General features: G+C 49.5%; 1 protein-coding gene across 1 annotated transcript; it reads left to right on the top strand.

The window, feature by feature from the left end:
• The first annotated feature begins 33,399 nt into the window (after positions 1-33,399).
• On the top strand, positions 33,400-118,365 carry HSF5 (heat shock transcription factor 5). The gene is made up of 6 exons (XM_065418574.1): positions 33,400-33,961; positions 38,285-38,659; positions 41,570-41,667; positions 52,146-52,673; positions 73,981-74,158; positions 118,298-118,365. Exons 1-6 carry the CDS (start codon positions 33,400-33,402, stop codon positions 118,363-118,365), a joined length of 1,809 nt encoding a protein of 602 aa, XP_065274646.1.
• Positions 118,366-119,406: the final 1,041 nt, after the last annotated feature.

The following is a 119,406-nucleotide window of genomic DNA, read 5'->3' as shown; positions in this document are numbered from 1 at the left end:
CACGGAGCTATGGAGCATGGCATCCCAGGGCTTCAAACGCTGTAGCTCCTGTGCCAAACCTATGCCCACGGGCGACCCCCATAATTCCTGCCTCCGGTGTCTGGGAGAAGCCCATCAGTCAGACAAGTGCATGATCTGCAAGGCCTTCAAGCTTCGCACCAGAAAAGAGAGGGACATTCGATTAAAACAACTCATGGAGTCTGCCCTCCGTCCGCAGCAGGATCCGGTCCCGAGCGCCTCATTGCAGAGCGCTCCTCCAGCGGTGCTGTCCGCGGTACCGAAAAAGGACTCGGCCCACCTACCCAGGGGCTGGCGGTCTCCCGGGCCCCAGAAGCGTTCCCCTCAGCACCACTCGCACTCACCAGCTACCCACAAGAAGCAGGCTAAGGGCAAGTCTCCCCTACAGTCTGTCACAGACACTGCACCCCTGGCAGGGGACGGTGCGGAACAAGGGCCTACGGCCGACAGACCCTCGGGACGAACTCAACCCTCGCGGGCCCCCGTCTCCCCAGGAAAGCCCACGCTCCTGGACTCACCGTGGTTGCAGGTGGGGGAGGTCACGTTGCCTTCCATGCCAGACACTTTCGAGACCGCTAGGGGGCTCATTGAGATGATGGTGCCCAAGTCTCCAATCTCGAGATCTCCACTACTTCGAGGTCTGGCACCGTCCAAGGCAAGCCAGCCATGTTCGGACCGTCTGCCCCCCAACCAGTATCTCTGCACCGCTCTGAGTCCCGGCGCTGCTCTGAGTCCCTGCATTGCTGGTCTGACTCGCGGCACCGGCCAGACTTGTGGCACTGGCCTCACAGCCCTGACCCTCGGAGCCGTTCCCGCTCAAGGTGGTCGTCGGTGGATAGGTCGTGGTCCAGGTCCCACTCTGTGACCTCACGGCACCGCTCACAGCATTGACCTCGGCCTGCACTTTCCCGTCGTCGTTCGAAGGACCTGCACCGCTCTATGCAATGGTATCGCTCTACATTGCGGCACCAGACCCCATCTCGGCACCGCTCCCCGGCGTGGCACTGGTCCCGCTTGCAGCACCGCTCCCGATCCCACTCCAGGTACCGGTCCCCACTTTGGCACCGGCCTCGATCGCGGCATTGCTCCCCACCAAGGCGAAGCTCCACGTCGCAGCGCTGCTCGACCTCCCGGCACCGCTCCACATCTTGCCGTCGCTCCCCGCAGCAGCACCGCCCTGCATCGCGCCACTGGTCACTGTCCGAACCTCACTACCCTTCTTGGCACCCATCCCATCCGTTGGAGGAGGAGGCGGCCTCCCTGGTGCAGTCTCGCACCGCTCCCCCTTGGCCATCACACTCGAGATCACCCTCCTTCAGATCAGGCAGGGCATCAGGAGCGCCCAGATCAGGGCCGGGGAATCTTAGGAAGGACGCTTCAGCACCCCATTGGCAGCCCCAATGGCAATTTTGGACCTCTTGGGTGTACCATCAAGCCCAAGGTGCCCCCCCCCCGGCGTATCGCCACCATCCCATTCAGGGTCTTGCCTCCTTGAGGCAACCCTCAGCCGCCCACCTCAGGACCCATCACAAAACCTGGATCCAACCCCACCCCCGGTGGAGGCTACACCCGGTGTTCGGGAGGAACCGGTCCCGGAGGATCAAAAGGCCGTCACGGAACCGGTCCTGCTGGTGGCTTCTTCCTCGTTGGTGGCAGGTACCTCCACATCCGGACTAAAACCCATGGACTACAGGGCCCTGCAGGAACTCCTCCGACGGGTGGCCCTGAATATGAACCTCCAGGTGGAGGAAGTGGTCGAGGAGGAGGACCCCGTGGTGGTTTTTACCCATGCTAAAAACCATCCGGTCTAATGCTAAGACTATTTGGCAAACGCCTGCCTCCATTCCCCCTACGGCCAAAGGGTTTGAACGAAAATACTTTGTCCCCACTAAAGGGAAGAGTATCTCTTCACCCACCCTCCCCCGTTATCCCTTGTGGTGGAGGCGGTGAATGAGAAAGAGATGCAGGGTCAGCAGGGCCCTGCATCCAAATCAAGAGACGCTAAATGCCTTGATTTGTTTGGAAGAAAAGTTTATTCTATGGGGGGCCTCTCTCTCAGGATCGCTAATCAACTCGCGATCATGAACAGGTGTAGTTACAACTCCTGGTCTGTATTCAGAAATTCAAAGAGCTGCTTCCATCGGAGTCACGAGCAGAATTGGGGGCCATTGCCGAAGAGGGCAGAGTCGTAACCCGTACTTCCCTCCAGGGCTCTTTAGATACCCCGGACTCGGCAGCGCGTACTCTAGCGTCTGGTATCACGATGAGGCGCAACGCCTGGCTCCAATCCTTGGGTCTCCCCCCGGAGGTTCAGCAAATAATTCAGGACCTTCCGTTCGATGTTTTGCTGAGCATATGAACTCCAGACGGCATAGCCCGAAGGACTCCCGGAACACGATTAAGTCCCTCAGCATGCATACTCCGGAGACCCAAAGGAAGCCCTTCAAACCGCAGACCAGCCAGCAGCAGCCTTTCCCCTCTAAACCCAGACAGGACTTCTCCCATAGGAGAAACAGATATAGTTGGCATAGGCCATCGCACCCTCCTCCTGGGCAGGGCCAGGGACAGTCCAAGCCCCCTCCGGGCACCCTTTTGAAGGTGCACATGAGGACGGATTACCAGTCCACAACCTGGCCAATTATCCTCCCTTCCTGAACCATCTATTCCGCTTCTACCGTGCATGGTCTCTTATTATGTCAGTGGATATTCTATCCACTTCTGCTCCTTCCCACCTCCCACCCCCCTTGCCTGTCCCTCTTCATGAGCAACTTCTCATCCAGGAGGTTCAGACCCTCCTCATTCTAGGAGAGGTGGAGGAGGTTCCCCAGGAGCTCAAAGGCAAGGGTTTCTACTCCCGTTACTTCCTCGTCCCCAAAGCAAAGGGGGGCCTTAGGCCCATTCTTGAACTGAGAGAACTCAACAAGTTAATCGTCAGCTTGAAGTTCCACATGGTCTCCCTGAGCACAATCATCCCTTCCCTGGATCCGGGAGACTGGTATGCTGCCCTCGATATGAAGGACGCCTATTTCCACATATCTATCACCCCGTCTCACAGACGGTTCCTCCGCTTCATGGTGAACAAGGTGCATTATCAGTTCACGGCCCTCCCATTCTGGCTATGCACAGCTCCTCGCGTCTTCACCAAATGCATGGCGGTCATGGCAGCCTTTCTTCGCCGCCACCATGTGCATGTCTACCCTTACCTCCTTCGAGGCCGCTCTCGCCAGCAGGTGGAGTAGCAGGGGCAAATGGTCAGAGACATGTTCGAACGCTTAGGTATCATTCTTAACGTCAGCAAATCTGTCCTCATCCCGACTCAAAGAATACAGTTCATCAGGGCAGTCCTGGATGCGAATCAAGTGAGAGCGTTCCTCCCAGAGACGCGGCGCCTGGCCCTCTCGCAGATAATCAGCGGCCTTTACAGCTTTCCCACCACCACAGCGAGGCAGTGTCTCAGGCTGCTGGGCCATATGGCGTCCTGCACTTACGTGGTTCAGCATGCCAGGCTACGACTCAGGCCTCTGCAAGCGTGGCTTGCGTCTGTGTACCGCCCGAGCCGCGACAGTCTGGACATGGTGCTGACCGTTCCGAGGCACACCCTTGATTCCCTATGGTGGAGGCTGGATCCCCACATGGTAGGCGCCGGGGTTCCTTTCCACCCTCTCCAGCCCACTTTGACTCTGGTAACGGATGCATCTGCGCTGGGCTGGGGAGCACATCTCGGGAGCCTGACGACATAGGACTGGTGGCAGGTAGAGAAACTGGCTTTGCATATCAAAATCAAAGAACTCAGGGCGGTCTGCCTCGCCTGCCAAGTGTTTCTGTCCCGCTTGCAGGGCCACTGCGTAGCTGTACTGATGGACAATACCATGGCCATGTTTTATATATACAGGCAAGAGAGAGGAGACGATCGGGCTCTGCGTCAGGAAGCCCTCCTACTGTGGGAATTTTGTCTAGCCCACTTCATCCTTCTCCAGGCTTCATACCTGCTGGGTGTTCAGAACATGCTGGCGGACAGCTTGAGCAGACGGTTCCTCACGCACGAGTGGTCAATTCGTCCGGACATCATCCACTTCATCTTCCGCAGCTGGGGGTTTCCCCAAATCGATCTGTTCACCACGCGGGCCAACAGGAAGTGGCCAACCTTCTGTTCTTTCAGGGGCCACAGTCCAGGCTAGATCACAGATGCATTCATGATTCCATGGTCCAGTCAACTGCTATACGCCTTCCCGCCATTTCCACTCATCCACAAGGTGCTTCTCAAGATCCGCAGGGACAAAGCGGACGTCATACTGGTGGCCCCAGCTTGGCCTCGCCATGCTAGTACCCCACCCTCATGGACCTATCGGTTCAGTCACCGATACATCTACCTCTCACTCCCGACCTCATCTCGCAGAATTATGGTCGTCTCCTTCACCCGGACCTTCCATCGCTCCACCTCGTGGCCTTGAGGATCCGTGGCTGAACCAGGCACAGTTCGCCTGTTCAGACCCGGTGAGGCGGGTGCTTCTGGAGAGCCGCAAGCCGTATACTAGGGCCACATACAGAGCAAAATGGAAAAGGTTCTCTATCTGGTGTGCCCAAAGGCAGGTGCTCCCACTCCAGGCTTCCATTCCTTGTATCCTGGATTATCTTCTGTACCCGAAGGACCAGCATCTGGCATTCGGTTGTCTCAAGGTTCACCTTGCGGCCATCTCGGCGTTTCACCCAAGTGTTTGCAGGCGCTCGGTGTTCGCGCACCCCATCGTGGAACGTTTCCTAAACGGTTTGGAAAAGATACATCCCCTGATGAAGCCCCCTGTTCTGGCCTGGGACCTAAACCTAGTCCTCTCCCACCTCATGGGACCTCCTTTTCTGGTGGCTATCACCTCGGCACGACACGTGTCTGAACTGCGGGCCCTCACATCTGAACCTCCATACACTATCTTTCATAAGGACAAGGTGCAACTTAGGCCTCACCCGGCCTTCCTTCCTACAGTGGTGGCCCGCTTCCATGTTAACCAGGACATCTTTCTGCCAGTTTTCTATCCAAAACCGCATGCCAGCCCTCGTGAACAGCAGCTGCATTCACTGGACGTCAGGAGGGCGCTCGCTTTCTATATTGACCACACAAAGCCATTCTGCAAGACAACCCAGTTGTTCGTTGCCTTGTCAGAGCGGATGAAAGGGTTGCCAGTCTCTTCCCTGCAGATCTCCTCCTGGATTACAGTGTGTATCCACACTTGTTATGACTTGGTGAAGGTTCCTCCGCCTGCCATCACGGCTCACTCCACGAGGGCGCAGGCCTCGGCCTTCCTGGCCCACGTACCTCTCCAGGAAATCTGCAGGGCTGCCACATGGTCTTCAGTGCATACTTTCACGTCACACTACACCATTGTCCACCAATCTCGGGACGATGCAGCCTTCGGCAGAGTGGTACTTCGGTCAGCGATACCTTGACTCCGACCCCACCTCCGAGGTAAGGCTTGGAAGTCACCTAACTGGAATTGATATGAGCAAGCACTCGAAGAAGAAAAAACGGTTACTCACCCTTTTTGTAACTGTTGTTCTTTGAGATGTGTTGCTCATATCTATTCCATTCCCCCCTCCCCTTCCCCTCTGTTGGAGTTGCTGGCAAGAAGGAACTGAACGGGAGTTGGGCCGGCAGGGTCGTATATAGAGCGCCATATCGGCGCCACTCCAGGGGGCTCCACAGCCAGCCCGATGGGTAGCTGCTAGGGAAAAGTTTCTGACAGCCATGCATGTGGCACGCGCACACCTAAATGGAAAAGATATGAGCAACACATCTCGAAGAACAACAGTTACAAAAAGGGTGAGTAACCGTTTTTTTTGTTTGTTTTTTTTAATAGATGGCTGGGATGGGAATGCTATGAACCTGGTACCACCCCGGCCCCAGAAAGACCATGTGGGTAACTAAAGAACCTGACATAATACAGGCTGCGAAGCACATAATATGACCAAACAACTCCTCCACTACCTCCTCTGTACTCTCCAAAACCCCATTCAGCTTGCCTCCCTCACAGCCTTGGACCGTGCCTCCAGAAGTTCTGCTTTAAGTGACCTTTTCAACATTTACAAAGCAATAAAGAGTCCTGTGGCACCTTATAGACTAACAGACGTATTGGAGCATAAGCTTTCATGCGTGAATACCCACTTCGTCAGACGCATGTGGTGGAAATTTCCAGAGGCAGGTATAAATATGCAGACAAGAATAAGTCTAGAGATAACTAGGTTAGTTCAATCAGGGAGGATGAGGCCCTCTTCTAGCAGTTGAGGTGTGAACACCAAGGGAGGAGAAACTGCTTTTGTAGTTGGCTAGCCATTCACGGTCTTTGTTTAATCCTGAGCTGATGGTGTCAAATTTGCAAATGAACTGAAGTTCAGCAGTTTCTCTTTGGAGCCTGGTCCTGAAGTTTTTTTGCTGCAGGATGGCTACCTTTAAATCTGCTATTGTGTGTCCAGGGAGGTTGAAGTGTTCTCCTACAGGTTTTTGTATATTGCCATTCCTAATATCTGACTTGTGTCCATTTATCCTTTTACGGAGGGATTGTCCAGTTTGGCCGATGTACATAGCAGAGGGGCATTGCTGGCACATGATGGCGTATGTTACATTGGTGGACGTGCAGGTGAATGAACTGGTGATGTTGTGGCTGATCTGGTTGGGTCCTGTGATGGTGTCGCTGGTGTAAATATGTGGGCAGAGTTGGCATCGAGGTTTGTTGCATGGATTGGTTCCTGAGTTGGAGTTACTATGGTGCTGTGTGTGATTGCTGGTGAGAATATGCTTAAGGTTGGTGGGTTGTCTGTGGGTGAGGACTGGCCTGCCTCCCAAGGTCTGTAAATAAATCAACCTTTGACACAGCCTTGAAACAAGTTTGAGGCACAAGTGGTGTTCTCGTCCATCCTCCCCGTGGAAGGAAAAGGCCCGGGTAGAGACTGTCGAATTGTGGAAGTTAACGAATGGCTACGCAGGTGGTGTCAGAGAGAAGGCTTTGGATTCTTTGACCATGGAATGGTGTTCCAAGAAGGAGTGCTAGGCAGAGACGGGCTCCACCTAACGAAGAGAGGGAAGAGCATCTTCACAAGCAGACTGGCTAACCTAGTGAGGAGGGCTTTAAACTAGGTTCACCGGGGAAAGGAGACCAAAGCCCTGAGGTAAGTGGGGAAGTGGGATACCAGGAGGAAGCACAAACAGGAGAGCGCAAGAGGGGAGGACTCCTGCCTCAAACTGAGAAAGTGGGACGATCAGCGAGTTATCTTAAGTGCCTATACACAAATGCAAGAAGCCTGGGAAACAAGCAGGGAGAACTGGAAGTCCTGGCACAGTCAAGGAATTATGATGTGATTGGAATAACAGAGACTTGGTGGGATAACTCACATGACTGGAGTACTGTCATGGATGGATATAAACTGTTCAGGAAGGACAGGCAGGGCAGAAAAGGTGGGGGAGTTGCATTGTATGTAAGAGCAGTATGACTGCTCAGAGCTCTGGTATGAAACTGCAGAAAAACCTGAGAGTCTCTGGATTTTTAGAAGTGTGAGCAACAAGGGTGATGTCTTGGTGGGAGTCTGCTATAGACCACCAGACCAGGGGGATGAGGTGGATGAGGCTTTCTTCCGGAATCAATTTTGAAGTACTTAGAAGAGAGGAAAGTGATCGGGAACAGTCAGCATGGATTCACCAAGGACAAGTCATGCCTGACTAACCTCATTTCCTTCTATGACGAGATAACTGGCTCTGTGGATGAGGGGAAAGCAGTGGACGTGTTATTCCTTGACTTTACCAAAGCTTTTGATTCGGTCTCCCACAGTATTCTTCCCAGCAAGTTAAAGAAGTATGGGCTGGATGAATGGACTATAAGGTGGATAGAAAGCTGGCTAGATCGTCAGGCTCAACGGGTAGTGATCAATGGCTCCATGTCTAGTTGGCAGCCGGTATCAAGCGGAGTGCCCCAAGGGTCAGTCCTGGGGCTGGTTTTGTTCAATATCTTAATTAATGATCTGGAGGATGGCGTGGACTGCACCCTCAGCAAGTTTGCAGATGACACTAAACTGGGAGGAGTGGTAGATACGCTGGAGCAGGGGTGGGCAAACTTTTTGGCCTGAGGGCCACATTGGGTTTCCAAAATTGTATGGAGGGCCAGTTAGGGGAGGCTGTGTCTCCCCAAACAGCCAGGCGCCCCGCCCCATTTCTGACTCCCCCTGCTTCTTGCCCCCTGATGGCCCCCCGGGACTCTTTCCCCATCCAACCCCCCCGGGACCCCGGCCCCATCTATCCCTCCCTGTCCCCCGCTCGCTCCCAGACTCCCCACCCCTGATGCCCCCCACCATCTCATCGAACCCCTCCTCTCATTCCTGTCTACCCCCGCGGGACCCCTGCCCCCATTCAACCCCCCGTTCCCCGCCCTCTGACCACCCCGACCCCATCCACACCCCTGCCCCCTGACCACCACCCCAAACTCCCCTGCCCTCTATCCCACCCCCCCCGCTCCCTGCCCCCTTACCGTGCTGCCTGGAGCACCGGTGGCTGGTGGTGCTACAGCTGCGCCGCCCAGAGCACCAGGACAGGCAGCCGTGCCGCCCGGTTGGAGCCAGCCACACCACCGCGCAGCACAGAGCACCGGGTCAGGCTGCGGCTGTGCAGCTGAACTGCCTCGCAAGAGCTCGCAGCCCCGCTGCCCAGAGCATTGCGCCGGTGGTGCAGTGAGCTGAGGCTGCAGGGGAGGGTGAACAGCAGGGGAGGGGCCGGGCAGGAGGGTCCCGCGGGCCGGATGTGGCCCGCGAGCCGTAGTTTGCCAACCTCTGTGCTGGAGGGTAGGGATAAGATACAGACAGACCTAGACAAATTAGAGGATTGGGCCAAAAGAAACCTGATGAGGTTCAACAAGGACAAGTGCAGAGTTCTGCACTTAGGACGGAAGAATCCCATTCACTGTTACAGACTAGGGACCGAGTGGCTAAGCAGCAGTTCTGCAGAAAAGGTCCTGCTCGAGCAGGAGGTGGGGCGGCTCCTGGGCCTAGGAGTGGTGGGAAGCGGTACCGGGGGAGTTCAAAGGCAAGGGGTACTAATTCCGCTATTTCCTTAGCCTGAAGGCCAAAGGGGGGACTCAGGCCCATCTTGGACCTGCGAGGCCTGAACCAGTACATGGTGAAGCTCAAGTTCCACATGGTCTCCCTAGCCTCCATCATCCCCTCCCTGGATCCCAGGGACTGATACGCCACCCTTGATCTGCAGGACGCGTACTTCCACATTCATATATTTGAGGGGCACAGACGTTTCCTCCATTTCATGGTGGGGCAGGAATACTACCAATTTACGGTCCTCCTGTTTGGCCTGTCCACTGCCCCCAGGGTATTCACGAAATGTATGTCAGTGGTGGCGGCCTAGCTCAGGCGCCGGGGGGTCCAGATCTTCCCCTATCTGGATGACTGGTTGGTCAAGGGCAGCTCCCGGTCGCAGGTGCGGGATCACATGGCGCTCCTTCTGTCCACGTGCACCACTTTGGGCCTGTTGGTAAACAACACCAAGTCCATGTTAGTCCTGGTACAACGCATACAGTTTAGCGGGGCGGTCCTGGACGCCTCGTCGGCCAAAGCCTCCCTTCCACTGGACAGGTTTGAGATCCTGAAGGGGCTCATCGACACGGTCAAAAGGTTTCTGGTGACAACGGCCAGAGCGTTCCTCCAGCTCTTGGGTCACATGTCGGCGTGCATGCATGTGGTCCGTCACGCCAGACTCAGGATGAGGTCTCTCCAGCTCTGGCTGGCCTCGGAGTTCTCCCAGGCCAGGGACAGGATGGACAAAATCCTCACAGTGCCCCAGCCAGTGGTCACCTCCCTACGGTGGTGGTCCTCCCCAAGAAACATGCTCCAAGGGGTCCCATTCAGGGGCAGGGCCCCGTCGCTGGAACTAGTGGCCGACGCGTCGGACCTGGGATGGGGGGCCCATGTGGGGAATGTTCAGACCCAAGGTCTGTGGTAGGCTCAGGATCTGACCCTCCACATAAACGTTAAGGAGCTCAGGGTGGTACGGCTGGCGTGCATGGCCTTCTGCTCGCACCTGGAGGGCCAGGTGGTCAGGGTCCTCACGGACAACACAGCCTCGATGTTCTATATCAACAGGCAAGGGAGGGCCCGATCCTCTGCCACGAAGCCCTCAGGCTGTGGGACTTTTACATAGCCCACAACATCTGCCTACAGGCCTTCCATCTGCCAGGCCCCCGGAACGGGAACTTCTCTCAGCACGAGTGGTCTCTCCACCCAGAGGTGGTGCACAGACTTTACCAAGTGTGGGGAACTCCCCAGGTGGACCTGTTCACGACTCGGCAGAACCGTCGCTGTCCCCGGTTCTGCTCCGGGGGGGCTGAGACAGGGCGCTATCTCCGATGCCTTCCTCCTGTCCTGGTCAAGACAGTTTTATTATGTCTTTCCCCCATTCCCGCTGATCAGCAAGATCCTGGAAAAAATAAAGTCGGACAAGGCCCAGGTCCTTCTGATAGCCCTGGCATAGCCCAGGCAGCATTGGTACGGGCCTGGCGGTCGCTCCGCCATGGCTGTTGCCGTCCCGCCCGGACCTGCTCTCCCAGGACCAGGGCCGCCTCCTCCACCCCAACCTAGTGGCACTCCACCTCACAGCGTGGCTGCTCAATGGTTAGGTAGGGAGGAAAGGATGTGCTTGTAAGGGGTTCAGCACATCCTAGAAAGCAGGCACCCCTCCACGTGCCAAGCCTACTTGGCAAAGTGGTCTTGGTTTTCCAGATGGGTGGATGAGCGGGGTGTTTCCCCGATGGTCGCCATGATCCAGCTTATTCTGGACTACCTCTTCACCTTAGAGGCCAGGGCCTGGCGCCCTCGTCAGTCAAGGTGCACCTGGCGGTCATATCGGCCTTCCATCCGCTGGTGCAGGGCCACATGGTATTCTCCCATGCTCCCATGCTATGACTGGCTGACTCCTTAAGGGCTTTGATCGTCTCTTCCCGTATGTTAGGCCCCTTGTCCCACAGTGGGACCTAAACCTGGTGTTGGCCCGTCTCACAGGGCCCCCGTTTGAGCCACTAGTCAAGTGCTCCTGGTCACACCTCTCGTGGAAGGTGGCCTTCCTGGTTGCGATCATGTCGGCTAGGCGGGTCTTGGAACTCAGGGCCCTGACCTCCGAGCCCCCATACTTGGTGTTTCAAAAGATAAGGTCCAGCTCCGCCCACACCCTTTGTTCCTCCCGAAGGTCATCTCCACCTATCACATGGGTCAGGACATTTTTCTGCCGCTCCTCTGCCCCAAGCCCCATGCGTCCAGTGAGGAGTGCCGCCTCCACATGCTGGATTTGAGAGGGGCTCTGGCTTTCTACCTGGAGTGGACTAAGCCATTCAGAAAGTCCTTGCAACTGTTCATTGCCTCGGCCGAGCACCTGAAAGGTCGGCCGATCTTCACTCAGTGGCTATCCAACTGGATCACCTCGAGCATCCGTACCTGTTATGGCCTGGTGGGAATCCCTCCGCCACCAATTGTGAAGGCGCACTCGACTCGAGCGCAGGCCTCGTCGGCCCTCTTTTTGGCCCATGTCCCCATCCACGACATTTGTAGGGCTGCTACGTTGTCTTCAGTACACACTTTCACCTCGCATTATGCGATCGTCTCCCAAACCAGGGAGGATGCCAGGTTCGGCAGGGCTGTGCTCCGTCCTGAGAATTTGTGAACTCCTACTCACCTCCAACAGATATAGCTTGGAATCACCTACTGTGGAATACACATGAGCAATCACTCAAAGAAGAAAAGACAGTTACCTTTTCCATAACTGGTGTTCTTCGAGATGTGTTGCTCATGTCTATTCTATGAGTCAACAGTGTGATGCTGTTGCAAAAAAAGCAAATGTGATTCTGGGATGTATTAACAGGTGTGTTGTGAGCAAGACACGAGAAGTCATTCTTCCGCTCTACTCTGCGCTGGCTAGGCCTCAACTGGAGTATTGTGTCCAGTTCTGGGCACCGCATTTCAAGAAAGATGTGGAGAAATTGGAGAGGGTCCAGAGAAGAGCAACAAGAATGATTAAAGGTCTTGAGAACATAACCTATGAAGGAAGGCTGAAAGAATTGGGTTTGTTTAGTTTTGAAAAGAGAAGACTGAGAGGGGACATGATAGCAGTTTTCAGGTATCTAAAAGGGTGTCATAAGGAGGAGGGAGAAAACTTGTTCACCTTAGTCTCTAAGGATAGAACAAGAAGCAATGGGCTTAAACTGCAGCAAGGGAGGTTTAGGTTGGACATTAGGAAAAAGTTCCTAACTGTCAGGGTGGTTAAACACTGGAATAAATTGCCTAAGGAGGTTGTGGAATCTCCATCTCTGGAGATATTGAAGAGTAGGTTAGATAAATGTCTATCAGGGATGGTCTAGACAGTATTTGGTCCTGCCATGAGGGCAGGGGACTGGACTCGATGACCTCTCGAGGTCCCTTCCAGTCCTAGAATCTATGAATCCTGCCCTCCTTCCCCTCTGTCAGAGTTGTCTGGCAAGAAGAAACTGAGGGTGGGGGGAGCGCGCAGCACCCCTTATACCGCACCATGGAAGTACCACTCCAGGGGTCGCTGGGGCACTCCCCTACAGGTACTGCTAGGGGAAAAACTTCCAGCACCAGTGCATGTGGCGAGCACGCACACCTACTGTGGAATAGACATGAGCAACGCATCTCGAAGAACACCAGTTACGGAAAAGGTAACCGTCTTTTTTGGGCTATATAAGTAGGAGCATTGCCAGAAGATCAAGGGATGTGATCATTCCCCTCTATTCGGCATTGGTGAGGCCTCATTTGGAGTACTATGTCCAGTTTTGGGCCCCACACTACGAGAAGGATGTGGGAAAATTGGAAAGAGTCCAGCAGAGGGCAACAAAAATGATTAGGGGGCTGGAGCACATGACTTATGAGGAGAGGCTGAGGGAACTGGGAACAGGGGAGGTTTAGGTTGGATATTAGGAAAAACTTTTTCATTAGGAGGGTGGTGAAGCACTGGAATGGGTTACCTAGGGAGGTGGTGGAATCTCCTTCCTTAGAGGTTTTTAAGGTCAGGCTTGACAAAGCCCTGGCTGGGATGATTTAGTTGAGGATTGGTCCTGCTTTGAGCAGGGGGTTGGACTAGATGACCTCCTGATGTCCCTTCCAACCCTGATATTCTATGATTCTGTGATCTGAAGAAGTGGGTTTTTTACCCACAAAAGCTTATGCCCAAATAAATCTGTTAGTCTTCAAGATGCCATCGGACTCCTCGTTGTTTTTGTGAATTCAGACTAACACGGCTACCCCTTTGATAAGGTACTTATATAGCTCCCACCACCATGGTATCTGAATACCTCACAATCTTTAATGTATTGAGCATCACAACACTCCTGAGGTAGGAAGTACCATTATGCCCATTTTACACCTGGTGAACTGAGATCCAAAGTGGCCAAGTGACTTGCCCAAGATCACACAGGAAGTCGGTAGCAGAACAGGGAACAGAACCCAGGTTTCCTAACTCCTAGGCTACTGCAGAGATGCCAACCTTGCTCTGAGACTTTTAGGGATGTTTATGAAAATAAGTGGAGAGGTTACTGGAACCTCTCTCCCTCCTCTCTCCAGGCCAAAGGGGTCCTGAGTTCCCTGGTCTGCACCCCCCTACTCCCGCTCCACACACACATTTTGTCGAACTCCTACCACCACCAAGGGAGAAAGGGAGGATCTGCCCCAGGAAAGTTACCCTCATGCCTCCTAAGGCCTTTAATTACCTTGACAAGTCCTGGGCTCGAACCTCCTTCCTGGGATGATCCTCCCCCTCCGCCACTGCTGCCTCCTCTGGCTTCTCTTCCCTGCAGACTGTGCAGGGAGGGTCTCATAGGAAGCAAGCTGCAGTGATTATCAGTGAGGTTTGGGGCATTCAATTCACCACCCAAGCCATAGGCTGCATGCTGCACTTTACCTACCCTGTGTGAACCCTGCTGATATGCTCTAGGTATGCAGAGCACATTAACATAGTCTAGCAGGAAACAAAGGACAGAGAGATGAACCATCAGATCCCCAACTCCTCCTCCCTCTCCATCTTTTCCTCCTTTGGGGCCACAGGAGGAGTTCTGCACTGACTAGACAAGGTCATTGAACCATCAGTCTTACATTGCAATATTGTTGCCTGACACGTTACGACAAACGGTGGCCTTGAACAATGGTTGGCACAAAACTCAATCGTTAGGTGATAAGCATGTGTTGAGCATTTTATATCAGGGCAGAAACACACCTGGAACAAACACTTTACAGTTACTGAAAACATGAACATTTTAATTTATAACAAAAACAGATACTTAAGGCTTTTTGAAAGCAGCTCTTTGAAGGGTGGAACAGCATATAAAAATGGGACCTATAGTCACTTTAGTTCTGGGGTACACGTTAGTGATATTGGATGGCACAGAATTACAGAAATATAAGGCTAGAACAGGGGTCGGCAACCTACGGCATGCGTGCCAAACACGGCACGCAAGCCGATTTTGAGTGGCACGCTGCTGCCTGCCCGGTGAGAGGAGGAGGAGGAGAGGAGGGGTAGGAAAGCACCACGCTGGGGGAAGAAGCGGGGGAGGGGGGAAGCTTGGCTGCCGCAGGACCAAGCTTCTGCCTCCTGCCCCCGCAGGGGAGAGTGGTCGGGGGGGGGGTCCCGGCCCCCAGCCCCACTCAGCCCCCTCACCCACCGCTCTCCCCTGCGGGGGCAGGAGGCAGAAGCATGGTCCTGTGGCAGCCAAGCTTCCCCCCTCCCCCGGTTCTTCCCCCAGTGTGGTGCTTTCCTGCTCCATCTCTTCTCCTTCCCTGCACCAATCAGCTGATGGCCCTTGCGAGGGGGAGGGAGAGGAGTGGCAGCGTGCTCCCTGCTCCGTAGAGGAGGCAGAGAAGAGGTAGGGACGGGGCCTTGGGGAAGGGGGTGGAACAGGGCATATCCTTTCCAGCCCCCTGCCGTGAGCCGCTCAGGGCAGGGGGCTGGGAGCACACCCACGAGCTGAGCACCCCAGCCCTCTGCCCTGAACCCCCCACACACCCAGCCTTCTGCCCTGCACCTCCACACACACACCAGCCCTCTGCCCTGACCTCCCCCACACATCCAGCCTTCTGCCCTGCACCCCCACACACCCCCAGCCCTCTGCCCTGACCCCTGAACTCCACCCCACCCCCAGCCCTCTGCCCTGATCCCTGAACTCCCCCCTACCCCCAGCCTTCTGCCCTGCACCCCCACACCCCCCCAGCCCTCTGCCCTGATCCCTGAACTCCCTCACACCCCCACTGCCCTACACCCCCCACTGCCCTCTGCCCTGACCCCTGAACCCCCCCACACCCCCAGCCTTCTGCCCTGAACCTCCCCACTGCCCTCTGCCCTGACCCCTGAACCCCCCCACACCCCAGCCTTCTGCCCTGAACCCCCCCACATCCCCACTGCCCTCTGCCCTGACCCCTGAACCCCCCTCCCCCCCTCCAGGTCTGGGATCCCGGTTGCCGGCCCCTTGCCAGCCAGCGTCCCGGTCACAGGCCCCGCTCAGCCCGCTGCCGGCCTAGGTGAACAGAACCCCAGGCTGGAAGCGGGCTGAGCAGGCTGGTGGCGTAAGATCAGCATTTTAATTTAATTTTAAATGAAGCTTCTTAAACATTTTGAAAACCTTGTTTACTTTACATACAATAGTTTAGTTATATAATATAGACTTATAGAGAGAGACCTTCTAAAAAATGTTTAAATGTATTACCGGCAAGCGAAACCTTAAATTAAAGTGAATAAATGAAGACTCGGCACACCACTTCTGAAAGGTTGCCTACCCCTGGGCTAGAAGGTACCTCAAGGGGTCATCTAGTTCATCCCCAGCACTGTCTAGTATACCTAGAACATGCCTGAAAGGTGTTTGTCTAACCTTTTCTTAAAAGCCTCAGATGACAGGGATTCCACAACCTTCCTTGATAACCTAGTCCTGTACTGAACTATCTTTACAGTTAAGAACGTTTTCCTAGTATCTAATAACCTAAATCTCCCTTGCTGCACCTTAAGCCCATGATTTCTTGTCCTACCTTCAGTAGATATGGAGAACAATTAATCACCATCCTCTTTATAACAGCCTGTGACGCTGTATGGAATATGGATGATCATTTATATTATTGATACCAATATTACAAAATTGCAGTAACTCTTATATATGCCATGTGAGGTATCAGTGGAAAAGAGATGATTTGCTAAATATGATAAGCGTGTTTATATGTATCATCTTTGCATTGTGAGTTATAAGTATGTGTGGTATATTGATATCTGTACAATGAACCCACTGAAAGAAGCCATGGGCTATGCCTATGAATCAGCAGGACATGTCTATGGACAGCGGACTCCAAATACGTTTCCATGCCTATGTGCTGTGAGCTTGTGTTTGGGACAAAGGATGTACAAGCCACGTGGCAGAGAATGCAGGCAGCTGCATCACCTCCATGTTGTCTTCAATCCTGCTTCTCACCTCTGAAGTAACTTCTCTACAAACTGAAGCTTTGAACAAAGGACTGATAGATCAATCCAAGCTTTGGATGTGTTCCAGAGGGACTTTACAAGCCAGCAACCTCACCAATGCTGCTAAGAACCTGATGTATGGACTCTGAAGTCATATGGATGTATCTGATTGCTTTGACCATTTAAATAACTCTCTGTTCATTCTTTTCTTTTCTAATAAACCTTTGGTTTTAGATATTAAAGGATTGGCTGGCAGCATAGTATTTTGGGTAAGATCCAAACGAGTACTGATTTGGTAATGTGGCTGGTCCTTTAGGGATCAGAATAATATTTTATATGGTGAACAGAGTTTTAAGTAACTTCTCACTTTACTGGACCTATTTGTTGATTGGGAGCCAGAGACTAAAATGCAATAAAGACGGCTGTGTGATTTCTTTTTTCTAGCTTCCTGATAACCAGTGTGGAGGATCAGGAGCACAGTTTTGTGACTGATTGGTGAATCCCAGTTTTGGGAGAATTTGCTCTTCTTTTGCAGCCTATCCTGCCCTTTACATTTTCAGTGTGGCTGCTCTAGGCACCTTGGGTCTCACAGCCCTTAACATATTTGATGACAGTGATCAGATCCTCCCCCAGTCTTCTTTTCTCAAGACTGAACATACCCATTTTCTTAAAATCTTTCCTCAAAGGTCATGTTTTCCAAACCTCTTTCCATTTTTCTTGCACACCCTCCAGTTTGTCCACATTTTTCTCAAAATGGGGAGCCCAAAACTGGCTACAGGAGTCCATCTGAGGCCTCAGCAGCACTGAGAAGAGCAGATAAATTACCTCCTCTGTGTTACACGACAGTCCTGTTTGTGACAGATATGGCAATTTCCTGCAATCTCTTTGGCAGTTCTTACTGTATTAAGTTTATATACCATTGTGCGACAGTGACTGTATGTAACTGGCTGGGGGAGGGTGACCACAGATCCTCCAGGAACTAAGATGAGCGGGAGTGTGAGATACTGTGGTACTATCTAGACTAGTGGGGGGCAGTGTCACCCCTGCCCTGTAACCAGGGATACCTTGCACATGCCTTGTGGTTGTAGCCTTCAACCCAGACTGCTCACAATCAGCCATAAGCATGTAAGTCACTCCCAGATGTGTGTAACTGCAGCATGCCAGTCACAACCTAGCTCTCACCAGCCTCGGTTATACTGCAGGGTGCCCCCAACACACTCCCAGTCACGGACTTTCCCCCAGAATTGTATTGCCCAATCCTTTCCTGGACAGTCTAAACATATTAAGTCTGTATTCCTTTAACGGGATGAGGGATAACTAGCCTGTTATCATAAATAGAATTATCCAGATACTTCCATTTAAACACACTGGATTAGATGAAACAATACAACATGTTTATTAACTACAAAGGGATAGATTTTAAGTGAATACAAGCAATGAGGCATAAAAGTCAGAAATGATTACAAGAAAAATAAAGATAAAAAGCTTACTAGTGCCTAACAAACTATATTACAGTCAAGCAAAATTTATCACCACATGCTTCCAGTAGGAATACTAACCAAACTCTTCAGGTCAGGACCTCTCCCCCAAGAGTCTAACAGCTGTTCCCTTTTGTCTTCTTAGATGCAATGCCAGGGACAGACAGAGAGAAAAGGGGGTGTTTGCCCCATCTTTTTATACTCTCCTGTTCCTCTTTGAAAAGCATTTCCAGCCGGACACTAGGAGACAAAGAGTCTATGTGGAAGGATGTTACCTGCTGGCTTTTTTCACCTGATTGAGATTTCTTTGTTTTCCCTTCCTACTTGAAGGCTCTGTTTACTGCTTAAATGCAAATTAAGGCAAGCAGACTTTCCTTTGTTTAGGACAGACCTGTTTACCGATTTCTGCCTGGGCAGGACTGTGGGGTTTGGAACATGTGTTAACATTATGCAGGAGAATCTTATACCTTCACACACTATATTGCCACATATATTTTATCAGGATATTATTTATCAGCAAGTTATGAGGTTTCAATTGATACCTCACAAGGCATACTGTGTACAAAGATTATTAAAATAGAGTGTAGGGTGTCAATGCAAGGGTGTATTCCATCACAGGCGGTGACTAGGCAACATCATGGAGGCTGTAACACCTCTAGAGAGGTATCAACACCAAGACAGGCTCACATACGCTAGTTCAAACTGGAATATCCAGAGACCAACGGATAAAGAAAGGACTTTGGGATAAACCACCTGATTTTAAACTGATTCAGTGCCTTCTTTCTGATCCAGCAAATGGACAGGACCTTTTGTCCAACAAGGGCCACAACCATTCCTGGCAAGAGGTGGAAGGACTTTGGCCTACTGAGGCCTCACAAGACTGATGGCTGACCTCTGGTAAGCTTTTAGCATGCATCTAGGAACTTTTTTTTTTTTTTTTTTTTTGAAGTTTTCTCTGTAATGCTTTCACCTTAAGAATAAAAATGCTTAGTTATAAAGAGCTGTGTGGTAACTTGTGACTGCTGGTAGTTACAGCTGTTCATAGCCTTCAAAGAGAAAGCAAAGCACAGACAAAGGCCTGTTTAGGCAGTCTGACTTTCTACAAATATCACAGTGTAAACACTGAACTGTACAGCCTGGAAAAAAACTGGTCCAGTCAGGAAGGAAAGAGACACGGTCTCTACCCAAGAGAGGTTATGGCTGAGGAGCCTGTAGCCTAGAGAACGTGCCCTCAAGGGACCAGAGGGGGAATACAGATGCAGTTGGCCTGACCTGTGTGACACTTAACACACCCCAGAATGATATTAGCCTTTTTTCCCCCAATAGCATCACATTGTTGGCTCATATTCAATTTGTGATCCACTATAACCCCCAGATCTTTTCTAGCAGTACTACTGCCCAGCCAATTATTCCCTATTTTGTAGCTGTGCATTTGATTTTTCCTTTCTAAGTGTAGTACATTGCACTTCTTTACTGAAATTCATCTTGTTGCTTTAAGACCCATTCTCCACTTTATCAAAATCCCTTTGCATTCTAATAATAGATTCCTATGTTCCCAGGCCAGAAGGGACCACTGAGATTATTAGTCTGACATCTTTTATAACACAGGACATAGAACTTCCCCAAAAGAATTCCTAGAGCATATTTTTTTTAGAAAAACATCAAATCTTGATTTTAAAATGGTCAGTGATGGGGATTCCACCAGCTATTCTAATGGTTAATTAGTTTCACTATTAAAAATGTATGCCTTATTTCCAGTTTGAATTTGTCTAGCTTCAACTTCCAGTCAGTGGATCATGTTATATTTTTCTCTACAAGAAAAAAAGTGGGCACCACCACACATTGAGGAGCCCATTATTAAATATTTGTTCCTCAAGTATTTATAAACTGTAATCAAGTCACCCCTTGGCCTTCTCTTTAAGTTAAATAGAGTCAAGGAGCTCAGTCTATCACTATAAGGCATGTTTTCTAATCCTTTAATCATTCTTATGGCTCCTCTCTAAACCCTCTTGAATTTATCAACATCCTTCTTGAATTGTGAACAGCAAAACTAGACACAGTGTACCAGCAGTGGTTGGTTGCATCAGTGCAAAATACAGAGGTAATATAATTCTTCTTTACTCCTGCTCAAGGGTTCCCTGTTTATGCATCCAAGGATCACTTTTCGGCCACAGCGTTGCACTTGGAGCTCATGTTCAGCTGATCCACCAACTCCTCCTGCCCCCTCTAAATCTTTTTCAGATTCATTGCTTCCCAAGATAGAGTTCCTCATGCAGGAAGTATGGCCTGTAATCTTTATTCCTAGATGTATACGTGAGGGGTTTCCCCTGGGGTGTCACCTGGAACTGGGGTACCACTGAACCCTTTGACTCACCAGCCTGGGCTCCCTCTCACACTGTGCTGCTGTGACAAGCTGCAGACCCGCTCCTGGTCCTACACTTCCACCAGCAGTCACACAGGCAGGGACACACCCAGCTGCAGTTATATGCAGGCTCTCTTACCAGCCACTGCATGAACCAACAATTGAGAGGCTACAGCTAAGATAACCCTCAGCTCCCCAGGCACCCCCCTCACTGGAGTATAAACCCAAAATTATGCCATCTTGCACTACACAGGGAACTGTACAGCATAAACTCAGAGTTCGTCCCTCCCTCAATGTAGAGAGGAAATGCAACAGCCCCTGCCCCTTGAGCTACGATTCCCAAGCACTTCACTCCAAATTTACTGGCTTAGATTAAAACATAAAAGTTTATAAACTACAAAAAAATAGATTTTAAGTGATTATAAGTAATAGCAAACAATTATACAACTCTCAAGTGTTACCAAACATTGTAGTGTCACTCACAGGTGTTCCTGCAAAGTCCTGTGTTTCTTTTTCCAGGTTGCCTGAAAACATTCTTTTGTGTAGCATTATTAACATAATGCAGATATCAATATCTTTTAGAGTGTAGGTGTCTTGGCATTTAGCCACCAATGCCAGGAGGTGGTGTGCCTCAGTTTCCCCCTCAGCAGACTAGGTTTGTTATGGTTTCCCTGCTGTGCCAAGCTCTAAACCAGTTTATAGGTATTATCTGAGAAGCAGTTTCCTTATAGGACTTCCTTGATACCACTCCTAGCATGTCCAAAAGCTTCTTCCAAAAATCATGCATGTTACACCTTTTTATAGGATTTACCATCAGTATCCAATTCTTTGTCATAAGGTTTACCATGAGTGTCAGAGAAAAACACAGTTCTCACTCTCTTTTTGGGTGCAGCAAAGTCAGATACTTTATTATCTCTAGCAATTGCATGGAGGGAGAGAGTGCACTCTACTTCCACATGAGCAACAAACTCTGTATCATGAGATGTAACAATGACACCAATTTTTTTTTTTAATCACAGGTAGGTGTTTCCAAGTATCTTTATCATAACACGCCTTTGGTTTAGACAGTCTGGTTTGTTTAATACGTCAGAGCCTTAAGTGCATGGGACCCCCAGTAACGAGCGAGTGCTGAGAGAATGCGGAATCGGTCAATGCTACGCTCGACTGATGCAGCAACTCATGGTGTCGGATGCCATTAGATGGTTGAGGGACATCTACATAGAACAAATCACTGGACATCGGCAATAACAGGAGGGATGAGCTGGAGTGCTGATCAGAAGCGCAGCCAGGAAAGTAACAAATATTTTCCTCATGGATTGTATTTTCTAAATGGACAACCAACCTAATTCTCAATTACTGAGGGACAATCTCCACTCATTGATATATTTTGCTTTCCACAACCAAATCTCTGTACAACTTTCGATGAGTGATGTACCAGAGTATTTGGATTCTAATATCTAAACTGTATTGTTAAATCTATTCACCTCAATTTGGATTATTGCTGATTATGTACTCTATGTATCATATGACTTTAAAACAAACTTTGTATTTGTGGATAATCTAAGCCAGTGGGGGGGGGGGGGCAACCTGAGCCTGAGAAGGAGCCAGTATTTACCAATGTACATTGCCAAAGAGCCACAGTAATACATCAGCAGCCCCACATCAGCTCCCCCGCTCCCAGCGCCTCCCACCCACCGGCAGCCCCACCAATCAGCGCCTCCCGCTCCCTCCCGATCAGCTGTTTCGTGGCGTGCAGGAGGCTCTGGGAGGGAGGGGGAAGGAGCAAGAGCATGGCAGGCTCGGGAAGGGGGCGGGAAGGGGTGGAGTGGGGGTAGAGCCAGGGGTTGAGCAGTGAGCACCCCCCAGCACATTGGAAAGTAGGCGCCTGTAGCTCCAGCCCTGGAGTCAGTTCCTATACAAGGAGCTGAATATTAACTTCTGAAGAGCCACAGGTTGGCCACCCCTGATTTCTAAGCACTATACCCAGATGTACAGACACTCTTTTCCCAACCTATGTATTATATAATTTTCTTAACATTAGCTTTAATAAACATTTTAAATCTGTTCATTGTGTTTTTCAACTCCGCCCTGAACCATAGCATGTGTTCAGTTACTGGTCTTTCTTCACGTTTGTGATAAATGATGGGGGGGTGGGGTGTTGCTCCTTTTTATGGACAGCCAGTCGCTATAAAATCCCTCTTAGTAGCTGTTGTCTAATTGCTCTATCTGTAAAGGGTTAAAAAGTCTCACTGCTAGGCATAGGTAAAAGGAAGTGAGTGGGCACCTGGCCAAAAGAGCCAATGGGAAGGCTAGAACTTCTTAAAAGTGAAAAAAGACTCCCCTTTGTCTGTGGTTGTTCTCCTGGGAAGAGGCAGACAGGCAACAGCTATGCTGTAAGAAACTTGGGCCAGGTCTGAAAAAAATCAGAAACTACTCATTAAAAACCCCAGATATGTAAGTAGATCAGGAAATATCTAGGAAGACACAATTAGGTTTATCCCTTCTATTTCATTATGGCTTGTGGATTCCTCTGTGCTAACCCTAGGTGCCTTTGTTTTGCTTGTAACCTTTAAGCTGGACCTTGAGAAAGCTATTTTTGGTGCTTAATACTTGTAGTTGCTCTTTTAAAATCTAGCAATAGCCTGACTTTCCAGATGTATTTTCTTTCTATTAATAAAATTTACTTTTAAGAACAGAATTGGATTTTTGTGTCTTAAAAGATTTGTGCACACGTTGTTTAATTAGCTGGTGGCAACAGCTGATTTCCTTCCCCCTCCCTTTCCCCCCTGGGGAGGGGGGAGGTTTGAAGGGCTTGAGGGTACCCCCCAGGAAGGAATTCCCAAGTGCGCCTTCCTGGGCTCTCAAAGGGGTTCTGCACTTGGGTGGTGGCAGCGTTTACCAAGCCAAGGTCAGAGAAAAGCTGTAACCTTGGGAGTGGCCTGGAGCGGCAAGTATTAATTTTTAGAATCCTTGCGGGTCCCCACCTTCTGCACTCTTAGTGCCAGAGTGGGGAATCAGCCTTGACATGGTGACAGAGCGGTGGGATCATTTTGAACCAAAAGCACAGACCTCAGGATTTTAAAAGGACACATTTTTCCTTTCGGCTACTTGAAAGCCAGGGAGGGTTTTTTTCCTTTCTTTTCTTTTCTTTGCTGCCTGAGGGGGAACAGGCACGCCAAAGGATTAGCCTGCAAAGCCAGGGAGTCCAACAAGCAGTTTATTTTGTTTTTTCTTTTCTAGCTTCGTGGCAACAAAATAGTTAGGCTACAGTAGGGCAGCCCTGTGCATGAGGTTTCGGTTGGGCACCGAAACCCTAGAGTCTTCCCAATCTTCCCAAACCAGCACGCCACGGAGAAGACAGACCCAGGTCAAGCCCAGACATCCAGCTCCATGACAGAAATGCAGGGAGGGGATTGGGGACCGGAGATTTCCTCAGAGGGAATGGTCAGCCCTCCCCAACCCGAGATCCAGGTGCCAAGATGGAGGGATGATGCCCTTAACCCAGACGGAGTTCTAATGGCGGAAGACAGGAATTTCTTCCTACAGATGAAGCACTTGGAAGCGGAGGAGACAAGAGAGGCAAAGCACTTGGAGGCGGAAATGGAGGAGAAGCACTTAGAAGTGGAGCCAGAGCTGAAGCGCTTAGAGCTGGAAAGGGCTAAGCTGGGTCAGCCAGGTAGCCCTAACAGTCTTCCTCCAGGTACCGCTCCCCATTCCAAGAAATTCCCCACATACAAGGTAGGCGATGATAGAGGCCTTCTTAGAAAATTTCAAAAGGGCCTGCCTTGGGTACAACACCCCTATAGACCAGTATATGGTGGAGCTGAGGCCGCAGCTCAGTGGACCCTTAGCAGAGGTGGCAGCTGAAATGCCTAAAGAACACATAAACAAGTACGAACTTTTTAAACAAAAGGCCAGAATTCGAATGGGGCTAACGCCCGAACATGCCCGTCAGCGGTTCAGAGCCTAAGGTGGAAACCAGACGTGGCATTTTCCCGACATGCCTACACATTGTAAAAAACTGGGATGCCTGGATATCAGGAGCAAGTGTTACATCTCTGGAAGTTCTGTCTCTCCTAATGCAAATGGAGCAGTTCTTAGAGGGTGTTCCTGAGGAAATAGAAAGGTACATCCTAGATGGGAAGCCCAAAACTGTAATCGAGGTGGGGGAGATTGGAACCAAATGGGTGCAGGTGGCGGAGAAGAAGAAAGCTAGTAGCAGTTGGAGCGGATACCAGAAGGGGCAATCCGAGACGACACCCCACCATTGGGGTCAGCCCAAAGCCCCACCTCACAAGGAGGAGCCCTCCACACAGCCAGGGAGACCACAGATGCCCTCTTGTCCCACCATTCCACTCTCCAACCACCAGCCTCGCCCCAGCCGACAATCAGCTGGGCGATGCTTCAAATGTAATGAGCTGGGGCATGTGAAGGCCAACTGCCCCAAGAGCACTAACCGACTACAACTCATCACCCCGGAGTCCCACCAAGAGCCCTCAGGCCCAGATGTCTCGCAAATACCCCCAGAGAGAAGGGAAACTGTAAGTGTGGGCGGGAGGAAGCTTACTGCGTGGAGAGACACTGGCGCACAGGTGTCAGCTATCCACCAATCCCTGGTGGACCCCAAATTCATCGACCCAGAGGCTCAAGTGACGGTGCAACCCTTTAAGGCCAACTCTTTTAACTTGCCTACAGCCAAGTTGCCTGTCCAGTACAAGGGCTGGTCAGGACTATGGACTTTTGCAGTCCAGGACGATTATCCTATTCCCATGCTGCTGGGAGAAGACTTCGCCAATCTTGTGAGGCTAACAAAAAGGGTGGGGATGGTCACCCACAGCCAGGCTAAACAGGACTCCATACCTAACTCCATTCCTGAGCCTCCTACAAGGACCCAGTCTGTGTCCCCTGATACCACAGTTCCGGAAACCCAGCCAGAGGTGTTGAAACCAGACCAGAGTCTATGGCAGCAGTTGTAAATCCAGTTCCTGAAACCCAGCCAGAACCAGCCCAAGAATCGAAACTGGTGGAGCGGTCAGCACCAAAGCCTGTGCTTGCAACCCTACCAGAGTCAGGGGAGCCAGTACTAAAGGGTGCCACAGAGCCTGCACCTCAACCAGAGCCTGAAATACCACCTAGTGCAACAGTGGAGAGTGGTTCACAGTCAACGGAAAGAACTCCATCACCTACATCGCTTCCAGTGGGACCAAGCCCAAGTCCACAACCCAACGAGGAACTGTCATCTCCAGCATCAAGGGAACAGTTCCAGGCAGAGCAGAAAGCAGATGAGAGAATCAAGGGAGCTTGGACGGTGGCATGGAGAGACCCACCACCTCTCAACTCTTCTAATAGGTCCAGGTTTGTTATAGAAGGAGGACTCTTATACAAGACGACCCTTTCTGGTGGCCACAAGGAGGACTGGCATCCTCAGAGACAGTTGGTAGTTCCAACTAAGTATAGGGAAAAGCTCTTGAGCTTAGCCCACAATCACCCTAGAGGCCATGCTGGGGTGAACAGGATCAAGGACCGTTTGGGGAAGTCATTCCACTGGGAGGGGATGGGCAAGGATGTTTCTACCTATGTCCGGTTTTGTGAGGTGTGCCAGAGAGTGGAAAGCCCCAAGATCAGGTCAAGGCCCCTCTCCAGCCACTCCCCATCACTGAGGTTCCATTTCAGCGTGTAGCTGTGGATATTCTGGGTCCTGTCCCTAAGAAGACACCAGGAGGAAAGCTGTACATACTGACTTTCATGGATTTTGCCACCCAATGGCCGGAAGCAGTAGCTCTAAGCAACACCAGGGCTAAAAGCATGAGCCAGGCATTGGAGGACATTTCTGCCAGGGTAGGTTGGCCCTCCGACATCCTTATGGATTCGGGAACTAACTTCCTGGCAGGGACCATGCAACGTCTTTGGGAAGCTCATGGGTTGAACCACTTGGTTGCCACCCCTTACCACCATCAAACAAATGGCCTAGTGGAGAAGTTTAATGGGACTTTGGGGGCCACGATACATACATTCGTGAATGAGCACTCCAATGATTGGGACCTAGTGTTGCAGCAGTTGCTTTTTGCCTACAGGGCTGTACCACATCCCAGTTTGGGATTTTCACCCTTTGAACTTGTTTATGGCCACAAAGTTAAGGGGCCATTACAGTTGGTGAAGCAGCAACAGGAGGGGGTTACATCTTCTCCAGGAACTAACATTTTGGACTTTGTAGCCGACCTGCAAAACACCCTCAAAGACTTGCTCAAGAAAACCTACAGGATGCTCAACAAGAGCAAAAGGCCTGGTATGATAAACATGCCAGAGAGCGTTCCTTCAGAGTAGGTGACCAAGTCATGGTCCTGAAAGCGCTCCAGGCCAATAAGATGGAAGCGTCGTGGGAGGGGCCATTTATGATCCGAGAGCACCTGGGAGCTGTTAGTTACCTCATAGCATTCCCAGACCCTACCCTAAACCTAAAGTATACCATGGTAATTCTCTAAAGCCCTTTTATTCCTGAGAAATCAAGGTTCCCCAGTTTACAGCCCAGGAGAGAGACGATGGTGAGTGGCCTGAAGGAGTCTACTATGACGCAAAAAGCAACGGTGGTGTGGAAGAGGTGAGCCTTTCCATGATCCCTGGGCGTAAGCAGTGACAGCAAATCCAGGAGTTGTGTACCAGCTTCGCGCCAATGTTTTCAGCCACCCCAGGATGGACAGAACGGGCGTACCACTCCATTGACACAAGTGATGCTCACCCAATTAGAGCCCAACCCTACTGGATGGCTCCTCAAGCCAAAACAGCGATAAAAAGGGAGATCAAGGACATGTTACAGATGGGTATAATCCGCCCCTCTGAGAGTGCCTCTCCAGAGGTTCTGGTTCCCAAACCAGATGGGGAAATCTGCTTTTGGGTGGACTACCGTAAACTAAATGCCATAACTAGCCCAGAAAAACTATCCAATGCCACACACAGATGAGCTATTGGAGAAACTGGGACGTGCCCAATTCATCTCCACCTTAGACTTAACTAAGGGGTACTGGCAAGTTCCGCTACATGACCCCGCCAAGGAAAGGTCAGCCGGGTCATTTAGCGGTACTTGCCAGTACCCCTTAGTTGAGCCCAAACTAATGGTGTTAAATCTGCAAATGAATTGTAGCTCTGCAGTTTCTCTTTGAAGTCTGTTTTTGAAGTTTTTTGTTGTTGAAGTATGGCTACTTTTAAATCTGTTATAGAATGTCCAGGGAGACTGAAGTGTTCTCCTACTGGCTTTTGTATGTTACCATTCCTGATGTCTGATTTGTGTCCATTTATTCTTTTACGTAGAGAGGGCTTGAATAGGGACTGGGAGGGATTGGCTCACTACAAAAGCAATTTTCCCTCTCTTGGTATTGACACCTCCTCATCAATTATTGGGAGTGGCCCACATTCACCCTGATTTAATTGGCCCTGTCAACACTGGTTCTCCACTTGTAAGGTAACTCCCTTCTCTTCATGTGTCAGTATATTTATGCCTGCATCTGTAATTTTCACTCCATGCATCTGAAGAAGTGGGTTTTTTTACCCACGAAAGCTTACGCCCAAATAAATCTGTTAGTCTTTAAGGTGCCACCGGACTCCTTGTTGTTTTTGTGGATACAAACTAACACAGCTATCCCTCTGATACTTGACATACATGTGAAATACAGATACACAGTCAATATTCATAACTTCAGATACAAAAATGATACATGCATACAAATGAGCATATTCAGCAAATCATAACTTTTCCAATGACACCTTACATGACCCATCTTGTATAAAATGTATAATTATGTCATAATATCATAATCATACAACTATGAAAAATATGGGGTGCACTGTCATAGTATACATTTACATTTAGCCATATTAAAATGCATATTAATGCATCAAGAACTGGTTAAAGGGGAGACTGCAGCGGGTCGTACTGAAAGGTGAACTGTCAGGTTGGAGGGAGGTGACCAGTAGAGTTCCTCAAGGTTCGGTTTTGGGTCCGATTTTATTTAATCTATTTATTACTGACCTCGGAACCGAATGTAGAAGTGGGCTGATAAAGTTTGCGGATGACACAAAGTTGGGAGGTATTGCCAATTCGGAGAAGGATCGGGATATCCTGCAGGGAGACTTGGATGACCTGGTAAACTGGAGTAATAGTAATAGGATGAAATTTAATAGTGAGAAGTGTAAGGTGATGCATTTAGGGATGACTAACAAGAATTTTAGTTATAAGCTGGGGACGCATCGGTTGGAAGTAACGGAGGAGGAGAAGGACCTCGGCGTCCTGGTTGATCGCAAGATGACTATGAGTCGGCAATGCGACGTGGCCGTGAAAAAAGCTAATGCGGTCTTGGGATGCATTAGGCGAGGTATTTCTAGTAAGGATAAGGAGGTGCTGCTTCCATTATACAAGGCGCTGGTGAGACCTCATTTGGAGTACTGTGTGCAGTTCTGGTCTCCCATGTTTAAGAAGGATGAATTCAAACTGGAACGGGTACAGAGAAGGGCTACTAGGATGATCCGAGGAATGGAAAACCTGCCGTATGAAAGGAGACTCGAGGAGCTCGGTTTGTTTACCCTAACCAAAAGGAGGCTGAGGGGGGATATGATTGCTCTCTTTAAATATATCAGAGGGATAAATACCAGGGAGGGAGAGGAATTATTTCAGCTTAGTACTAATGTGGACACGAGAACAAATGGATATAAACTGGCCGTCGGGAAGTTTAGGCTTGAAATTAGACGACGGTTTCTAACCGTCAGAGGGGTGAAGTTCTGGAATAGCCTTCCGAGGGAAACGGTGGGGGCGAAAGACCTCTCTGGCTTTAAGATTAAGCTTGATAAGTTTATGGAGGGGATGGTTTGATGGGATAATGTGATTTTAGTCAATAAGTCAATAACGTGCCATCGCTGGTAATTAGTATCAATGGTCAATGTGGGTCTGGCTGGAGAATCTTGCCCGCATGCTCGGGGTTCTGCTGATCGCCATATTTGGGGTCGGGAAGGAATTTTCCTCCAGGGTAGATTGGCAGAGGCCCTGGAGGTTTTTCGCCTTCCTCCGCAGCATGGGGCAGGGGTCGCTTGCTGGAGGATTCTCTGCGACTTAAAGTCTTTAAATCATGATTTGGGGACTTCAACAGCTGAGTCATGGGAGAGAATTATTCGAGGAGTGGGTGGGTCAGATTTTGTGGCCTGCATCATGCGGGAGGTCAGACTAGATGATCATAATGGTCCCTTCTGACCTTAAAGTCTATGAGTCTATGAGTCTATATTGTTTAGCAGCTTGTGCACCATTTACCAAGTGATTCAGACCTCTGTCCTGTCCTCTTCATTATTTACGACTCCCCCATTTTTTCTGTCCTCTTACTCCAGGGGGAATTCTGTGACAGTACGCAATGCAGAATTTGTGCAGAACATTAATTCCATTGCAGAACATTTTTCCCTGGAGAATTGGTGCTATAGAGCTGCTGGCCGCCAGTAGGGGCCGCTGGACCCAGCAGTGCCTGCCTCCCCAGCTCACAAATAGAGGACACTGCCAGGGGGAAGGGAAGGGAGAGCTGGAGGGTTCCCGGCAGCTGCAGTTCTCAGCACATCCTGAAGTAAGGAGGTGGCATGCAGGAAACTCCATACAAGCCCACTCTGACCAGCATCAGGCTGTTTCTCCCTCTGGATCCCTGGGAGGGAGGGCAGGCGGGGGTGGATGGGGGTGTCTGGCACCGTGGCTGGGCTCTGAGGGGTGGAGGTCTCTGACACCGTGGCTGGGCTCTGGGAGAGCAGGGGTGGCGGGTGTCTGGGCCAGGGGATGCCCCACGGCTGGGGTCTGCAGGCAAGGGGGTGGGGGTGTCTGGGCTGGGCGGCTCCAAACAGCCCCCTCCAGTACCCTCCAAATACCCTCTCCAAGTACACACACGCCCCACCAGCACCCCTTCAATTGCATCCCTCCCCTCCAGCTCCCTCTCGCCAGCGGTGTCCCCTATTAGGAACCTCTGTATAGTAACCCTATGGGGCAGGGCAAAAAAACGAGAATCAACTAAGAGACCAGAGGTGCAGATTTTTCCCTCAAGATGTGCCCAGCTGGCATGTGTGACACACCGAGACGGAGGCGCCTAACAACAGCATAACAGAGAAACAGGAACTGGGTGGTCATAGCGATTTCTTTAACTCTCTACTCCCGGGGGGATCTTTTTTCTTGTCTGTATTGATACAGACATATTTGCTGACAGTATTTTGAAATAAATTACCAAAATAACTTGAAACTAGCAATTATATTGTGTTATTTTGCAAAAAAATAAAATATTGCAGACAGAATTTAATTTTTTGGCAAAGAATTCCCCCAGTTGTTGTCATCTGCAAACTTTATCAGTGATGTCCTCCAAACTGCGTGCAACCCCTCCGTTTCGTGTCATCCACGTATTTTATAAGCATACTGTCCACACCATTATCCAAATCATTAATGAAAATATTAAATTGTAGTGGAGCCAGAACAACCCCTACTAGATACATCCTCCCAGTTTGACAGCAAACAATTGATAACTACTCTTTGAGTATGGTTTTTCAACCAGTAGTGCCCCCACTTAACAATATTTTTATCTAGTCCACATTACTCGAGTTTGCTTAACAGAATGTTGTGTGGGACTGTGTCAAAAGCTTTACTAAAATCAAGATATACTATGTCTACTGCTCCCTTCCATCCACTAGGCCAGTGTTTTTCAAACTTTGTGTCGCGGTGGCATGTCAGGCACTGGGTTGCTCTGGTCAGCACCGCCGACCGGGATGTTAGAAGTCCCGTCGGCGGTGCTGCCCAGCTAAGGCAGGCTAGTGCCTTCCTGTTTCGACACTGCGCTGCACCCCAGAAGCGGCCAGTAGTGGGTCCGTCTTCTAGGCAGGGGGGCCACGGGACTCCGTGCGCTGCCCCCCGCCCCGAGCACCGGCTCAGCACTTCCATTGGCCAATGGGAACTGGGGGAGGCGGGTGTGTGTGCCTGCGGGCTAGAGTCGCATGCCTCTGCCTAGGAGCTGGACCTGCTGCTGGCCACTTCCAGGGCACAGCGCAGTCCGCAGTGCCAGGACAGGCAGGAAGCCTGCCTCTGCACCCCAGCTGCACCACTGACCGGGAGCCACCAGAGGTAAGTTAATGCCCCAATCCCCTGCCCCAGTCCTGAGCCCCCCCCAACCTGGAACTCCTTCCTGTACCCCAAACCCCTTATCCCCAGCCTCACCCCAGAGCATGCACCCCCAGCCAGAGCCCTGAGCCCACCCCAAACCTGGAACCCCTTCATATACCCCAAATCCCTTATCCTCATCCCAACCCCAGAACCTGCACCTCCAGCCAGAGCCCTGCCCCCCTCACACACCCCAACCCCCTGCCCCAGCCCTGAGCCCCCCAAAATAACTTCCTGCACCCCAAACCCCTCATCCCCAGTCCCACTCCATGGCCCCACCCCATAGCCTGTACCCCCAGCCCAGAGCCCTGACCCCTTCCTGCATCCCAACCCTCTGCTCCAGCCAAACCCTCCCCCCAAAACCCCTCATCCCCGGCCCCACCCCAGAGCCTGCACCCCCAGCCCAGAACCCTAACCTCCTGCCACACCCCAACCCCCTGCCCCAGCCCTGAGCCCTCCAAACCCAGAGCCCCTCCTGCACCCCAAACCCCTCATCCTCAGCCCCAGCCCAGCGCCTGCACCCCCAGAACAGTGTCCTGACCCCCTCCCACACCCCATCCCCCTGCACCAGCCCAGAGCCCTCTCCCACACCCTGAGCCCCTCATTCCCAGCCCCACCCCACAGCCCTCATCCCAACCCTGAGCCCCTCCCACACCCGAAACTCCCCATCCCAGCTATACTGGGCTGTGGGCATCAACAATTTTCTTCCCCAGAAAAAGAGTTGGAAAACCACTGCACTAGGCCAGTAACCCTGTAAAAAAAAGAAATTTTTGAATTGGCATGATTTGTTCTTGACAAATTCATGTTAGCTACTGTTTATCACTATTATTTGCTAAGTACTTACAATTTTATTTTTCCTTAATAATTTGTTCCAGTACTTTTCAAGGTCTCAAAGTTAGGCTGACTGGTTTATAATTCTCTGGGTCCTCTTTGTTCCCCTTTTTAAAGGCAGGTACTATGTTTGTCCTTCTCCTGGGACTTCCCCCATCCTCTATGATGTCTTGAAGATAATCACTAATACCTCCAAGACTGATGCAGCTGCTCCTTAAATATCTCAGGACGAATTTTGTGCGGGCTGGTTGAGTACAATGCATCTAACTATCTAAATATTCTTTAACCTATTCTCTCCCCCTTGTTGTTAATAATTATGTTAAGCGTCTCATCGCAATTAACTCTTTTAGCAAATCAGAAGTAAAATCAGCATTAAAAGGTTTACCCATCTTGGTGTTGTTCTGTTAGCTCTTTGCCCACTAGGTAGTGGGCCTACACCTTCCTTCAGCCTTCTCTTGCTCCTAACCTATTTTAGAACCTTTTCTTATTGCCTTTTATGTCAACTGCTACGTGCAACTCAGGTTGTGCCCTGGCAAGAAGCAGGGTGCTGATACTACAGCAATTTTGGCCCCAAAGTTGTGGGGGACTGAAAGCTGGGGTGCCCTTAGTTCCTACAGCACCCAGCCACACTCCAACCCAGCACCCAAACCCCACTGCCCCGAGCAGGGGATGCCCCAGCAGCACCTCAAATCCACCAAGCCCCCCCGCAACCAACCAATCCACCCAGTCCCCAGCTCTCAAACTACCTGGTCAGGGCCGTCAGCTCTGCCTCCCATTCAACCCCAGCCGCCCTGCCCCCCACCTCCGCTCTCGCTTCCCCGTCGCTCTGGCTCCTCCATACCTTTCCCTGTGAGTGTGGCGGGGCTCCGAGAGCACCCTGGGCGCTGCCGCGGCCCGGCACACAGCCCGGCGAGTGGCGCGCTGAGGGCTGGCGGGGGCAGCCGAGGCGCGAGGCCGGCGCGTGCCGAGGGCTGCTGGGCCTCGCGGCCGGCGCTGATTGGCGGCCGCCACGGTTGGCCACTGAGCTCGCGCGGCGGCGGTTGGTTGGGCGTGACGCGCCCCTCGGCCCCTGCCCGCCATGGAGGAGCCTCTGCTGGTCGCCCCCATCAACCCCAACAACTTCCCGGCCAAGCTGTGGCGCCTGGTGAACAGCCCGCGGTTCCGCTCCATCCGCTGGGACACCCGCGGCGAGGGGCTGCTCATCGACCAGCCGCTCTTCGAGGCCGAGTTGCTGGGCGCCGGGCCGGGCCTTGGGGCGGGGCCGGGGGGCGACGGGGGCGCGACCGCCTCGGCCGAGCTCTTCAAGACCACCAACTTCACTAGCTTCATCCGGCAGCTCAACCTGTACGGCTTCCGCAAGGTGGTGCTGGGCCCGCCGGGCGGCTCCTCGGCCGCGCCCGGGCCCGCGGGCGGCGGCTCCTCCGGGCCCCTGCACCACTTCCACAGCCCGCACTTCCGCCGCGACCGCCCCGACCTGCTCGTCCACCTCAAGAGACTCACCAGTGCCAACAAGGCCAAGCTCGCGGCCGGCCTGGAGGTGACCAGCCGCCCGCCCAACCGCTTCCAGCGGCTGCTCAGCACCTCGCTGCACGGGGACCCGCTCGTGTCGCCGCCGGGGCCCGGCAAGGCCGAGAAGCCCGGTGAGGCTGGGGGCGGTGCATGGAGAGTGTCAGCTCAGCAACGGGGAACATGGGGAGGGCCAGGTGGGTCAAGATATTTACACTGGGGCAGTCGGCCTGATGGTAGCAACATACGTTTGGCCTCCCTCATCTGAATGGTTGTTTAGACCGCTAGTGAGTTACATGAAGTTGGGAGAACCTGTGCAAAGAGCCGTGGTGGTTTTGAGGGAATAGTGAATTGGGCAATCTGAACAGTTTTAGCGTTCTCCAGTGTGTTTCTGTACTGAAAATACCAATTGTACTTTATCAATTGGTGTTTCTGTGTATTCAAACACCTGTCTACAGACTAAAATCCCTATCATATCCATAAGCATGAGTAGCTTTATGCATATGACGTTGGGTTCAGGATCATTTCTCATGTACATAAAGTTACTCGTATGTAGATGGATCTACAGGATCAGGGAGTAACATAAGTTTTTATACTGTTATCCCTGCAGAGCTTTCACAGATGGATCTGGATTCTGTTCTTTCTTACGCATTGTGTGTCATGCTTGCTAAGTTCCAGGTACACATGTACAACCTCTTGTCTTCCATGAGTTGGTCTGAATGGTAGCTAGGAGTGTGATGGCCATTTTGTGTTAAGGAACACAGATGCTGGAGTAATAATTCTGCAAAATCTCTTAAGGAGAATTAAAAGCTAAATAATTTTCTTGAGAGGAATGAATGAGTTAGGTGGAGGTTAAATGGCATACATATGATTTGAAATCAGTCAGCAAATAGGAATCAGAAATCTTATTTTCCTCAGATCTTCTAAAGGGAGTTATTCGCTGTCCAAGTGAAGTTTTGAAGAGCTCCCCAATTCTTGCTTTTTCCACCCCCCCAAAGATGACCGCCAAAGGTGAAAAAAATGGGTGGTTTTGATGTGCAAAGAAGGCTTGAACTTCTTTTGGTTGAAGTTTTTTGTTTTGTTTGGTTTACAATATAAATTGAAAACTTGTTCAGTTTTCTGGAAGACTCAATGGACAACTGGAAAACTGTTAGGATTACAACACCTTAGATACCCAGGAAGTAAAACTTGAGAAGGGAAGGAACTCCTAAATCAAACTTCTTGTTTAATTTTTGTTTTGTTTAACATAAAAGATCTTTGTTAAAGATTTAAGATAGAAGGAACCATTGTAATCATCTAATCTGACCTCCTCTATAATACATCATGGAATTTCACATCATAATTCCTGCATCAAGCCCATGACTTCTGGGTTGAGTGCTCTTGTCCTTTCAACTAAGGACAGAGAGAGTTCCCACTGCACATCTCTGATTCTCCAAGAGCACCTCCAGAAAAAACAGGGAAGACAAAGCTGGATAATCTTGATTTCCCCCCCCCCCCCCCCCAAAGGTAATAAATAAGCAGGATAAATACTACTTGGGTTTTCTGTGTACATCATAAAGAAATAATAAAAGGGCACAGACAATCGCTAAAATCCTCCCATTCTTTTCTATCCTTACTACTAAAATATTTTTTCCAAGCTGTTTTTTCAGAGTCTTATAATTCTACAAGTCTGGGTGGATATTCATAGGGGCAACAAAAAACACCTGTCTTACCTCAAGGTATTCCTCCACCTGAACAAATTTCAAGTTTCTAAATTAAAGCCTGGGCACGCTAGAAGCTCTAAACAAAAAACTTGCTTTGCTTGAATTAAGATTCTTAGTACATTTCCTCCTGTCCTCATTTTTGTAAATGACTTAGAGGAGGTTTTGGAACAAATTGATAAACTAGATAGTAATAAGTCACCAGGACCAGATGGTATTCACCCAAGAGTTGTGAAGGAACTCAAATGTGAAACTGCAGAACTACTAGCTGTAGTTTGTAACCTATCATTTAAATCAGCTTCTGTACCAAATGACTGAAGGATAGCTAATGTGACACCAGTTTTTAAAAAGGGCTCCAGAGGTGATCCGAATAATTAGAGGCCGGTAAGCCTGACTTCAGTACCAGCAAACTGGTTTAAACTATGGTAAAGATCAAAATTGTCAGACATTTAGATGAACCTAATTTGTTAGGGAAGAGTCAACATGGTTTTTGTAAAGGGAAATCATGCCTCACCAATCTACTAGAATTCTTTGAGGGGGTCAACAAGCATGTGGAGAAGGGGGATTCAATGGATATAGTGTGTTTAGATTTTCAGAAAGCCTTTGACAAGGTCCCTCGCCAAAGGCTCTTACGTAAGGTAAGCTGTCATGGGATAACAGGGAAGGTCCTCTTATGGATTGGTAACTGGTTAAAAGATAGGAAACAAAAGGTAGGAATAAATGGTCATTTTTCAGAATGGAGAGAGGTAAATATTGGTGTTCAACAGGAGTCTGTACTGGGCCCAGTCCTATTCCACATATTCATAAATGATCTGAAAAAAGGGGTAAACAGTGAGGTGACAAAATTTGTAGATGATACAAAACTACTTAAAATAGTTAAGTCCCAGGCAGACTGCGAAGAGCTACAAAAGGATCTCTCAAAACTGGGGACTGGGCAACAAAATGGCAGATGAAATTCAATGCTGCAAAGTAATGCACATTGGAAAACATAATCCCAACTATACATATAAAATGATGGGATCTGAATTAGGTGTTACCGCTCAAGAAAGAGATCTTGGAGTCATTGTGAATAATTCTCTGAAAACATCCACTCAGTGTGCAGCGGCAGTCAACAAAGAATGTTGGGAATCATTAAAAAGGGGATAGATAATAAGACAGAAAATATCATATTGCCTCTATATAAATCCATGGTACGCCCACATCTTGAATACTGCATGCAGATGTGGTCGCCCCATCTCAAAAAAGATATATTGGAATTGGAAAAGGTTCAGAAAAGGGCAACAAAAATGATTAGGGGTATGGAACAGCTGCTATATGAGGAGAGATTAATAAAACTGGAACTTTTCAGCTTGGAAAAGAGACGACTAAGGGGGGATATGATAGAGGTTTATAAAATCATGACTGGTGTGGAGAAAGTAAATAAGAAAGTGTTATTTACTCCTCATAACACAAGAACTAGGGGTCACCAAATGAAACTAATAGACAGCAGGTTTGAAACAAACAAAAGGAAGGTTTCCCCCCCCCCCCACAACGCACAGTCAACCTGTGGAACTCCTTGCCAGAGGATGTTGTGAAGGCCAAGACTATAACAGGGTTCAAAAAAGAACTGATAAGTTCATGGCGGATAGGTCCATCAATTGATATTAGCTGGGATGGACAGGGATGGTGTCCCTAGCCTCTGTTTGCCAGAAGCTGGGAATGGGCGACGGGATGGATCACTTGATGATTACTTGTTCTGTTCATTCCCTCTGGGGCACCTGGCATTGGCCATCATCAGAAGACCGGATACTTGGCTAGATAGACCTTTGGTCTGCCTTGTATGGCTGTTCTTATGTAACTGTTTTTGTGGAAACTTTCTACAAAAAATTCAGCCTGGGGCAGACTCCCACCATTGAAAACTTCTACCTAAATGGTTAAATTTAGCAAAGCTTTTAAAAAAAGGAAAACAAGGTTTTGTAGTGGGAAGCGTTGGACAACCATAGCTGTAGTCGCATTGCTGCCAGCTCTGCCTGTTTTAAAATAAGTATCTCCTCTTTTGCATGTCATGTTTAATACCCATTCCCTGTATCACTATCACCACCTCCTATCAATTCCTTAGATTGGTTAGTAGAGGTTGTGATTTGCAGCTCTCCCTTTCTACAGTGCTGATTGTGCTTCCAAAACTTACTTGCAGAGAGCAAAAGGCTGGTACCGAGAGACCTGGGATGTCAGACATGGAAGCAGAGTGTTGTATTATCTAAAGCCCAGTGTTTAGAGTTTATTATTAACTCTTTGGATTTTTCTCTGTCCTTTCCATCAGAAAGTTTGTGATAAAGCAATTAAGGTAAGATTGTCAAAGCTGCCTAGAGGATTTGGACACCCAGTTTCCAATGGCTTCTTTTAGGTGGCTTTGAAAATCTCATCCTAGGAATCTTGTACTCCATCTTGTCTGACATATTACTTCATGCTTGTCTGCTATACCATATGGCTTACCAAAATGCAGATTCTAAGTAACTCAGATTTGGTTTGCTGACTTACTGTGCAAAAAAACTACTTTCCACATTGTGGGGCTGAGAACTGGCTACTGAAAGATTTTTATTTTATTTTATTTTTTTTAACAAGGGATTGAAATGCTGCATTGGCAACATTAAGAGCCAGGTATTACTTTATCTTCATATGGTGAAATACAATCTGTGTGTGGATTGAACGGTATATTTTATGATCCTTTATTTATTTCATAACCATGTAATTCTAGTAAACATTTTCTTTTTAATGCAGGAGCACTGACAATAGGACAGTTTCATCGGTCTTTTCGGCGAGACAGTTTATCTCCTTACTCCTATGTATCTGCTTCATCCCACAACCACAGCACTTTATCATCGAAAGGTTCAGATCGGACTCCAATCCCTCCCAGAACATGGCAGAACTCCCTTGGGATGCTTCCAGGGCAGGTGGAGACTTCCCCAACATTTTCAGACAAAGGGGTTCCATTTCCTGTACTCCAGAGGTTTCCAACAGAGGTCACGTACACTCTCCAACCCAGTGCCACGTCTATGCACATACAACAAGGACCGCAGACAATGGCCACTTCTTCCCAGAAATATAGCAACTACACACCTTCAGCACAGTACTCCCAAACCTACTACCCAACAGGTATGATAAGGGTCTAGCATTTGCCTTTCATCAAGATATTTTAAATCAACAAATTATTTTTCTGCAATGCACTTTAATGTATACATATTAAACAAGACTTAGGCCTGGTCTACACTAACCCCCCAATTTGAACTAAGGTACGCAACTTCAGCTACGTGAATAACGTAGCTGAAGTCGACGTAACTTAGTTCGAACTTACCGCGGTCCAGACGCGGCAGGCAGGCTCCCCCATCGACTCCGCATACTCCTCGCGCCGAGCAGGATTACTGGAGTCAACGGCGAGCACTTCTGGGTTCGATTTATCGTGTCCAGACAAGACACGATAAATCGAACCCAGAAGTTCGATTGCCTGCCGCCAAACCAGCGCGGTAAGTATAGACAAGCCCTTAGAATCGAAAGAAGAGTATCAAACTTAAAGGATCTCCTAACAATCCCTGATAGGATATTTCACCCTGCTTGAAAATCTGTGCCACCATTTTTGCATTTTCTCAAATTCTTTCCTATTGAGCCATTCATAGTGTAATCTCTGTGCACCTCCAGATGGAAAGTGACATCTATCTCTCCATCATTCTTGTAGTACCATAGTTAAGGCTGCATGCATTCCATTCTAAGTTTTATTTTTGACTTCTTTCTTCTTCCCTCTTCTCTCCCCCCCCCCCCCCCCAAAATATTGCCTCAAAAATTCTACATGTATCTTCAGAGCAGATGTTTTGTCCAGAAAGTTTGAAGCAAATTGTCTAAGACCCTTATTTGAATTATAGGAAAAGAGAAAATTTCATTTTTGTAAATGTTACAAATAGAGGTATTCCATTTTGGAGCATACGTAACTCAGACTTCTGGGTTTTAAGAGTTCTAGTTTCTCGTGCTTTCATAGCCTTTTAGTTAATTGGGGTGCAAAATGCCCAAGCTACTGATCCGTGGTTCAGTCTCTTAGGTGGCTACTTAAGGAATTGTTTCAGAGATTTGAAATTGGTGAGGCACTCAGAGAGAGATACTGATCTGGGCTTTAATAATCACAATACAGTTAAGGCATCAAAAGTATAAAAGAACGACCCGCATTATGCATACTCACAAAACTAATCTGGAACACCTGTGTCAGGTGGGGGATTCCCAGGGTTGGGGAAGTGATCCCAGGTTCCAGCCATGCACCTCTAAACAAACCCCAAACCTCCCTCTTAGGGGAGGTCAGAGTTAATCCCTGGATCAAGCACCACGGTAACAATAGAAAAACACTTTTATCTAACCCAGGCAAAACCAGGAGTAGACTGAAGTATGGATTTCTAGCAGGAGTTATGCAGACTTCCTTGCCCTGATACAGCATGTAGCACATAAACCCCCCCCCCCCCTGCACCCCTTCCCCACACACACTTGGCTAGACACACACAGACTCTCTGCCCCATGCCAATGCAACCCTCTCTTTCTCCTCCCCCCTCGGGTCACTCCAACCTGTCTGTGCACTCTGGTGCTTGTATACATTGGTCAGCTCAGACTGGTATATACAGACTTGCTGTATAGTCTCAGCTGAATTGTCAGCTCCAGGCTGTGCATCTATAAGAGTTGCAAGCACCAGTGCAGCAGCTGGCTCTCAAGCAGCTCCTCATTCAGACACTGCGCCCTGGTGTCTCTCTGCCCCAGCTCAGTGCTGCTGCTTCTCAGCTCTTTCTTTGTTCTCTCTCTACATCTTCCTGGGCTTGTTTCCTTTCCCGTCCTATCTGCTCATTGGCTCAGACCATCCCAGAAGGTCCACAGTTAATTCTGTGCCCTTGTTTTGGAGTGGCACTCTCCTCCCAGTCAGGTTTGTGAAGAGTAGCAGAGAGGGAGAGAAAGAAAGGGAAAGGGGCTCCTTACTCAGTCCCATGTCTGCGACGAGGAAAGGAAGAAGGAGTCCATCTTCCCTGGGGTTGGTATTAAGCTTTCCACGGTCCAACCTTCCCAGCTAAGTTGGGAGTATACCTTTCCCTTACACCCACGTGTGTTTGGGACCATAATTTATTAAGTGTCAGCCCTCTGCCCATGTTTGGTATTCCAGGGACCAATTTTAGGGTTCTTGCCTCTTGTATGGCCAATTTGCATCAATACATTTAACAATGGTTTCAACATGTCAATGTAATTTCCAGGTGTACCCAGAAAGTACAGGTTTCAGAGTAGCAGCCGTGTTAGTCTGTATCCGCAAAAATAACAGGAGTACTTGTGGCACCTTAGAGACTAACAAATTTATTAGAGCATAAGCTTTCGTGGGCTACAACCCACTTCTTCGGATGCATATAGGGTTCACTCTATATGCATCCGAAGAAGTGGGTTGTAGCCCACGAAAGCTTATGCTCTAATAAATTTGTTAGTCTCTAAGGTGCCACAAGTACTCCTGTTATTTTTCCAGAAAGTACATAATATGCTATTTTAAGCCCAGATTCTTGTTATTGTGGTTTATGTGTTTATAACATGATACATATTGCTAAATCTTATGACCTTTGTGTCAACCACTCATGCTAACTATTCAGGCCTTCTGTTAAATGCCTCAAGTGTACTTCTAAGCCTGTTTTAAGACAGTCCTTCACTTTGTATACTCCTAATTGCTTAAAAGCTATAATGATTATTCATTACTGATTTCTTAAGCATCTTAACTTTTCCTAAAGGTATAGTCTATTGCCCACATGTGATTGACTTCTCAGGAGACACACATCAGACATAGACCCAAAGCAATAGATTCTGGATAGCCTAAATACATAGAATAAGCATTATTATTAAGTGAATCTTGTATATTTTAAATCCCTTAAGGAGGTAATACTAGATTTCTGGAAGTGAGTTGGCAGTGCCAATATTGAAATGTTTTGTCAGGGTAGGACGTAGAACTCTTTACACTGAACAGAGGTTCTAGAAATTTGATAACTTTTCTGTTTGGATTCTTTCCAGCTGTGTTACAGTGCTGCTCACCTACGGCTCACCTAGATCCTCTTAGTGGCTGTGGCAGTCCTACAGCCTCAACCTACACACACTGCAGCTATTTCCAGGTGAGTGCACTAAGTTGAAACAAGAGGAAGCCATGTGACCTAACTTCCCTCTAAGCCACGCGGCTGCAGGCTATCAAGGGCCGTGCCCCTTCCCCAGCCCAGCCGGAGCTGCTGCAGCCGTGGAGAGGTGCCTCTTGCCTGGCCTGGCCCAGCCCAGCCGGAGCTGCCGCGGCTGTGGAGAGGCGCCTTCCCCAGCCTATGATACCCATGATGGTCTTACAGAAATTTATGGCTAAATTGTGGTCTGATTAATGTAGTGGTGGAGGAGTATAAAGAGGCACTGGCTAATCACATCATGGGTAGCAATATAGAAGTAGGCCTGGTCTACACTATGAGGTTAGGTCAAATTTAGCCACGTTAGGTGGATTTTTGTAATGAATGCGTCTACACAACCAACCCCGTTCCGCCGACCTAAAGATCTCTTAAAATCGACTGCTGTACTCCTCCCTGATGAGGGGATTAGCGCTAAAATCGACCTTTCTGGGTTGAATTTGGGGTAGTGGAGATGCAGAGCTGTGCAGTTCGATGGTACTGGCCTCTGGGAGCTATCCCAGAGTGCTCCAATGTGATGGCTCTGGACAGCACTTTCAACTCTGATGCACTAGCCAGATACATAGGAAAAGCACCGGGAACTTCTGAATTTCATTTCCTGTTTGGTCAGCGTGCGAGCTCATGCAGTCCCAGAATCGCAAATGAGCTCCAGCATGGAGTGAACAGGAGACACTGGATCTGATTGCTGTATGGGGAGAAGAATCTGTGCAGGCAGAACTCCGATCAAGCAGAAGAAATGCTGATATTTATGCCAAAATCACACAGGGTATGGTGGAGAGAGGCTACACCAGGGATGCACAGCAGTGCTGCGTGAAAATTAAGGAGCTCAGGCAAGCCTACCAAAAGACAAAGGAGGCAAACAGTCACTCCAGGTCAGAGCCCCAGACATGCCGATTCTATGATCAGCTGCATGCCATTCTAGGGGAGGACCCTACCAGTACCCCAACACTCTCCGTGGACACCTGCAATTTGGCAGCCTCAGGCAACACGGGTGAAGATTTTGTGGATGAGGAGGAGGAGAATGCATAGCAGGCAAGCAGAGAATCCGTTCTCCTGGCAGCCAGGACCTTTTCCTCACCCTGTAGCCAATACCCTCCCAGGACCTATTGTTCCCAGACCCTGATGGCGGAGAAGGCACCTCTGGTGAGTGTACATTTGTAATGACACTATAGGTGTTAAAAGCAATTGTGTTTAATGTTTGATTTGCCCTAAACAATTGGGATGCATTCGCAGCCAGTACAGCTGAATGGAAAAGTCTGTTTACGTGTCTGGGGATGGAGTGGGAATCCTCCAGGGACATCTCCATGAAGCTCTCCTGGAGGTACTCTGAAAGTCTTTGCAGAAGGTTTCTGGGGAGAGCTGCCTTATTTCGTCCTCCACGGTACCACGCCAAGCCAGTAGCAAATGGTCTGGAATCATTGCAGCACAAAGCATAGCAGCGAATGGTCCTGGGTTTTGGTCGCATTCATGTAACATTCGGTCTTTATCTTTCTGGGTCAGCCTCAGGAGAGTGATATCATTCATGGTCACCTGGTTGAAATAGGGGAAGTTTTGTAAGAGAACAGTAATCCCCTCTGTTTAGTGATCCCCGACACATTAGACCCCGGGCATGCTGGGCTGTTTGCACTTGGCTAAAAGGGATCATCCTGGAGAATAACTACACTGGGTGGGAGGGGTGTGCTGCACATCCACCCCAAAACCGGAGTCCCTCCTTTTAAATGGCAACCGCAGCCCCTCCTTTAAATGGCAAACACAACCGGCATTGGCTTCTATGGGAAAGGAGGGTTCTGCAGTTTGAAATCATTCCCATATGTTATGAACACGGAAGAAGCTAACCCCGCGTACCCTTTTGCTTACCATGGCTGCTTGCAAACTGAATTCTGTTGCCCAGCTGTGTGTGATGTGTCACGATACCAGCAGGCGCTCAATATAAAATGCGCCTTGTACCTAAATGCGACCTTGTACCTAAAACACATGTGCTGTCTGCTGTGAATTGCTTGATTCACTGTGAAAGAGTCTCCCTTTTGTTCTCAGAAACGTATTTTCTGTAAAGTCTACTCTCCCTTTTTTTCCCCCCTGCAGCTGCAAATGTTTCTATGCTCCCTGCATCAACTCCTTCCCTGAGGTTATCGCAGATTAGAAGGTGAAAAAAACGCACTCACGATGACATGTTTTCAGAACTCATGCAATCCTCCCGCACTGATAGGGCACAGCTGAATGCATGGAGGCATTCAGTGGCAGAGGCCAGGAAAGCATACAGTGAGCGTGATTGTAACACGCAGGAAGAGATGCTGAGGCTAATGGGAGAGCAAATGGACATGATGAGGCGTCTGGAGGAGCTGCAGGAAAGGCAACTGGATTACAGACCCCTGTTGCAGCCATTGTGTAACCGCCTGCCCTCCTCACCGAGTTCCATATCCTCCTCACTCAGACGCCCAAGAACGTGCGGGGGGCGGGAAGGGAGGCTCCGGGCATCCTGCCACTCAACTCCAGGGGATGGCCCAAGTAACAGAAGGCTGTCATTCAAACAGCTTTGATTTGTAGTGTGGCTACAATAAGCAATGTGGCCTTGTCCTTCCCTCCTCCCCAACTCCACCCCGTTATGAAACCCTTTGTACACCCGGGCTTCCATTTACTAGTCACCGTTGCCAGTGATCTCAAGTTTTTTTTAATAAATAAAGAATGAATGGATTCAGAACAATAGGGACTTTATTTCCTGTGCCAGCTGTGGTCGAATGGGGGAGGGGGGAAAACCTATAATAGCAGCAGGCTGTAAAAGAGACCCAGTTTGGGAATATTGTAATGAAGTTCCTCTACCTGTGGGTAAGACAGGCATGCATGCAAAATGCAAACAGTGCAACAAACAAATGCAAGGTCTGGTAGCCTGAATGAAACAACATCATGAGAAGTGTTCCTTCTCAGGAGGAAGCTGCGTTGAAGATGATGAAAGGAACATGTCTGAAAATGCACGATCTTCAGGTTGGTAAACTTTTTTATTTCATACTTCTTTCTTAAGACTGCCTGTCTTCCTTCTGGACTATTCTTGAATTCTCATGTTTGAGCAAAAAAATATAGTTGTTACTCTATGGTACTATCATTTTAGATGCAGTTGTGATAAAAAATAAATAGCTGAAATAGGCAGATCTTCCTTTTACAATTTCACCTTTAAAGTAGTAGTGAGTGTCAGTGAATGCAATGAGTAATACTAAATGAGCAGTATGGTAATAATTAAATAACTGCATTGACTTATTTTGTTTAGGAGAATCCATCCTCAACATACAGGATTCTGAAGACTATCCACCTTCAAGATCACCATCATTTTCTATAGTTTCAGAGTTATCTGCCAATGATAGTGTTTGTCACATCATGTATGTCACATAGCCACAGTATATCACCTGGAGCAAAAAGAAGAAAAAAAAAATCTCCATCCTGAAGAAACAACCATAGTTAAGTTTGTGATAAGAACCAGCAGATTACAAAAAGAGGTAATTGATGAAAAAATTTGCCCGGTTTGTTTATGCAACAAACTCTCCTTTCCGTATGATTGAGAACCCACACTTCATTAACATGGTTCCGTCATTAAGACCAGGATATAGTTCACTCAACAGAGCAGATGTCACAGGCAAATTGCTGGATAAAGTGTATGAAAGAGAAATTGAGCAGTGTGCAAAAGGTCTACAGGGTAAAATTGTTAACCTGAGTCTTGATGGGTGGAGCAATGTCCACAATGATCCTGTTGTATGTGCTTGTGTGACAACAGAAGAAGGGAATGTCTTCCTTACAGAAACAATTGATACATCAGGAAATGCGCACACACAACAGAATACTTACAAGAAGTAGCAGTAAAACTATAACAAACTGAAAAAAAATTCAAATGTCTAGTATGCAGCTTGGTCACAGACAATGCTGCAAATGTATCCAAGATGAGAAGAAATTTAGAAGAGAGTCCCAAGCTAATAACATACAGTTGCAGTACTCATTTGATGCACCTCCTAGCCAAAGACTTCAGTGTTCCAGAAATAAAGGCCAATGTTGTTGAAATTGTAAAATACTTCCGTAACAACCACTTTGCAGCAGCTGCTCTGAAAAAAGTGGGAGGAACCAAGCTAACTCTCCCACAAGACATGCAGTGGAACTCAGTAGTGTTTTGAGCACTATATCAAGAATTGGCCTAATCTGATGAGTTTGAACAAAATCGTGAAAAAATAGATGGCACTGTCACAGCCAAAGTTCTCAACATTGGGCTTAAGAGAAATGTTGAATACATGCTGAGTACCCTAAAGCCTATTTCTATAGCCTTGAACAAAATGCAGGGAAATAGCTGTTTTATTGCTGATGCTGTTGAAATTTGGAAAGAACTGAGTGAGATCTTAAAAAGAGAAATATGCAATGACAGAGTTAAATTACAAGCATAAAAAAAACTAATGGGACAAGCACTGGCTCCAGGTCATTTTCTTGCGAATATTTTCAATACTCAGTACCAGGGTCAAACCTTAACTGCTGAAGAAGAGGAGTTGGCTATGACATGGACATCCAGCAATCATCCTCCATAATGCCAACCATAATAAACTTCAGAGCCAAGGGTGAACCATTCAAGAAATACATGTTTGCTGCTGATGTTTTAAAGAAAGTCACATCAGTGAACTAGTGGAAGTCACTTAAGCTCTTGGATTCAGAGACTGTTGAAGTGATAATCTCACTTTTAACAGCAGTAGCTTCTTCTGCCGGTGTAGAAAGAATATTTTCTTCCTTTGGACTAATTCATTAAAAAATTGAGAAATCATTTGGGACCTGAAAAAGCAAGAAAGTTTGTTTTTCTTTTCCAGATTATGAACAAACAGGAAAATGAAGGTGAAGGTGACTGAGTTAGCTGCAGAAGCCAATATTTTAAGTTTCTCATGTTGACCTGGCTGACAGTCGATTTAATTTTTGTTTTTTTTAAAAAGAATATTTCATTTAACTATTTTAGTTAACAACTTTAACAAAAACAAACCTGATTTAAAAAAAACTTGAATGTTTAACTAAATTCAACAATTCATATGCTTGTTTTGTTAAAATATTATGTTTCCTGTTGAAGAAAAAAATCCAGAATACATAACGTTGTTTTAGTTAAATAAAACATTTTAAATGTCTGTCTGGTGATGTTCTCCTCCTAATACAGCATGGCAAGAAAATCCTCCAAATATTATTGATTAACCTGTTGCATTGGAGATAATTCACCTCCCAATGACTTCATAAATGTCTGCTTCAGTTACCTTTGGTAAATGAAATAACCAAACAATCATTAATTTTCTGATATAGCTGTAAAACTAATCTGAAAAGTTTTCAAAATAAATCACTTTAAAAATGTATAGTGTGTACCTTCTAAAAATGAAACCTACCTCTATCTCTGAGTTGTGAAGAATATGTATTAAGGTTATAACCAACAAGAATATACTTATGTAGAAATCCATGATTAAATAAAGTCTTCCTGACTAGTGATTTAAATCATGATTAAATCAATTTAATTTAAATCAAATCCACCCTGAAAAGTTTACAAGGATTCTTTATAATGGATAGTGTTATGCACCCTAAATATAGGAGTTACTACCAGCTACTGCTAATGTTTATGTACACATGGTGGTATAGCTGTGGGGGCCAGGTTTTCCAAAGGTATTCAGGTGCCTACTGGGATTTTTTAAAAGTGATTAAGCAGGTTATGCACCTAACCAGTTTAGGTGTTTTTGAAAATCCCACTAGGTACCTATCTGCATCTTTAGGCGCCTAAATAGTTTGAAATCTGGCCTGTTGGGCCTAGTGACAGATAGAATTATGATTGCCTGCGCATCTCCATTCCAAAAGGCCTGTTTTCAATCTCTTACAACTTTGTCTGACTTACCTAGAAAATTTCAGCCTGAAAAGTGTTCCTCTCTACCTGGAGGAGAATATTCCTGTGGCGTTTAAGCAAAAACAGTTTTACTGGTTCTTGGTTTTTATTTCCTTCTTTAGAAGGAAGTGAAGGACAAAAATTGTTGGTTGTCTAGTTTTTTTTTTTTCCCTTTAAAAAAAAAAAAAAAAAAACCTACTACTTCTACCATCTCATAGAGAAAGTAGAAACTTGAAATTTGGTACAGTGGTAGTCCATAGATTGGACATATGCCTTTCAGTGGTCTAGTAAAAAAATCTCAGATTTGGCTGAATAGAAGGACCTGTTTGACACAGACACACAGTTAAGTTTTTTAAAATAACAATAAGGGTCTTTTTAATAATATCCTAATATTCTGTTCACACTTTGTGTATAATGATGCTATGTGGAATTTTGTATCTCCTATCTGTGCTCAAGTACCCCTGTTCCCAAAAAACTTACAGAATGTGATGAAGACAACTTCAGTCCTCAAGGTTTGACACTGTTCGTCCAATATTTCCTGTCCTGCATATCACTTACTTGTGCAAAATGATACCTTGTTTTTTCTGAGGTTATATTATGCCTGGAATGCTGGATCAAGTTTCTCTCATTTTATGTGTTAGAAGTCTCTTTTTCAAAAATATAAGAGCCTATGCTCTCCTTTGTATTTTTCCACTGATGCTGAAACAGGGTTGTAAAAGTCTTCAAAAGACCAAGAACAATGACTGGTGCTTGAAAAATATATCTGACACCTCCAGCTAGACTTATGGTGACTGAATCTTTGGGCCATTCTAAAATTTAAAAGAAAGAAGCTATTTTGTCCCATACTGATCACTTTTGGCTTTAGGGCGGATAGAGAGTAAGAGAACTTTAGCTTACCCATTGTTGGTCAAGCCTAAATTGTAAGTATGATGCATTCTTTCCAGAGCAAGACCTTGGAGTTCACTGATCACAAGGATTCAAAGATCTGAGATCTTGGTTCTACAGCTTTTCAGAGTGGACCTTTACACTTCTGGAGGGGAAAAGGGTGACAAGGATAAGTAGGAAGACTGTAGGTCCAGGTTACATCAGTTGTTAATTTGTGTATTAGTGAGGATGGCATCTAGCACTTGAATTAAACCAAGATACCCCAAAATAGCTTTAAAATATTAAATTCTGTTAGGGGGAAAATCTCAAAAGTCCTTTGAATGCAATATGGACCCCTATTAGGAAAATGTACAGAATGAAAACAACAACTATTGTAAATACTTTCTAAAAAAATATGAAAACATGGGTCAGGATGATGATATCCTGGACTGGTAGAATCACAATGGTGAAAATGATCCTTCTCCCTAGGATTACATTTTTACTGAAAACACTTCTACAAGAAATCCTTATCTAATTACTATTTATGATCTTATTTATTTGGGGGCAAACAAAATTCCTAGGTTTAATGTAATAAAAGATATGGCTTTGGATTCTTTGACCATGGGATGTTGTTCCGGGAAGAAGGATTGCTAGGAAGAGATGGGATCCATCTAATGAAGAGAGGGAAGAGCATCTTTGCAGGCAAGCTGGCTAACCTAGTGAGGAGGGCTTTAAACTAGGTTCGCCGGGGGATGGTGACCTAAGCCAAGAGGTAAATGGGATACCGGGAGGAAACACAAAGACGAGGGTACAAGATGGGAAGCCTCCTGATCCCTACTGAGAAAGAAGGGCAATTGGCTAGTTATCTTAGGTGCATGTACACGAATGTAAGAAGCCTGGGAAACAAGCAGGAAGAATTGGAAGTCCTGGCACGACCAAGGAACTATGATGTGATTGGAATAACAAACTTTATGGGGCAGTTCACATAACTGGAGCACTGTCATGGATGGATATAAACTGTTCAGGAAGGACAGGTATGGGAGAAAAGGTGGAGGAGTTGCATTGTATGTAAGAGCGGTATGATTGCTCAGAGCTCCCGTATGAAACTGGAGAAAAGCCTGTTGAGAGTCTTTGGGTTAAGTTTAGAGGAGAGAGCAACAAGGGTGATGTCGTGGTGGGCGTGTGCTGTAGACCACTGGATCAGAAGGACGAGGTAGACGAGGCTTTCTTTGGCCAACTAACTGAAGTTTCCAGATCACAGGCCCTGGTTCTAAAGGGGGACTTCAATCACCCTGACATATGCTGGGAGAGCAATACAGCAATGTACAGACAATCCAGGAAGTTTTTGGAGAGAGTTGGGGACAACTTCTTGGTACAAGTGCTGGAGGAACCAACTAGGGGCCGTGCTCCTCTTGACCTGCTGCTTACAAACAGGGAAGAATTGGTAGGGGAAGTAGAAGTGGGTGGCAACCTAGGCAGCAGTGACCATGAGATGGTTGAGTTCAGGATCCTGACAAAAGGAAGAAAGGAGAGTAGCAAAATACGGACCCTGGACTTCAGAAAAGCAGACTTTGACTCCCTTAGGGAACTGATGGGCAGGATCCCCTGGGAGGCTAATATGAGGGGGAAAGGAGTCCAGCAGAGCTGGCTGTATTTTAAAGAAGCCTTATTAAGGGCGCAGGACCAAATATCCCAAAGTGCAGAAAAAATAGCAAATATGGCAGGCAAGCAGCTTGGCTTAACAGAGAAATCTTCAGTGAGCTTAAACTCAAAAAGGAAGCTTACAAGAAGTGGAAATTTGGACAGATGACTAGAGAGGAGTACAAAAATATTGCTCGAGCATGCAGGGGTGTAATCAGGAAGGCCAAGGCACAGTTGGAGTTGTAGCTAGCAAGGGATGTGAAGGGTAACAAGAAGGGTTTCTACAGGTATGTTAGCAACAAGTAGGTGGTCAGGGAAAGTGTGGGACCCTTACTGAATGGGGGAGGCAACCTAGTGACACATGATGTGGAAAAAGCTGAAGTACTCAATGCTTTTTTTGCCTCGGTCTTCACAGACAAGGTCAGCTCCCAGACTGCTGCACTGGGCAACACAGTATGGGGAGGAGGTGAGCAGCCCTCAGTGATGAAAGAACAGATTAAGGACTATTTAGAAAAGCTGGACATGCACAAGTCCATGGGTCCAGATCTAATGTATCCAAGGGTGCTGAGGGAATTGGCTGATGTGATTGCAGAGCCATTGGCCATTCTCTTTGAAAATTCATGGCCATCAGGGGGAGGTCCCAGATGATTGGAAAAAGGCAAATCTATTGCCCATATTTAAAAAAGTGAAGAAAGAGAACCTGGGGAACTACAGCCTCACTTCAGTCCCCAGCAAAATCATGGAGTAGGTCCTTAAGGAATCCATTTTGAAGCACTTGGTGGAGAGGAAGTTGATCAGGAACAGTCAACATGGTTTCACCAAGGGCAAGTCATGCCTGACCAACCTGATTGCCTTCTATGATGAGATAACTGGCTCTGTGGATATGGGGAAAGCGGTGGATGTGGTATATCTTGACTTTAGCAAAGCTTTTGATACGGTCTCCCACAGTATTCTTGCCAGCAAGTTAAAGAAGTATGGATTGGATGAATGGACTATAAGGTGGATAGAAAGCTGGCTAGATTGCCGGGCTCAATGGGTAGTGATCAATGGCTTGATGTCTAGTTGGCAGCCATTATCAATGGGAGTGCCTGAGGGGGTCTGTCCTGTGGCCGGTTTTGTTCAACATCTTTATTAATGATTTGGATGATGGGATGAATTGTACCATCAGCAAGTTCGCAGATGACAGGAAGCTGACGGGAGAGGTAGATCGCTGGAGGGTAGGGATAGGGTCCAGAGTGACCTAGACAAATTGGAGGATTGGGCCAAAAGAAATTTGATGAGGTTCAACAAGGACAAGTGCAGAGTCCTGCACTTAGGAAGGAAGAATCCTACTACAGGCTGGGGACCGACTAAAAAAGATTTGGGGGTTGAGGTGGATAATCAGTTGAACATGAGCTCCTAGTTTGGTGCTGCAGCTAAAAGGGCTAATAGTTTCCTTGAATGTGTAAACAGGGAAATCTCAGGTAGGAGTAGAGAGTTATTTTATCTCTGAATCTGGCACTGGTGAGATTGCTGGTAGAGAACTGTGTCCAGTTTTGTTGTTCACAATTCAAGAAGAATATTTGGTGATGGTTCAGATAAGAGCCGGAGAATGGTTTAAGGATTAGAAAACATGGCTTATTATAGTGACAGAGTCAAGGAGCTCAACCTATTTAGCTTAACAAGGAGAGGGTGAAGGGATGACTTGATTAGTCTATAAGTACCTACATGGGGAGCAAATATTTGATAATGGGCTCTTCACTCTAGCAAAGAAAGATATAACATGATTAATGTCTTGAAGCTAGACCTATTCAGACTGGATATAAAGTGTAAATTTTTAACAGCAAAAGTAATTAAGCATTGGAACAACTTACCAAGGGTCATGGTTGTTTCTCCATCACTGACAATTTTAAAATCAATATTGGATGTTATTCTAAAGATGTGCTCTAGGAATTATTTTGGGGAAGCTCTGTTGTCCCCTCTGGCCTTGGAACTGATGAACCTAAGAAACTTTAAATATATCTAATATTGTGGTAATATTTTTCTGATTGCAGTCCACTGCATTTTGTTTTCCCAGAATCCTCCAATGCAGTCGTCATACCCAGTTGAATTTTTGCCATCTAACTGGCCATGCAATACAGCTGATGAAAACAAGAAGACCGAAGTAAACCTAGAGGCTGTCTTTCAGATTGTAGATGAGATGCATTCATCCCCCAAGCTAGAGATGGTGAAAGTGGAACCTGTGGAGAACCAGTGTCCAACCCCACAGCCTAATGCAGGCCAGCAATTGATAGTTAATTCTGGGAATAATGATGCACCTTCCTCAAGTCATGCCAGCCAGCTGGAGCCTCTTACACCTGTAGGTTCTGATATTACATTTATGGTGGGAACAGATCAAGCAATAGCCTGTTCTCTGCCACAGTCTTCTGAATTTGTTTATACTATCCACACCACCAAGCCTGTAGAGAATACTGCTGCACAAATGGTGCAGGAACCTGCAGCCACACAGGAAGAACATGCAAAACTGAAAGAACAGATGAGCCATGCTTCAGCTCAGTCTTCAGTGGTGTTTCTTCAGGAGGGACTGCCATTCAGTCCACAGCAGGTATGGGGTAAAGGAACACTGCAATATGTGTTCCTGTACTACAGGATATTCTGCTGTGATAACTACACTATACCACAGTGAGGGCCTGGTCCTACAAACTTCTTGTGTGAGTAGTCCCATTGAAGTAACTTACATAAAACTGTAAGAAACTAAAGGGTTGGCTGGATTGGACTTCTAGGGTCAGATTCCCAGCTAATGTAAATCCGCATCACTCCAGGGTGATCTGACCCTTAGTATTTACTATGTCTTATGTCACTTAGGTCTACACTACGGGGTTAGGTTGACCTAAGTTACGCAACTCCAGCTACATGAATAACATAGCTGGAGTCGCCGTACCTTAGGTCGACTTACTGTCTTGTCTAGACAGCGCTGGGTCGACGGGAGAAACTCTCCCATTGACTTAACCCCCCCACCTCCCTGAACGACAAAAGTTTTATTGATGAAAAGCGCCAGTGTGAACAGCGCTTTGTCGGCAGGAATGCTCTCCTGACGACAAAGCCGCTGCTGCTCGGGGGGGGCGGAATGTTTTTTTGTCGGCAGGAGATCTTTCTCCTGCCGACAAACAGCAGCTATACTGCACACCTTTTAGCGGCAGGGCTGTGGCAGCACGGCTGTGGCAGCACAGCCGTGTCACTAAAAGGAAGGTCCTGTACACAAACGCAGTGCCGGGTTTACAGTGGCTCCATGGAGCCGGGCCCATGCTCTGCTTGCACTGTGCCCCGAGACCCCACTGGCTCCCCCTGCCCACCACTTGCTTCTCTTGGCCTTCCTGCCAGCTGGCTGAGGGCTCCTCTCCACTCCCTGGTCCCACCCCCATGCTCCTCTCAGCCCCCTGGCTGGAGCCCAGTGCACTTCCGGCTCCGGGCACTCTCTGCTTCCCACCACCTGAGGGGCCCCACCTATCTCCCCGGAACTGAGCTGCCTGGGACTGTGGCAGAAGCCTGGCCAATCTCAGCCAGGTGGAGGGGGAGACAGTGTGGAGGGCTTGGCTGGGCCCCTCCAGGCAAGTGCGTCTTGAGGGACCCCGGCGAGGGCAGGTCCTGGGCTGGTTGATCACGCCGCTCCCAAGGGGTCAGAGCGATTTCCAGCCCTGGGACTGACTTTGGCTACACTGCCAGCTCAACCTGGTAGACACAATTGCCTCCCAGCAGGCCGGTGAGTGCGGCCTGGAGGCAGGGTGTGGGGAAGTGGGTCTCGGAGGATTGGGGGAGGGGCTGGGCTGTGAGGGGGTGGGGAAGGTGTGTGTGTTCGGGCATGCTGGCAGAACAGGGCCGGGCAGGCTACTATGCATCTGGCAACTGCTGGTTTGTAAATAGTGTCCTCGCATTGGGCGGAGCAGGGCTGCCCCTGCCATGCCCCATTGCCTCTGGCTGGCCCCTCGCTCCAAAAACTGATCTCCCCACGCCATGCTCCATTGCCTCCATGGGGGCCCACAAATACGTTTGGCGCCGGGCCCACAAAAGGTTAATCCAGCCCTGCACAAAACCTTAGTGTTATTCCAAAACCCTGAGCAATTAATTGGAGAGATGGTTAGTATTCTTAATTTAGGCACACTATTTAATTCAATATTTTTGTTTCATTGAGGAAAGATTTCTCTGAACCTTGTGTATTGTAATACTTGATTTGATGGTTCTTTCTAGACATACAAAGTAAAAAAGATGAGCAGGACAGGATGTGCAGGGGACATGTATTCTGTATTAATGAGAGCGCGGGAGTATGGCTACCAAGTTATTTCCGCATAGAAGTGAGGCCTCAAATGTGAGATATAGGGTTAAACACCAGTTTATCATGACATTGTGACTAAATCCAGGTCTTCCCAGACATGCCCACTCTGTCTACTTCCATCTTTTACACATTACGCTGGAGAGAAAGGGATGAGTGCTTAGGGGGCTAACAGTCAAAGCAAAGATTCATACCTAGCATTTAACCATGGCTGGTCAAAAGCTTTAATCTAAACTGTTTTTGATGGGAAATTGAGTTTTTGGTTAAATGGAATTTTTTGTGTTTTTAAAAAAAAAAATCTGTCTACTTTCCATGGAAAACTTAGATTATTTCACAAAAAAACTGAAACATTTTGATACAGGTATCCTACTGTGCTATTTCATGGAAGTCCCCATTCTCCTCTATGGGCTGAGCTTCCCAGCTCAGCTACATCTCCCATGATGCACTATGACTAGACTCCCCTGGTACTGCTGCCCCTCTTCACCAGGAGAGGAGAGGTGTATCATGTGATATGTCTGACCAGGGAGCCCAGCCCTTGGAGGAGAATGGGGGCACGGCAGCACTTCCAAATCAAAATATTTTGGATTTCAGATTTTCCCCAGAATCTTACTTTCTATGGAAAAGTTTGCTGAAGCAATTGTCTTTAAAAGTTTATGCAAAATTTTCAGCAGGGGGAAAAGCCTATAACTGACTAGTTCTACATTTAATTACTTGGACCATGCATCTGCTTCTATTTATGCTTGCACTGCAGAGCAACATCTATTCCCATCTTTGCAGCATTTATAGAATCATAGAAGATTAGGGTTGGAAGAGACCTGAGGAGGTCATCTAGTCCAACTCCCTGCTCAAAGCAGGACCAACCCCAACTAAATCATCCCAGCCAGGGCTTTGTCAAGCCAGGCCTTAAAAACCTCTAAGGATGGAGATTCCACCACCTCCCTAGGTAATCCATTCCAGTGCTTCACCACCCTCCTAGTGAAATAGTTTTTCCTAATATCCAACCTAGACCTCCCCCACTGCAACTTGAGACCATTTTTCCTTGTTCTGTTATCTGCCACCACTGAGAACAGCCGAGCTCCATCCTCTTTGGAATCCCCCCTTCAGGTAGTTGAAGGCTGCTATCAAATCCCCCCTCACTCTTCTCTTCTGCAGGCTAAACAAGCCCAGTTCCCTCAACCTCTCCTCGTAAGTCATGTGGCCCAGCCCCCTAATAATTTTCGTTGCCCTCCGCTGGACTCTCCAATTTGTCCACATCCTTTCTATAGTGAGGGGCCCAAAACTGAACGCAGTACTCCAGGTGTAGCCTCACCAGTGCCAAATAGAGGGGAATAATCACTTCCCTCGATCTGCTGGCAGTGCTCCTACTAATGCAGCCCAAAATGCCGTTAGCCTTCTTGACAGCAAGGGCACACTGCTGACTCATATCCAGCTTCTCGTATACTGTAATCCCAAGGTCCTTTTCTGCAGAACTGCTGCTTAGCCAGTCGGTCCCCAGCCTGTAGCGGTGCATGGGATTATTTCGTCCTACATGCAGGACTCTGCACTTGACCTCATCAGATTTCTTTTGTCCCAGTCCTCCAATTTGTCTCGGTCACTCTGGACCCTATAGGTTCAAGGCCATTTTAGGATTACATTAAGTGTTATAATTGTTGTTAAAGAAACAATCCCTCTAGTTTTGGTAGTTATTAACCTTCAGAAAAACTTTTTTTTCCCCAAGCTGAAATTTTTCATGAGTGTTCTCAACACAAAGGTATACCTAATGTGACAAAGTTCCTCCTCTACCTTGGTGGGTCCTGCACTTATTGGCAGATTTTCTCACCTCACAGATTCACCATGTGGGTCGGAAAACAGCCCAGAGACCTTTCTCTCTGGTAGAAGCCACAGTCCAGGTCAATTCCTCCTGTGTCTGATCAGGAGTTGGGAGGAAACCCAGGCCCGCCCTCTACTCCGGGTTTCAGCCCAGGGCCCTGTGGACTGCAGCTGTCTAGAGTGCCTCCTGGTACAGCTGCACGACAGCTACAACTCCCAGGGCTACTTCCCTAAAGTCTCCTTCCAACATCTTCTTTATCCTCACCACAGGACCTTGCTCCTGGTGTTTGATAATGCTTGTATTCCTCAGTCTTCCAGCAATATGTCTTCTCACTCTCAGCTCCTCTTGCTCCCAGCTCCTTGCATGCACACCACAAACTGAAGTGAGGTCCTTTTTAAACTCAGGTGCCCTGATTAGCTAGCCTGTCCTAATTGATTCTAGCAGTTTCTTAATTGGCTCCAGGTGTCTTAATTATCCTGCCTGTCTTAATTGGTTTTAGCAGGTTCCTGATTACTCTAGTGCAGCCCCTGCTCTGGTCACTCAGGGAACAGAAACCCTGTCTGATCGGGGATTAACAGATCACTCTCCTGTAGCCCTCTGGTCTGGAGGGAGGAAGGTAGGGGGCTGCTCCTCCTCCTTCTCTGCTACCTGCTTGCTGGCTGGCTGCTAGACCCACCCACACCCTTGGTTGCTGCTGCTCCAGCTACAGCCCCTTGGGGGGGGCCTGCTGGCCCACTCCCCAGAGGAGGGGAGGGAGAGACCCCAGCCATTGCTCCTGCTGCTGTGGACACTACCACCACCATCTCCACCTGAGAAGGGTCCTTCCTGCTGGCCACCAGACTGCCGCCTGGAGCTGCTGCGTTTGCTGCTGGGGAGCTGCTGGAGCCCTGAGGAGGAGAAGAGAACCATCTGCCAGTGGGGAGGCACGTAGGAATTCTACAGACCACCGTGGAGGGGGCCCTCCCGGACTGAGTAACTTTTGAACTGTGCTCTTGTGGTGGGGATCTAGACTGTGTTTGTGGAGACACAGGGGGTGTGGTGTGGAGCCTGCCCCCTGGTCCATCTGTGTCCCCCCCCAACCCCCCCCCCCACCATCATCGTTGCCCCCTCCACCACCCCCACTGGCTACTCACCATCTGCCTCGAGCTCCTGCCTCTGGGACTTAGCTGCTCCCCAAGACTTGCCACGCCCTGTTGCCACCATTGGGCCTGATACAGCAGCCAGCTTACAAGGACTTTCTTTTTTGTTGCAAGCGCACGTGGGTGCACGTGCCCCCCCTCCTTTGGACTGACCCCTTCCCCCCTACAGCAAGCCCCCAGCTTTGCCCCTGTTGCCTACCCATTTGCCCCTTACTGCCTTTTGCCCCTCCCCCTTGCCCCAGCCCCTCACTAGCTCCAGTTTGTTTGCCTGCCCCGCCCTTGCCCTCTGCAGCCTTTGTTTGACCCGCCCCAGCCTCTGAAGCTAGCCCCATGGTTCCTCTGCCCCATTTACTGCCTGGTTGCTCCCTTCCCCCTGCGGTCCCCTTGCCCTGATTAGCCCCTTCCCTCGTGCGCCCATGTCCCCTCCTATGCGCTTGTACCCCTCCCCATTTTAGTTTGATTCTGTCTCACTGCACCCCCCAATGCTGTTATATCCTCCCTTCCTTGGTGCAACAAGAGGAGCCGGAAACCTTCCCTGAGTCGGTGACTGACCCCTAGCCCTTGATAGCCCCCCATCCACCCCCCCCCTTTTTTTTTGGCGCCCTCCTCCCCTGCCTGCAGCCTAGCGGGGAGGAGTGGTCGACCTGCTTCCCCCTTCCCTACCCCCCCTCCAGTGTTTGCTCTCCCCCCGTCCTCATTATGGCAGGGGACGAGGAGAGTGAGACCCCTCGGGTGGACCCTGCTGCCCCTCCTCCACCCGCCCCACCATCGTCCCCCCTAGCCTCTACCTCAACCGCCGCTGCCGAGCCACCTACTACCACCCCTGCTGGAGCGGTGGGTAACGAGGTGACCTCCGCTGCTGCCACGTCCCTCGCCCCCTCTGACTCTGGGGGAGTCCCTCCAACCGGCAGCAAGGGCCAGGGCACAAAGAAGGGTAAAGGCCCCGCTAAAAAAGCCAGGCCCTCCATAGCAGGGGGTGCCCCCACTGCCACGGCCCCGCAACCGGCCGCGGCGTCCCTCCCTGCTGTTCCTTCCACCAGCTCTGTGGGTGTCCCTCCCCCGGCCCCCAGGGCATACGCCCAGGTGGTGGCGGCCCCCCCGCCTGCCGCTACGTCATCTCCCCCATCCACCGCCTCTGCTACCATCTATAGCGGCCGGGGCCCCTTCCCCACCTTGACTAGGAAGCACGGCGTCCGTTGCCTCCTGGTACCCGCCTCGCCCCACGTGGAGACCTACGTGCGGGCGTTGGCAAGGGTGGTGGGGCCCACGGCCATTGTGGCGGCCTCCAAGATGTACGGAAAGGTCGTCTTCTTCCTAGCATCGGAGGCCGCCGCCCAGGAGGCAGTGGAGAAGGGCCTGGCGGTAGGGGGCGTGTACGTCCCCCTGGAGCCGCTAGAAGACCTGGGCGCCCGACTGGTCCTGACTTATGTCCCTCCCTTCCTTCCAAATGCCGCCCTGTTACCTGCCCTCTCTACCCTGGGAAGGCCGATCTCTGTGGTCAGCCCTCTCCCATTGGGCTGCAAAGACCCCGCCCTCCGTCATGTCCTCTCATTCCGCCGGCAGGTACAGTTACAACTGCCGCCGGCGGCACGTGACGGAGCGGCGCTTGAGGGGTCCTTCTTGGTCCCCTACCAGGGGGCCCGCTACCGGGTGCATTATTCAACGGGGGAGGCCCGGTGCTACCTCTGCCGGGCGATGGGACACGTCCGGAGGGACTGCCCCTTGGCCCGGCACGGAGGGACATCCGAGACCCCCGAGCCCCGGCAGGGCGCCGGCCCCGTCATCGCCGGCGCCCCTAGCTACCCGGCGCCCGAAGCCGCCCCTCCTCCTTTCCGGCCCACCAAAGCTCCCGCTCGGGCCCAAGGGGTATCTCCCCCAGTGCGCCTAGACGAGCGGGAGGGCCACGGCTCTGCCTCCTGCGTTCTGGCAGGGCCTGTAGAGGAGGGTGAGGTAGGGATACCTCCAGGCATAGAAGAGGGCATGCCCCAGGGAGAATCCTCCCTCCTACATGTTACCCCACCATTACCTCCCCGAGTCCCTCAGCTTTCGTCCTTGCTCCCTGACCCATCACCTGTTAGCCAGCCCCCAGATGATGCCATGGAGGGCTGGTCCTTAGTACAGGGGAAGCGGGGCAAGCGGAAGGCTCGAGCTCCGCTCCTCCCATCTGATGCGGTAGCCCCCCGGAAGACCAGGAAGGGGGGCACCGATGCTGGGCCTTCCGCTTTGCCCCCGGGTGGGTTTTGTCCACCATTACCGGATAGGGAAGACGTGGCAGCATCGGAGGAAAGCACTACCCCTCCTCCGGTGTCCCTTCCTATGGAAGCCCCTGATGGAGCCCCTCTCACCCCCTTACGATCTGAAGCCCCTGTATGCACCAAGGCGAGCGTCGCTTTGGGTACAGACGGGGAGATCCCTGGGGTGGTGGAAGGTGATCTCCCCTCCATTTATGAGGAGATCGAGGCCCTGGGTCTGACCCCGGTTACCCAGGGGGAGGACGACCCTCTGCCAGCGGACCTCGATCTGAGCGACCTCGCCTCAGCCCCCCTTTCCCCATGTTCCGTCCCCTTACCCACTGCTTCCGCTCCCGCCTCCGAGGAGCCCCTGGACTCTTCCACCAACCCAGCTGCAGATGGCACCCCGCTAGCGGCCGCCGAGCCTCTTGAGGCGACGGCCAGTGCCATGCAACCGGGACCTGAGTCACAAGGGGACTCCCTCATGGCTGAGGGGCAGCCGACCTCCTTCCCGGGTGGGGGCCCCACCGTTGTTTCTCCACCTACAGATGCCGTGGCCTTACCATCTGCCTTGGAGCACGAGCCTGGCATCGCAGAGGGCCCACCTCCCTCCCCGCAAATTCCTGAGCCCATTTGCGGGGTGTTACCCCCCCCACCCAGTGGCCTGGCTGCTGGGACCCCCGATCCCAATATCACCCCTTCCCCTGTCCCTATTCCTGATTCCAGCCCTACCCTTGACACCGACCCTGTCCCTGTCCCCTCCACTTCCCGTGATGCTTTTGCCGCCCCTGGGGCTGTCTCCTTCCTTATCCCAGAGGATGACCCCCAAGGAGCGGCCTTTGTTTTTCCCTGTCCCGACCCACCAGGGGCTGCTAGTTTCCCTCCGCCGCCCCCCAGTGAGCCGGGATCTGAGGCAGACCACGTGGCGTCGGCCCATCGGATGCCACGTCGAGGGTCTGCCCCCTGTTTGCCCGTCTCGGTGGGCCACGGGGCTGTGACAGGGGCCCCACTGGGGGAAAGCCTTAGATCAGTAACCCCACCCCCCCATACGCTGAGAGAGGAGCTACGGGAGTTCCTTGAGGACGTCCGTGGCTCCTGCAACAAGGTACAGCTTGCACTCCAGCGATGGGGGGATTTTCATCAGATCCTCCGGGCCGCGAGGGCCCTCATGGGAGAGGGTAAGAGGACCGGGAGGCAGGCCGCTGCGGCCTACCAACGGGTCCGCCTCTTCCGTGACTCCTTAATCGCCCACGGGGTAGGTCACGGATTGTTGCGCGGCCCGACGGAGGCCGTGAGCGTCTCTGCCGGCGAGGATCGCCCCCAGCCCTCCTCATGGCACCGATCATCTTTGCAACATTAAACACCCGGGGCTGTAGGATGGGTCTCCGCAGGAGCCAGGTGCTCTCCTTTCTTCGGGAGGGGGGGTACTCTGTGATTTTCCTGCAGGAGACCCATACGGATCCGGCCGCTGAAGCTAGCTGGCGGCTGGAGTGGGGGGACAGAGTCTATTTTAGCCACCTCACAGTTCGTACGGCTGGAGTGGCGACCCTGTTCTCCCCCGACCTACGGCCCGAGGTGCTGGGGGTCGCCGAGGCTGTGCCAGGCCGCCTGCTACACCTCCGGGTCCGCATGGAGGGGCTTGTGGTTAATCTCGTCAACGTTTACGCCCCGACATTGGGCCCGGAGAGGTTGTGTTTTTATCAGCAGGCGTCCGCCTTCCTCGGCACCTTGGATCCTCGCGAGTGCCTGGTCCTGGGCGGGGACTTTAACGCCACCCTTGAGGAACGGGACCGCTCAGGGACCGAGCAGCACCAGGCCGCCGCGGATGTCCTCCGGGAGATCGTCGAACATCACTCCCTGGTGGACGTCTGGCGCGACCACCACCCGGATGACGTTTCGACATTCACTTTTGTCCGGGTGGAGGTCCATCGGTCGTACCACTCCCGGTTGGACCGCATCTATATGTCACGCTTCCATCTTTCCCGGGCCCACTCCTCCAGCGTCCGGCCGGCCCCTTTTTCAGATCACCATCTAGCCACCGTGACAGCCTCTCTTTGCGCGGAGAGGCCGGGGCCGGCCTATTGGCATTTTAATAATAGCTTGTTGGAGGATGTGGGCTTTGTGGCGTCCTTCCGGGAGTTCTGGCTGGCCTGGCGAGGGCAGCAGCATGCCTTTCCCTCGGCGCGGCGGTGGTGGGACCTGGGGAAGGTGCGCGCCCGGCTCTTCTGCCGTGACTACACCCGGGGCGCCAGCCGACGGAGGGATGCGACGATAGGGCAGTTGGAACGGGAGGTCTTAGAGCTGGAGAGGCGTCTGGCTGCCAGCCCCGGTGATCCATCCCTCTGCGGAGCGTGCCGGGAGAAGCGGGAAGAGCTCCGGACCCTCGAGGACCATCGGGCCCGAGGTGCCTTTGTTCGATCCCGCATCCGCCTCCTTCGGGAGATGGATCGCGGCTCCCGCTTCTTCTACGCCCTGGAGAAAAAGAGGGGGGCCAAGAAGCACGTCACCTGCCTTTTAGCAGAGGACGGCACCCCCCTCACGGATCCGGCGGAAATGTGCGGGAGGGCCAGGGCCTTCTACGCGGGCCTTTTCTCCCCGGATCCGACCGATCCTAACGCTTGCAGAATGCTCTGGGATGAACTCCCGACGGTCAGCGCGGGCGACCGAGACTGGCTGGAGCTACCTCTCACTCTGGCCGAGTTCTCGGAAGCCCTCCGTCGCATGCCCACCAATAAATCTCCAGGCATGGACGGGCTGACCGTGGAGTTCTACCGCGTGTTTTGGGATGTCCTCGGCCCAGACCTTGTCACCATCTGGGCCGAGTCCTTGCAGGGCGGGGTCCTCCCTCTTTCGTGCAGACGAGCCGTGCTCGCCTTATTGCCGAAGAAGGGGGACCTCCGCGATTTACGGAATTGGCGTCCCATCTCGCTCCTCAGCACGGACTATAAAATCGTAGCAAAGGCCATCTCGCTGCGGCTAGGGTCCGTGCTGGCGGACGTGATCCACCCAGACCAGACCTACACCGTCCCGGGCCGCACCATCTTCGACAACTTGTATCTGGTCCGGGACCTCTTGGAACTCGGGTGTAGGGATGGTCTGTCGTTCGCCCTCCTGTCCCTGGATCAGGAGAAGGCGTTCGACAGGGTGGACCACGGGTATCTCCTGGGCACTCTGCGAGCGTTTGGCTTCGGGCCCCAGTTTGTGAGTTTTCTCCAGGTGCTGTACGCCTCCGCAGAGTGTTTGGTCAGGCTCAACTGGACCCTGACCGAACCGGTCAGCTTCGGGCGAGGAGTACGTCAAGGGTGCCCCCTCTCGGGCCAGCTGTATGCTCTGGCGATCGAGCCCTTCCTCTGTCTCCTCCGTAGGAGGTTGGCAGGGTTGGTGCTGCGGGAGCCGGAGCTGCGGCTGGTCCTGTCGGCGTACGCCGACGACGTGTTCCTCGTGGTCCAGGACCCGGGCGACTTGGTGCGGGTGGAGGCTTGCCAGACCATCTATTCGGCGGCCTCCTCCGCCCGGGTCAACTGGGTCAAGAGCTCTGGCCTGGTGGTAGGGGACGGGTGGCAGGCGAGCTCCCTCCCACCCGCGCTTCAGGCCATCCGGTGGAGCGCGGGTCCGCTGCTCTATCTCGGCGTTTACCTTTCTGCCACACATCCGTCTCCGCCGGAGAACTGGCTAGGTTTAGAGGGCAGGGTGTCGGAGCGGCTCCGGAAATGGAAAGGACTGCTCCGGTGTCTCTCCCTTCGAGGGAGAGCACTGGTGCTCAATCAACTAGTCCTGTCCATGCTCTGGTACCGGCTCAACACCCTGGTCCCGGCCCCGGGCTTCCTGACCACCCTCCGGACGTTGATTCTGAAGTTCTTTTGGTCAGGACTGCACTGGGTCTCTGCGGGGGTTCTCCATCTACCCCTGGAGGAGGGAGGGCAGGGCCTGAAGTGTCTGCATGCTCAGGTCCACGTCTTCCGCCTCCAGGCCCTGCAGAGGCTCCTTTATGGTGCAGGTAGTCCGGCATGGAGCGTATTGGCGCACGCCTTCCTGCGCCGCTTCCGAGGGCTCCGATATGACCGGCAGCTCCTTTGTCTCCATCCGAGAGGTCTTCCGCGAGGCCTCTCCGAGCTGCCGGTCTTCTACCAGGACCTCCTCCGGACCTGGAAACTGTTTTCAGTGACCAGGTCCGTGGCGGCCACCGTGGGGGCAGATCTCCTCGCGGAGCCCCTGCTACACAACCCCCAGCTTCGTGTGCAGGTGGCGGAGTCCCCCATGGTGCGCCAGAGGTTGGTCCTAGCAGAAGTCACCAAAGTCGGAGACCTCCTGGACTACGACCGAGGAGACTGGCTGGATCCCCTGACGCTCGCTCAGCGCATGGGGCTCTCCAGACCTCGTACTCCCCGGTGCGTGCTTCAGGAGGTGAGGGCCGCTTTGCCGCCCGCTGCTCGGGACTATCTCGACCGGGTCCTGCGAGAGGGCACGCCCCGCCCACCCTCCACTCCGAGCCCTCCAGACTTTTTCATCGGGCCCTTGCCCCGTGGACCCAACCAGCCCCCTCCCCGTCCATTCGCCATGAGCCGGCTGCACCATTTGCAGCCGGTTCTGTTCCGGACCGCGCCAAGGAAACATCTATACACGCTCGTGCTACATGTTCTTCATGTCCTCACCCTCGCGTCCCGCCCCGATACAAAGTGGCGGGACCTTCTGCCACCTCTGGAGGGTGAGGAGCCCCGGTGGGCCAGCCTTTATTCTGCTCTGATCCCGAAGCCCACCGGGGACATCAGTTGGCGGCTCCTTCACGGAGCCGTAAGCACGGGCGTGTACTTGGCGCGGTTTACCCCTATCCCAGACACCTGCCCCTTTTGCGGCGTGAGGGAGACCCTGGCGCATGTTTACCTAGAGTGCACCAGGCTGCAGCCCCTATTCCGGCTCCTCATAGATATTTTGTTAAGATTTTGGTTGCACTTTTCTCCACACCTTTTTATTTATGCACTCCCTATCCGTCGCCCCACAAAGTTGCGGGACCTCCTGGTCAACCTCCTTCTGGCCTTAGCAAAACTGGCCATCTATAAAACCAGAGTGAGGAGGTTGGCCGATGGAGTTTCCTGTGACTGTGGGGCGTATTTCAGGTCCTCCGTTCTTTCACGTATCCGGGCAGAGTTCCTCTGGGCGACGTCCACTGGCTCCCTTGACGCCTTCGAGGAGCAGTGGGCGCTGTCCGGGGTTCTCTGCTCGGTGTCCCCGTCTGGTTCGCTTCTTTTGACCCTTTGACCTCACTCCTGTCCCTGTTCTTTTATTAGTTGTCCCCCGTAATTTTTTGGTCTCCAGGTCCTGTGGACCCCCCCTTAGGCTGGGGGGGATCCTTTAGCAGTGGGCGGGCTTCGCCCGCCCACTTCCTGGATCCCAATAGGTCTGGTCACTCAGGGAACAGAAACCCTGTCTGATCTGGGATTAACAGATCACTCTCCTGTAGCCCTCTGGTCTGGAGGGAGGAAGGTAGGGGGCTGCTCCTCCTCCTTCTCTGCTACCTGCTTGCTGGCTGGCTGCTAGACCCACCCACACCCTTGGTTGCTGCTGCTCCAGCTACAGCCCCTTGGGGGGGGCCTGCTGGCCCACTCCCCAGAGGAGGGGAGGGAGAGACCCCAGCCATTGCTCCTGCTGCTGGGGTTGCCACCTCCACCTGAGAGGGGTCCTTCCTGCTGGCCACCAGACTGCCGCCTGGAGCTGCTGCGTTTGCTGCTGGAGCCCTGAGGCGAAGAAGAGGACCATCTGCCAGTGGCGGAGCGCGTAGGAATTCTACAGACCACCGTGGAGGGGGCCCTCCTGGACTGAGTAACTTTTGAACTGTGCTCTTGTGGTGGGGATCTAGACTGTGTTTGTGGGGACACAGGGGGTGTGGCGTGGAGCCTGCCCCCTGGTCCATCTGTGTCCCCCCCCCGATCCCCACCACCACCACCATCGTTGCCCCCTCCACCACCCCCACCGGCTACTCACCATCTGCCTCAAGCTCCTGCCTCTGGGACTCAGCTGCTCACCTAGGCTTGCCACGCCCTGTTGCCACCATTGGGCCTGATACAGCAGCCAGCCTAACCTGCCTTTCCTTTTTGTTACAAGCGCACGTGGGTGCACGTGCCCCCCCTCCTTTGGACTGACCCTCTCCCCCCTGCAGCAAGCCCCCAGCTTTACCCCTGCTGCCTACCGATTTGCCCCTTGCTGCCTTTTGCCCCTCCCCCTTGCCCCGCCCTTTCCCTCTGCAGCCTTTGTTTGACCCGCCCCAGCCTCTGAAGCTAGCCCCGTGGTTCCTCTGCCCCATTTCCTGCCTGGTTGCTCCCTTCCCCCTGCGGTCCCCTTGCCCTGATTAGCCCCTCCCCTCGTGCGCCCATGTCCCCTCCTATGCGCTTGTACCCCTCCCCGTTTTAGTTTGATTCTGTCTCACTGCACCCCCCGATGCTGTTATATCCTCCCTTCCTTGGTGCAACAAGAGGAGCCGGAAACCTTCCCTGAGTCGGTGACTGACCGCTAGCCCTTGATAGCCCCCCCATCCACCCCCCCCCTTTTTTTGGCGCCCTCCTCCCCTGCCTACAGCCTAGCGGGGAGGAGTGGTCGACCTGCTTCCCCCTTCCCTACCCCCCCTCCAGTGTTTGCTCTCCCCCGTCCTCATTATGGCAGGGGACGAGGAGAGTGAGACCCCTCGGGCAGACCCTGCTGCCCCTCCTCCACCCGCCCCACCATCGTCCCCCCCTAGCCTCTACCTCAACCGCCGCTGCCGAGCCACCTACTACCACCCCTGCTGGAGCACCGGCAGCGGTGGGTAACGAGGTGACCTCCGCTGCTGCCACGTCCCTCGCCCCCTCTGACTTTGGGGGAGTCCCTCCAACCGGCAGGAAGGGCCAGGGCACAAAGAAGGGTAAAGGCCCCGCTAAAAAAGCCAGGCCCTCCATGGCAGGGGGTGCCCCCACTGCCGCGGCCCTGCAACTGGCCACGGCGTCCCTCCCTGCTGTTCCCTCCACCAGCTCTGTGGGTGTCCCTCCCCCGGCCCCCAGGGCATACGCCCAGGTGGCGGCGGCCCCCCCGCCTGCCGCTACGTCATCTCCCCCATCCACCGCCTCTGCTACCATCTATAGCAGCCGGGGCCCCTTCCCCATCTTGACCAGGAAGCACGGCGTCCGTTGCCTCCTGGTACCCGCCTCGCCCCACGTGGAGACCTACGTGCGGGCGTTGGCGAGGGTGGTGGGGCCCACGGCCATTGTGGCGGCCTCCAAGATGTACGGAAAGGTCGTCTTCTTCCTAGCATCGGAGGCCGCCGCCCAGGAGGCAGTGGAGAAGGGCCTGGCGGTGGGGGGCGTGTACGTCCCCCTGGAGCCGCTAGAAGACCTGGGCGCCCGACTGGTCCTGACTTCTGTCCCTTCCTTCCTTCCAAATGCCGCCCTGTTACCCGCTCTCCCTACCATGGGGAGGCCGATCTCTGTGGTCAGCCCTCTCCCATTGGGCTGCAAAGACCCCGCTCTCCGTCACGTCCTCTCGTTCCGCCGGCAGTTACAGTTACAATTGCCGCCGGCAGCACGTGATGGTGAGGCGCTTGAGGGGTCCTTCTTGGTCCCCTACCAGGGGGCCCGCTACCGGGTGCATTATTCAATGGGGGAGGCCCGGTGCTACCTCTGCCGGGCGATAGGACACGTCCGGAGGGACTGCCCCTTGGCCCGGCACGGAGGGACATCCGGGACCCCCGAGCCCCGGCAGGGCGCCGGCCCCGTCATCGCCGGTGCCCCTAGCTGCCCGGCGCCCGAAGTGGCCCCCCTCCTTTCCGGCCCACCAAAGCTCCCGCTAGGGCCCAAGGGGTATCTCCCCCAGTGCGCCTAGATGAGCGAGAGGGCCCCGCCTCTGCCGCCTGCGATCTGGCGGGGCCTGTGGAGGAGGGTGAGGTAGGGATATCGCCGGGCATAGAAGAAGGCATGCCCCAGAGAGAATCCTTCCTCCTACATGCTGCCCCACCATTACCTCCCCGAGTCCCTAAGCCTTCGCTCTTGCTCCCTGACCCGACTCCTGTTAGCCAGCCCCCGGATGATGCCATGGAGGGCTGGTCCTTAGTACAGGGGAAGCGGGGCAAGCGGAAGGCTCGAGCTCCGCTCCTTCCATATGATGCGGTAGCCCCCCGGAAGACCACGAAGGGGGGCACCGATGCTGAGCCTTCCGCTTTGCCCCCGGGTGGGTTTTGTCCACCATTACTGGCTAGGGAAGACGTGGCAGCATCGGAGGAAAGCACTACCCCTCCTCCGGTGTCCTTTCCTATGGAAGCCCCGGATGGAGCCCCTCTCGCCCCCTTACAATCTGAAGCCCCTGCATGCACCAAGGCGAGCGTCACTTCGGGTGCAGGCGGGGAGAGCCCTGGGGTGGTGGAAGGTGATCTCCCCTCCATTTATGAGGAGATCGAGGCCCTGGGTCTGACCCCGGTTACCCAGGGGGAGGACGACCCTCTGCCAGCGGGCCTCGATCTGAGCGACCTTGCCTCAGCCTCCCTTTCCCCATGTTCTGTCCCCTTACCCACTGCTTCCGCTCCCGCCTCCGAGGAGCCCCTGGACTCTTCCACCAACCCGGCTGCAGATGGCACCCCGCTAGCGGCCGCCGAGCCTCTTGAGGCGACGGCCAGTGCCATGCAACCGGGACCCGAGTCACCAGGGGACTCCCTCGTGGCTGAGGGGCAGCCAACCTCCTTCCTGGGTGGGGGCCCCGTCGTTGATTCTCCACCCATGGATGCCGTGGCCTTACCATCTGCCTTGGAGCACGAGCCCGGCATCACGGAGGGCCCACCTCCCTCCCCGCAAATCCCTGAGCCCATTTGCGGGGTGCCACCCCCCCCACCCAGGAGCCTGGCTGCTGGGGCCCCCGATCCCACTATCGCCCCTTCCCCTGTCCCTATTCCTGACTCCGACCCTGCCCCTGACTCCGACCCAGTCTCTATCCCATCCACTTCCTGTGATGCTATTGCCGCCCCTGGGGCTGTCTCCTTCCATATCCCAGAGGACGACCCCCAAGGAGCAGCCTTTGTTTTTCCCCGTCCCGACCCACCAGGGGCTGCTATTTTCCCTCCGCCGCCCCCCATTGAGCCAGGGTCTGAGGCGGGCCACGTGGCGCCAGCCCATCGGACGCCACGTCGAGGGTCTGCCCCCTGCTTGCCCGTCTCGGTGGGCCATGGGGCTGTGACAGGGGCCCCGCTGGGGGATAGCCATAGATCGGTAACCCCACCCCCCCCCCATACGCTGAGAGAGGAGCTCCGAGAGTTCCTTGAGGACGTCCGTGGCTCCCGCAACAAGGTACAGCTTGCACTCCAGCGATGGGGGGATTTTCATCAGATCCTCCGGGCCGCGAGGGCCCTCATGGGGGAGGGTAAGAGGACCGGGAGGCAGGCCGCCGCGGCCTACCAAAGAGTACGCCTCTTCCGTGACTCCTTAATCGCCTACGGGGTAGGTCACGGATTGTTGCGCGGCCCGACGGAGGCCGTGGGCGTTTTTGCCGGCGAGGATCCCCCCCAGCCCTCCTCATGGCACCGATCATCTTCGCAACATTGAACACCTGGGGCTGTAGGATGGGTCTCCGCAGGAGCCAGGTGCTCTCCTTCCTTCGGGAGGGGGGGTACTCTGTGATTTTCCTGCAGGAGACCCATACGGATCCGGCCGCTGAAGCTAGCTGGCGGCTGGAGTGGGGGGACAGGGTCTATTTTAGCCACCTCACAGTTCGTACGGCTGGAGTGGCGACCCTGTTCTCCCCCGACCTACGGCCCGAGTTGCTGGGGGTCGCCGAGGCTGTGCCAGGCCGCCTGCTACACCTCCGGGTCCGCATGGAGGGGCTTGTGGTTAATCTCGTCAACGTTTACGCCCCGACATTGGGCCCGGAGAGGTTGTGTTTTTATCAGCAGGCGTCCGCCTTCCTCGGCACCTTGGATCCTCGCGAGTGCCTGGTCCTGGGCGGGGACTTTAACGCCACCCTTGAGGAACGGGACCGCTCGGGGACCGAGCAGCACCCGGCCGCCGCGGATGTCCTCCGGGAGATCGTCGAACATCACTCCCTGGTGGACGTCTGGCGCGACCACCACCCGGATGACGTTTCGACATTCACTTTTGTCTGGGTGGAGGTCCATCGGTCGTACCACTCCCGGTTGGACCGCATCTATATGTCACGCTTCCATCTTTCCCGGGCCCACTCCTCCAGCGTCCGGCTGGCCCCTTTTTCAGATCACCATCTAGCCACCGTGACAGCCTCTCTCTGTGCGGAGAGGCCGGGGCCGGCCTATTGGCACTTTAATAATAGCTTGTTGGAGGATGTGGGCTTCGTGGCGTCCTTCCGGGAGTTCTGGCTGGCCTGGCGAGGGCAGCGGCGTGCCTTTCCCTCGGCGCGGCGGTGGTGGAACCTGGGGAAGGTGCGCGCCCGACTCTTCTGCCGTGACTACACCCGGGGCGCCAGCCGACGGAGGGATGCGGCGATAGGGCAGTTGGAACGGGAGGTCTTAGAGCTGGAGAGGCGTCTGGCCGCCAGCCCCGGTGATCCATCCCTCTGCGGAGCGTGCCGGGAGAAGCGGGAAGAGCTCCGGACCCTCGAGGACCATCGGGCCCGAGGTGCCTTTGTTCGATCCCGCATCCGCCTCCTTCGGGAGATGGATCGCGGCTCCCGCTTCTTCTACGCCCTGGAGAAAAAGAGGGGGGCCAAGAAGCACGTCACCTGCCTTCTAGCAGAGGATGGCACCCCCCTCACGGATCCAGCGGAAATGTGCGGGAGGGCCAGGGCCTTCTACGCAGGCCTTTTCTCCCCGGATCCAACCGATCCTAACGCTTGCAGAATGCTCTGGGATGAACTCCCGACGGTCAGCGCGGGCGACCGAGACCGGCTGGAGCTGCCTCTCACTCTGGCCGAGTTCTCGGAAGCCCTCCGCCGCATGCCCACCAATAAATCTCCGGGCATGGACGGGCTGACTGTGGAGTTCTACCGCGTGTTTTGGGACGTCCTCGGCCCGGACCTTGTCACCGTCTGGGCCGAGTCCTTGCAGGGCGGGGTCCTCCCTCTTTCGTGCAGGCGAGCCGTGCTCGCCTTATTGCCGAAGAAGGGGGACCTCTGCGATTTACGGAATTGGCGTCCCATCTCGCTCCTCAGCACGGACTATAAAATCGTAGTGAAGGCCATCTCGCTGCGGCTAGGGTCTGTGCTGGCGGACGTGATCCACCCAGATCAGACCTACACCGTCCCGGGCCGCACCATCTTCGACAACTTGTATCTGGTCCGGGACCTCTTGGAACTCGGGTGTAGGGATGGTCTGTCGTTCGCCCTCCTGTCCCTGGATCAGGAGAAGGCGTTCGACAGGGTGGACCACGGGTATCTCCTGGGCATTCTGCGAGCGTTTGGCTTCAGGCCCCAGTTTGTGGGTTTTCTCCAGGTGCTGTACGCCTCCGCAGAGTGTTTGGTCAGGCTCAACTGGACCCTGACCGAACCGGTCAGCTTCGGGCGAGGAGTACGTCAAGGGTGCCCCCTCTCGGGCCAGCTGTATGCTCTGGCGATCGAGCCCTTCCTCTGTCTCCTCCGTAGGAGGTTGGCAGGGTTGGTGCTGCGGGAGCCGGAGCTGCGGCTGGTCCTGTCGGCGTACGCCGACGACATGCTCCTCGTGGTCCAGGACCCGGGCGACTTGGTGCGGATGGAGGCTTGCCAGACCATCTATTCGGCGGCCTCCTCCGCCCGGGTCAATTGGGTCAAGAGCTCTGGCCTGGTGGTAGGGGACGGGTGGCAGGCGAGCTCCCTCCCACCCGCGCTTCAGGCCATCCGGTGGCGCGCGGGTCCGCTGCTCTATCTCGGCGTTTACCTTTCTGCCACGCATCCGTCTCCGCCGGAGAACTGGCTGGGTTTAGAGGGCAGGGTGTCGGAGCGGCTCCGGAAATGGACAGGACTGCTCCGGTGTCTCTCCCTTCGAGGGAGAGCACTGGTGCTCAATCAACTAGTCCTGTCCATGCTCTGGTGCCGGCTCAACACCCTGGTCCCGGCCCCGGGCTTCCTGACCACCCTCCGGACGTTGATTCTGAAGTTCTTTTGGTCAGGACTGCACTGGGTCTCTGCGGGGGTTCTCCATCTACCCCTGGAGGAGGGAGGGCAGGGCCTGAAGTGTCTGCATGCTCAGGTCCACGTCTTCCGCCTCCAGGCCCTGCAGAGGCTCCTTTATGGTGCAGGTAGTCCAGCATGGAGCGTATTGGCGCACGCCTTCCTGCGCCGCTTCCGAGGGCTCCGATATGACCGGCAGCTCCTTTGTCTCCATCCGAGAGGTCTTCCGCGAGGCCTCTCCGAGCTGCCGGTCTTCTACCAGGACCTCCTGCGGACCTGGAAACTGTTTTCAGTGACCAGGTCCGTGGCGGCCACCGTGGGGGCAGATCTCCTCGCGGAGCCCCTACTACACAACCCCCAGCTTCGTGTGCAGGTGGCGGAGTCCCCCATGGTGCGCCAGAGGTTGGTCCTAGCAGAAGTCACCAAAGTCGGAGACCTCCTGGACTACGACCGGGGAGACTGGCTGGATCCCCTGACGCTCGCTCAGCGCATGGGGCTCTCCAGACCTCGTACTCCCCGGCGCGTACTTCAGGAGGTGAGGGCCGCTTTGCCACCCGCTGCTTGGGACTATCTCGACCGGGACCTGCGAGAGGGCATGCCCCGCCCACCGTCAACTCCGAGCCCTCCAGACTTTTTCATCGGGCCCCTGCCCCGTGGACCGAACCAGCCCCCTCCCCGTCCATTTGCCATGAGCCGACTGCACCATCTGCAGCCGGTTCTGTTCCGGACCGCGCCAAGGAAACATCTGTACACGCTCGTGCTCCATGTTCTTCATGTCCTCACCCTCGCGTCCCGCCCCGATACGAAGTGGCGGGACCTTCTGCCACCTCTGGAGGGTGAGGAGCCCCGGTGGGCCAGCCTTTATTCTGCTCTGATCCCGAAGCCCACCGGGGACATCAGTTGGCGGCTCCTTCACGGAACCGTGAGCACGGGCGTGTACTTGGCGCGGTTTACCCCTATCCCAGACACCTGCCCCTTTTGCGGCGTGAGGGAGACCCTGGCGCATGTTTATCTGGAGTGTGCCAGGCTGCAGCCCCTATTCTGGCTCCTCACGGATATTTTGTTAAGATTTTGGTTGCACTTTTCTCCTCACCTTTTTATTTATGCACTCCCTATCTGTCGCCCCACAAAGTCACGGGACCTCCTGGTCAACCTCCTTCTGGCCCTAGCGAAACTGGCCATCTATAAAACCAGAGTGAGGAGGTTGGCCGATGGAGTTTCCTGTGACTGTGGGGCGTATTTCAGGTCCTCCGTTCTTTCACGTATCCGGGCAGAGTTCCTCTGGGCAGCGTCCACTGGCTCCCTTGACGCCTTTGAGGAGCAGTGGGCGCTGTCCGGGGTTCTCTGCTCGGTGTCCCCGTCTGGTTCGCTTCGTTTGACCCTTTGACCTCACTCCTGTCCCTGTTCTTTTATTAGTTGTCCCCTGTAATTTTTTGGTCTCCAGGTCCTGTGGACCCCCCCTTAGGCTGGGGGGGATCCTTTATCAGTGGGCGGGCTTTGCCTGCCCACTTCCTGGATCCCAATAGGTCTGGTCACTCAGGGAACAGAAAATTACTCATCCAGTTACCAGTATATTTGCCCTCTACCAGATTCCTGTACCCCACTGGTCTGGGTCTGTCACACTAAATATCAACAAACAGTTTTGGCCAGACATCCTGTCCCCTTATTGCATATGCTCTCATCCCAGTTTATTTTAATGTGTTAATAGATTGGACAAATTCTGGCACTTTGAGACTGCAGCTGACAACTATCTTGCTGAATGGTAACATCATTTGATATATGAGTATATGCTGATACAATGAAAAAATCTGAAAACTAGTTTTTATTTCGTAATATTTATTTAAACAGAAGAATGTTACTGTGTGAAATATCACTGATTAAATATTAGACTTAGAGACATTCCTAAAATGCACATAGAATTGTGGCAGTTGTGCATGTAAGTGGCTAGTTAGATGCCTTACTAGTCATTGGAGTATGCAGTTACACCTTTTTAGCACTAGTTTAAAAATCTCACCTGGAAGATTTTTTTTGTTTGTTAAATATTATATTAGGATGGAGCTCAAATTGCTGAAGTCATAAGTGATATTACAAATCAGCAAGATGCTCAGAAATACCAATTTTAAAAAAAGAGCGCTTTTATTCTTACATTTATTTTACACAGTTTATACCTTATCAAAATTCAGACCAGTTTTCTTTTATGGCATCTAAGCTCCAAGTAGTGTCTTCTGTTTGTGGAATGTCCCTTGAAGTGGACATTCCATGAGAGAAAGAGATATTTATCTGCATTAAATCCCCTAAAGTGATTACAGAAAGTATTGAGTGGGTTTTGATTTTTTTTTTTAAAGATGGATCCCAGTATTAAGTGTCAAACCAGTCCATCGGAGACAGTTGTGTCTTCGGAGCAGGTAGGATTCCTCATTTCAGATGTGGAACCTGTGAGCAAATCTGTCAAAGACACAGCTTCATCCATACAAACCAGTTGCAGAGAGAGAAGAAGCAGTTCACAGAAGGGCAAGTCTCCTGGTAAGAATTGGGCCCATAGCTTTTCCAGCGTTTACTGTGACTGGTGACTAAGGAGCCGTGTAGTCCAGACCAAGAGGATGATGAACAGTCTAAGGGTTGGTCTACACTTGAAAGTTATACCAGTATATTTTGGTTAATTGTATACTATTTTTTTTAACTGAAATAATTATACCAGTACAACCACTGAAGTTACCACAGTATAAAGGTGCCTTATACCAGTATAGCTTATTTCTCTTTCCATACAGGAATAAACTGTACCAGAAGCACTTTATACTGGTATAACTTGTTCATACTAGGTGGGTTATACTGCTTTAGCAATATGGTATAGTCAAACTACGCTGATTCGGTTAATTCAGAACAATTTTTATCTGTAAACAAGCCCTAAATAGTTTCAATGTGTACTTTCAAGTGACTTTTTTAGAATATTTCTTGTTGAGATTGAGCTAATTATTCCATCTTAATTTCATGCAAATTATCACACAAACTTTTAAAAAGTGAAATTATCAGTAATTTTAATGCCTTTCAAGGATATTCAGAATTGGTTTGGTTTTTTTGTTTAATGTAAACCCCAAAAATTTAGAGTTTAAGTGCTTGCGTATGTGTGCTCTGCTCCAGGTATGTGCACGAGCAGTGCATTGATGCTGGAGAGTTCCTAGTGTTATCAGCCCTGCGTTTCCTCCTGCTTGAGCTGTGATATAAAGAGTGTAGCTGCCCTGCCCTTCCCTCAGTTTCTTCTTACTGTCTGTGGCTGGTAGTCAGAGTGGAGCGTTCACTGTGCCTTTGCATACAGTTTACCCTTTTAGAATTTTGCTAGTGTATAGAGTAGGGCTGTCAAGTGATTAAAAAAATTAGTTGCGCGATTAATTGCACTGTTAAACAATAACAGAATACCATTTATTTAAATATTTTTGGATGTTTTCTACATTTTCAAATATTGATTTCAATTACAAAACAGAATACGAAGTGTACAGTGCTCACTTTATATTTATTTTTTATTACAAATATTTGCACTGTAAAAAAACCAAAAGAAATACACCTCTACCCCGATATAACGCGACCTGATATAACACGAATTTGGATATAACGCGGTAAAGCAGCGCTCCAGGTGGGCGGGGCTGCGCGCTTCGGCAGATCAAAGTAAGTTCAGTATAACGCGGTTTCACCTATAATGCGGTAAGATTTTTTGGCTCCCGAGGACAGCGTTATATCAGGGTAGAGGTGTAGTATTTTTCAATTCATCTAAGACAAGTACTGTAGTGCAGTCTCTTTATGATGAAAGTTGAACGTACAAATGTAGAATATGTACAAAAAAATAAAAATGCATTCAGAAATAAAACCGTATAAAACTTTAGCACCTACAAGTCCACTCAGTCCTATTTCTTGTTCAGCCAGTCTCTCAGACAAACAAGTTTGTATACATTTGCAGGAGATAATGCTGCCCGCTTCTTGTTCACAATGTCACCTGAAAGTGAGAACAGGTGTTCTCATGGCACTGTTGTGCGACGAACTGGGACTGTTCTTAATGTGGTCTTTAAATGCTGAGTGGGGAGTGTTGGCTGGGAAGGCAGGGGAGGTGGGCTAGGACGGTCTGCATAGGGGGATGGGAGACTGGCCTTGAGGGAAGATACCTGAGCATGTAACATGAGAACCCAGGAAGGGGTTAGAGGCCAGGTGACACCTTTGCCCGGGAAACTGAACAAAGGCTGTGGGAGGGGGTCGCTGAAGGGAGAGTTTCAGGGGCTGGCTGGTGAAATGGCTGAGAGGCAGACAGGGCTCTGACCTCCCAAGGGGGCTGTGGTGCCCTGGGACCCCAAGATGGACCTAAGTGGGGGGGATCCTGTTGTCTGTGCCTGCAAGACCTGTCTTGGACTGTGTTCCTGTCGTCTAAATAAACCTTCTGCTTTACTGGCTGGCTGAGAGTCATGGTGAATCGCAGGAAGCCGGGGGTGCAGGGCCTGGTGTCCCCCCACACTCCGTGACATGTTGTCGCTGGCATTGCAAGATATTTACATGCCAGATGCGCTAAAGATTCATATGTCCCTTCATGCTTCAGCCACTATTCCAGAGGACATGTGTCCATGCTGATGACAGGTTCTGCTTGATAACAATCCAAAGTGGTGTGGACCGACTCATGTTCATTTTCATCATCTGAGTCAGTTGCCACCAACAGAAGGTTGATTTTCTTTTTTGGTGGTTTGGGTTCTGTAGTTTCCGCATCGGAGTGTTGCTTTTTTAAGACTTCTGAAAGCATGCTCCACACCTCATCCCTCTCAGATTTTGGAAGTCACTTCAGATTCTTAAACCTTGGGTTGAGTGCTGTAGCTATCTTTAGAAATCTCACATTGGTACTTTCTTTGCGTTTTGTCAAATCTGCAGCGAAAGTGTTCTTAAAATGAACAACATGCTGAGTCATCATCCGAGACTACTGTAACATGAAATATATGGCAGAATGCGGGTAAAATTGAGCCAGACACATACAGTTCTCCTCCAAGGAGTTCAGTCACAAATTTAATTAACACATTTTTTTAACGAGCGTCATCAGCATGGAAGCATGTCCTTTGGAATGGTGGCTGAAGCATGAAGGGGCATACGAATGTTTATTATATCTGGCACATAAAAACCTCGCAATGCTGGTTACAAAAGTGCCATGCAAATGCCTGTTCTCACTTTCTGGTGACATTGTAAATAAGAAGAGGGCAGCATTATCTCCCGTAAATGTAAACAAACTTGTTTGTCTTAGCAATTGGCTGAACGAGAAGTAGGACTGAGTGGACTTGTAGGCTCTAAAGTTTTGCATTGTTTTGTTTTTGAGTGCAGTTATGTAACAAAAAAAATCTACATTTGTAAGTTGCACTTTCACGATAAAGAAATTGTACTAGAGTACTTGTATGAGGTGAATTGAAAAATTCTGTTTCTTTTGTTTATCATTTTACAATGCAAATATTTGTAATAAAAATAATATCAAGTGAGCAGTGTACACTTCGTATTCTGTGTTGTAATTGAAATCAATATATTTGAAAATGTAGAAAATTTTTTTTTAAAAAAAAATTTCATTTGGTATTCTATTGTTTAACAATGCAATTAAAACTGCGATTAATCACGATTTTTTTTGAGTTAATCGTGTGAGTTAACTGCGATTACTCGACAGCCCTAGTATAGAGTTATTGATGCTCTTATAATTTTTAGTTCAGAAGGACACTCTTTTTTTCTCTTTATTTTCTGACTTTTTATGTAGTTTATTTATTTTTTAGGCTCTGCTTGGTACTGGGAGTGCTTATGCCAAAGTTCCCTGGATTTAAATATTGCTTAGAGTGTTGGGTGTTAATGTCCATTAGTGACCCTCATTCTCATTGTTTAGGAGCGTGTCACATTAGAGATGGGTGTTCTATTTGCAGAGGTTTTAAGAAAAGGACACAGAAGTTGAGGGACATGTGCCTCAGGGATTACCTAATGCAGTGGTTCTCAACCTTTTTTTTTTTTTTTTTTTTTTTTTTTTTTAAACCTAATTTTAAATAGACAAATCTGCGGATCCCCAACTTCCTCCTCATTATTTTGTTGCCCATAATTTGTTTTTCATGTTACTTTAATAGTTATTACACATATTACTGTAGAGAAATTATTTGAACAGATCAACAAAAAGCATAGCTAATTAAAATATTGACAGCTTACCTGATACTAATACATTATAGCATTGCTAGGTGATATTTGGGCGGGTGTGTGTGTGTGTGTGTACTGGGAGGGGTACCCGAGTAGGTGCTTGAGGAGGGACCAGAGGGCACTGCAGAGGAACATTTGGGGGTGGGGGGCTGGGTGAGCTCTGTGTGGCCAAGTTTAGGGAGGGCGTGCCACCTCCACCCCTAGCTCACCTCCGTGGGCAGTCTGCAAAGCAGGTATAGAGAAGTGCTGGGACTCCAGCAGCAGGGAAGGAGAAGCAGCCCCATGTAGCAGGGAGAGAGGGGGCTCAGCCCACAGTCAGCCTCCCTCCTGCTTTCTCCTTCCCTGCTCGGACACATGATGAGCGTGACTGCCAGGGGGAGCCGCTGCCTCCTCTCTGCTCCCAGTGAAAGGTGGTCTGAGGCCTTCTCCACCCACTGCCCTGTGGGGTAGAGTCTGCAGTAGCCCCTCTGGATGGGTCCCTTTGGAAGGCAGAAATCTGGGGGGGCACGTGACCCTGCGTGCCCCCTATGCATCATCTTTGAGAGGGACCAATCAGTTCGCAGACCCCCTTGATTATATTGATGGACCCCTGAGGGTCAAGAATCATTGACCTAATGGACACTGCACTTCAACTAGCACTGGAGCTCACTAGGTCGGTGCAGGGGAGTTCATGCACAACTCTATTGGTAGTGCCTTGCATCTTATTTGTTCTGACTATGGAAGAAACAGAAATCTCCTTCCGTGGGCTTTCTGAGTAAGAAATGCAAGCATCTGGAGCACTCTGGGGCTCCAAAGCCTAAGAAGAGTACTTCCTCTGTCTGCAGTGCGGGACTTGATGTCAGCCAGCACAGCACTGACGTTAGAGTGCGAGCATCAGCTCCGCCATTCCCCAGTACAGTCCTATAGTGGCACTCACCGTCTGGAACCATTGACTCCAATACCCTCTGTGGAGCTGTTGAGACCAGCTACATCCACTGAGACTGTGGTGGATTCAGGACCACTACTGAGTGGAGTACACCAGAGGCATACGCAGCTGCAAAGGATCTTCTGTGTCTGTCAAAACTGAGTCTCCACTTACCGACACTGTGAAGTAGTCACTTCAGTACCATCACTGTCAATAGTTCAGAGATGAGCATCTCCTGCAATACTGATATCAGCTACCCTACTTCCATCACTGGAACCAAGTTACTCTGCATCATCGGCACCAGCAATCGTAGAAATGTAAGGCTAGACTGGACCTTGAGAGATCATCTAGCATTTCCTCCCCCACCACCACCCTTGAGGCAGTATCAAGTATACCTAGACCATCCCTGAAAGGTGTTTGTCTAATCTGTTCTTAAAAACTTCCAATGATGGAGATTCCACAACCTCCATTGGTAAGCTATCCTAGTACTTAACTATCCCTACAGTTAGAAAGTATTTCCTAATATCTAACCTAAATCTCCATTGTTACAGATTAAGCCCACTACTACTTGTCCTACCTTCAGTGGACACGAAGAACAATTGATCACTGTCTTCTTTATAAGAGCCCTTAATATATTTGAAGACTCTGATCAGGTCCCCCTTCCCCCCTTCTTTTTCTCAAGATTAAACGTGCCCAGTTATTTTTTAACCTTTCCTCATAGGTCAGGTATTCTAAAACTTTTATCATTTTTGTAGCTCTCCTCTGTTCTCTCTAATTTATCCACATCTTTCCTAAAGTGTGGCACCCAGAACTGGACACAGTACTGGGCAACAAAATGGCAGATGAATTTGAATGTTGATAAATGCAAAAGTAATGCACATTGGAAAACATAATCCCAACTACACATACAAAATGACGGGGTCTAAATTAGCTGTAACTATTCAAGAAAGAGGTCTTGGAGTCATTGTGGATAGTTCTTTGACAACATCTGCTGCAGCAGCAGTCAAAAAAGTTAATGGAATGTTACGAACCATTAGGAAAGGGATAGATAACAAGACGGTAAATACTGTAATGCCACTATATAAATCCATGGTATGCCCACAGCTTGAATACTGCATACGGTTCTGGTTGCCCCATCTCAAAAAAGATATAATTGGAAAAGGTACAGAGAAGGACAACAAAAATGATTACGGGTATGGAACAGCTTCCATATGAGGAGATCAAAAAGACTGGAACTGTTCATCTTAGAAAAGAGATGACTAAGGGGAGATATGACAGAGGTCTATAAAATCATGAATAGTGTGGAGAACATGAATAAGGAAGTGTTATTTACTCCTTCACATAACAAGAACCAGGGATTACCCCATGAAATTAATAGACAGCAGGTTTGAAACAAACAAAAGGAAGTACTTCAAACAACGGACAGTCAGCCTGTGGAACTCATTGCCAGGGAATTTTGTTAGCCAAGATGGTCAGGGATGCAACCCCATGCTCTGGGTGTCCCCAGGTTCTGACCGCCAGAAGCTGGGAGGGACAACGGGATGGATCACTCAATGATTGCCTGTTCTGTTTGTTCCTTCTGAAGCACCCATCATTTGCCACTGTCAAAAGACAGGATACTGGGATAGACAGACCACAGATCTGACCCAGTATGGCCATTCTTATATTCTTAAAGCGCTGACTACCAGAAGCTGGGACTGGACATCCCTTGATAAATTTGCCCTGTTTGCTTCATTCCCTCTGAAGCATCTGGTTCTAGATACTGTCAGAAGACAGGATACTGGTCTAGATGGACCATTAGTCTGACCCGGTGTGGCCATTCTTATGATTTAGGTTCCTAAGTCATCAAGGCACTTTTGAAAATATTACCCTTACTATTTTAGAATTGTGAATGGAAACTGAATTTGCAATAGATATCATTCTCTGTGGTAACTTTAAAAAAAAAGTTTAATTTTTACTGTAGCATTAGAACCACTAAAAGATGCTTGCTGATGACCATTGTGGAAAAGAATGTTGGTATTAATTTGTGCAAGTATGAGACTTCACTTCTGTTTTTTGTACTGGGACAGAATTAAGAGAGTGGTTGTTATCTGAGTGTAGCTTGTTGGGAAAGTGCAACATTAACTCTGAATTTCCTAGGTTTGAAATGTTTGTTTTTTTAATTCTAAAATTTTTGAAAGTCAGTCTACATTTCGAACACTGTGGACCAGATTTTTAGAGGTATTTCAGTGGGAGATAGGCACCTGCTTAGGCACTTTGGAAAATCCCACTGGGCACCTATCTTTATTTTTAGACACATCTTTGAAAATCTGTCCCTATGTGCTTGCAACCTTAAATTCACTAGATCAGGTTATTTTTTAAACAGCCTTTATAACAAAAATGGAATTTTCTTGTTTTCTGTCACAGATCATAGAACCATAGAAGTGTAGGACTGGAATGGACCTTGAGAGATCTAGTCCAGTCCCCTGCACTCAAGGCAGGACTATGTATTATCTAGACCAGGGGTTCCCAAACTTGGTTCGCGGCTTGTTCAGGGTAAGCCCCTGGCCACCGCTTCCCGCAGCTCCTATTGACTGGGAACAAAGCGTAAACAGATAAACAAAGCGTCTCGCGGCCCGCCAGGGGCTTACCCTGAACAAGCCGCGAATCAGGTTTGGGAACCCCTGATCTAGACCATCCCTGAAAGGTGTTTGTCTAATCTGCTCTTAAAAATCTACACTGACAAAGATTCCACAACATCCTTAAGTAATTTATTCCAGTGTTTAAGTACACAGACAGTTAGGAGATTTTTCCTAGGGTCCAACCTAAACTGTCCTTGCTGCAATTTAAGCCCAATGCTGCTTCTCCTATCTTCAGAGGTTAAAGAGAACAATTTTTTCCCCTCTTCCTTGTAACAACCTTTTATGTACTTGAAAACTGTTATGTCCCCCCTCAGTCTTCTCTTCTCCAAACTAAACAAACTCAATTTTTTCAATCTTCCCTCATAGATCATGTTTTCTAGACCTTTAATTATTTTTGTTGCTTTTCTCAGGATTTTCTCCTTGTCCACATCGTTCCTGAAATGTGGTGCCCAGAACTGGACACAGTATTGCAGTTGAGGCCATATCAGCGCGGAGTAGAGCAGAAGAATTACTTCTCATGTCTTGCTTCTAACACTCCTGCTAATACATCCCAGAATGATGTTTGCTTTTTCTGGCAACAGTGTTACACTGTTGACTCATATTTAGCTTGTGATCCACTATGTCCCCCAGATCTCTTTCTGCGGTACTCCTTCCTAGACTGTCATTTCCCATTTTGTATGTGTGCAACTGATTGTTCCTTCCTCAGTGGAGTACTTTGCATTTGTCCTTATTGAATTTCATCCTATTTACTTCAGACCATTTCTCCAGTTTGTCCAGATCATTTTGAATTTTAATCCTATCCTCCAAAGCACTTGCAACCCCTCCCAGCTTGGTATCGTCCGCAAACTTTGAGTGTACTCTCTGTGCCATTATCTAAATCTTTGATGAAGATATTGAACAGAACCCAAAACTGATCCCTGCTGGACCCCGCTTGATATGCCCTTCCAGCTTGACTGTGAACCACTGATAACTACTCTCTGGGTATGGTTTTCCAGCTAGTTATGCACCCATCTTATATTAGCTCCATCTAGGTTGTATTTCCCTAGTTTGAGCATGCTTGACAGTATCAAAAGCCTTACTAAAGTCCAAATATACCACATCTACCACTTCCCTCCCCCTCCACAAAGCTTGTTACCCTGTCAAAGAAAGCTATTAGGTTGATTTTACTTGATTTGTTCTTGACAAATCCATGCTGTTACTTATCACCTTATTATCGCCGCGGCAGCGCTTTAACGTGGCTTGTGTAGTCGCGGCATAGCATTGGGAGAGAGCTCTCCCAGCGCTATTAAAAAAACCCACCTCCACGAGGGGAATCGCTACCAGCCCTGGGATCGCGGCTCCCAGCGCTTGTGCACTGTCTACACTGGCACTTTACAGCGCTGAAACTTGCAGCGCTCAGGGGGGTGTTTTTTCATACAGCTGAGCGAGAAAGTTGCAGTGCTGTAAAGTGCCAGTATAGACAAGCCCTAAGTGTCTGCAAATTTGCTCCATTATCTTTCCAGGTACTGAAATTAAACTGACTGGTCTGTAATTCTCCGGGTTGTCCTTATTCCCTGCAACTGCACCTGTATATTCCCCTCATAGTATACTACAGGCACCAGCTCTAGGCTCCTGCCTTCTCAGCAGTCACCTCTCTTGGGTAGAGACCCGCATTGCTCTCCCTCCTGATTGGGGCTTTTCTAGCTACACACTTCCTTGCCTACACTGTGATTTTTCCCCAGTAAACCAAACTGCCTTAACAGCTATCTGCTGTTAAGAAAGCTATCTGCACTTAGCTTTCTCTTCAAAGGCTATGAACAGCATGATAGCCAGCAGTTATAAGTTACCACACAGCTGTTTCTAAACAAGCACATTTATTGTTAAAGTGAAAGCATTACAGAGAAAACGTTAAAAGCAATAAAAGAATAAAAGATCCTACATGCATGCTAATAAGCTTACCAGAGATCACCCCCCTACAATCCCAGCAGGAGCTCTGAGAGGAGTAAGTCTTCAAACTTCACCAAGGGTTTTTTTCTGTTGTTAGTCCCTGAAGAGTGGCCAAGTCTTTACCAGGAGTCTAGTTCAATTGGACTCACTGGGCAGAGTTCATGGAGTGAAACAGGAGTGCTGGAGTGGCATAGCTGCACCGGTGCAGCTGCGTTGCTGTAGCATTTCACCTCCATGAGAGATGGTAGCTATGTTAACGGGAGAAGCCCTCCCGTCAACATAGTGCTGTCTATGCGGGGGTTAGGTCGGTGTGATAGGACCTTTGGTGGTCAGGTGGCCTAGTGACTAGATCATTGGTCAGATGGGGGGGGACCCAGACTCTCCCTCTCCACTGTGTCCCAGCCCAGGGCCTTGTGTAGTTCAACCCGTAAACAGGGGAGATGGGTCTCCTTCCCAGCTGGGAGGGGCGGGTCAAGATCAGTTTCCCTGGTCTACTAAAGTCTCTTTAGTTTGGGACATGGGCCCCCTAGTCCAGTGGCCCTGCAGTTGGGGCTTATCTGCAGGCTCCCTTGGCAAGGGAAGGCTTACTTGCCTCCAGTGGTTGTGCTGGCTGGCAGGTTGCTCATCAGTCTCTTCGGTCAGGCAAACAGACAGCTCCTGCCTCCTCACAAGTCAGCCCCCAACTGAGCCAGGCTCCCTTCTTTTTCCCCCCATCCAGGCTTGGCATTGCCTGCAGGTATAGTGGGGAGAGACTAGCTGAACCCAAAGGTTTTCTTTAACCCCTGCTGTGCCAGGTGGCAGTTTCTCTGCTCCCTCACAGTCGGTATAACTACGTCGCTCAGGAGTCTGGATTTTTCACACCCCTGCGCAACGTATTTATATCAATGTAAGCTTTATAGTGTAGACCTGGCCTCAGACTAGCAGGCAGGCAGGGCCTACCCTGAAGGAAGAGTGGGACTTATTGGGGGTCTGCCTCTATGATGCGGTTCTTCCAAGAAACTGTTTAAAAGCTAGGAAATAGCACAAATTGTGTGGATTCATGACAAATGACAAAACTATTCTTTTCACTCTGTGTATATTTTTAAATGGCTGAACTGTTCTTGTTCAAATTTTTCAGATATGCTTTCTCAGGCAGAGAGGAAACCTGGAAAATTTCAACTCCAAAAGTGAGATTTTTGACAGTTTAAAGCAACTAAAAATGGCATTTTAGAATGGAAACACTTAATTAAACACCTAAATTGTAGCTGTTCCTACATGCCCTAGCTGTAATATAATTTCATTTGTACATTTTCTTAAATTTTCAAGGTTCTTTTATCCTATTTTTCATCTTTCATTGCCTGTTGGAGTGAGGTTTTTTCTTCTATTAGAAACATCCCTGGAGCGTTTATTTAATTTTGGTAGTAGTAAAGTGTTAGCATTGTATTCAGAGTTGTACAAGATGCAAATAGCACCACTCCCTGCCCTGAGTCTCAAAAAGCATGTCTACAAGAGGGAGTTTTACAAAAAAAAAAAATTTCTCACCTGCACTATCAGTGATTTACTAGAGAGAACCCTGGTGTAGATAGTGCTTCCACAACCACACTCTTTTTTACCATTATATCGTTTAACCTCACTCCCTCAAAGGCATGGCCTCTTTTGGGGCAGGCTTTGGAACTTTGTCTAGCAGCAACTTAGTTATGCCTGCCATTGTTTACCAGCTGCTTCACGTTGGTTACTAAAGCTGACACTTTCAAAAGTGGCCATTGATTTTTAGATGTCCAACATGAGAAACCTTGGGGCTGCAGTGCCATTTGACTTCAGTTGGAGGCATGGGAATTCAACACTTCGGAAAATCTGGTTTCAATTTGGACCCCCAAAATTAGTGGCTACTTCTTTCAAAGCCTTTAGACTTTTGCTTCTGTTGATGTTGTATGAGGGCACCAAGGTCTCATAGTTAGAGTATACTTCTGTCCACTAACTCTAAGGCCTTTTACATCAATTCACACTGCTGAGATTTGAATATCTGATTGTGCAGAAATGGAAATTTTCCTTGTAAATGTTGCTTTTTGAGTGATTGCCCACGCAGATTCCTCTTTTTGTGTGCCTGCTCTAATATTGTGCGCAAGATTGTATACTTTTGAAATAGCAGTGCCTGTTGGGCTGTGCCTGTTCCCTGGGAGCCCTTGCAACCTTTGTAGCTGAAGGTATAGGAGGTGGGGCCAGGCACCCTCTGGTGTCTCTCAGTTTCTTCTTTCCGCCAGTGGTTACGAGACAACTCTACAGTATCCGTCTCCACTTAGATTAGTAGGCCTATTGTTATTCCAGTAGTTAGGGTTTTTTATAACCAATAGATTAAAAATTTGAGTTCTTTATTGTAGCTTTAGTAAGATCCAGAGCATTGATATGTTTCCTTGCTCCTGCTATGCCTCCTGTATGCAGCCTAAAATAGCTGAAAGCAAGTGTCCAGGGTTTAAGATCTGCCCCTCATGCGATACCACAGTGCCCATCAACCAGGAATCCAGGTATACACTTTTCTGGATAACTGGCTTATACAGGGCTCAACCCCTCAACAGATCACACAACTCCAGACCTCTTTGCCTCTCTTGGCTGTAAGGGTCACAAGGACAAATCCATGGTATCTCACACAATGCATCAAATTCAAAGGGGCAGTGTTAGATTCAAAACTGGTGAGAGCATGCCTACTTCATCAGAGGTTCTGCTCTATAACAGACATCATACAACAGCTTAAAAGACAGTTAAGAACCTGTCTGCAGCTTTTGTGTCACATGTGGGTGTGCAAGTATGTCACATAATGTGCTAGACTTCACCTCTAACCACTGCAGAGGAGGTTGAAATCAGCTTTCTACCCAACAGAAACAATATAGTCAAGACACTCTCCCTTCCTGGAGAGATCCTGTCATCATTAGACTGGTGGATGTAACCGGATGTGGTATGCAACAAAGTCCAGTTCTCCACATCCCTTCTATCAAAGGCTAATTACAGACAGCTCCACCCAATGGTGAACCACTTACAAATTTGAGGGAAATGGTTAGCCCCCAAAGCCTCCCTTCATATTAATGTGCTAGAACTCAGATCAATTTGGCTGGCATGCAAGGCGTTCCTGCCCCTTTGAGGTATCACTGTGCAGGGGCTTACAGACAACACCTTGGTGCTGCATTACATTAACAGGCAATAGAGGAGCACAATGATCTCCCTTGTGCCAGGAGGTCATGTGTCTGTTAGATTTGGAGTATTCAGCACCTTGTCATCCTATAGCTCTTCATCTCCTAGGCTTTCAAAACACTTGTGCAGATCAAGTCAGCAGGGATCTTTCAGGGGACCGCATATAGTCTCTTAAGTCCTTGGTCCTCCACAGCATCTTCTTCAGGTGGGGATATCTGATGACGAATCTATTTGTAGCATGCTACAAGTTTCTTTGAAGTTGAAGAGATTCTGTTTCAGAGGAGGCAGGCGACTGGGTTCCCTCACATACTTCTTCCTTATTCCTTAAATTTAGGTAGGTCTGATGTAAGCTTTTCTGCTGATACCCAAGCTCATCAGGGTGGAGGTCTGTTCGAGCCTAATCTAACAACCTGACCTGAACCTGACTAGACCACAGCTAATCCAGAAGCTGGGATTGGGTGACAGGGCATGGATCACTTGATGATAACCTGTCTGTTCATTCCCTTTGGGGCACCTGCCATTGGCCACTGTCAGAGGACAGGATAGTGGGCTTGATGAACCTTTGGTCTGACCCAGTATGGCTGTTCTTATGTTCTTATATAATCCCAAACTCAACCTGAGCCCAAGTGCCTGGAGTTGTTTCACACCCAACCCGAAAACCTTCTCAAATATAATAATCCCAAAATACATGCTTCAAACTAAAGGGATATCTACACAGTTAGTTTGCAGCAAGCTGTGGTGTGAAACTAGCCTGCCATAGACTAACTGGCTGTGTGCACCCTGCAGAAGCCACATTTACAGTTTAACGCTTTTTGATATAGGTCCATTTCATTTCAAAGAAGACTAGTTCAAAGCATATTAACTAACTTAATGCACATCAGTGGTGCTCTGGTGAACAGTTATTCCATGGCAGGCTAGTGTGAGGTAGATTCACACCTCAGCTTGTAGCAAACTAACATTCTTGTAGACAGCACTAAGGTACATTCTGTGTTGACACTAACTTAGGCCTGGTCTACACTAACCCCCAAATTCGAACTAAGGTACGCAACTTCAGCTACGTGAATAACGTAGCTGAAGTCAACATACCTTAGTTCGAACTTACCGCGGTTCAGACGCGGTCCACACGCGGCAGGCAGGCTCCCCGTCGACTCCGCGGTACTCCTCTCGCCGAGCTGGAGTACCGCAGTCGACAGCGAGAGCTTCCGGGATCGATTTATCGCGTCCAGACCAGACGCGATAAATCGAACCCGGAACTTCGATTGCCAGCCGTCGAACTACCGCAGTAGTGTAGACCTGGCCTCAGTGCAACACACTTATAGCTAGAATGAGATTATAATTACAGGATGGCACCCTTGTTAGCTGTGCTGTCATTAAGGGGTTACCTAACATATGGTGATATTGTCCTCTTGGTTTCCAACTCCAAAAAGAAAGTCCTTCTCTAAGACATGTCTTAGCACTAATTAGCAAAATTCTTAGCCTTTAGGAACAGTCTTTTTTTGTGGGAGGGAGCAATACAGATAAAAGCAAAGCCAGAAGAAAACACACATATATCCTGATCATAATCTTCTCAGTAAGATGTTTCTTCAGTGTCTTTTTTTTTTTTTTAACCTCAGTAAATATAAAGATGAAGTGTCTTGTATACAATGTTGTTGTCATGTCGGTCCATGGATATTGGAGAGACAAGGTGGGTGAGGTAATATCTCTTATTGGACCAACTTCTGATGGTGAGAGAGACAAGCTTTCAAGCTACACAGAGCTGAGGAAGAATTCTGTGTAGCTCGAAAGCTTGTCTCTTTCACCAATAGAAGTTGGTCCAGGAAAAGGTTTTAAGAGTCTTGGTATTTATTAAAATTTTGAGATTCATGTAACATTCAAAGAACAAAGTTAATATTCAATAAAAAACATATCACATCTGTGGCTTTTAAATACCATTTTTTGCCATAAACTAGGAGTTATGCTGTGTCCATCTACTTTCAGTAATTAAGTAATCCAAAAGGTCTGTACTGATGTATGATAAATATAATCTTAGCCTTGGGGAAGTTGGACTGGATAGGTAAAGTTATTAAATTCCTCCAAACAGAAAACAAGGCAAAATAATTAATGGAAAACGCTGGTTTATAAAATGTCATTTAAGAAAATAGTCGATGGCTGATGGCTTGAGGATAAGTATCAGGAGGTAGCCGTGTTAGTCTGTATCTACAAGAACAACAAGGAGTCTGGTGGCACCTTAAAGACTAACAGATAGTCCTCTGCTGATCAGTCATCTTTCTATCTACAATGAAGTTCCTCTCCCTGCTGCTACTGCTGGCTGGAATATGTAGCATATTTCTAGCCAACATGATTAATTTGGAATACACAACACTGTGTTCCTTCCACTAGTTCAACACATCCTGTTCATTTTCCATTATGGCCTTTTATGTTGTATACTGCTGCACTTCATCATCATGTAAATTCTCCCATTCTCCAAAGTCAGACAGTGCTTTTTCAGCAGCTGTTGGTAGATTATCAGTAATGTTGCATTGCTTTACAGGGTCTGTTCCATCTCCTTTCAAGTTTTTAATTAGCCTGCACACTTGGAATTAACTTTTTCATGTTCATGGTCAGACAGCATTTGGTGCGGATTAAAATTAGGCCAGGGAAATACTTCTATCTTGTGTAGGTCCTGTATTTCCATTTATTTTTACAAGCCACTTGTGATGACGTTGCCTGACGTATCCTAAGAAAAGAGGCTGACAATGTCATTTAAGTTTCTCAAACTATAGCATTACTAAGTTCAGTGTAGAATACTTGTCTCCTTCCAGTTCCCTCTGAGCTTCATAAAATGGTCAGAGGAATGACACCACTTCCCCTTGGGGGCTGTTTTCCAACCTGTAGCTTTCCCCTCACTCTTTTAGATTCTCTTGCAGCTCATAGTAAATCTCCTGAATTGAATTTAGTGTCAGATACACCATGCTGAAACTTGTTTCTGCCATTTTAATCACAGTTTAGACAACGGTGCTGTGATGCCAGATTATTTCACCAAAGACATTGCATTATGTACAGTCTGTACAATGTTGGGAGCTTCACATGGTCTTGACAATTTAGGTATTTGTGTGGTCTTAGAGAAAGCACTATATTAGCTCTCTGATCTGTCACTCACATTACTGTATATAAATTAACTGGATCAAATCCAAGTGTTTTCACCAGCCGCTTTAAAAGTTCACACCTAATGTTTTCACTGTGTTTTTTTTTCTTCTTCTAAAGAAGTGGTCCCCAAACTTTTTTCCTTGCCCCCACTCCCCCAAGGGCCAGGAGGGGGGACATGGACGGGTAAGGAGGTTGAGGCTGGTGCCATAGCTAGAGGCGGGGGTGGGAGCATAGCCTCCCCCAGGAACTGAGGCTGGCAGCCAGATCCTGGGCGCAGGACTGGCAGCTATGGCTGGAAGCGGAGCCCCAGGAGTGGGGCCAGCAACTGGGAACCCAGGTGTGGGGCCAGCAGCTGGGGTGGAGCTCCCTCCCTGCCCCCTGTGGGGGCTGGCCCGGGCCCCAACCGTGCCCCCCCCCCAAACATTCCTCTCCTACGAGGGCACATCACTCAGATTGGGGACCTTTGTTCTAAAGGAAACATAGCAGTAGCTGAACTCTGGCTTTAAGTGTAAAGTCTGGTATGGCATAATGGCAAGTTCCTGTAATATAATATATTTTACAGTAGTTGTCTGTCTGCAGGTGTATCTCAACTGCTACAATGATCAATACCCCACTCAACACACCTTTCAAGATACATAGGTCCTATATATGCCTATCACAACATGTGGTGTACCTCTTCCAGCGTATCAGATGCCCCAGTAACAGCTGTATGCGGGAAACCAGACAACCAATGTGCTCTTAAACTCTCAGAAAAATGATAAAAGACAAAAACACACTATCACCCGTGGGCAAACAATGAAGCAATCATGCCATATCTGACCGATCAGTCCTCGTCCTCCAAGGAAACCTGCACAACATCTTCAAAAGATGAGCTTGGAAACTTAAATTCAAAACTCTGCTGGACACTAAAAATCATGGTTCTTCTTCATGAGTGCTTGCTCATGTTGATTCCATTCTAGGTGTGCGCGTGCCCACGTGCACAGTTGTCGGAGATTTTTGCCTTAGCGGTATCCGTTGTGTCAGCTGTAGCGCTCTCTGGAGTGCTGTTCTCATGCATTGGTATATTAGGCGGTGCCAACCCTATGCTCACTCAGTTCCTTCTTACCTCCATTGATGGTTGGTTGGAGAGCCTTGTCTTGCATCGCAAGAGCGTTCTTACAGTCCATTGTTCTGTCTTCTTTGTTGTTAGTTGATAGGTACTTAGACCTTTAAGTTAAGTGTTAGAGTAGTAGTTTAGGAGTTAGAGTCCCGGCTGGGACTTCTCCTCGGAGGGGGCATGCCCCGTTCACCAGGCTTTAAGCCACGTTCATCGTGCAGCCAGCTGATGCCCATTAGTGACCTCCACAAGAGCTGTTTCTTCTTCAAGTGATTGTTCATGTCCATTCCAAGCAGGTGTGTGCGCACCATGTGCACACCAGCCGGAAGATTTTCCCTTAGCAGTGTCCATAGGGTTGGCCTTGGCGCCTCCATGGCGCCCTATATAGGGGCCCGCCGACCCTCCACCCCTTCAGTTCCTTCTTACCGCCGGTGGCAGCTAGCTGGAACTTTGCTTGCTCTTGCAGCAAGCATAGCAGTGTCCCGTTTAAGTGTATATAGTTGTTTCCTCTCTCATAGTTTAGAGTTAGTGTTAGTCATAGATAGTTGTTGGGGGGTTTTCCCCCAACGTGCTCTTTGCCCCGCTGGGGCATGCCCGGGTCCCCAGGGTTTAAACTCTGCAAGGACTGCGGGAAGTTTATGCCGAAGAGTGACCCGCACTCTTCCTGCTTAAGGTGCCTCGGAGAGAGCCACCAAAGAGACCGGTGCAGTATCTGCAGGGGATTCCGTCCCAGGACTCTTAAGGACAGAGAGCAGAGACTCAAAATGCTCCTGTTGGAGGCGGCCTTACGGCCACAGTCAGACCCCGAGCTGTCTGACCTGGTGCCCAGCACCTCATCCTCGGTGCGCAGCGCCCCGGCACCGCTAACAAGACAGGAGGCCCAGTCTAAGACCTCTAAGTCCTGGCACCGGGGGGAATCGGGACATAGAAAATCGGCCTCCGTAAGGCACCGATCACCATCTCCGGTGCCCGCAAAGAAGAGGCTGGTGAGGGGCCGATCACCCTACCAGGACCTTAAAAGGCCGGCTGTGTCCACGAGTGCGGTGGGACAAGCCGTGCCACAACTGCATCCTCCCACGGTTCCGTCGACTCCCGCCCCAGAGGGGGTGCGGTCGAGTCCGGACCGGTCGAGATCCCCGGACCTCAGCGAGTGTGTGTGTCTCCCATCGACGCCGGAGGCGTTCGAGGTGGCCTCTGACTTATTAAGCCTCCCGGTGCCGGCCTCCCCGCACCGGTGGAAAGAGCCGCCGAACATGGCCCAACCCCCGATCCAATCAAGGGGCAAGCCAGCCATGATATCGCCCCAGTCCCCGTCCCGCGCCACCCCTGCAGCACCAGCGCAGAGAGAGCGTTCCGCGGCACCGCCCTCCGGCGGCTGTGCGTACTGCTCCCCCCTTGATCCTCCTATTCGGAGACCTCGGACTCGGAGGCGGAATCCTACTGATCCAGTAGATCGAGGAGCAGGAGGTCAGCTTCACAGGCGAGCCAACAACCTTACCTGGCGCAGTGGCAGCAGCAGTGGCAACAGCTCTCCCAGTGGCCGTTCTGGACTCCCTGGGCTTACCATCAGACCATGGGACAGGTGCACGGCCCGCGCTCCAGGTCTGCGTCGGTCTCCTCAATATCAGTGGCCCCGGCGCAAATGCCTCCACCACCGGCACCGCCATCAGACAGGAGTGTGCCACAACAAAGCACGGCACCCCCTAGCCAGACACCGGCACCGGTGGGAACCATGGTTCCGACACTGCAGGCACCGCACAGCATGCTTTGTCATTCGGTGTCGACCCTGGTACCGACCGCGGTGCCGCATCTTGCATCCACACCGGTCACACAACTGCAGTACCGTGTGCCGCAGGCCCCTGCAGAGACTGAGGGTACAGAGGAAGGCCCTTTGCAGGTGATCTCCTCCTCTTCCTCTCCGGACGAGGCGGTTGCGGGAACTTCAGCAGCACCGGCCCTAGAGGACAACCGGGTGCTTCAGCAGCTACTTAAGCGTGCAGCTCAGAGCTTGGTGATCCAAGCGGAGGAGATCGAGGTGGATGTGGATCCGGTAGTGGACATCCTGGCCCCCTCGAGCCCATCTAGGGTTGCCCTACCGTTGATTAAAAACGATAGCTGATATGTCCCGCACCTTGTGGCAGACGCCAGCTTCGTTGGCCCCCACGGCCAAAAAGACAGAGAGGCGCTACTTTGTGCCCTCCAAGGGCCATGGGCACCTGTATGCCCACCCTCCCCCGGACTCTTTGGTTGTGGATGCGGCCAACCAAAGGGAGCGTCAGGGGTTCCAAGGGTCTACACCAAAGAACAGGGAGGCCAAAAAGTTGGACCTATTTGGCAGAAAGGTGTACTCAACAGGGGGTCTGCAATTACGTATAGCCAACCAACAGGCTATAGTGAGCCAGTTATGGACACAACACATGCTCAGCATTGTCCAAGTTCGCTGAACTCCTTCCCCAGGAATCGCGAACAGAGTTTTCGGCTATAGTAGAGGAGGGGAAGTTAATATCCCGGGCATCCCTCCAAGCAGCCCTGGATGCGGCGGACACAGCCTCCCGCACACTGGCAACCGGTCTGGTTATGCGACGGGGAGCCTGGCTTCAGGTCTCAGGCCTTCCACATGAGGTCCAGCAGACCATCCAGGACCTCCCTTTCGAGGGACCCATGCTCTTCTCCGAAAAGACGGACAAGAGGCTCCATAGCCTAAAGGACTCAAGGGCTACCCTATGCTCGCTGGGCTTGCACACCTCAGCCACCCAACGCAGGCAATTCAGGCCGCAGCCGGCCCCGCGACCTTACCAGCCCCAGAACCGCACAGACGCCTCACGTAGGCAGAGCAGAAATGGCAGAAGGAGGCAACAGCAGCCCTCTGGCCAGTCGTCCGGCCAGCCGCGGCCCCCAAATTTGATGGTGCGGTCGGGGACGACCTACCGGTCAGGACTCTGGATCCTACCAACCCTACCTTTTCGTCACGTCTGTCCCCCTTCTATCGTGCCTGGTCCCGAATCACATCGGACAGTTGGGTGCTCTGCACGGTAGAGAGGGGATATTCTATCCAGTTCTCCTCCCTCCCGCCCCACCAGCCCCCCTCCCCGTCCCTCTTCAGGGACCCCTCTCATGAGCAACTTCGAATACAGGAAGTGCAGTCCCTCCTCGTAGCAGGGGCAGTGAAGGAAGTTCCTCAGGAACTCAGGGGCAGGGGTTTCTACTCCCGGTATTTCCTAATACTGAAGGCAAAAGGGGGCCTCAGACCCATTCTGAACTTGCGGCATCTGAACAAGTTTGTAAAGAAGCTCAAGTTCCGTATGGTCTCCCTGTCCTCCATCATTCCCTCCATGGATCCAGGGGACTGGTACGCCGCCCTCGACTTGAAGGACGCGTATTTTCATATTGCAATAGTTCCCCAGCACAGGTGTTACCTCAGATTCATCGTGGGCAATGCCCGTCTCCAGTTCACAGTCCTGCCTTTCAGCCTGTCAGCGGCCCCGAGGGTCTTCACAAAATGCACGGCAGTCGTGGTAGCCTTCCTGCGCCCGCATGGAATTCAGGTGTTCCCCTACCTGGACAATTGGCTCATCAAGGGCCGCGCCGAGGCACAGGTGGAGGCTCAGGTGGTCTTCATCAGACGGACCTTCCTCGAGCTTGGCCTCCTGCTGAACGAGGCCAAGTCCACCCTGTCTCCCATCCAGAGGATAGAATTTATAGGGGCAGTTCTGGACTCGACACAAGCCAGAGCGTACCTACCGGAGGCCAGGTTCCGGGCCATGTCCAACATCATTCTCGGTCTCCAACGTTGCCCGACACCACAGCGAGAAACTGCCTCAAGTTGATGGGCCATATGGCTGCGTGCACCTATGTGGTGAGCCATGCCAGGCTCAGGCTGCGCCCTCTCCAGTCCTGGTTAGTGACTGTGTACCGACCAGCCAGGGACGCGCTGGACTCTGTGGTGATGCTTCCCCGAACGGTGCTAGATTCCCTCCACTGGTGGCTCGACCCGCGGGAGGTCTGCGCGGGAGTACCCTTTGCCAGCCCCCAGCCATCCCTATCCTTGGTAACAGACACGTCGGATCTGGGGTGGAGGGTGCATCTGGGGAACCTCAGGACCCAAGGCCTTTGGTCCCCAGCGGACCTCTCCCTGCACATCAACGTCAGGGAGCTACGGGCAGTGTGTCTAGCCTGCCTAACCTTCAAATCTCGCCTGGCGGGCAGGTGTGTTGCAGTCCTCACGGACAATACCTCGGCGATGTTCTATATCAACAGACAGGGGGGTGCACGCTCCTCTCCCCTGTGCCAGGAAGCCCTCGCGTTATGGGATTTTTGCGTACAGAACGCAATTCACCTGACGGCATCCTACCTCCCGGGGGTGTAGAACGGACTGGCGGACGCCCTCAGCCGCTCGTTCCATGGTCACGAGTGGTCCCTTCGCTGAGATGTAGCACGCTCAATCTTCCATCTCTGGGACTATCCCCAGATAGACCTGTTTGCCTTGAGGGACAACAGGAAGTGTCGATGTTTCTGCTCCCTCATGGAGCGCAATCCAGGGTCTCTAACGGATGCCTTCCTCCTCTCGTGGGAAGGCGGCCTGTTTTACGCCTTCCCCCCGATTCCCATGGTTCACAGGGTACTCCTCAAGATCCGCAGGGATCACGCTCGTGTCATCCTGATAGCGCCGGCGTGGCCGCGCCAACACTGGTACACGTTGCTGCTGCACATGTCCACACGGGCGCCCCTCTTGCTGTCCCTGCTCCCAGACTTGATCACACAGGATCGGGCCATCTCCGCCACCGAACCTGGAGTCGCACCACCTCACTGCCTGGATGCTCCATGGCTAAACCCCATGGAGATGCAATGCTCACAGCAGGTCAGGCAAGTCCTCCTCGGTAGCAGAAAATCCTCCACCAGGGCCACATACACGGCCAAGTGGAAACACTTCTCCATCTGGGCCAAACAGCAGGGTCAGGCTCCATTGCTCGCCCCGATCCCTCTGGATTACTTGCTTCATTTGAGACAACTAGGACTTTCCCTCTCTTCGGTTCGGGTCCACTTGGCGGCCATCTCAGCGTTCCACCCAGGAGTGGAAGGTGGTTCAGTTTTCGCGAACCCATTGGTTTGTCGCTTCCTCAAGGGCCTGGACAGACTGTTCCCACATACTCAACAACCAGCCCCAGCTTGGGACCTCAATTTGGTCCTTTCCGCCCTCACAGGGCCCCCCTTCAAGCCCCTGGCTACGTGCTGTCTGTTATATCTCTCATATAAGGTCGCATTCCTAGTGGCTATCACCTCAGCCAGGAGGGTGTCGGAACTCAGAGCACTGACGTCCGAGCCTCCATACGCTGTCTTCCACAAAGACAAAGTCCAACTCAGGCCACACCCGGCGTTCCTTCCGAAGGTGGTCTCCCAATTCCACATGGGTCAAGACATTTTTCTCCCTGTGTTCTATCCTAAGCCACACTCCTCCGGCACGGAGCGTAGGCTGCATTCCCTGGACGTTCGCAGGGCCCTGGCATTCTATATTGAAAGAACCAAACTGTTCAGGAAATCAACCCAACTCTTTGTTGCTGTGGCCGACAGGATGAAGGGACTCCCTGTCTCATCACACTGTATCTCCTCATGGATCACGGCCTGCATCCGAGAATGCTACGGTTGGGCTAAGGTGCGTGCCCTGCCAATCACGGCCCACTCCACAAGGGCACAGGCCTCCTCCGCGGCGTTCCTGGCTCAGGTCCTGACATAGGAAATATGCAGAGCTGCCACGTGGTCCTCAATCCGCACCTTCACGTCGCTCTATGCCATCATGCACCAGGCCAGAGACGATGCAGCCTTCGGCCGCACAGTGCTCCAATCCGCAGTGAACTCCGACCCCACCACCTAAACTCAGGCTTGTGAGTCACCTGCTTGGAATGGACATGAACAATCACTCGAAGAAGAAAAAACAGTTACTTACCTTTTTGTAACTTGTTCTTCGAGATGTGGTGTTCATGTCCTTTCCAATACCCACCCTCCTACCCCTCTGTTGGAGTGCCGGCAAGAAGAAACTGAGGGTTGGCTGGCTCCTATATAGGGCACCATGGAGGCACCACTCCAGGGGGCGCCAAGGCCGACCCTACGGACGCTGCTAAGGGAAAATCTTCCGGCTGGCGTGCACGCGAGGCGTGCACACACCTGCTTGGAATGGACATGGACAACACATCTCGAAGAACAACAGTTACAAAAAGGTAAGTAACCGTTTTTTAAAGTGTTTGGGGGAGTCCCACAGAAAGGATAAGTGCAAAAACTTTCACCCTTGAACTCAGAAGGAGCGTGATATCCCCTTGAGGGCCCTCCTCATGGATACTGTACTTTATCCTACCTCGGAGCCTTCTCAATTGCACTCCACGCCCGGCACCTCAGCATCGGCACGCAGCGCACCACCAGCATCGGAATACACCCGTCACCATTCCCCTTCACCGGTGCCTAAGAAGCGGTCAAAGTTGACAGGCCTGCCAGCATCGCAGAAGAAGGGGGCTTCAGGCAAAGGACCTGTGTCAGGCCACGTGCCCACACCAGAGCTGCTTGGGGGTACCGCTGCAGTCGGACCCCCTAGCCCAGCCAGGGACCCGTCTCCTAATCCTGGGAGCGGCAGGGAGTCCCGGCCCCTCGTAGTGTCATCTGTGCCTGAAGTGGGCCCAACGGCCAAAGAGCAAGTAGGGCAACTGGCACCGCAGACCCCAAGTCAGGCAACGGACCCGCCCAAGGCCCCGGCATCTCTGGGCAAGCTGGTTATCGGACCGCCCCCTAAAGCAGTGGAGCATTCCCAACCCCCGGACCACAGCTGTCAGTCCCTGTCACCATGGCCTCAGACCCTGGCACTGCTGCCTCAGTCCCCAGTTAGAAGACACAGGTCCCTGATGCCCAGGTCTCCACCTTCAAGGCCAGTGACACCTGAGTCCCGTCGCAGATCCCTGTACCCATGGTACCATCGGGCCTTCCGCCAGAGTTCGCCACGGTGCAGATCACCATCACCTAGGCGTTCTCCCAGGAGTTGATCCCTCTGGTGCAGGATCGTTCCCGGTCACAGCACCGGTCTCCGGCTCCCCGTTACCACTCTTTGGGCAGGCACTGGTCCTTGCCCTCTCCTTACCGGTCACCGATGAGGATCAGTCGGCAGACTCAGGCATGTATGTCTCCCCCTCTGTCGAGGTCCTGGGGTGTCCCCCTGTCCAGCTCCTACAGGAAGAAGGACCGAGATAAAGGATTTAAATGGCGTCATCCCTCATCTTCCTGTTCCTCTGCCCAGCCTGGTTCTTCCAGAAGCAGGCATTTTGAAGATGCTCCCGAGGATGGCGCCCCAGTCACTTCCCAGGATCCACCCCCCCCCCCCCCGCTCTTTCCTCAACCGCCTGCACCCCTTCCGGTCAGACTGATTGTGGTTGACCTCGGAGCATTGGGTGCTCGACATAATATCTTCGGGCTACACCCTGCTACAGTCAGGCAAAGGTGCCATCTCCAGCAATTGTAACCACCTATTCAACCAGGGCGCAAGCCTCTTCGACAGCTTTCCTAGCCCATTTGCCTATCCAGGACATCTGTAGGGCGGTCACCTGGTTGTCTGTCCACACATTCACGTCCCATTACGCACTTACCCAGCAGACCAGGATGATGCTGGCTTTGGTACAGCAATACTACAAGCCGCTAGGCTGTGAACTCCTAGCCCACCTGCAAGGATACTGCTTGTGAGTCACCTAGAATGGAATCGATATGAGCTAACTTTTTGTAACTGTTGTTCTTCAAGATGTGTTGCTCATGTCCCGCCCTCCTACCCCTCCTGTGATACTATGGTTACTTTTTCCAGACCTGAAGAAGAGCTCTGTGAAGCTCGAAAGCTTGTCTCTTCCACCAACAAAAGTTGATCCAATAACAGATATTATCTCACCCACTTACCTCTCACATATCAGTTGTCATACCCACCACAATCACATCTTTCGGTATGTCATCTGATAAATTTGTTCTTTCCTATTCAGCTAGATCATGGCATCTCCTTGAAACTGTACTTGGGAGTGGTAACACACTACTGGCTGATACTCAGCTGTAGGTATCATTCGTATTAATCAGCTTTTGCACTAGTTCGATGAACCCACGGTCCAAAGACAGTCTGAGAAGGTCAAATGTCCTTGCAATTGGGACTCAAACATTTGCCTGTAATTTCTGATTCTTCTTCCCTATGGGTGCTCCTCTTCAGGTGTGCATGCACCCCTGTCCCACTGTTTTGCGCCTGTGATCAGAAATTTTTCGGTAATAGCGCCCATTCGGCCCATACATGTGCTCTAAACATCTCGTGCCCAATAGCAAGGATGTATAGGACTGCAGAGGTGAACAGCTCTCAGTTCCTTCTTTTCGGCCTGAGACAGAGCGTCAAACGTACCTGCTTTTACAGAGTGCTTTAGTGTGTTGGGATTCCCCCTGAGACTTCTTTCCACTCTGTTTCCCAATAAATCAGTTTACTCCAGACTTTGACACTCACATATCTTTATTTGGCATACAGCAATGCTACGCTTAGTTGATTAGACTCAAATGTAGGCGGTGTGGATGCAGATGACACTAAACTGGGAGAAGGGGTAGATACGCTGGAGGGTAGGGATAGGATACAGAGAGACCTAGACAAATTAGACGATTGGGCCAAAAAATCTGATGAGGTTCAACAAGGACAAGTGCAGATTCCTGCACTAAGGAAGGAAGAATCCCATGCACCGCTACAGACTAGGGACCGAGTGGCTAGGCAGCAGTTCTGCGAAAAGGACCTAGGGGTTATGGTGGACAAGAAGCTGGATCTGAGTCAACAGTGTGCCCTTGTTGCCAAGAAGGCTAATGGCATTTTGGGCTGTATAAGTAGGAGCATTGCCAGCAGATCGAGGGACGTGATCATTCCCCTCTATTCGGCATTGGTGAGGCCTCATCTGGAGTACTGTGTCCAGTTTTGGGCCCCTCACTACAAGAAGGATGTGGAAAAATTGGAAAGAGTCCAGCAGAGGGCAACAAAAATGATTAGGGGGCTGGAGCACATGACTTATGAGGAGAGGCTGAGGGAACTGGGATTATTTAGTCTGCAGAAGAGAAGAATGAGGGGGGATTTGATAACTCTTTTCATCTACCTGAAAGGGGGTTCCAAACAGGATGGATCTAGACTGTTCTCAGTGGTACCAGATGATAGAACAAGGAGTAATAGTCTCAAGCTGCAGTGGGGGAGGTTTAGTTTGGATATTAGGAAAAACTTTTTCACTAGGAGGGTAGTGAAGCACTGGAATGAGTTATCTAGGGAGGTGGTGGAATCTTATTCCTTGGAGGTTTTTAAGGTCAGGCTTGACAAAGCCCTGGCTGGGATGATTTAGTTGGGGATTGGTCCTGCTTTGAGCAGGGGGTTGGACTAGATGACCTCCTGAGGTCTCTTCCAACCCTGATATTCTATGATTCTGTGATACATCACTGCTCTAAAGTTACACAGAAATCCTCTCCCTTTATATACATGACACATCTCTTTGCATTTACTATGAATTGAATCACACATTTTTGGATTGGATTGGTTATTTTGCAGGAACCAATCCCTGTGCAACATGCTCTGTCCACGTATTGTCCACACTCAATGTACTCTTTACCTCATCTCTAGATTTCTAAGCGATCTTGTCCATTGTTATCTTGTTGGTAGTAAATGATTCCCTTGGTGTTCTCCCTCTTATTTTAGATGGCTCAGATATTCTGTCTGTTTAGCTACAGACCTATTTACTTACTGTATTTAGCACAAACGTCCTGTTTTCAGCCTGAAGATTCATTTACCTCCCTATCCTATCTTCCAAAGAATGAGGCCTTTCCTGTGTGTTTAATGACTCAGGCAAGCCGTACCTATAAAGTGTTAGGTTAGTTAGTATATAGTTGTAGATAGTTTCTTTGGGTGTTTGTCTGTTTTCTTGTACTTGTGTTTCTCCAGTTAGTCATTTTGGACTTTTATTTTCTGGGTTATGCCAAGATCTCAAGTCTTTAAATATTGTCTTTCCTGATGGAAGGCGATCCCAGTTATTGACAGATGCTCTCAGAGTCTGAAGTGTTTGGGGGATACCCATATTCTCTCAAAGTGGAAGATCTGTACTTCATTTAAAATCAGATCTCGTAAGAACAGGGAGATTAGAGAAATCCTTAAAACTGGCTTCAGACCAGTGCTCTGAGGACACCCCTGTATGCCCTGTCTACCTCAGGATCCTGGTCACTGAGAGCTTCAAGGAGTTTTCTGCTATTCCTTCAACCTTAGGATCTCAGTCACTGAGACCTGCAAGGGAGAAGACAGCTGCTACTCTGGCCACCTCAAGATACCAGTCACTGAAAGCCCTGGGGGCTGAGGCATCTTCATCCATGCTAACGGTACCGAGAGCCTCACATTATAAATTGATGGATTACCAACCAAGGGGAGCAGGAGCGTTAGATCTCCTTCAAAGAAACCTTGGTCACCAGAGACCCCAAGAGGAGTGCTATTGAGGCTCTGAGTGTTTCTGGTACTGTGAATATGTCTAAGGCGGCTTCTAAAAGTCATGCTTCTACCAAGGAGGACCTGACCCCAAAGTCATCCTCCTGCTTCCATTGGTCATGTCCATGCAAACAGGAGATCAGTGCCATCAGACTCTTTGGTACTCTTGGGACTATTACATCTGAGTCGGTGCCTGGGCATGTTCATCCTTCAATTCAGACTAGACAGGTACCTACCTCAGTACCAATACTGACCTCCAACATACCCCCAGTACCACAGGAATTCAGATACTCAATGGACTTCTTTGTCTCCAGTGAACCAGAGTCTCTACTGCCTACTCGTACTGTGCACTTCTCAGTACCAAGGTCTTCTGGGTCAACAATTACTCATTTTTCATTGAGACCCTCTACTTTTCTGACTTCCGCCGTCCAGGGAGAATAGGTATCATCTATGTGGAAGAGGACTCTGATTCGGACTCATAGCTTTCTGTTCAAGAGATTTATTTATTCGAAGACACATTACGCTCCTTCGCACATGGAGAGAAGGGAGGCTAGGCGACCTCCACTTTCAAACAGCTGAGATGACCAATGGTAGCTATCTCCTCCTATGCCCTATGGTCCTCCTCAATGGTCTTACTGCAATCCATGAGCCCTATACCACCAACAATTTTTAAGGGCCCTGAGTCCCTCTCATAGGGAGCATAGGCAGTCTCATTCTCCTGTGCTCTCGCTGCCTCCTCACTAATCAGAACTGCTGTAGTAGACCTTTAAAGAACAGAAGGCAAGTACTGACAAGGAAAGTAACACCTCACACAAATATTTCATCATCACCACCAGATGAGGCTGTAATGCCTCCACCACCTTCTATGGTGGATGACTTTTGATAGTTCCATGAGCTGATGAAGCGAGTCCTGGATACACTTCATATTCCTCTTGAGGAAATCCAGGACTCCCATCATAAACTCATGGAGATTTTACATGCCTCAGCTTCAAGACATATGGCACTTCCAATTAATGAGGCACTTTTAGAGCCAGCCAAGATGATCTGGTGAACTCCTGCAACAGCACTCCCTACATGCAAGTGTGCCAACAGAAATACTATGTCCTGGTCAAGGAGTCAGAATTTTTATTCTCACATCTTAAATAGAATTCCTTGGTTCTGCAGTTAATAAACATGGGAGGCAGTACAACACCAAAGACACTGTATACCAAGGACCAGAAGCGTCTTGATCTTTTTGGTCACAAAAGGAGCACTGTGAAGGCCATCAAGGTCAGCTCTTGGCCAAGACACATTTACAGGCCTCCTTAGACTCAGCTAAGACTGCATCCCAGTCCATTTCTATTGCAATCATGATGTGATGACCATCTTGGCTCCAGCTGTCCAGATACCTTAGGAGGTACAATCTATTGAAAAAATATAAGGAGCTATACCTATCTCATAGAACTGGAAGGGACCTCGAAAGATCATCGACTCCAGCCCCCTGCCTTCACTAGCAGGACCAAGTACTGATTTTTGCCCCAGATCCCTAAGTGGCACCCTCCAGGATTGAACTCACAACCCTGGGTTTAGCAGGCCAATGCTCAAACCACTGAGCTATCCCTCCCCCTATTGTAGAGGACTTTCCTTTTGACAGTCACAAGTTTTATTTTTGAATTCTACTGACAATTCCCATCACAGTTTGAAGGATTTGAGGGCAACACTTGGGATCTATACACCTGTGAATAAAAAAAAATTTAGCAGGTGTCATACAGCCCAGAGAACTCTCCCAGCTCACTTTTCTACTTTCTGTAGACCTCCTGAACCTCCAGCCAAGAGACCAAAATATTCCAAGAAGCCAGCTACTGCCACAGCTACTTCATCCCAGCCATCCAATTTTGATGACTTGGTTGAGAGTCTGACCCACCCACTCCACAGGGATGACTGCACTATTCCATCCTCTCTCACCCCCCATTTGGATACCATCTCTCCCAATTTCAACCTGCATGTCAGGCCATAGCATCCAACAAGTGGGTTTTGGAGGTCATAAGGTCCAGTTACTCCATCCCCTTCTCTTCCATCCCTTCCTCCTACCACTGCTTCTCCATCCCTTTTCGGGGACCCATCTCATGATCAATTGCTTAGACAGGAGGTTGCCTCTCTTCTATGCTTAGGAGCTACAGAACCCATTCCAGTATAGCTCAGGGGAAAAGGGGATTTAGTCCAACTACTTTCTGGTTTCCAAAAAGAACAGGGGATGGAGGCCAATATTAGATCTCAGATGTAACAAATATGGGGACTCTTGCAGCTATAATTCCCTCCATTGATTCTGGGGATTAGTTTCTGACTCTCAACCTTCAAGATGTTTATTTTCATGTCATGATTCATCCCTCTCACAAGAGATTTCTTCACTTTTATAGTCAACCATGACCACTGCCAGTATTGCACCGTCTCTTTTGGCCTCACCTCTGCCCTAAGGGTATTCTTAAAGATCATGGTAATTGTAGCTGCCCACCTATGTCTTATGGGGATAATCGTCATCCCTTATCTCAATAATTGGTTGCTCAGAAGTCCCTCTTATCAAGAGGTATTGTCAGCAGTACAAGTGACAAGGTCACTATTCCACAGTTTAGACCTCCAACTCAATCTTGAGAAATCCACTTTGACACCAATACAGCAGATCTTTTCAGGACTCCTGCAATTTAAGATCCTCCTACCATCGTCATACCATCAGACCCATCCTTCTTGGGATAGGGGGTGTATCTGAGGTCAAACACAATCCAGGACAAATAGTCATCCCAAGAGAGGCTTCTTCATATCAACCTTCTAGAGTTGAGAGCAGTGAGAAGTGCTTGTATTCACCTTCTTTCTCTGATCAAAGTCAAATCCATCAAGATCATGACAGGCCATGTGGCCTGCATGTTTTACATCAATCATCGGGCAGGGTGTGTTCCCTCTCACTTGTGATGGAGCAGTAAACTGCTGGAATTGGTGCATGGCCAACCAAATAGTGATCTCAGTTTCTTACCTCCCTGCTATACAGAATACCACAGCGATGACCTCAGCAGGTAGTTCTCCTATAATTACAAATGGGGACTTATGAGTCCTCAACACCATATTCTTACCTTGGGGATTTCCAGAAGGGGTTTAGATCCCTCACTCACTAGGAGATGTTTTCCTTATTTCCTGGGCAAAGAGCCTACTTTACAAGTATCCACCAACACCATTGCTCTTCAAAGTTTTGAACAAGATAAAGAAGCATAAAGCCATAGTCATTTTGATTGCACGTGGCCAAGACAAGTTTGGTATCCTGACCTGATTTGATTCACTTCTTGTCCACTGCTGAGACGTTACCTGTTGTCTCAGGAGACTGGTTTGTTACTTTATCCCGGATTAGAAATTCTGCAGCTTCAGGTGTGACTCCTTGATGCTTCTTGGGGATAGAGATTTTCTGTTCAACAGAGGTGCAACAAATATTGTTACATAGTAGAAAGACATTTACATGAAATACTTCAGAAATGGAAGAGACTTCACCACTGGTATTCCCATCATCAAGTTTCTCCTGTTCACTCTCCTCTTCCCACAGTTTTAGTTTACCTGTTGGAATTGAAAAGATCTGGTCTCCTTAAGGGTTCTCTCAAGGTCCTCTTGGTGGCGCTGTACCTTTCACTCACTGGTAGAAGATTTTTCAGTTTTTTCTTACCCCCGAGACCGTAAGGTTTCTGAAAGGGCTGATGAACCTCTTTCCACGGATTAGAGAACCTGATCCACTATGGGACTTGAACCTCATTCTTAATTGCCTTATGAAACACTCCTTTGAACCATTAGCTACATGTTTGCTGCTGCTTCTAGCTATTGAAACAGTTTTCTTGGTAGCCATAACTTCTGCTTGGAGGGTTGGAGAATTGGAGGCTTTAGTAGCAGATTCCCCCCCGCCGCCGCCTTTTACAGTGTTTTAAAGGACAAAGTAGTATTGTGACTACATACCAAGTTCTGACCCAAGGTGTCTTCTCAATTTCATATAAACAAGACCATCCATATCCCAATTTTCCCCCTCAAAACTACATCAGACTTGGCAGGATGCTACCTTCCATATGTTAGTTGTCAGATGGGCATTAGCCTTTTATCTGAACAGAACCAAAACTTTCTGAAAGTCTACTAGGCTGTTTGTTTCAATTGCGGACAGTTCATGGGGATCCACAGTCTCCACCCAGAGGCTCCCCACTCAATCTGCACTTTAGGGTAATGTTTCACTTACATGGGATGATTAATAGGCAAACAAGGAATTCGGTCGAGGACTTTAGAAACCATGTGACAAAAGAAAAAGTGCACTAGTAAGGAAAGACTCGCTGGCTTAAAATTACAAGCATTAGTCAGATTTTGCAGCAGCATGCACAGGGCTTGACTACATGAACATTTATCTTAGAGGCAAGCTGGGGTCTGAATCTACTCTGCCAGCCCTAGCTTGCTGGGGACTATCTGTCAGTGTGGACCCTGCTGACACACACAGAGTTTTTTAATGCACTTTGATCAAAGAGAATTAGATCAAAGTGTGTTAACAAACTGATAATAGGCGCACCAGCAGGGTGCACATGGACAGTTAGTCCATGGCAGGCTAGAGCTGTCACGCTAGATTCACACTCCAGCTTGTCACAAACTAAGGCTTTGTCTACACTATGCGCCTTTTAGTGACATGCCTGAACTAGTGAGACACCATTTGGAAGCCAATAACCCTACCGGCTCCAATCACTGCTACTGTCTCAGAGCAACAGCCCAGTCCTTCAGCTAGAGCCAGAGTGTCTACAACTGATAGCCTGGATGTTATCTGGCTGACCACTACTGAAAAGGACCGCTCTGTGGCAGTCCTAGATATTCTGTACCAAAGTAGAAAGCCCTCAATGAGATGAACTTATCGAGCCAAATGGAAAATATTCTTTATTTGTTTTTGCATGACAAAATTACGCTCCTGCAAGCGACAATCCACAGTATTTTGGATCACTCATTCTCTCTCAAGCAGTGAATAGCCTCTGGTACAGGCCCACATATTTTCTTACCCTACTGTGACAATATTTCTCAAAGAACTTGCCCATGCCTTTCTTCCAATCAAAGAACGCCTCCTCTTTGGATCTCAATGTAGTGCTAACTGATTGATGGGCCCTCCCTTTGAGCCCATGGCCACCAGCTCTCTCTCTTGTGCTGCAGTGTAAACCCAGGGTTAGTGGGACTTGAGTCAGCTGACCCATGTTAGGGAACCTTGGGCTTGAGCGCCTACACTGTTTTTTAATCCTACATTAAGACTTTTCTAACTCGTGCTCAAACTTGGGGGCTCTGGCATCCACACTGCAGCGCACAGACCTGAGACAAATCAACCATATCCCAAAGTCCTTAGCTCCTTCCCAAAATGTGGCCACTCTATCCCCGTGATCATGATGCACTGTGAGAAAACTGTACTGCCTACCCTGCAGACTACAGGAAGTTTGAACAGTCTGCCAATACAGTCTGTCGAGCAGTCATTTTGGTTGGTGCGCTCCCAGCTACTGGAGCCAGCAACATGGAGGGACCTTTTGAAGAACTTCTCTTGCTTGTGCTTTCACTCCTGTGTCAAGAAACTGGCAGAGCATCTGTGAGGTGCTGGTGGACATTTCAGTGGTGTTTTCTGTCCCACCCAAGATACCTGATGGATTTCCTGATGAAGAAGGAGGAGGAGTACCCTGGCATGGCAGACTCGCACTGGCAGATGCTGCTCAGTACAATTGGCATAGCCGCTGATGCCTCCTATGTAGAAGCACAGACTGGTGGGTCACATTGTCCTGTAGATCTGGGTTGACCAACAGTGAGTCCAGAACTTTTGCATGAAGAAAGCTACATTTCTGGAGCTTTGTGAACAGCTTGCTCCCACCCTCTAGTGTAGAGACACAACTGAGGTCACCGTTGCTGGTCCGGAAGTGTGTTGCCGTAACCATCTGGAAGCTGGCTACTCCGAACTGCTACAGATTCTTTGTCAACCAGTTTAGAGTTGGAAAGTCAACTGTGGGTAAAGTGGTGGTGGAGGTATCTGAGGCAATCAGGTGTGTGGTTTACCCCGTGTGTGGTGGGCAGTAAAGATATTCCAGAGGTAATTGCTGGCAGAGAGAATAGGGTTTCCTTACTGCTCCGGGGCAATTGATGGGACTCATGGACCCATAATTTGCCCTCCTCAAGGAGAACATGAGTACATAAACCACAAAGGCTACTACTTCATTGTTATGTGGGCCCTTTTAGACCACAGAGGCCAATTTACGAGCGTCAACGTGGGCTGTACTGGAAAAGTTCACAATGTCAGAGTTTTTTGCTTCTCAGGAGTCTACATTCATGGACAGGCTGGGACACTATTCCCACTAAATGACATTGACATAAATGGAGTTACTTTCTCCATTATTCTGAGGGACCCCGAGTATTCCCTTTTGCCTTGGCTTATGAAATCATACCCTGATTTCAGAGGCCCTGGCAAAAGAAGGTTTAATTACATTCTCGGTAGGTTTAGAATGGTTTAATGTGCTTTTGGCAGATTAAAATAATCAGTTCTGGGCAAAAACTGACACTCTACTTATTCTTGAGAGAAATGATTTTGTGAACCACAGATGGCATGGACTACCTGAAACTGAAATGGACTAGATTTGGAAATAGAAGACCGTTCCCCAAACATACACACTGAATTCACCATTTCCAGGCAGCTCCATAGACCAAACAAGAATGGTTACAGAACGGCACATTTCAAGTCCTTACTATTGAAAGGAAAACATGAGTGACTAGCAAACATCTGTGACTTCACAGTGAAAAGACCTTTTACAGCTGTTATGAATGTTTGAAATTTCCAGTTGCCATTTTGAACTCCATGTGGTCAGGAGATGTGGTTTGTGGGGGGGGGACATCAAGGTGCTCTGATACAATCCACCATTAGCAGACACATGCTAGTAGCCAGGGCTTATCATAACTTTAGCGTTGCTTCTTAGAGCAGAAATCCCTCCCATTACTGTAATAATAAACTGTAAATTGGAGTCATAAACTTACCCGGCTCTGGGGCGACTTCTGACTCCACTGGGTTTGCTTCAGGCTCAGCAGCAGACTGTTCCTCCTGGGAGGGGAGGGGTAAGAGGAGGGGAAGGGGCTCAAACAGCTCTTCCAAGTAGGGACCTAAATTTGCTGTTTATCCTGATCCACAGCCTGCTCTGGGACTGGTTTAATAAATAGAGTCATTTCATGCACCTCATTCAGGGCCTGCTGCTGGCTCCCATCAGTCTCCATGCTGGATTCAGGGGGCAGCAGGGCACCATCCTGGCTGATCAGGTTGTCATGAAGGACAGTTGGCTCTGTGCTGAGCACAATGCCCAGCTCCTGGTCAAACTCCTGATAAAATGGGCATGTCGTTGCCTGAGGTGTAGTTCTTTTCCCTGGTCTTCTGTTGCTTGTTCTTCAGCCTCTTAGTATGCTCCCTTCATTGATCACCTTTCCAGAAAATTTGCAAAGCTGCCAGCTTTTTAGCTATCTGCTGGTATGTATAGTCATTCCTGGTGTGTTTGCCGAAGCCTTCAGTTGTACTGGCCTCGCACCAGAGATTCACCAAAATTTGGCTGTGTTCCCATGACCAGGAAGCAGCAGGCTTTAAAAAGGGCTTGCTCTGATCAGTCTCCATTGCAAATCCAGGAGGCTCTCCGAATAGTGCGCTTGCAGCTCAGGGATCAGAAAACAACAGGTTAACGCTGACTTGCGCTGCTGCCATATGCTAAGGGGGGATGGCTTCTCTTTTCAATACAGTTGATTAGAGATTGTTGGGATAGAGAGAACTAAGGAAGTTGTCCCATGGAATTGTAGGATACTTCTGGCAGACTCCCAGGACATGTTTTAAGTGGGGCTGCATAGAGAGAACTAAGGAAGTTGTCCCATGGAATTGTAGGATACTTCTGGCGGACTCCCAGGACATGTTTTAAGTGGGGCTGCATCTACACTGCAAAGCAGTAGGGCTTTAACCATTGGTTCCAGCTTGACTTGTGCTCAGGCCCTGGGACCCTGGGTCTGAACCCTGGGTTAGCGCAATAGCAGTGTAGATGCAAGGGGGGTTAGGCTTGAGCCCAAGCTTAAGTACGGGCTTACATTGCCGTGTAGACATAGCCTCTGTTATGTCTCCACAAAGATAGACTCCCCCTCCCTCCGTTGGTTCCCCCCTTATATTATCTTTCACAAGGTCAAGGTCACCCTCTGGCCTCTCTGGGTATGTCTACACTGCAGTTAAAAACCTGCGGCTGGCCCATGCCAGCTGACGTGAGCTCTCAGGGCTCAGGCTAGCGGGCTGTTTAATTGCGTTGTAGACATTTGGGCTCAGGCTGACTCCTGGGCTCTAGGACCATGGGAGGTTGGAGGGTCCCAGAGTTAAGGCTGCAGCCCACGCCCAAAGGTCTACACCACAATTAAACAGCCCCTTAGCCCGAGCCCCACAAGCCTGAGCCAGCCACGGGTGTATAATTGCAGGGTAGACATACCCACATAGAGTTCCTTCTCAGGGTTGTCTCAGACTTTCACATTAGCCAGTCTATTCATCCTCCTGTTTTTTCCCCCCAAACCCCTTTCTTCCATAGCCAAAGTAAAATTCCAAACACTAGGTGTGCTTAGAGCAGTGTCCGTTTACATGGACTGGACTACATCACTTAGAGCCTCACCAAGACTATTAGCTGTATTTGTGAAATAGATAACACGACAACCAATGCCTTCACAGTGGCTAAGTGGGTTTTGGACTGTATACATACCTGCTATGTGCTAACAGAGATCCTCCTGAACATTTGACTTGAACCCACATAGTTTTCATCACCTCCCTCAATAATGTGCCATTGACTGAGACTTTTATGGAGTCATAGCATGCAAGTCACGGGAGGTGACAGTACCGCTCTACTCTGTGCTGGTTAGGCCTCAGCTGGAGTACTGTGTCCAGTTTTGTTCACCAACGTATAGAAAGGCTGTAGAGAAACTGGAAAGGATCCAGAGGCGAGCAACAAAGATAATCAAAGGAATGGAATGCAAGCCATATAAACAAAGGCTAAAGGAACTGGGTATGTTTCGTTTGGAAAAGAGGAGATTAAAGGAGTGGGGGAATATGATAGCGATCTTCAAATACTTGAAAGGCTGCCATAAAAAAGATGGAGAAAAATTCTCTCTTGCCACAGAGGGCAGGACAAGAGGCAATGGATTCTAACTACAGCATAGCAGATTTAGATTAAATCTCAGGAATAACTTCCTAACTGTAAGAACAGTAGGACGATGGAACAAACTTGTAGAAGCTCCTTCAATGGAAGTTTTCCAAAAGCTGCTGGAGAGCCATCTGTCTTGGATAGTTTTTCCTCCAGATCAGATTGGCAGAGACCGTGGGTTTTTTTGGCCTTCCTCTGCAGCATGGGGTATGGGTCACTTGCAGGTTTGAACTAGTGTAAATGGTGGCTTCTCTGTAACTTGAAGTCTTTAAATCATGATTTGAGGACCTTAGTAACTAATCCAGAGACTAGGGGTTTATTATAGGAGTGGGTGGGTGAGGTTGTTCGGATGATCATGATGGTCTCTTCTGACCTTAAAGTCTTTGAGACTCAACAAATCCTGCATCTTGGCAGGGGGTTAGACTAGATAACCCTCATTTTCCCTTCTAAACCTGTGGTTCTCTGATTCTGCAGCCAAGCCAGATGGTGCTGAAGGCATAGCAGAAGAAGCTATTAGACCCACAATAGGGGCCTCCTTACGGGATGGGGAGGCAGATACCGGACACAGTGTTGGTATATAATACTCTAAGTACTCTTTATTGCTTACAAAATAAACCTCATTCAATCCACATTCTTACCCCAAATATATTACACCAGAGTCCGCAGATCAGAATGAAGTCCTGATGGCCAGTCGAGGTTCAACCAGATCAGATCACAAGATGTGGGAAGTCGGCAGAAAGACCACATCTATATCCAAACAGGGCTCTGGTTGTTGATAGATTCCAAATTGCAAATGTGGGAAGCCTCCATTTATAATCTACTTCATGACATCATTAGTTTTTTGTCTCTGTTGTTTGGGCCTTTCACCCACAACTCAGTTCCAGGCAGGCCGCCAGGATCCGAGGCATGCTATTTCCTCCAATTCTTATACATTTTTTATAGCAGTCCAGCTGGTGGTGTTTCCTTATCTGCTGATTCTCCATATATTTCCCAGGACATAACAGTTGTTTTGTACAATAGTCCTTGACCGCTTGAAACCTTAAGCTTTTTGCTTCAGTTGCCAACATGCAACATATGTACTCATGTCAAAACACACTAGTTCATGTCATCCACACTAGGCCTCCATGGCCTATAACATATTACATGGATATATATATCTATATATATGTACATATCCCAACATTTCCTCCCTTTGATACATGATTAATACCATTAATTATTGTATCACTTTATAATTTTGCAAGCAATTCAATTTTATATATTATTTGCTCCAGAACTTCTTGTCGCTTTCTTATTCGGCAGTATAGACATAGCATAATAAAGGTTAACAAACTCATCAATGCAAATAATATGACAAGAGGATGTAGCATTCAATTTAGAAGAGCTGTAGCACTGGGAGACCATCCTTTAAAAACATCATACCAGTGATGGACTGTCAATTGTTCTCCTTCTTTCCCCAATTTTAATATTTGACCATTGTGGACCAGAATGTTTATTTTCCCAGCTGAGCAGATTTAGATACATCTTTTGCATATTGCCTGATTTTTTCACTTTCATCAATCAAATTTTCCCATTGTTCCCAGTGTATCCCCAAATCAAAGGACCAGTCCGCATCTTTTGGTATCCAAACAATTTCCTTTTTTAAAAATAGAGGACCTCGGTAAATAATTCCATCAATAATGACATCTGTTACATTACATTTACATGACTCAATTGGCCTTTTTTTCCTCATACTTCTCCAAAATACATGTTTTTCAGTGGTTGCCACACAAATACACCCATTGCCTAAATCAAACACTCTTGTGCCATTAGAGGCTAAATTTTGCATGGTACAGTGTCCGCTTGAATGGTTCAGATGACATCCCTCTAGGGACCAAGTTAGCTGTGGGCACACCCATTTATTTCTCTCCCACTCCTCACAATGTTTTGTTAATTCTACTAATTTATAACCCCCTTCTTCTTGAACCAGGTGGGTCCCACTTATTTCTATTTGCCATAATTCTCCATTAATAATTTTTGGCAACACCCAGGCCATTGGTGCTTTTCTCTGCTTCCCTGTGTTGTGTAACAGCATTCTGCCTTTCCACTCTCCCCTCAGAGTGGCTTGATTCCAATTAAACTCCATATATTCCTTCCATCCTGCAATTCGTTGATTCGATTCAAAAGGCCATTGCCCATTACTTAACAGATTTACCATTCTCTCTATATATTGTATCCCATAAGTTTGCATCTCTACACATCATATTGCTAGTACAGTTTTATTGTTAATTTCAGACACACCAAACAGATTTACATTTAGAGATGTTTCCAAGGCTTGGGCTTGTTTCAATTGGAGCTCCACACTTCTTATTCCTTGCTCTGATAATTCACCAACATTTTGTGTTACATGTGTCTATATAACCCCCAAAATCTTACCCAAGGCTGCCATTTTCCCTTGTAACATCTCAATATCAAATGATTTTAAAACTCCAGCTCCAGCACCAATGCCACCTACAATATATTCCCCTATACCTCTTTTATTTCGTATAGTCCCATTGTTGTCGCCACACTTGTAACAGAGGTAAGGCATATGGCACACACTCCAGTTGTTGTGCATTTACGTTTATTTGCATTCCTTCCAACCAGATCGTTTGGTCCACAATAGTTGGGGCTTCAATTACTTCTCCCCTTCTATATTGGTGTTCATCTGCCATGATTCTTGGTGCAATCTTCATTCATTCTACTAGATTCTATGAGTTCAAGGACATTCCTACCGAATGAGCGATTCCAGACAATTCACCATCCATGTCTGGCTCTCCGCTCTCATCCTTCTATTATAATTCAAGTGTTCTTGATGTTGTTAGGTCATATGGCCACATGCAGTTACATGCTCCAGCATGCAAGATTGTACCTTCATCCTCTTCAAGCCTTGTTGGTTGGTCTGTCAGGTATTCGACGGGCTGGTCCGAGTGCCTCCAGCAATTCTGGACTCCCTCCAGTGCTGGACAATTCAGAGCAATGTATGCTAGGGTGTTCCCTTTGCTGAACCTCTTCCAGACAGGACCATAGTCACAGATGTTTCCACAATAAGTTGGGGAACACATTTGAGGGAATTGAAGTTACAAGGTTTGTGGTTGGAGCAGGAAGCATCTCTTCATATAAGCATTCTGGAGCTTCGGGCTGTTTACAATGCACACAAGGAATGTTGAGCACAGATCAGGGGCATAGTGGTTCACATACTCACCGACAACACCACAGCAATGTATTATGTGAACAAACAGGGGAGACCACTCCTATCAGCTTTGTCAGGAGGCAGTAAAGTTCTGCCAATTCTGCACTGAAGAGAACTTCATTCTCACAGCCGTTCATTTACCAAGTGCCCAGAATCACGTGGCTGATCATCTCAGCAGGAATTTCTCTCAGAATCACGAGTGATCTCTGAAGAGCAGTGTGCTGAGGTGCATATTCGGAGAATGGTGTATTCCTGCTGTTAACCTGTTTGCAACGAAGGACAACAAAAAGTGCCGTCAGTTTTGCTCTCAAATGGATCTCAGTCTGGATTCCATGACAGACGCATTTCATCTGAGTTGAGGATCCGCTCAGATGTATACTTTACTCCCAGTCCTGCTCATTCCTTAGGTAGTCCTCAGGCTAAGGATGGATCATGCCAGACTGATTCTCATTGCATCCGTTTGGCTGAGACAGTGTTGGTTTTCCAATCTCCTCAGTCTTTCTGTTCTTCCATCCATTCCTCTTCCTTGTCCCGATCTATTGATTTCATACCATGGTCAGATTTCACACCCTGCGCTGAACAGTCTACACTTCCCAGCATGGATGCTGTGTGGTTAGACAAGGAAGAGAAGCCCTGTTCCGAAGCTGTTTGACAAGTTCTGCTGAGCAGTAGAAAGCCCTCTATTAGGACTCCCTATGTGGCAAAATGGAATCGTTTTTCCATCTGGTCCCTCGTCTGGGGGACTCAACAATGCAGTCGTGTTCAGAACATTGTTATACCTCCAGTCATCTGGTTTGTCACTCAGTTTTGGTCTTACATCCTCCAGTTCAAGGGGAAATCAATCTTCTTGAACTCTTTGGTAGTCAGATTTCTGAAAGGGCTCACTTGTCTCTTTCCACCAGTGAAGGAAGTGATTCTCAGTGGGACCATAACTCTGTGTTGGCCAGGGCCCTACCAAATTCATGGTCCATTTTGGTCAAGTTCATAGTCATAGGATTTTAAAAATCATAAATTTCATGATTTCAGATACTTAAATCTGAAATTTTATAGTGTTGTAATCATGGGGGTCCCAACCCAAAAGGGTGTAATGGGGAGGGGAGTTTGCGATATTGCCACCCTTACTTTTGCGCTGTTGCTGGTGGCGGAGCTGCCTTCAGAGCTAGGTGCCCGGCCAGCAGCCACTGCTCTCTCGCCGCCTCCAGCAGCAGCACAGAAGTGAGGGTGGCATAGTATGGAGGGGGCTTCACTTTTGGGGGGGGACAGGGCTGGCCTTACAGGTGGGTGATGTTGTGGGGGAGGAAGGGGGGTTTTCCATGGTCATCTCCCCCACCCACACAGCTAGCCCAAGGCCTCTTTAACCCCTGAGCGCTGGGGCACTGGGCTCGGGGAGGGGCATGGCTCAGGGCACAGTGGCTGAAAGCTCCAACTGTACGCCGGGCTGGGTCAGATCCACCTCCAGGAACCTCCCCCAGCTGCAGGAAGCTCTGTGGCTGCTGGCTGGGAGCCCAGTTCTAAAGGCAGCAGAACTGCCAGCAGCAGTGTAGAAATAAGGGTGTCATGGCAGGATATTGCCACCTTTACTTCTGCGCTGCTGCAGGCTACATCACTACCTTCAGAGCTGGGCAGCTGGCCAGCAACTGGTGCTCTCCAGCCGCCCAGCTCTGAAGGCACCACAGAAGTAAAGGTAGCAATACCACACTCCCCCCTTCAGTAACCTTGACCCCTCCCCACAACCCTCTTTTGGGTTGGGACCCCCAGTTTAAGAAACACTGGTCTCCCTTGTGAAATCTGTATAATATAGGGTAAAAGTACACAAAAGACCAGATTTCACAGTCTGTGATACGTTTTTCACAGCTGTTAATATGGAAGGACCCTACTCATGGTACCTCCATTGGAGCCCTTGGCAACTTGTTCTATGTCTCTACTATGCCAAAATAAAGCATTTCATGTGGCCATAACTTCTGTGAGAAAAGTTAGTGAGCTGCAGACCCTAATGGCAAATCCTCCATATACCCAGTTTTTCATGGACAAGATTGCTTTGAGACTTCATCCTGAGTTTTTGTGTAAGGTGGCATCACAATTTCATCTTAACCAGACTAGTCACTTACCTGTATTTTTCCCAAACCTCATTCGAGTGCTGACGAACAATGTCTTCATTCCTTGGATGTGAGACAATGCTTAGCATTTTACTTGGAAAGAAGTAAGCCATTCCATTCATCTTTTTGTTTCTTTTTTGGATTGTATGAAGGGTCAAGTGGTCTCGGTGCAGTTGATTTCCTGGTGGATAACATCCTGTATTACAACGGCTTATGTGGTAGCTTGGATTTCACCTCTGCACAGGTTAAGAACTCATTTGAAGAGGTCCGAAACAGCATCAATCACATTTCTCAGCGATATTACAATATTGGAACATATGCAGGGCTGCTACTTGGTCTTCCATACATACTTTTACCAAACATTATGCTATTACGACTGCATCCAGATCAGATGTGAATTTTGGGAAGACAGTGTTGCAGGCACTTCTTAAGTAGACTCCGAGCCCATCTCCTTCTGATACTGTTTGTGAGCCACCTCAGTGGAATACGTCTGCAACCACTTGAAAAAGAAAACGGTTACTTACAATTGTATTGTAACAATTGTTCTTCGAGATGTGGGAGCAGCTGTGTGTGATAGAGTGGGAATTTTCTGTAATATTTTTATGAATCCTCTGTGTGTGCCTCAGTTTCCCTTATATTTTACATGACCCAGTGGGGAAAAAAGGACCACGTTTGCTCTGAGGGCAGGCTAAGAGACATAGGTGTGTGTGTGTGTGTGTGTGTGTGTGTGTGTGTGTGTGTGTGTGTGTGTGTGTGTGTGTGTGTGTGTGTGTGTGTGAGAGAGAGAGAGAGAGAGAGAGATCTAGCTTTCTGAGCCTGAATGGGTTATTAAAAAGGACTGGCTGAGGAGACAGTGGAAAACCCAATCACCAGGCCATTGATCCATAGCAACCAATGACCCAGAGAAAGAGGGATTTCTCTGCCTCTAAACAGGGATGCTGAGGAAAGACCCCAGCTCGAGGACAAAGAACTGGAAGGTGTGAAGTGGAGGATAAAGTGTTGGCATCTGGGAACTGATTAAGGAGGTCAGACTGAGGCTATATCTACAGCCTGTGTTAGCATAATTTATGTTGCTTGGGGTTGTGAATAAACCACCCTCCTGAGCAACATATGCGTTTACATAAGCGCTTGTGTGCACAGTGCTCTGTACAGTGCTTGAGTGGGCGCAGCTGTACCGATACAGCTGCAGCGCACCTGGTGAAGATGCTCTATGCTGGAGAGTGTCTTCACCAGATGCACTGTACATATAGACATTTCCTGAGAAAGACAGACAGAATCTGAAAATTGAGTTTTACTACAGCTTGGCTAGGACTCTGGGCTAACCAGAATGCTTTAACCTTTATTTCTCTGTGTTGACCTAAGGGTTTTCTATGCTGTATTCCAGTTGACTTAATAAGCCCTACTGTTTGGAAAATACTGCTTGAGTGTCACTGTAAATGCTTGGTGAGGTGCATTAATTCCTGAAGAGAGTACAAGTTTCTACCAGGAATCTATCTGAGTTGGACTTGCTGAGCAGAGCTCACCGTATGAAGCAGGAGTGCTAAAGCTCTCCTTTCAGTCTCAGGAGGTGGTGAGGCTGCGTGGCCTACCCTGAAGGAAGCTTGGGACCCCTTGTGAGTTGGGCACATCAAAGGGGTTCCTCCAAATGACTGTGCCAAAGTTGAGGGCATAGCACTGATCCTGTGGATCCATGGCAATGGGTATTCCATGACCCACTCTCCGGCCCCTCAGCATTGGAGTCTACATTCTTGATGTATGGTGTGGAGGAACCAAGGGGGGGGTCAGCGTGGCGCCGCCCTTAAATAGCCTGGGGAGTAGCTCAGGACCAGAGCATGCGTGCCACCCCTACAGATACTGCTAAGGATGTTCTTTGACTTTAATGCCCTTTCGCATGCACACCTGAGTGGAAAACATTTCTGCACCCTCATCTTAAAGAACAACAATTACAGTACAGGTAAGTAACTGTCTTGTCTGTTGACTTCACTGCATCAATACACTTGAATCATAGTTTCAAGTTTTTTTTCCCTACTTTGAGGGCTAGGAAACTTTAAAAAATGAAAGATGAATTTCTGATGTAATCACATGACTCCAGGAGCTGGGGCCCTAGGCATTTACAGAGCCTATGCCTTAATCTCGCCCTGTGCATACATCCAAAATATCTTCACTCTGCTTAAGCAATGTAAGTTTCAGAGAGGAACATTGGTCCATGTTTTTCCAAAGTTATCTTCATTTGAGGACAGTAAATGGTTGATTTTGAACACTGCTTATGCTTTTCCTAACTGACCTCTGTGTACAGGATGGTTGTGGACGCTTCATTTGTATTGTAGGAGAGAGCAGGAAACAGCAGATGCCTAAGGGCTAATATTCTGGCAAGCAGCAGCACAGATAAACTAACAATCAGCAGTGAAATATTTCACCTCAGTCTAGATAGGTATATGTCAGATAAAAATTGTTTAGAAAGGTGCAGGTGCCCAAAGTCTGAGCACTTGGCATTCCTAGACAATGGCCAGCAAACTCTTGAGGTTTAGGCTGGCTGTGGGCTACATTTTATACCAGCTCCCAGAAAGTAGATGAGAAGAGACTTGAGAACCCTGCCCTAGATGTAGTTAAGTGAGAAGCACTCATGTGTACTGTATAACTGCTCCTTTTTTTCCTCCTAGATCTCCATCTACTGGTGGATGTAGCTTGCAAACAGGAGCACTTTCCAAAAGAAGAATTAAGAGAGTGAGAAGTGGGTGACAAGCATGTGAAAATGTGCAGTAACTGCCAACTGGGTTCTCCATATCAGACCCCAGAGGCAGTGATTTGCACACAATATGCACTTTGGAACTTTTCAACTGTTTAAAAAAAATCTCTTTCCTTTTGCTTTTGTTGTGAGTTGTATGGGGAACTAGTCACTTCATTGTTTACTGCATCTCTTTTGTTACATTTTCTACTTTGACAGGTTGTAAAACATCTAGCGGCCAGAGTGTTCAATATGCAATAATTGTTTACCTGCCTAAAATTGCTTAGAAACAAAAAGCTTGGACTCTCTGTAAACAGGAAACCTTAAAAGCCTCTGCAAGACTTTCTTACTGGGGAGCAAGCTGTTTCTCGTGTTGTATTTGGAATCTCTCTACTTCACTTTGTTGGGGAGTATAGTCAGCACAGCCCCAGTGCATCTCCTTGGAATTACGCCGGCCCTTTAAAGGGAATTGTATGAGAAACAAAAACATTGGGAGGTCACAAGATTCCAGGTCTGAGTGAGTCAGGGATTCCAGGAGAGCATCTCTGGGAAAAGTGAGCTAATTTTCTAAGTGATTACTCAGGAAATGCTCTTCCTTCCAAGCACAGTGCTCTGTTTCATCAGCAAGTGTGTCGGAGCACTGAGCATCCACCACACACAACAGCCGCTGGATCTTTTACATAAATGAAACATTCTTCTGTTTGAATAATTTCATTGATTCTAGTGATATCTATAATGGTAAGTCATCTCTTTGTTTACTGTATTGCTTATTTTAAGTAGGTCTTCACAAGACACTTGTTTAATATACTTGTATTTATATTGACAGTAGAGTTAAGGTTTTTAACAGCTATGTATTTGTATTAATATTTATTAATGTTGAAATACTGACAGAGGGATAAAGGATGCATGTGCAATATTTGTTGTGTTAGGATAATATATGTGAATGAGGCAGCATTGAAAAATGTAACTCTAATTGTTTCCTGCCTGTTCATGTATCTTTATAGTCAGTGAGACTCAGTCCAATATAATTGGGAAAATGGACAA

The sequence above is a fragment of the Emys orbicularis genome, chromosome 17, assembly GCF_028017835.1.
Source record: "Emys orbicularis isolate rEmyOrb1 chromosome 17, rEmyOrb1.hap1, whole genome shotgun sequence".
NCBI classification, from domain to species: Eukaryota; Metazoa; Chordata; order Testudines; family Emydidae; genus Emys; species Emys orbicularis.
The sequence above is the reverse complement of the archived record's forward strand: the minus strand, read 5'-3'. Positions and strand labels throughout refer to the sequence as shown.

What these genes read in the sequence shown, in the direction of transcription:
- HSF5 (XM_065418574.1), top strand. Translation starts at nt 33,400, where the DNA reads ATGGAGGAGCCTCTGCTGGTCGCCCCCATCAACCCCAACAACTTCCCG. An exon ending in CACACTGCAGCTATTTCCAG is followed by an intron (nt 41,668 to 52,145) that starts GTGAGTGCACTA and finishes TTGTTTTCCCAG; the next exon opens with AATCCTCCAATGCAGTCGTC. An exon ending in TGCCATTCAGTCCACAGCAG is followed by an intron (nt 52,674 to 73,980) that starts GTATGGGGTAAA and finishes TTTTTTTTAAAG; the next exon opens with ATGGATCCCAGTATTAAGTG.